At 41.3% G+C, this 144,179-nt stretch overlaps 5 protein-coding genes and 1 non-coding gene across 7 annotated transcripts; 3 read left to right on the top strand and 3 right to left on the bottom strand.

The window, feature by feature from the left end:
- The first annotated feature begins 30,233 nt into the window (after positions 1 to 30,233).
- Positions 30,234 to 39,252, top strand: tac1 (tachykinin precursor 1). Of its 2 annotated transcripts, none has more exons than XM_069681100.1 (5): positions 30,234 to 30,614; positions 32,924 to 33,026; positions 33,113 to 33,136; positions 38,537 to 38,593; positions 38,696 to 39,252. In XM_069681100.1, exons 1-5 carry the CDS (start codon positions 30,504 to 30,506, stop codon positions 38,740 to 38,742), a joined length of 342 nt encoding a protein of 113 aa, XP_069537201.1. In that variant the 5' UTR covers positions 30,234 to 30,503; the 3' UTR covers positions 38,743 to 39,252. The 2 variants fall into 2 exon arrangements, with proteins under 2 accessions (XP_069537201.1, XP_069537200.1); XM_069681099.1 differs by having other exon boundaries at positions 30,236 to 30,614; positions 33,110 to 33,136.
- Positions 39,253 to 39,390: 138 nt separating this feature from the next.
- asns (asparagine synthetase) lies at positions 39,391 to 61,275 on the bottom strand. The gene is made up of 12 exons (XM_069681098.1): positions 61,205 to 61,275; positions 58,973 to 59,228; positions 57,195 to 57,432; positions 56,900 to 57,085; positions 56,715 to 56,816; positions 50,656 to 50,783; positions 50,435 to 50,561; positions 49,950 to 50,056; positions 46,662 to 46,762; positions 43,988 to 44,069; positions 43,738 to 43,893; positions 39,391 to 43,039 (listed from the first exon to the last, which is right to left on the bottom strand). The coding sequence occupies exons 2-12, from the start codon at positions 59,219 to 59,221 to the stop codon at positions 42,830 to 42,832; spliced, it is 1,686 nt and encodes a 561-aa protein (XP_069537199.1). The 5' UTR covers positions 59,222 to 59,228; positions 61,205 to 61,275; the 3' UTR covers positions 39,391 to 42,829.
- trnae-uuc (transfer RNA glutamic acid (anticodon UUC)) lies at positions 49,022 to 49,093 on the top strand. Its single transcript has one exon. It is a non-coding gene; the product is annotated as a tRNA-Glu (tRNA).
- A 3,409-nt stretch (positions 61,276 to 64,684) lies between the features above and the next one.
- Positions 64,685 to 80,351, bottom strand: anln (anillin, actin binding protein). The gene is made up of 23 exons (XM_069681339.1): positions 80,229 to 80,351; positions 77,774 to 77,924; positions 77,235 to 77,675; positions 75,680 to 75,999; positions 75,023 to 75,422; positions 74,709 to 74,914; positions 74,496 to 74,603; positions 74,301 to 74,412; positions 72,869 to 73,161; positions 72,623 to 72,771; positions 72,306 to 72,447; positions 71,900 to 72,035; positions 71,040 to 71,222; positions 70,577 to 70,703; positions 70,321 to 70,369; positions 69,413 to 69,466; positions 68,676 to 68,708; positions 68,535 to 68,553; positions 68,154 to 68,266; positions 67,561 to 67,647; positions 66,926 to 67,033; positions 65,532 to 65,704; positions 64,685 to 65,445 (listed from the first exon to the last, which is right to left on the bottom strand). Exons 1-23 carry the CDS (start codon positions 80,244 to 80,246, stop codon positions 65,331 to 65,333), a joined length of 3,537 nt encoding a protein of 1,178 aa, XP_069537440.1. The 5' UTR covers positions 80,247 to 80,351; the 3' UTR covers positions 64,685 to 65,330.
- A 1,593-nt stretch (positions 80,352 to 81,944) lies between these two features.
- matcap2 (microtubule associated tyrosine carboxypeptidase 2) lies at positions 81,945 to 97,045 on the top strand. The gene is made up of 7 exons (XM_069682014.1): positions 81,945 to 82,028; positions 83,367 to 84,034; positions 87,033 to 87,176; positions 87,853 to 87,985; positions 89,634 to 89,939; positions 90,089 to 90,186; positions 93,806 to 97,045. The coding sequence occupies exons 1-7, from the start codon at positions 82,004 to 82,006 to the stop codon at positions 93,962 to 93,964; spliced, it is 1,533 nt and encodes a 510-aa protein (XP_069538115.1). The 5' UTR covers positions 81,945 to 82,003; the 3' UTR covers positions 93,965 to 97,045.
- Positions 97,046 to 101,962: 4,917 nt separating this feature from the next.
- Positions 101,963 to 137,694, bottom strand: eepd1 (endonuclease/exonuclease/phosphatase family domain containing 1). The gene is made up of 8 exons (XM_069681613.1): positions 137,476 to 137,694; positions 136,434 to 137,361; positions 117,975 to 118,026; positions 107,537 to 107,647; positions 105,012 to 105,146; positions 103,649 to 103,787; positions 103,362 to 103,556; positions 101,963 to 102,400 (listed from the first exon to the last, which is right to left on the bottom strand). The coding sequence occupies exons 2-8, from the start codon at positions 137,279 to 137,281 to the stop codon at positions 102,216 to 102,218; spliced, it is 1,665 nt and encodes a 554-aa protein (XP_069537714.1). The 5' UTR covers positions 137,282 to 137,361; positions 137,476 to 137,694; the 3' UTR covers positions 101,963 to 102,215.
- Positions 137,695 to 144,179: the final 6,485 nt, after the last annotated feature.

The following is a 144,179-nucleotide window of genomic DNA, read 5'->3' as shown; positions in this document are numbered from 1 at the left end:
ATAAAACCTACCTTGAAATCTGCAGCTCCTGGTCACACACACTTGAAACTGACATCTGCTCTTAGAATTGGTTTATGGAGCAGCGTATAAAAAGAACAAGTTCAGCATATTGGTTGCCCAAATATTGGCTTTTTGGAGCCAGACGTTACTGTAGTTATACAAGAGGATGGAGCTGAGGAGGAGTTATTGCTTCGCAAACGCCAGCTATCTCTAGCCAGACGTAAACAGGCAAAAGTCATGACGCACTAGCCAAAAAGACAACAATTAAAAACAGCAAACTCCTTAGTGTTTAAAGTACATCTAATCACCGATTAATACATTTTTCATCTTGTCATGGTAGCAACCTGTCAATTACAAGGCAGGTAGCCCTAAAGCACACGCTGCTTTATCGTCTATTTCAGAGTTGTTCAACTACAACAGCAAGTGGGCCCAATAGGATGATCACTGGGGGTTCGCAGGCCACACAGAATATTTTGTCAATGCTAATGGGACTTTTTCTGTAAATTGCCTGTGAAGAGTTCATATTGAAAGGTGCAGCATAGGTAAAATGTATGTATTGAAAATATTTTAAAGAATGCATAACGCTGTTTCCTGTAGATTATTTGTTATATCACAGTATTAAACATTCTGAATTTTTAACTATATTTTTTTGTATTCCTGACAAAACTTGAAAACCTTTCTCCAGTTCTCTGATACCCAACCACACACACACACACACACACACACACACACACACACCTCCTGTCTTCACACACACATAGTATGCCCCGCTCTGACGAGTTTCTCCATCAGCTGTACGTTTCATGAAGTTGCCTAAAAACACAACTCTAGTCTTTTTTCCACCCGCAGTCTGTTTCACAACAGAAGGTCACTTGCGCGTGGAGGACGTTTGTTGATACAACCCACTGCACTCAGAAAACAACAGCATTAGTAGGTTTTTAAAATGAGCGGTCCCACAACAATCCTCTCCCGTGTGTGCGTAATAAGAGTGTTCACAGCAGGGCATGTGTGTCTGTCACAATGAACAGGAGCAGGAGGGGCAGCATGAGCGGAGAGTGTTGGCTATAATTCGATCGCGGGTGGTGTCTTCTCGAAAAAAACAAAATTGATCAAATACTAAAATGGGCCGTCACTAATACTTGGCAGCTGTCAATGTAACTGGGTGGACCATCTATGTAAAGACTGCATGAGAAACACTGGATGTTCATCACCTTAGTAATGTTTATCATATTGCAGACACCAGCTGGATGTGTAGGCAGCTTCTTGCGGGCCAGAGAAAAATTAAAAAGGGCCGGATCTGGCCCGCGGGCCACCAGTTGAATAACCCTGGTCTATTTTATTTGAAACTGGACCATAATGTGTCGTCTAGAAGAAGACTTGAAACTAGAGTTTGAGACCACAAACTAATTTTTTGGTATCAAATCAAGAGACGTAGACTCATTTTCTCGTAGACTTGCAAGCAGTCAATTCGCCCCCTGCTGGACATTATGAGAAATGTAGGATTTAGACTTTCCTTCAATTTTCAGACCCAAAGTTTACACCAAAGTCAACCTTCTCATTTGACTCTGAGGAGCAATGCAACAAGCATATTTTCCAAAATGACATGGAGCTCCTTAATCATAATAAACAGCAAATGCTAAAATGAGCATTAGCAGCAAAATGACAAACATGTGACTGTTATTTGTCATGTGTAGGCTTGTTATGGCAAAGACACAAGGTTGATGCTGGTAACACTTTAGTTGAATTTCCTGTTTTAGACCATAGACTGTATAAATAATGGACGTAGTCTCAGTGACGTCACCCATTGGTTTCTGAAGAAGCGTTTTGAAGCCCGAATTGCAACGGGGCTGGGGGTCGCCATATTGGATATGCAAGAGGCAGGCAGTGTGGCGGAGCACGAGCTAAAGCCTATGGCTGAGGACTATAGGCAGGCTGCATGAATCAGCAAGCTATGGCTATGAAGCTAGGCTATATGCTCCTCAGCATAGCTAGCTGTTATAAGCCATAGACTGTATAAATAATGAACGAGCTAGTTTAACTTTCCCAGGAGGAGATTCTGTTTGTGACGGTGACTGACTGCAGGTGTAGTTACCAGAGTAAACAAGTAGCGGACACCCCCTCACCCCTCGTACAGTTATCTTAAACAGTAAAATTAGCTATTTAAAACAAAACCGTTTTTTGTACCAGGCTGTAAACATGTTTATTTCTGCTGTACAAATAGGCATTTTCCCGTCTGCTGTAATGTTATTTCCTGTTTTCTGGAGCCTCAAGTGGAAACTCGAGGAACTGCAGTTTTTTGCACTTCAGCATCGGCTTCATTTCTCAACACTGGAGGTTGCTGCTTGTTTTAGACCCAATAATTTGGATACACACATAGAATATAATCGTCCAGGTAGTTCCATTTAGCATATATTATTTAGCAAGCGTTTCCCTTATTAATATACAATTTCAGCATGTTTAATAAATGCTTATAACTGGACATAACTGATTTTAAAATTAAAACAGGGACTTCCACCAACACTGTAGATGTAATCGCAGAGATAATCTTTAAGCTACAGCACAGCCTGTTCTTATCACATCATCCTGTGGCCTTTAGCAGGAGGTGATTCTCTTTCAAAGTGAACATGAAGCCTTGACAGATAAAGACCTGAAGATGGAAAAATCCTGGAGCCAGAGAAGGGAGGTATCTTAAATCAGGTATTGACTGAACTTTTCACTGCTTAATGGGAAATACTCCAGAGAGGGGGAACCATGTCCTCTGCACGCATAAAGAAAAGGGCACGCGGTAGACATCCTGCCAAGAGTGTCAAAAGAAAAAATAGAAAACTTTAGAGTACTTGTTGTGATGAGTGGGCGGATGTCCTTGAAGAGCAAGGGCAGCAGGCTATAAACAGATTTCTGATGCATGTGATGTGCGTAATTCCCTTTAAGTGCAGGGTAATCATTTGTAATTTGTTCATAATTAATGAAGATGCGATGTATAGATCTTGTTAGTGCCAAGGAAAGAGATCCAATTATTTTTATACATAAATAAAGACACTCATTCTGTTGTTTGGAAATCTGAGAAGGCTTCTCAATGTACAATTTGACAGTTTTATTCTTATGCTTGTCCAGTTTATGCTGTCTTGGACAAGTATTATTCAGGAAGTGATTGAGAACATTTTACAAACTCTTACGTAGCATCAGCACATCACAGGTCTGATAAAGCAGGGTCACTGAGTTTTTTGGACCACCCATCCATTTGCCTAATTATACTTGGAACTGGGTCGGTGGCAGCAGGCTAATCAACTTAGCCCAGATGTCCCTCCACAGAAGCGTCATTCCAGAATTGGAGGAAAATTAAGGCTTCAACACCTTTGAAAAATGGACCCTTTATTTGACCATTTTCTGCTAAAGAGCAACTCACAGGTTCAATTATTTTCCTACATTATTACTCTTATTATTATTATCTTCTCTGAAAATGGCTGTTGAAAAGGTTTATCCTTGATTTCATGTAATTTACAGACATAAGGGCACAAATTTAGAGGGAAAAGTGGCTGTTTTCAGTAAGCGGTTAAAAAATGCTTTTTTCCCCCCAACATGGCGTCATATTATGTCAAAAGCAAGCAGCAGCTGCCGGTGTTGAAAAATGAAGCCAATGTGGAAGTGCAAAAAACTGCAGTTCCTCTAGTGGCCACTTGAGGCTGGCTCCTGTGGGATTTATGGAACTTTATGACTGTGCAGGAAGTCTGAGCTGCAGCTTTTCGGTGAGTTAAATGTTAGTGTTATTGTATTGATATATTTTTAGCACTGTGCTCACTTTAGCTGCTTGTTAGCCTGTTCAGTGTTTATCAAACGTTTATTTAATGTTGGTCAGTAAATAGGAGTCCGCATAGGCTTTAGCTCGCTCGCGCTCCGCCTCTTTGCCTGCCTCTGGATTAGCCGGCTCTGCCATTTCCAATATGGCGACCACCAGGGCCGGCGCAATTCGGGCTTCAAAACGCTTCTTCAGAAACCAATGGCTGACGTCACTGAGACTACGTCCATTATTTATACAGTCTGTGGTCACAAGGGGGACTAGAGGTGTCCGACTCTGCCTTAGCTCAACATGCAGAAGTTGGTGGTAGTGAGTCTGAGTGGTCGTATCGTATTGTGTAGGTATTATTTTGGTAGTCTTACAGTTAATTCCACCAGTTCTTATGGTGGTTAATTTTAGCGTTTGTGCCGGTTGCACAAATTCCAGCTTGACAGGACATGGAGCCCACCGTTCTCCTGACAGGAAGAGGAACGGAGCTAGCTTTCGTGGCTGGGGACACACAGGTATCTATCAAACAAGTATCATGAAACTGTCACTGCTCTCTCCGTCTCTCACACCGCTGTGGCACCATGAAATGTAGTACGGATCTACCGTTATAGAACACAACACGAAATACAGCTGATGCAAGCTGACACTCGCACATTAGTAACTGTAATGGGTAAGTATTAATGCTCCCACTTGCTACTACTCATGATAAGTTATAGCCTTTGGTATGTGATAAACTTTACAATGTTGTGATGTGAGCACAGCGTTAGATATGGCTAGATAACGCCGCTCACTCATCACGACACCTGCCCAGTTCTCCACTGGTTCTCATCCTGTGGTCGTTATTTCTCCTCATCCTGGCCTGTTCCTCGTCTCTTTGGGGCTCATAATTATAAGCCTGTGGTCCGTCATATGTATATGAATTAACAATGCAATGTCTTCATCTTCAATGACAAGACTGTGATTTAGATCCATATTTATTGTTATTAAAATGAACATATCTAAAACAGTCATGAACTGATCAACATTTTAGAAAGCTGATGTTAAAATGTTCAGGTTTTATTTTCATGGCTGTCCTGAGTATCCCATGATCCAGGGGTCGTACACCAGGGCACACCATCTCTCCACAACCTCTGGACTGTGCCGCTGCACTTCCTCTGATGTGCTGGAGGGCCATTCAGAGCTTGGTACAGGGACAATGCCATGGGGATATCAACTCCTTGGCCCTCCTCTTCAGCGTGCCACCCACTCTTTCTGGGGCATGGCTGGCTTCGAAGTAGTTCCAGGTTCCAATTTACAAAAGAGGTCAAATTTACCATTCTGCTGTTTGGAGGGACTGTCGCTAAAAAAATGGATGGTTGTACCATCCAGGCATCTCTCTCAGATTTCCCTCAGGACGGGCTCCAGGTGTTGCCATACAGCAGGTGGTCCCTCAGTCTGGATGTTGATACGGTGCAGAGGGAGGTAGGGGCAGATGCCCCACCACACATAGGAAACCCCAGGGTGCAAAGTGGCCTGTTGGTGTGATGCACCAAAATGGACACTTCAGCGCTGTATCTGCAGCCAGAGTTCTCTGAGAAGTCAATATGAACTGCACACTTATTTGCAGGGAGGTTCAGCTTCAGGGTCCCTGACAAAAACACATTGCTGATGTTATAAAGATGGCGCCTGAACTTCTGGAGCTCTTTGGGGCATTTAAATTATTTTTTCAAAGTGATCTTTGAGGCTGCTCCAGGATCGTTTTTGTGCTCTTTGTCCTCCGTGGCCGACTGAATGTAGGAGAGGCGATCCGCTCTATGTTGGTTTTTGAGGGTAAAGGTATTCTTGCTGCAGTAAATAAAAAATCAAATATAGACACACACATCCCCCAGTGGGCGCTGGATCCAAAACAATCAAGCATATTAAAAAAAATTCTTGCTGCAGTCCTCATATGTACATTGCTTGCTTGTGGTGTCAAAAGTGATGGTGCCAGGCTCTCCAAATTGGATGTGTCAATGATGTGCATCTGGTGAAGCTTTTTGGCTATAAAGCCCAGATTTTCATGATGATTGCACATGCACGTTTCACGATCTGCCAATGCTGGACGCACAACCGTGTAGGGGCGACGTGTGCAGAACAGTGAGTATGACAGACGGAGGTTGGTCTGCTCAGCCAGGAACTTCATTTGGAGGTTCTTCATTGAATCCACCAGTAATCTAGTCTGCAGTTTGTTCTTTTCTTTTGTCACGTTTGCTTTTTTCCAGCTGTGATTAAGCAGCAGCCTCCGGTGTTGAAAATTGAAGTCAAAGAAGTTCCTTGAGTGGCTACTTGAGGCTCCAGAAAACAAGAAGGGGGGGGGGGGGTTGAATATTTTAATTATATTATGTCTTAAATCATAAGGGCCGACTCACTCAATTGACAGGTGTATACTGCTGGCTCGCGCTCTGCCTCTTTCTCAGGATTAGCCGGCTCTGCCAGCTGGTGACCGCCAGCACCGGCGCAATTTGGGCTTCAAAACGCTCCTTCAGAAACCAATGGGTCACTGGTAGACGTCCATTATTTATATAGTCTATGGTTGTGATCCAGACATCGTCACGTGAAAAGAACATTGTAACCGTTGATCTCGTGTTTCTTCCTCTGGTACCTGCAGACATTTTCGTTTGCATGCTGTCCACCTCCTCCCTGGAATTCCCAAAACCTGCTCTGCCAATCTCTGCAGCCAGTACTTCTTTAGGATTTCACTGGTGACTATTCCTGCAATGACTGGTCTGTCGCCTTCTCTCTTTGAATGTGCATACTTGGTACGTACTTCCTCAGCTACTGCTGTATGGAACAATCATTGGAGCCTCTTTTCTGAACTTTTCTGCTCAACTTTTGGCTCTACTGGTGATAGCATTCAGCTCAAAACACAGCCTCACAGAGACTTTCCAACTGTAGCCTCTTTAATCACATCAAATGTAAAAATAATTTGGCCATAGGTAACAGATTGTCAACACGATATCACGTCATAAGCATCAATTTTGTTTGTTTGCTTTTAAATGTTTCAATGTTTCTGTTCTTTTTTAAATCTCTGAACATTTAAAGACAAAACATATCTTATAAAGCTTTACAGAGAGGGTTTAAGTTATTGATCCTGGTTCTATGCCTCTTTACAGCCACGAGGGAGCAGCTGCACGAAGAAAGATGACTTTACTGAATGAATAAATGGATGAATGAATGAAATGGGAGTAAGTGGTGCTTCCATATCTAAAAGCCCATTCAGATCTTTTATGTGTGAGGAAATGCTTTGGCATCGTTAAGTAAAACCATTCATCCTGAGCGGCCCTGCAGCCAGCAGCAGCTCATTATTGAATTCATTACCCAGATTGGAAACTCTTGTTGGTATGCAGCCTGTATTTCATCCTGAGCTGACAGGGTTCAATACTGCAAAAGCGTCAGGAGATAAAACAGCTTTCTTAACCAATAAAGAAGTTTAAGTTCAAAAAGTGGTTGTGGAGTACTTTGAGAGGAACACTCAGACATTCTGACGCAGGAGGTTTCTTGTTAATTAAGTTACAGGCTGCGGCAGCGGGGTGCTGAATGAAGGACCACGCCCTCTCTCTTACTCTGCCTCTTCACTGTCGTAGTGCCAGGGGAGCTGCAGTGTGTTTCCCTGTCTGAGTGTGATTGATAATGTCTGGGCTTTGTCCTCTTCGTCATTGCTCGTACAAACATCAGTGACTTCATTCAGAAACTCAGTCATTCAGAGCGGCCAGGAGAAGGGAAGGAAGACTCTGAGTCATGAATGCATACGTTAACTTCTTCAGTTCTGGAGTAACGAAGGTTTGGGCGACAATAAGTCTGATCAGTGCTTTAAAAGTGTCAGATCAATACGGTAATTTTGGTCAATAAAATATGTCTTTCTCTTTCACATTTGGTACAAATTAACCACATCATGAAACTCATGTTTGAATATATTTTATGTTAAGATGCAGTCAGATGTTAACTTTCAGTCAAGCTACACATTATTTGAACTGCTGAATTAACATATTGTAATTCTGGCCACTTCATTTGGATCAAATGTGCAATGTCATTTGATCCTATCAACAGCTCTGCCATCAATTCTTTCAGTTTTATGGGCAGACCCAGAGCTCACTGGAGGGATTATACATCCCACCTGGCCTGGGGATCCCCTAGGAGGAGCGGGGAAATGTTGCTAGGAGAGGGACGTCTGGGTCACCTTGCTGAGCCTGCTGCCACTGGTGTTCATTTTGTCAACGAAAATTATGACCTTTTTTCCATGACGTTGGCGAGCCTAAAATAGATTGTTGATAATAAGTCGGACAGCACGTTTGTTTTATTTTTTTTAACGAGACAAGACTAAAATGTTAGTGTGCTGTTGGACATTCAGAATCTCTCGGAGGCTCTGTGCGCGCTCCCAGAAAAAGGGGCGTCCTACGCGTCATTCGATGCTTCAACAGAAAAAGGAGCGATCATCAGCTGTCTGCTTCAGTCAGAAGAATATATCACAGTTATTACAGTTAAAACACAACACAGGAAATTAGGACCAAACATAAAAACGTAATCCAGTGTTCTTAGATGTTCTGTCCTCATGAGCTGTCGTCGACAACACTAGACTAAAACTCTAAAGGGTAAAAATGTCTAAAATGTGACTTAAACTAATCAGCAGAAAATTAAGACTGGCCACAGAACCTAACCCCGAACAACGGGAAGAAAATGGATGGATGTTCAGTTTTGATTGAAACTGTCTGAGAGGTACAAATTGAACTGCATCTTTATTTCTAGTGGACGGCAGTTTGGCTGGTATCGATAGCACTAATGGTATTGAAATATTGAACGATATCAAGCCCTGGTCTTGTTAGAATATCTTAAAATATCAATTTACATAACCAACTCACCACCAGCACCATGGTCACATATTTATTTAATTAAAAGAATCTTATTATTTTTATTTATTTCATTCTATTTCATTTATTTTGTTCAACTGCCAGCAAAGTCAGACCAAAACCACCAATCACATCGTTGCCTCTGTCTGGTTTGTTTTGATCGATGGACCAGGATTATGTTGGGAAATAAAAATGTGAAATAAAAAGCAGAATTTGGAAACAAAATAAAAGACTGCTGGAATGAAAGAGAAATTAACAATGCACAGTGGTGCAGTGGTAAGCACTGTAGCCTCACAGCTAGAAGGTCACCGGTTCAAACCCCAGTTTGGTGGGCCTTTCTGTGCGGAGTCTGCATGTTCTCCCCGTGCATGTGTGGGTTCCCTCCGGGGTCTCCGGCTTCCTCCCACAGTCCAAAGACATGCTTGTAACATGACATGCTTGCCTGTGGGTGTGAGTGCGAAAGGTTGTCTCTATGCGTCAGCCCTGCGATTGACTGGCGACCAGTCCAGCGGTATAGATAATGGATGGATGGAAAACTTGGTTGTGGTGAAAACAAGCAGGAAAAAAGCTGGTGACGAAATATCCGTAATATCACGCAGGTTTAAAAATGAATCTATTACAATTTCATGCTTATATCACAGACTCTATGTCTATTCACTCATATAATGAGTCATTTCATTACGTCTTTTTTATATATTAAATGTTGAACACGTCGGGTCTCTGAATAAATGATGAATAGAGTTAAGCATCAGGTTTATTGACACGTACAGGGAGTGTGACTCCTGTTTGTCAGACACTCATAAACAGAAAGATAACAGACATCATCTAACGAGACAATAAAGATGAAGAATAAACAGGCAGAACATATAACTGCTGTTCACAGGCCGGAGGAATAAAAATAGAGATGAGCAGAAGCAGCAGGACAAACAGAGACAGGCTGAGCTGTTAAATATATTACATGCTTCTCTGATATGAAACTACAGTGAGTTATTAAGTATGCAGACGCTCACACGCTGGGATTGGTCTTAAGAGCACAAGGTAATTTGTTTTGTGTACACAGTGAGACGTGAAAACAGCCTTTAGTGTCTTATAGGGCGATGGGGAAGTTTGGGCTTCACTTTTGGGGGAGCTGGCATGTCATGTGACGAGCGCCTACCTTGCGGCGGCAGTGACCGGTGTGAATTTCAGCCGAATGCATGTGCTGCGTCGTGGTTACAGCAGCTGTTGAAAACTGTAAGAGAATATGTAGCTGTCCTCGTGAAATGTCTCTTGGTTGTTTTTCATTACGATCTTAAAATATACCTCCCTGTTTTTAAAGTGTCGTTTGTGCAAACGCGTCATAAAGGCTGCTAACGCTCAGTTGCGTTTTGAACGCTGCTTGTTGTTAAGCTAAAACAGGAAGAGAGCAGGTAACTCGAAACACCGGTCCCCCAAAACAGCTCGTCATCGGTTGTTTGGAGGTATTTCAGGTTTACGGCAAGAAAAAATAACCAGCTAAGAGGTCATGAAACCTGCGTCTGCACCGCAAAGCAACACGACTAAAACACAGCACAAAGTGCAGCATGATGAGTGTGTGAAGGCCGAGAGGAAGAACGAGCTCCTCCCCGTCCTCGTCCAGCGTCAAGTCAGACACCCAGAACAGAGGCAGCCCATCCAGCCAACTCCTGAAATTACCCATGATGCACCACATTCAGGTAAACACAAAATGAATCTGAAAGTGTTTCTCCGTTTATTTAAATGTGAAAGTACATAAAAAAAATGTTTATAAATAATCGTGATTAATAAACGTGATCTCAATATTGATCATAATAATCATGATGATCATTTTGGCCATAGTTGTGCAGCCTTACTTGAGAGTATCATTACTCTGCAGGTGTGTGGTGCAAGTTTCTGTCGAGTCGCCTGCTGCTTCCTGTCAGTCAGAAACTTGGTGAGTCCCAGACGGAGAAGTTGTGCTTGTTAAGATTCAAGTGGAGGAGTTCTGGGATGTCAAATACTGACTCTTTGTGAGATGTAGAATCGCAACTTATAATTTGGCTTCTTGGAGACGATGGGCCCCAATAACACCAGTATTTGCTTGGATGTCACAGTGGTGTTACTCGTACACTAGTTTCCCTGTTTTTAAATATTTAAATGAAACTTTTCATTTTATTGCATTTTAAAAGTTTTACATCCTTTTTTTGGTGATGTAATTTGCTGTGTCTATTTTTATTCAGTATTAATCGTCATGCTTAGAACAGGCTGTACGAACAAGCCGGAGATAAACCATGAGGTACATGATGGTGTGAACAAAGCCAGTGAGGGGTCTTGGTGACTTCGACAGGTTGCCTGCACAGAGGGGGGTGGAACAGACAGAGATATCAGGAACCTCCTACACCTGATGCCCTCCTGGTGATGCTCGTCACTGGCAGGTGAATATAAGTAGCTGCTGAAACCATGTGTCATGGAGGTCTGCAGAGTTAAAAGTAGCTGCAGCACACCGAACATGGCTACCATAAGTTATGCACCGAAATTTCTTTTTAACCCACGTGATTGTGAGCAAATCTGGAGGTCTTGTGTGTGCCTTTAGCAGGTGGAAGAGAAGCACTGCACATCCTGTTCAGGGTTACATGGGGCATGGAGCCTGTTCCAGCTGTCATTGGGCGAGAGGCGGGGTTACACCTGGACCGATCTCCAGTCAATCACAGGGCTGACACATAGAGACAGACAACCTTTCACACTCACACTCACGGGCAATTTAGAGTCACCAATGAATCCATGCTTATATTAGACAATTTGAGAAGCTGCTGCTGCCCTCCAGCATGTTGGAACTCAGGTGAAGTAGTAGTAGCTGATATAGACTCTAGAACTAGACTAGAAGTGATGTTAATGCATTTGTTTCGGCCTTTTGCAGCACGTTTCCTGACTTTTGCACGTTTTTGAATTTACATCATTTCTGAATTTGCAGCCCGTTTCTTCTCATGGAAAACGTTGGGGCTGGTGCAGCGCGATTGCCCTTGTCGACCACCATAATTATCAGACAAAAAAAGCAGTTAAAAGACTCGATGAACCAGCTTTTTGTTGGGGTGAGTTAAATGATTAGCACTAAGAAGCAGGTATGTCTGTCTGTGCTCACCTTACCTGGCTTGTTTGTTTATTCAGTGTTTCTCATACGTTGATATATTTGTAGCAGCCCATGCATGGGACTCCTTGATAGCTAACTATCAACGGCCAACGTGCCAACCTCAAGGCTTCAAAACAGAAACCAGAACCAACCGATGGGTGATGTCTGGTGGCTATTTCAATAGAACTTAGGGATCTATATATTTTTTGGCTTACTATTAACCCACCGTTCTTTTTACAAATCTCATGAACAGTTGGGAATGGACAGACATATAAAGTTTAATCAAGCTGTAATCTCTGAGACGATGCCTGTAGCTGCAGTGCTCAAAAGGCCAAACCCCGGAGCCTCTCTCAGGCCATTTCTCAGCCCACTTGAAGAGAAGAGCAGGAGCAGGGAGGTGAGAAATGGTTGATGTAAGAAATGAGTGGCAATGAGAGAGCATCCCGCCGAGCTGCAAATTAGAGCTGACGTGTCCCATCTGCACCGTCGTGATTAAAGCTTGTCCAAACTGAGCCTTCAAACGGACTGAGAGGTAACACTAAAGCAACGTTCAAAAGGTGATTAATTCCTTTATTCCCATGGGGGGAAAGTGTGTGTGTGTGTGTGCAGTCTGTGGAAGGGCACATTGTGATGTAACCGGCAAAACTGGATTCCAGCCGAAGTCGAATTGTGTGACTCATTCTTGTAGCAACCAAGAAAATGAAAATGTCCGCACAACCTTCAACAAGACATTGTATTCCGTGGTTGGTGTGATGTGTGTGTGTGTGAGTGTGTGTGTGTGTGTGTGTGTGTGTGTGTGTCCACTTGTGAAGAAAGTACAGAAAAGCAGTTCCTTTCACTCCAGAAAGAACAATGTGATTTAATTCCCCCACTGTTGCATTCATTCGCCTGTTCTATAGAAGTACTTGACATTTAGCCACTATGAAAAGCTAACTGAAGTTGACTGTGTGAAGTACAGATGAGAATGGTGCAGTTATTTGTTCAAACGCCTCTCACACTGAGAGCCAACTCCACTCCTGGAGCTCCCGAGTGCACGTTGTTCAAGCACAGCCACTTCACTTTGCATTGCTTCTTTAGCTATAGTCACAGCTTGTGGGCGTTTTTTTCTGTGTATGTGGGACAATATAAGAGTGTTGATAAATCATATGATAAAAAATGTGGAGGCAGGGCCGGCGTATGGCATAGGCAGGATAGGCAGTCACCTGGGGCGCCACCTATTTTTGTGATCTGCCTTGAGGGAAATGAGAAAACAAAAGTTAACTTTGCATCCCTGCTTCCACCTTCTCATCCACTGTGTCCTACAATGCTGTATTAGGGCCACTGTAAAAAAAAATATATATATATATATATATATACATTAAAAAAATTGTGGAGAAGAGCAATATTCTAAAAAAACTACCAGATTTATGAAACAAAAACTTGGAAAATAGTTTCTAACAGGAGGTTTGAAGTACTTCATGTGTGTTGTTTTGTAATGCAGGTTTGTTTCCTTTTAGTATCTGTCATGTACGGTGGCTGACAAGATCAACCGCGCTGCAACAGCCCGAATGATTTCCATCAGAAGAAATGGGCTGCAAATTGAGAAACAATGTAAATTCAAAAACACATGCAAAAGTCCAAAACAAATACAATGACAGAAACGCGCTGCAAATGAAAAAACATGCAGCAAAAACAAGTGCATTAACATCAAACGTGCTGCAAATACAGAAACAATGCAACGTCAAAAACACACAAACCCAGAAAACACATGCAAAAGAAAAATGCTGCAAATACAGCCCTCACAACGGAAGTGCTCCAGGCCTGTAGGGGGCGCTCGATGTGACATGGTTTATTATTAACGTCAGGGAGAGGGAGAGGAAACGGTGGATTTATTAATTAGCAGACTTTGTAATGTTAGACACCGCAGGAGCAGAGTGTCTCTTTTATTCATGTACTACTGACTGCTGTGCAAAAACACAACTTAATAACATGAGCAAAGAAATCACACTTTTGTTGGGAAACGGCTCCAGATCTACTAATCGCTTCGCTAAATGTAGCTTCTGTTAGCCGTGCAGCTAGCGGTGCTCTTTGATTTAACTTGGGAAGAGTTCACAGATCAGTATTTGATGGAATAACCTGGTTTCTACAGCTTTCATGCAGCTCTGCATGCTCTCCACCGGTCTGTCACAGTGCTGTTGGGTGATGTTAGGCTGCTCTTGGAGCAGCTCGGCTTTGTCCGATGTCTTGTGACCATCCGTCTTCCTCTTGATCACATTTAGGAGGTTTTTTTACATCTGTGTTGGGCTGGCCATGACATGTAGAGAGAGATGCTGGTTTAAGGAACATTTGGAGTGAGCTCTTAATTTTTTCTGGATTTTTTCTACATTGTTTTGTTCAATCTTCATTTCGTTTAGTTGGTGGCTTTGTCCTTGTTTCCTTGTTGCTCCCCGCGTTTTCACCTTTAGCTGGACCTCATTGATTCAGATATTTGTCTGCCTGGATTTAACAGTAAGACTTTTATTTATCTTTTTGTCTGCACCGGGTCCTCTCTTTGTGTTTATAACCAATTGGATACAACAGCGTAATGCCAAGTCCAACAACAGCGGGTAGAGATGGCTCAATTTTGACAGTTTTTCTGCATAATGAAAAGGTCAGAGCTTTCAGGTGCGTAAGGGAGAAAACAGAAGAATGGAGGAGGAAAAAAGAGCCTAATATAGAGGTATCACGTCCTATGTCAACAATAAATACTGTTTTTGCGTGTCATGTCAGACGTTTCAGTCCCAGTCATGGCTAGCCAGCTTAATAGCATTAAAGCAAAGCTAGCTAGATATGAGCCTGCGGTCGGTAGCCTCTCTGCTCGCTACTACAGAATGAAGGATATGAATGTAAATTCAAAACCTGTTGCTAGAACCCGAAATACAGTAACCACTCATTGATACAGTACAACGTAAGGTATTGTAGTAATATTTGGCCTATATGGGTGTGTGGTTTTGCGCTATAACGCAAAGTTTGTAAACTCTGTAATAATTGACGTTATAACATAATGAAGCCAAATTTGAATGTGTAAGTATTACACGGCTTTTGCGTACACTCACACTGAGAGCTGCGTCCATAGCAGCGATTAACTCTGGAGCCTTTTTAAAATGAGCTAACCTAGCTGTTATTACTCACGTTAAGTAACCCTAACCGCAGGAATCAGCGCAGCGCCCGATTGAGGTTTTCTGTCTCGTCACCGTCAGTCTGATACACCGCCGTATCCCGTACTGTGTTCTGTTTAATGTTCGCTTCATGTGCTGTCTTCAGTTTTGTAGATCTCTCTGTCTTAGCCTTCAGTGTTTTTAACCTTTATTGCTTTCTCTCCACTGTTTTGTCTCTTTTCTTTTTTCCCTCTGTAAACAGACGGACGTCAAATTTACCAGACTTCTTTTGGCAGATTGATATGATTACAATTAGTCCTCCAGATTGTGTGATTAAAGCCGCATCCCTAGCAACGGTCTGTTCTTCATAGCAACAGTCTGTTAACGAGAAATAGCAGGCCTTGGAATGTCGTGATTAACCAATTAAGAATAAAGTGTTTAACACAGCCGTGTAATAAAAGCTGGTGCAAGAGGCTGCAGTCCTAATCTGTAGCTACACGTTTTTATTTGTGCTAATATCTCATTTTAAAACTGTCCAGAGAAATATTTACAGAATCCCTCAGATGCTGCAGAAGGGAATGTAAGTTCAGCCAATTATTTATGGTCTCTGTTTAATTGACAAAGACTGCTTTATTTATTATTATCACTATTATTATTTTTTAAGGATTTTTTTGAATGCAGTAGTGGTGTAACCATATGGATGTACTTTATTTGAATTGCAGGTCAAGCAACAACAAGCACCAGCACATCCACGACTCCATCTACCTCTGGTGAAACAGCCTGCAACAGGTGAGTTTTGTTATTTATCTGCAGTAATGTTACTAAAGCCAATTCAGCAGAAAACAAACTCACCCTAAACTGTGTCAGATTCTAGATGGTGAAGTAGAGAAAAAGTTTGGGGTGCTTGTCAACTTCACTGACCTGCCCAACGAGGAGCTGACAAAACAGTGTGAAGGTGTGGTAAACAGTCAGAGCTGGATGGGAGGGAGCTGGCGCTGGAGATGCAGACAAAAACCACATAACCACCCTGAAACTTTCTAACAGGAGAAGAAATGCAAAAAAAGATGCATTTCCAAAAATGTGGGTGGCCCTCAGAATGGCTGTCACTCTACCAGTGACAGTCGCTGCTGCAGAGAGGAGCTTCTCTAAACTGTAGCTGATTAAAACTTACCTGAGGTCTACGGTGGCTCAAGAGCATCTCTATTGACTTGCACTGACGAGCATTAATCATGAGGTTTCTCCGCATGATACTACAGATGACTTTGCAGCAAGGACGTCCAGACATTTTAAATTTGAAGTATAAGTAGCAAAGACTCGAGTACTGTAATTGTACATGCAAGCTTTCCATGTATTTTTTTTTTTTTGCACATTTTTTCTTTACTTTCACATTTACATTTTACACAAGTTTTACACCAATCCGTACTGTTTTAACAAAGACTGCTGCATAAATCACCTTTTAAGTAGATGTTGAAGCAAAATATAGTTGCTGTCACTTGGGTTGTTGACTCTGTTCATAATTATGTTAAAACCTGCACTAAAACTTTTTATAAAATCTATTGTATTTGTACTGTAACTCAAACTCCTTGTTAATAATTGCATACGCCTTTGCATTCAAAGGAGCAAGCTTAGGTGGGACTGGCATCCGATTAAGAACATCCTGGGCACGCCCTTTTTAAGTTTTTGCGTAAACGTGGAGAGGATTGTCTGGAATACTTTGCGTAGCCTGCTGCCACAGCTACCTGGCCAGGGTAAGCAGAAGAGATTGGATCATTGTTTAAAGTCGAGCTGAAACGGCCTTTCGAGAGTATCTAGCTTCCGTATCGTGACGTATTTCTGAGTGAAACAGAACGTGCAGGCGGGACATATCATTAGAGGGATTTGAGTTGATCGTTGAGAAGTGGGCGTAGACAGACGTTCTCCACAGCGCAGCTAACTGACCGAACGTTCTTGGTGCTCTGCGGCTAAATGTTGCAGATTGATTGGTTGAAATTGTTTGATGCTAACTTACGTAAGCACACGGGATATTTTTTTTTACAGGAAGAAAAAATGATTGAATTTTGATATAAGAATACGAAGAAATGGATTTTCTGTTGTTTTTTTTGCCTACATTGTCAAATAGATGCACAATATTACCGGGGATGTGTTCTAAAAGGATTAAAATGACATTTTTCATTTCACCTCGACTTTAAGGTCAAACGTGCTACTTTAGACATCAGAGCTGAGTTGGAGTCGAGAGGCAGAGTCTATCACTGTGATTGTTAGCTGCACTTATATGACACAGAAGCTAAGCTGTGTAATGCTGTGTATGGGGGCAAGAGGAAATTATTTTACACTAAAAAAGGCTACACCACCCCCAAAATACCCTTAAGGTTGGGCCTTATTTGAGAGTATATCGCTGCTTCACGTTGCTGGTAGAAGGCCGTTTCTGTTAACACTACATTTTCTCAGCCAGTTTCAGTTTCTTTGGTATTACTAACATGCCACCCACTTTTTTTCACAGAGAAAAGCAGGCAGGTAAGAACAGGTAAGTGGTACCCCCTGAGTAATGCAGTTTATTTAGGTCAATAATAAATCATCCAGTGGCCCTGATATGGAAAAGGCCGGAAGCTTGGGGCAGCTTGTGAGACGTGATCATGCACAAGAGACCACCAAGTACAATGTAGAAGTGGCCGTATCATGTGAGTAACGGCTCTTCAAGCATTGGTGTCATCCTGCCATGTTTACAGCCTGAAGCACTCATGGCTGTTTCACTGACCATTTTTAAAGACAGGTCGAAAGACGTTTAAATATCTGACAAGCACTTTACTTGAAGCATGCCCAAACCCTCAGTCTGGCCCCTCACCTGGGACCAATTCATCTTGAGATGTAGCTCCTTCTGTAGCGCCACCGGGACAGTAAACCCCTCCACAACAATTAAGTGGCAAATAAAGATAAGCCAAGTGATCCACTGTCAGCAGTAACGTGGGTGTTGTACTGGACTGTCATTAGGAAGAGGCAGCTGAGCCCAAAAGAGGCAATATCAATTAACCGTCAAACTACGGTCCACTCCTCACCTACGCTCACAGGCTTTGGGTGCTTAACCTTCCTCTTGTGTTAGGGTCAGCAATGACCCGTTTTTAGGTTTCAAATGCATAAAAAAACCACATAAATTTGTTTATTGCATCAAGGCTTTTTGACTTTGTCAGGAACCTCTATTTCAACAAAATAAAACAAACTTTTTTTTTTTTTGCAAAATTATAAAATGCTCTGGTTAAAATTATGACCTTTGTGTTGTTAGGGTCGGTTTTGACCCAGTTATAATTATAAGATTATAAAGCAATCATTAGAGCCAAATCTGAAATCATAAGTGCACTGTCAGCCAACATACTGAAAGCCAGCTCCTCTCCCAATCATGTGAACTTTAGGGGACTCTCACTTTGCCTTGTTTTCTCCTTACCTGCACAAAAACAAAACAAACAAAGACAGGCATGTCCAGAGATGGGAGGCCAATTCAGTATAGAGTTGGTGACTTGAAGAGAGAAAACTAATTTATTTCAGAGATGAGTTCTAATACCCCTCAGTGATAGAAAGGTAACACAACAACCTTTTAATTATTTATATGATTCTTTTGAGGTTCATTTTACCTTTTTTTTAATCTTTTGAAATCGAGGGGTATACTGAAAAAAAAGGCCGAGGGGCCCACACCAAAAGTATTAAAACCAATATTTTCATGGATAAGGAAGCCTAACAAGGTAACCAAGAGATGAGAAACAAATTGGATGATAAATTATTGTTTTGAGTATATTTTACAGCTGGTTTAAGACACGGGTCAAAACCGACCCGTTAACATAAGCGATGGTAACAGAAAGCTAACACAAGAGGAAGGTTAAGGAAGGACAAAAAGAAAACGTGCAGCATAAAGTAACATGTACAGCCCAATGTTCACGCCGTCTCCACCTCTTCATCCACAGTTTGTTTTTTCTTCCTGAATTTTCAGTAAAAAGTCCAAAAACTATCATCATCAATTCTTCCTGCCCGTTGTCCGGCATGTTTGTTTACTCTAAAGTCTCGTTTGAGCGCCAGAGATTTAGTGAGATTTCCAGCTGTGAGAGTCGGACTCTGGTTGTTGGTGAATGAATGTGTGAGTGTGTGGTGTGCTGTTTGGGTCATATCTTTGCTCTCCACACTACAGGAACAAAACAGTTAAATCTATGATTATATATCGTCATGTGTGGCCTCTTACGGAGAACTACGTTATCGTGCGAGAATTGTGAAATTACGTGATAACATCAATGTTAGCAGAGCAACACACAAACAACAGTTCAGTTTGCACCTTAGAGGTTGATTATCTGCTCATTTGCATATCATTCCATGATTTTTGTGCTTCTACCTTGGCTGAGTATACTACTACTAAAAGTGTTCTTTTTTGAAGATCTCAGTGTGTTGTTGTGAAAACGAAAAAAACAGGGGTCTGTACATGTACATGGTGTTTTAATTTGAAATGACCGGATGCTGTATGCTGTTTTCGTCTGTGACTTCCTGTTTGGAACGATCTGCTCTGTTCAGCTTGACGCGTGCTTGAAGCGGCCTCCGTCAAAAATAGACCCGGCGCGTAACTTTAGCGGAGCAGAGCGGAGACACGCTTCTGGGAATCGCTGTGGAACCACGAGCATTGACTTGAATGGGCGCTCAACTCCGGAGGTCGCAGCGCACACAGAATGTGCCGGAGACGGATCCTGTGGAATTTGAGGGTAAGGCAACGATGACAGTCTGGGAAAGGGTAGTTGGAAACACGGGTATTTATACAGGTCAGACTAATTATGAATGAGGTGTGGAGGGGAAAACTGGTGGGAAACTGAACAATGGCAGGAAGTAAGACTAGACATTATACACAAGCACCGGATTACAAAATAAAACAGGAAGTAAACAAAACAAATGAAAACAGGTTAAACAAAATATCAGTTTCTCTCCTTATGTCTTCGAATGATCGTGGAATAGTTCACAGTGTATATTGAATTGTATTTTTGCTTGACATTTTTGCCCATGCCTAAAACAAATAAAATAACACATATGATCCTACAGTCAAGCTCACGTGAACAACAAAAGCTAAACAAAATGGGAAAATTAGCTTTGTTTTTGGTCTGATCACACCCTAAAACTCTCATGTGAGCATTTCTTATAATGCTGCAAACTATCCAACGATTGCCACGAATCTTCATCTTATACATGTTCCTGGGCCATTGTTTGAGGTCGTGCCTGGAAAGCTCCACTCCAGCAACACAAGTCAAGACAATTGAACATGAATCTGATTCCTTTTTTCCTATTGTCTGTAGTTGCAAATGTTCTTGTCATCTTTCTTGTAACTTTGCATGTTATCGTACTCAGGAAAAAGGTTCTTTGCAATGTAAGATTAATAAAAGGGAAAGCCTTTCAATCGCACTCAAAGAAAAACCTAAGTTACCTGTCCTGAGCAGCAAATCTAACATCTGCGTCATCGATGTCGAAGCTCGTTTCCTCCTTATCTCAGACGGTTATCAATATTCCCCTCACATCAGCCACTCGCCCACAAGTGAGCATCCATTATCTAGATGGAGCCCAGCGGACCGACTCCATCAGAAGGTCACAGCATTGTTCATGCAACCAAACTCTCAGCAAATAAATCATTTCAGTCACGGGGACAACAGCGGGTTTCGGTCAGAATCCAAACTGTAACCCAGAACATTTTTCAAGATAACGACCAGAAACTTCCAGCGACTGCGAACGATAGCTGCTGAAACACAATCATAATGCTAATAATGCTAATGCTTGTTTGTTTTTACCCAAAAAGTGAATAAAGAAGGAACCGGCAGACTTCTAAATCTATTAGACGGTGAAACTGTTCAGCACGGACTCGGTACCTGTAGCACAAACTGAAATGTGTTGGTGTTTTCATACTTTTTGAGCAAACTTTAGAGCCTGTTTTTATGAATTCATGAAATTAGCACTCAAGCTGTGCATGTCATGACACAGATATTCTCTTCTTTGTAACCTCTCAGTGAAACATACCTGTCAGGATGACATTAGGAGTGCTCTTAAGTGCTCTCTTGAATGCTCTTGAAAAAAGCTGTCCATTTATCATGTTTGATAAAAGATGAAAGGAAAAAGAAGACTGAAGGTCTAAAGCCATCTTAATGGATCCTTTGAGGCTTTAATGCTTATTGCACACCAGAAAACCAAACTTCAGTGAGTGGAGCCAAATGAAAAGTTTGATCTAAGAGTGGTGCCATTTGAAAGACAATATTTTTTATGGTGGCTATTTTAGGACATTGTTAATTTCTATAAACACATATCTGCATATGTGGTTGCCTGCATGTTCTCCTGGTGCATGCGTGGGTTCTCTCCGGGTGATCCGGCTTCCTCCCACAGTCCAAAGACATGCTCGTTAGGTTCATTGGTGACACTAAAAGTGTCGGTAGGTGTGAGCGTGAAAGGATCTCTGTCTCTACAGCCCCTCATACACTGCCAAGTGCCAAGGCAGGATTATTATGCATACGTTACATTTCGTCTTCTCTGTAAAATGCACGGAGGCAGAATGGTTGGGCATTCCACCTCTGAGCCGGCATCGGAGGTAGTAACAGAGGCACAACATTGTTTGTTTACACCTTGCGCACGTTTTGCTTCCTCAACGCTGGAACGATGTAAAAACACACACTGGAGCGGCTTCATTCCAGCGTTGCTTGGTCCAATGTAGAATGATGCATGATGCCAGAGCTTCGTTAGGCGCTGAGGCAGAACCGCACTGTAAAAAGAGCTGCTGTGTCAGCCCTGTGATTGACTGGTGACCTTTCCAGGTGTAACCCGGGCTCTCGCCCAATGACAGCTGGGATCGGCTTCGGCCCCCCGTGACCCTGAACTGGATAAGAGGTATAGATAATGAATGGATGGACATCTGCATATGATTGTGGAATCTGCAGGCCAGGGAGAAGATTTCTGGGGTTGGAGGCTTTCTGGTTTCTGCTGAGTGTCAGGTAATGCTGACACAAGAAATCTGAGCAGACTTTGGGTTTTTCGGGCGCTAGAGACCTTTTTATCAGTCTCTAGAAGCAGATATCTGCCTATGACCACGTCCATTCTCGCTTCTCAAGTTGTGAAGAAAGACCAGAAGAAGGAAGATGAAGTTTTCCCCGGTTATCTGCCGGCAACACTGGAAGCTTCAAAATATTTCAGTCAATAGCCGATGGGCTCCTGGATTGAGACGTCATCGAGTGTGAGTGCTGTACTCTGATAATGATGCCCTCCATCAGGCTCAGCTTGACGAGCAGTACTCGATGCTCGTATCTGGACACAATTCTGGGCCCAACTTGGTTGCTTTCAAACCCTAGCTGTTAATGTGTTTGTGTTTAGCAGCATGTGCTTCTTCTCCCAGTTTATGTTGGAAGGGAAGAGAATCACTGTCAATAATCTTTGCACTAAAACTTAAAATGTTGTGATACTAATGTGTATCGATATTTTCTTTCACCCTCCTGAGGAGGAGGGTCTCTGCCCACTTCATCGCCAAGTCTGCCGTGGTTTGTTTGTGATTCGAAAGCAAAGCCGACCGTATGCAGGATTAACTTGTGATGGTTTCCTTTGGTCCGGACCAAAAAAACCAACATGTGTAACCCAAGTCGACGTGCAGTCTTCAGGCTCCAACAGTCCGAGGCCCCAAATTTGATCAGTTCAGCACAGTGAACCAAACACTGTCTCACTCTGTGGTCCGAAACCAGATTTATCCGATGTTTTTGTTCCTTGTTGCGTAATTCAATCAAACATCTGGGGGTGAAATCATCGAGAGATTTGAATCTTTTGTTTGGAGGCTTTTTATGGCTCCTCTTCACCCCTGTGTGAACAACAGGAGAAAATCACTTCACTGTTGTTATAATTAAAGTTCTGAGTGGCCAACAGCAGGAGACTGCATGTAACAGGCAACAGTAAAATTACAACACACATACTTAAAGGCGATGAGGTTGGATTAGAGAATGTATGCTCCGCTAACTTATGAATGCATTTTGTGTTTCACTGAGCGATAGATCAACTAAACCTCAGCCTCACACCATGAGGGGATCTGATCAGATCCCCTCCTGGTGTGTACAAAGTGTCAGCACACTGACCTGCATGAATACACACGAGATTCTACTTAAAAGTGACGCTAGTTTATTCTCATTCTTTCAGGACCTTTAGTTTTAGGATTCAGTCTCGTCCTATTGACTGCAAAAATAGGAGAAATTATGAGTTTTCGGTGTCTTTGGAGTTTTTTACAGAAGGCTTCATGCAAAAAGTGAAGTTCAATGACCTGAACATTGTCCACAGCCAATAGAGCTCTTTCATGCACCAAACAGGAAGCAGCAAACTGGGTAGATAGTAAACATGGAGGAGACTCCGGGGAGGGCTGCTGTTACCGTGTGCTAACTAAAAGTGACGCCATAGTTGGACGCGCTTCTATTGTTAGGACACAGAGTTAGTGTTAGCACCAGTGAACCGAAGAAAGTTTGAAGTATGGAGGAAGGAAATGACTCTGTTGTGTCCTGCACGCTCATAATTCCACCTGACGTTATGGCCGCCATCAACACAGATAAGATAAACCGCTGCACACACAAGGACGGCTGTGGCCAAAAGCTGCTTCTGTTTCTGCTCCATTGTTCTTTTTTCTTCTTGTACGTTTCCACCAGGAGCATGATGGGAAATTATCTCAAGCGGAATCTATTTGTGGTCTTGTAAATAGTGACCCTACAAGATACCCCGTATCTAGTGGAGGGATTTTCGATTCCACATATTTACGTTTTCCTATGAAAACAGAATGAAAGGGAGGGACCTGCCCCTCATATTTTTTTGGCTTTAGCAGCAGCCAGTAGCGCCGATGAGGCGTGGGTGCCATCCACCGTCAACTTTCCAACAAACACAGGTGCAAACACTGCAACACACCAGGCTTACGCTGCCACTAGGTTGTTGAATCCCGGGGAATTGTGCCCCTCAGTAGAGCAGGTAAATTAAACGAGTTAGCAAACATGAGATGCTAACCCGCTAGCTAGTTTTTTTGTCCCTGAGCTGTCGATATTTAACGTAAACATTTCATCTTATTTAATGTCGTTTTCATTCAGTCGTTTCGGTCTAACTGAGCCCGCATCTGTCCCCTGGTGATGACGAAGTCGCTGGCGTCAGGCAATAACGTTGCATTGTTGTGGTCTCCTGCAGGAGAAAGTCTAGTAGGTCTATATGGTGGACAGAGCAAAGCGTTAACTCGTTAACTGGTGTATCTTCGTGCAATTTATGTAAAAGGTAGCTGCATCTAAAGGAGGTGACACCAGCAACCTCACGAACAAGTTTAATGTTCTGTAAATCTGAAGCAGTGCAGTGTATTTGACTGCTTTAGCAAAGCAGCTAATGCTAACGCCGTTGTTGTAATGCTAAGTCCTCAGTGCAGCCTCTGAGTCCAGGCAGTTAAAACGCATGGTTCTTCTAAATGAGCCTGTAGTTATTCAGTCACTGTTGTTAGCTAGCTTCTAAGTTATGTTCCAGTTTAATCCATAGACAGCCTCACTTAAGCAGCATCCCCAGCTTCATCTGCAGTGGGTAACGTTAGCAGACACCTTAATAAAGACATGTCTTTGTTTTTCAGCACCAAATAATGGAGAGTAGTGTCGATGAGAGTATCCTCACGATACTCGTCCCCACATCTCGCGCCCTCAGATCCTCAGATGGGGCACATCTGTTCGTTCGGCTTAAATCTAAAATTGATTGTGCTTTTGCCGTCAGGGCCTCTCGGCTTTTGAACGACCTGCCTGAAATCACTTCTTAAAACTCACTTTTATGGACTTGTTGTTTGTGATGTTTCCTTTTAAATCCATCCATCTGTTCCTGAGTCCTCCTCTGATGTCCGATTCTTACCGTCCTTTATTGCTTTTTTTAATTTAACTTATTTATCTTTTAGTCGTCTCACTGTTCAAAATGTTTTTGTCTGTTTTTATTTCCTCCGATGTGATGTTGTCTGTTTGTTGTCTTTTATTGCTTTTATTATTTTATGTAACTGTTTATTTGTACTGCTTTATTGCTTTAACTGCCTTTCACCGTCTGCCTCTTTTATCACTTTTATTTTATTTTTATTTATAAAATTCTTGTTGAGCTTTTGCGTTTCATTACTCTTGCCCAATTGTTGGTTGGATGATGGGGATCTAAATCAAAGGGGAGTTGTGAGCGGTGTGTATGGTACATTGTGTATATTGATCATATTAGGGCGGCCTGGGGGAAGGATTTTGGCTATGAGGTTCCGGATGGGTCATGGTGATTGAAGATTAGGAGAATACATTGAACATCCATTTTTATCAGACAAGACTTGCTTCAGCTTAAAGTGTTTCATTGACTCCATCTGTCCCGGAGCAAGCTTGCTAGGATATATCCTGAAGTAGATTGGACCTGCTCTCGATGCCTTCAGGCTCCAGCAACCCTCCGTCGTATGTTCTGGTCATGCCCAAAGTTGGTACAATTTTGGTTTTCCACTTTTTTAGACATTTTGTTACATACAAGGAAATCAGCCCTAACGCTGTAACTGCAATCTTTAGTGGGGTCAGATGCCATAGCCTTAGCGTCACCATTGGCTCGACCAGCCACTCTTCCTACACACAGGCGCTGGGTCCGGGATGTGATGGGGCATTTAAAGCTTTCCCTGCTAGAGACACCAAAACTGGGTGATAATGTCTGTATTGTGGGTGTTTTTTTTATTTGTGTTGTGTGTATTTTTGTTATTCAGAGAACTACGGCTTTTGGAGGTGTTGACGAGCAGGTTTTGCTGTTAAACTTGCAGGACGTGTTCGAGCCTTTTTGGAGTGTCTTATTTTGAAACAGCAGATCTTGTTTCAGCTCGTATCTCTTCCTAACATCAGGATCTCCTGCTGGAAAATTAACAGCCTGAGCTCCTGTTGTGAAATATCAGTTTTACCCCCACAGAGAGAACAAGCATTTTGTCTCCCCGTTTAAATTATCACCACATCTTCAATTTCACAGAGTGAAATCTCGAGGCCGTACCTCAGACCGACGATTGTTTCAAATAAATCTTGGGAACCATATGAATCATTTTAACATCAATAAATAATTCCCACATTAATTACCTGACAGTGTAATTACAGTTAAATGAATTGCTTCCTTCCCTCATTCGTCTGACATCACGTTACATTCAAGGCGAGCGCTGCAGTTTCACTAAATCCACAGATTTCTTCTGTTTCAGAGGCGGATCAAATCTGTGCTCCGTGAGTATTTTCTGTTCCTTGTTAATATTTGAACATCTCTGTTTTAATCAGCATCTTCTGGGCTTTTTTGAATTGAAATGTAAATTGAATGTTTGGTGGGATTCCTGCTTTACATCAGGGGTTTTTCTAAGTTGCTCGTGTCGCTTTGACTCTACCAGCAAATGATCTGGTTTGGATTCATTCCATGCACAGAATCGACTCATGCTCTAATATATTCATGCATCTCGGCGTCCTGTTAGCTGCTGGATGCCTTATCGGAGTCAGAGGAGGGTCCACAGCTGATCGTTTTACCTCCACGCAGCGGTGACGCCTCTCTGGACTGATCTCCTATTGGTCCACCTCGTCTGCATCTCTGTTCATCTCTGCGCTCAAACCTGAACGGCACCCTGCTCCCTTTACCTCCTACGTCTTCCTCCCCCTCCGCAGTAACTCCCTCCCATGGCTCCACCACCTCCCTCTCTCGCTCTCTCTCTCTCTTCACCTCCCCCCTTCCGTCTGTTAATTGGATGAGCTGTCACAGAATTGAGGATGATTGAATTCCAGTCCGGAGTGGCTGTGTGACCACGGAGCCCCCCCTTCTTCACAACATACGAGGCATGAAGGGAATTCAGAAAACAGATATATTTATGTTCATCTTGTCAACCCAAAGATCTTTGTAATTTTTAGTAAAAATAAAGCAAAGTAATAAAAGTTAAACTAAAGTTTATAACTATAGCACAATAGACATATAAAACACAGCACAAAATAATGGACGAGTGAAACTGTGAGGAAGGAATAAAAGAAAAAGGCTTGAAACAATGGAACCATAAAGAAATTGTTAATATTACCTAATTAAAATAAAACTACATTATCAAAAGAGAGGTAAAAGGTATTTATAAGATATTGATGAAGCCGGAGTTTTCCAGGCAGGTCGTTCTAAAGCCGAGGAGCCCGAACAGAGAAAGCTCAGGTACAGGTGAGGGGGGGCATGTGGAGGAGTGTGCAGGAGGAGGAGGACAAAAATATCAGTACAGCATGTATCATGTACATTGTTTCAGGCTTTTCTGTCTCACATGCAGCCGCTCAGGGTAATGTCCGGACATGACACAGTAAAGTGCTACACACGCACAGGCCCGACATACACATGCACAAACAGGACACTATGGACATGCATTACTGGAGAGATGTCACAGTGAGGGGGCTGCACATGGACATGCGCCCCGAGCAGTTGGGAGATTCGGTGCCTTGCTAAAGGACACCTCGATGGTGCTCGGGAAAGGAACTGGCACCTCTCCAGCTACCCGCGCCAACTCCATGCTTGGTCTGTACCGGGACTTGGACCAGCCACCCTCCAGTTCCCGAGCAAAGTCCCTACAGACTCAGCTGCCGTCGTCCCCAAATTAAAGACAGTGGCAGCCAATGAGGAATGTGTGAAGTATAACTTCACAATAACACAATCAGGACTCTTTGCACAGGAGGCTTAAGACATCTTTAGCCGGAGCTACAGTATATGTGTTGAACATGTAGCAAATGGTAGCATGGAAGCGTAGCATACGTGTACCTCTCAAGAACTTGTCTCCTTGGTTTCGCTGCAGACTGTTACCGTATAACACGTAGTAATGCACAAGCACATTACACAGCTTCATATTTAGTTTCACAACTACAAAGTACTGAATCTTTTGGCACATCAGCACTGCTTTGTCACAAGTATCAGGACTCTGAATGACTTTTGATTTTAGTTATTTTAGCACCGGCGGCAGGCTGCTCTCCTGATATTCCCCTTCAATATACTATCTATATAACTATAGACTAAAATTACGACTTTTTTCTCATTAAATTACGACTTTAGTTGTGAAATTTCTGATTTTTTTTCTTAAATGTGGCCCTTTTACTCTGTTGTACATACAAAGACAATTCAGAGGTGACAGGAATCATGCAAATACGCGTCAATCGTGTCCCTTGGGGGGTTGATTTATTTAAACAGAGGAGAGGAACTCATGTGCTTCTCAGCATTGACATTCTCCTGACATCCTGGCATTAAAAAAATAATCATTGTATAAGTTGTTTGTGTCTCATGTTGTGGGCAGACCTGATAAAAAATAAATCACAAATCAGCATCATGATGTCGTTATTTCAGCATCCTTTTGAAATGTTTGTCATTAAATCTCAGTAATATCTGTTTATGTTGGCTTCATAGCGCTGTAGTGAGACAGATTTCAGCCCATGTCTGATTTGCTAGATACAGTGAAATTGCCAGTCAGTGGAGACAGACGGACAGGCGCTCCACAGCTGAAACAGAACGCCGGTAGTTGGTGTCCATCAGTGAAATCTGAGCTAACAGCTCATCAAACTGGGCACTGGTCAGCCTCCAGCAGCAGGAGAGTTCATCCAGACACAGTTCCTGAGGAGGAACATTATGACCGCCTGCCTGATATTGTGTAGCTCCCCTTTTGCTGCAAAACCGCCCTGACCCATCGAGGCATGGACTCCACTAGACCTCTGAAGGTGTGCTGAGGTAACTGGCACCAAGACGTTAGCAGCAGATCCTTTAAGCAAGGTGGGGCCTCCATGGTTCGGACTTCCCACAGATGCTCGATTGGATTGACATCTGGAGAATTTGGAGACCAAGTCAACACCTTGAACTCGTTGCTGTGTTCCTCAAACCATTCCTGAACCATGTTTGCAGTGTGGCAGGGCGCATCAATGAGCCTTAACCGCTCTTGTTTTCCTTCCTTGGACCACTTTTGGTATAAGTACTGCCGACTGCAGACCGGGAACACCCCACAAGAGCTGCAGTTTTGGAGCTGCTCTGACCCAGTCGTGCAGCCATCACAGTTTGGCTTCCAACACGTCAACTTCAAGGACAAAATGTTTACTTGGTGCCTAACATATCCCACCCACTGACAGGGGCCATTGTGACGAGATATTCAGTGTTATTCACGTTACCGTGACGTCAGTGGTCAGAATGTTATGGCTGATCGGTGTATATTGTACCAATGTTTCTCAGGAGGTAGCAGCATGACCAACTGACCTTGTTAAGGTGTTACATAAACATATAGAATGTAAATATACAACATGTAGAATATTAAGTGGAAGAATAATTTAAAAAGTGCCAGTCAGGTTGACGCATGTGCCATAAATACATAAATTAATCTAACAAACAGCTGAACAACACTTGTCCTCCTCAGAGGACAGACTGAGGGTCACTGCAGGGAGGCATTTGCATTCGCAGAGAACACATGTGTAAATAACATGAACGTATTGTGTTTGGAATAAAGACACTCAAGCAAATCAAGCACTCGTTGAGGTGCGTGGACGCTGAACTTTGTGCAGCAGCGTTGTCTTCTATTCATCCTGAGCATCCTGCTGTTTCAAACACGGCTTTTCTCATGGAAATGAGTGACACGCTCAGGTCACGCGCCCTGCTGCTCTTCATCCCGCCTTTGATAAGAGACAAGACAGGATTGTATGAAAAAATATACAATGCAAAGGTTGTAAATCCAAATAAAAACGATACAATTATGATGTACTTTAAAAAAATATATAGATTTTTGCACACCTTAATGCAGTTAAGTCGACGTAAGACGGAGTGAGTCATCAAGATTTACGTGACTGTGACGTTCTCTGCGGATACGAGCTTTCAGGACAATCCTGCTCTTTAGAACTAGAAAATATAGTTTGCTTCAAACTTTTAGAAGAAATATAACTAAAATCATTTTCTGGATCACAAAAAATATGTCTTAAATGTACATTTGTCTTATTTGAAACTGGCTGTGCTGCTTTATTCTAAGAGTTGAGAGAGAAAAGAGACGTGAACGCAGCACTGAGCTCCTTCCACTCTGTGTTTAAGGCATGAAAAAATAATAAACTTACATAAGGCCCGCTCACATGAGGCAGCTCCGTGCAGTTTTATTATTATTATAAAAATCACGCTAATAACAGTCGGAACATTTCGCTTCACAGTCGCCACAGTTAAGTGATATTTCTTATAAATTCCGCTCACATTCAGAGACCTGTTTCAGGTGGAAAAGTCCAGTGACGCACATCATTTCCAGCTCGTGACATCTGACCGGTAACTTTAGTAAAAGTAACCACACTTCTCCAATGACGTTACCACCCATTGCAGCTATATAGGAGCGCGTGCAGGGCTCACTGGACAAGGAGGGACGCCCGAGACCAGAGAAGTCACTGCTGCAGAGGCTGAGCGCGCGGAGAGCTTTTGGACACAGTCGGGTTTTTACGCACGCGCCCACTCACTATGGACTACTGCTGAGCTGTGACGGAAGGCAGTGCGCGCAGAATACAGCTGCTGCTCGAGCATCAAGGCTTTAATCCGTTTGTTTTTTAGGTTTTGAAGTTGTCATCGGCGGTTGTTAAAGACTCACTGAAGCTTAGCGCGTCGAGAAACAGGTTTTTGGCACCATGAAGTTGCTGCTTTTCCCGGTTTTAATGGCTTTTGTCGCCGTTGCTCAAGTTTTTTGCGAGGAGCCAAAAGAAGAGGCTGAATACTGGACGAGCAGTAATCAGATGCAGGTTAGTCTGAGGCAGCGGTTCTTTATACTGTCTCTTAAATATATTCCACTTCTAAGGTAGAAATAAAGACGATGAAAGTAAATCTGCGCCTGTAGCTGCTGTAAGTTTGTTTGAACCTAAGTGAGACGGAGCAAAGGTAAGTTTTATATGTTTAAAACTTATAAATATCAATTAATCCCAGCAAGTTATTTGCTTCTTAAACCTACTTACCTAATAACTGCTGTGCATTTCTGAGGAGAATAATAATGAGATAATAAAGTTATAGGTTATTAAATCAGCACCGTAACATTTGTCTGCAGGCAATTTCATTTCATTTTTATTAATTATATGCTCCCTCCATTAGCCACCATTTTTCACAGAACATTTTTAATTTAAAATATCTAGTTATTGCTTCGAATAGTAACAGATGATAAGGGACTGACTATTTACTGAAATGACTTTTATTTCGGCTGGATTACAATAAAAGAGTTATGAGTTATGCGTCAGCTTTCTTGTACCAGATTTGATCTTGTGACAGACAGCAGAACAATTTGCTTTTGTCGGCGCATTTTGTGTCCCGTAAACCTGAAAGTTTTGGCCACTTTATGCACCAAATTAAAAAACAATCAATCACTGACTCACTTATGTGCATCGTCACTCTCTGCGTCCTCAATGAGTTAAACATCCAAGGGCTTCAATTTCAGATTCAACCTTCAAAAAGTAAACAAACCTGAAAGTTCATCATTTCATCTCAGTGAAGTTTCTTTCATTTTCTTTAACGAGTGTTCATGCTATGGAAGACGATTAGTGCCAGGCATAAAGAAATTAAAGGAAGAACTGTTTTTTATTCTGCATTGAGAGTATGACGTTGAAAGTGCCATGTAGAAAATAAATCAGACGAGGAAAGTTTTAGGTTGAAATTTAAGGAATGCATTTGAGGGGCTCTGGTGTAGCTCAGCTGGTCGAGCAGGTGCTGCATGTGCAGAAGCTACAGTCCTCGTCGCACTGATCGCAGGTTCGATGACATCCCCCACTCTCCTCCACACATTTCATGTCTCTCTTAAGCTGTCCTTAAGGGGGGGGGGGAGCCAAGAAAAAAAGAAAACTACAAAATGAAATGTTGAGACGTAAATCTCCAAACGTGGAGAGTTAAGTGAAAATGTTGAGAGTAAAATCTTGAAATATCGAGAGTCAAAATGTTGGTATAAGTTCGCAAAAAGTCACGAATAAAGTCTTGAGAATAAAGTTGCAATTTGGAGAATCAAGTAAAAGTGACAAGAATGAAAATCAAAAAGTCCAGAATAAAGTTAAAATGTCAAAAAAAAGTCTCAAAATCTGCAGAAAAAACAATTTAAATGTTTAAGATAGTGCAAATTTCAAGAGTTCTTTATTCTCATGATGCACATTCAGATTCATCTCATCTTTTTGCCCTTCGTTCTCTTCTGCACATTCATGAAGGCAACATTTTTTTTAATTTAAGCCTTAAAAAAATACGGTCGTAATTGTCAAACGTCATCTCCCCCTGATGTCGCTTAAACAGCCAAATTTACAGACCTTCTAAAAACCTCCTGAACGACCAGAGAGTCATACATTCCTCCTCAAAAAGCCTGGCAGCTATTCTCCTCCGCACAGTCGGCACAATACAGCCAAGCAGATTTATTAGGAGTCTAACAATGAAATATTTTACACTTGATTCGAAGACGTCTGATGTGCATCAGAAACATGTGAAACCGTCCAGATGTCAGGACTCCTGCAGACGTCTCAGTGCTCGGAGAAGCCGGCCAATAGGAAATTAAATAAACCCTTAAGTGCTCAGTGAAGGCGGAGCTGCAGCCGGAACCTTCTCCATTGACATGAAGCGCACGTCCTGCGTTTGACATTGCGAGCTGGAAACGAGCCATCAGCCTAAAACTGTGTGCTGGAGGCTGCAGGCCGTTCTGCAGATGAACGAGCCTGCGATAAATCATCACAGCTCAGTGTGGAGACGTTAGTGGCCCCCCAGGAGCACGTCTCAGTCAGGCTAATGCACAATGTGGAAATTTATCCTGAGATGGAAATAGAAAGGCTTTAATGATAGTTCAGGATTCAGGCCTTGAAAGGGTTATTACTCTGAGGAGGGCTGGGGGAAGATGCATTCAGGATTGGTGCAGCCTTTTTTCAATTAAACAGATAAAAATGCGTGTCGTGAAGCAGCTGTTGCTTCATTTAGTCCCAAAGTTTAGCTTTTATAATGAGATATTTAAACATTTTGGTGCCCTTAAACACCGGGACTGCACAGTTAAACGTCTTTATCTCCTGCGGGAGCACTCATTGAGATTTCTGGCCCTCAGGACGGCTGGCTTTCCAACGACCCATTCAGAGAAATCCTCCTGAGGATGACGAGAAAGCCGCGGCCGCATCAGTTCATCGGTCTGATGGGGAAACGCTCCATGGGTAAGACCTCCTCCTCCTCGGTACCACGATCTGTTTTTAATCCTCCTCTCTGGTTTTTAACCGTCGTCTTCTTTTTCCTCCAGCAGGAAACACACAGATCACCCACAAAAGTAAGTGTCACATCACGTTTCATCATTATTGCATTGATTTCCCTCAGTAGTACGAGAAAAAGAGATTCTCTCTAACCACTTAGCTTTCATGCAGATGCTTTTAAATCTGGCAAAATCTGAAATACTTATTTTTATTTACTTTACTGGAAAAAATTGGAGGAATTCCAACTAACGATGTAATCTGAAGATGTATCAGGAGCCTCTGCAGCCTACAGGAAACACTCAGCTCATATTTCTGCTCATCAAAACCACCCGTCTCTCTGCATGTCTGGTGATTTTTAGGCTCTTCAATGAGTTCAGACATTTCTGTCCTGCAGGACCTTTTCCAAAAAGGTTTTATGGAGTCGGTTACAATTTTATATTTATGCCTTAAATCTCTTCAATTCTCGATGGTTTTCTGAAGTTTTCCACACAAGAGCTGCAACAATTACTTGATTGGAAGCAAATTAATCACCAACAATTGTGATCAAATATTTGCGAGTTCCAGCTCCTCAGGGTTTGCTACTTTCTTTGTCATTTCTGACAGTAGATAAAAGTCTTTGGGGTTTGGGTCGTTAGTAAAGACGTCATTTTGGACTCGTCCTGATGAGCTTGTTTACTTTTATTACAATTTTCAGACATTTTAAAGACGTTTTATCAATAAGGAAGTAATCCATCCATTATCTATACTGCTTATCCTGTTCAGCATCGTAGGGGGCTGGAGAATATCCCAGCTGTCATTGGGCGAGAGGCGGTGTCAGTCACAGGGCTGACACATAGAGAGAGACAACCTTTCATGCTCACATTAACACCTACGGGCATTTTAGAGTCACCAATGAACCGAAACATAGTAGATAGTCTACATAGAATTTGTAGGCAGGGACGTGGATTTCCGGGAAGGCAATTGTTCTGTTTGAACTACGCTTGTAGTCTGAATAATATTGACCAATCATGTATCAGCAGGCTGCGGCGCATGCAGGAAAAACAGTCCGTGTGGAGAGCAAAAGCAGACGGACATAATCCGCCGAATAACATCCCGGCTCCCATCAACGGCTATCTGACGACGATTTAGCTTCTTATTAATCTCTATAACAGACATCTGCATGCTAACAGCTAACGGCTAACAATCTGTTCTAGATCTAAAATTCAACTTGAGATGAATTCCCTTGACGCTGTGTCACGAAAGCCATTCAGTGTTCAGATTTCCGGACTTCCTCGAATGCATCAGATTGATCCAACCTCCGTTCAACAAACTCCTCATTTTAAAAGTTTCCTTCTCCTCCTGAGGACAGACCTGACAAAGCTTGACTTTTTACTTCTTACAAACCTGCATCATGATGTTCATGACATTTGGGCAAATGTAAGACCCGTTGATATCGAGTACATCACAAGAGAACGGTTTCTCTTTCTGTAACAATGCAGCACGCGGAAAAGGAAGTCTTGATGGGAAGTTGATTATCACTTACCACTCAGCACGTTCACCGTTGTCCCCAGAGGCTGTATCGTCTCAGACTAAAGCTGATGGGATCCCAGATTGCCAATGAACCTAGCAAGCAGGTCTTTGGACTGTGGGAGGAAGTCGGAGTACCCGGAGGGAACCCACGCATGCACGGGGAGAAGATGCAAACTCCACACAGAAAGGTCCCCTACGTCTGAACCGGGATTCAAACCAGGAACCTGGTTCTAGCTGGAATCTAGCTGATGAAAGCTTAAAATACCCTGAAAATATCCTCCATGTCAACATGTTCTGATATTAAGTTTGGCGAACACGAAGGCTCCTTCAGCGGCCATACGCTTCGAAATATGACGATCTAGCTATCCTCCTTTAGCTTCAGTTTAACTTGCCAGTCTCACGGTCAAGTAAGAAATAACACATAAGTAACGTACAGTAAGACTTCAGAATAAAACCTGCTGATCCTTACGTCACATTTTTATGATCTGTGGATGTGCATCGCACGTGGTTTACGTTGTGCAACACAGTTTAGTGTGGTTTAAATACCAAGCAGGAAAAAGGTCATGGTCTTAACTGAGGTTACATAGCTAACATGAGTTACGTAAGACTAACAAACGTTTATAACTAACTTAACTAGCATACCTTTAAAGTTAGTGACTTTAGTTATGTTCCTATATTTGGTACGTACATTAGATGGGCTGCAACGCGGTGCAGTGGTTGTCGCCTCACAGCTAGAAGGTTCCTTGTTTGAATCCCCGTTCAGACGTAGTGGGTCTTTCTCTGTGGAGTCTGCATGTTCTCCCCGTGCATGCGTGGGTTCCCTCCGGGTACTCTGGCTTCCTCCCACAGTCCAAAGACATGCCCATTAGGTTCACTGGTGACTCTAAATTACCTGTAGGTGTGAATGTGAGCGTGAAAGGTTGTCTGTCTCTATGTGTCAGCCCTGTGATTGGCTGGTGACCTGTCCAGGTGTAACTCCGCCTCTCATGCAAGGAACAGGATAGGCGGTATAGATAATAGATGGATGGACATTAGAGAAGTATTTTGACCATATGTTGGGCATGCTACATGAAAAATGTTACGTAACTTAAAAAGAAGCTAACATCGATTTAAGTTCCGCTCAGGAATCAAACCCAGGTGTCCCCAGGTTTTTTAACCCTGACTGCCCCCAAACAGACTTCTACGCTCTGGCGTCACCGGACCTCAACAGCACGTCATAACAAGATAACAGACATTATGCAAGAGAGGAACCTACATATTTTGAAGCGTAGGATCACTGACCTTTTTAATTGTTGAGTGTAATCTCGCCGCAGGTTTGTAAAGCACAACGTCAGTGTCCTCAATACGCCTCTGCATGTGTCTCAGGCTGAAAATAAACCGTCTAAAAAACCACTAAATTACCTGACAGGCTTCATCACCTTAAACAACACTGACACCTTGATGCTAAAACGATGAAACATACGCTAAGAGCCAAAACTGTCCAAATCAGCTGCTTGTTTTCTGTTGGACATTATTTGACATTAACAGCAGGATATACTGAATTAGCACGAGCCTGCAGGTGTTTGAGGGGGTATTTAGTGTGTTTATATGTGAGCATTGCATCATAAAGACTGAATGGGGAGCACAATAGCAGCAAATCCTCTCTTATGTATATTTATGTCAGCCGTTAAAAAGACCATTCCATCGGTTTTAATTAAGTGACAGCGTCCACAGATTATTTCCAACGTCACAGTTTTTGCTTTTCTTTTGAACACGTTAATTTGTGTGTGTGAGGAAGGAAGGAGCAGACGTCTGTGTGAGACAAAGAGAGGGGAGATAAAGACACACAGGAGAGAAAAGGAATGAGGAGGAGGGGATTTTCCCTTTTTTCTCTGTTAGTCTAAATTAGTCACCCACTCAGTGATGCAACAGGGCGCAGAATAAGTGAGCATACATCTCATTTATTCCTCGTATGCAGGCACCAACATAAGTCAGTCATCATTAGGGGAGAGGGGGATCAATGCCCCGAGGACATGCGAGAGTTAAATTGGATTGTTTCTGCTCGTGATGGATAGACGGAGCGATGATTTTACACAGTTTACTCACAAAGAAACAGAAAGAGTGAGATGATATTCAGTCACTCCTCCTGTGTGTTACGCTTAAGTCTCATCAGTCTAATGCAAATATTGATGCTGTTAACGTCACAGATTCCCTCAGGGCGCAGTAAGTGTTATAACAGCCCCCTCCTCCTCCTCCTGATCATATTTACAGTCCATTACTGTGATTGACAGGAGCTCCAGTCAGTCTGTGATGCAGCCGCCTGTCATATTAACACGACAGCACACCTGACAGGCCCGGGGCTGCGGTCCAACAAACAAACATGCATCCTAATTATGTGCCAGAAAAGCAAGCAAAGTAATGAAAACCCAACCTCGTGTCCATATATGGTCACTTCTGCCTCCCAGAATAAAGATGGCGACATGAAAAAAGCACTCGTCAACAAACCAATGTGTGACTTTACCGTAGTTTTTTTCGACCCAATAAATGTATGCCAAATGCATCTTACCAAAAATACCAGGATGTTCCAATACATTGCCATCATCACGACTAAGCTGCCGAGAGAGACACTGACAGAGGCCAACTGTATGCATACTGTGTGCAAAGTACGTACTTCTTAAGCCGGAGATATACTCGCGCTTCACTACACATTTGCGCTGCGTTCCCTGCATCTGTTTGGAGCGTCGGCTGTGAACGTCCTCAAAAATTAACACTACGAGCATGCAGTCTGCACATGAACAGTAGGGGCAGTGTAGAGGCAGAGGGGACGTTTCAGCGCCAACACAGCAGCAGGGACAACAACGGCAGAAGACAAGCTGATAGACCAAGTCCACAATGATCCACATCTGTACGATGTGTCGTTGCCACTGCACAGAAACATGCCTGTCAAACAGCTGCAGACAGATAAGTTCTGTTTTAGAAGTCGACGTGGAAACCTGCAAAACTAAAAGGAAACTACAAGTTTATTCTAAAGAGTCTAAAATTACTAACAGGTACAAAAAGTTTTGGAACTGCTCTATGAGATCTGCTTCAGCCAGCAGTTGTGAAACTGTAATCCTTGGAGGCAGATCAAAGTCTGATAAAAGTTTGTTCCACTGACAGGCTCAGATTGTTATTCTAAATGTCTAACAACATTACAGAAAGCATCCTGGCTGAGGTGGACCTTTGTCAAGAGGAAGATGATTTTTTTAATCAGAAAACAGCTGTTACGTCTTCTCTTCAAAGCCACCAAACTCCATTGACAGAAACAGTAATTTTACCTCTCAGAACACGGGAGTTACTTTTCCACCGCTGCCTTGATCAGAGGGTTTTTTGTGTGTTACAGGGACATTGTGTTGTACCCGAACTAACCTCTTAACACAGTAACATAAACAAACTAACAGATCAAGGAAGCGGTTGACCAACAACTCCTGTGTTCTGTGATGTAAAATTACTGTTTTTCTTTAATGGAGTTTGGTAGCTTTGAAGAGAACGATGTTACGGGTGTTTCTGGTATGAAAAAGGCATTTCTCCTTCACAAATAATGTATGGATCCCTTCTGTAATGTTTTCCGACATTTAGAATAACAATCTGAGCGTCTCAGTGGTGAAAACAAGAACTTTAAGTGGACTTAACGTACTTTAATGAGGAGCAATTTCCCACCAAGGATTATGTTGCAGCCATTACAGCTGTGACACTGCTGCCGACTGAAGCATTAGCCATTTAGACTACAAAATAAGTATCCCTTAACGGGGTAGGAGAAGGGAAAAGATTTGTGCTGCACAAACTTAGTTTATTTAATGAGACTTTAATTGAGTCTACTCATGTCCTTGTGAAAAATTTCCTCTTCAGGCCTCAAATTAAGCCCGATGAGAAATGATTGTTCGTTGTTTAACACAGTATTCATCTTTTAATGAGGGGTTGCAACAAATCAAATTGTCTTCTCTTTAAAGGGCATAAAGTCAACTCTTTTGTCGGACTGATGGGGAAAAGGAGCCAAGAGGAGCCAGGTAAGTTCAACTCATGTACCTCATAGTTCTTAATTCATCTGATAAAAAAGACCTCAAGGGACACAATGTGCGCTTAGATTAAAAGGTTTCCTCCCTCTGCAGAGTCCTACGAGTGGAGCACATTACAGACGTACAACAGGCGCCGCTAAACCGTCACCTCTTCGCCTGCTTCTCTTCTTGCCGCCCCTCGTCCACGGGAGGAGTGCCAACGCTGGTTTTGTTTTCTCCGAACTGTGTGTAGCTGTTAGTCGAATAAAATGATTCTGTTTCCACATTGTAGTGATGTAGCAGTGCTGTACCTGTGCCAGTTTCATTCGTCCCAGGAGGAAGTAGATGGGCGTGGAACGAGGGGAAATGGTTTCATTTTTAATGTCAGTGTTTTTCAACCATCTGCTTCAGAGACTAAATGTTGTTGTGGACCATCAAAGCAAGGCGATACCCCGGGGTATGCTGAAGATTGCACTGCCAAAGTCACTGTATAGTGCCTCATTTCTGTTTAATTGCTACTGATTGTTCTATAAATGCGACACACTGGGACGGGTTCTCATTTTGGGTTTCAGTTCGAGGCGTTCTCCACCTGGACACCTGGTGTGATACGACAGGATACCTGTGTGTTCGTGGTTTGACAAATATTAAAATTATTTTCTTTACTGGTTCAACTTCAACTTGTAAGTCGTCAATTCCTTATATATTCCTTATATACCACCTGCTGTTCAGAGCAGCATAAAATGTATGGTAAGGGTGCCCTCTGGTGGACAACATTGGTACTACATGATGCACACACTGAAAACAGCACATTTAAGGGGCAAAAGGGGGATTTATTCTAGCAGCAGTTACAACAAAACCAGAACAATAAGAAGAAAACAAATAATGCAGGATGAAAATATTAGGAGGTAAACACAATTACAGAACTTATAATGGTTTCTGGTATTTCTTAAACCAGATTTTTTTGGACATATTTTGGGAATAAATTGGAACGAAAAGATTGGGAATTGCTCCTTGAGATCGCTTCAACCAGCAGCAATGAAACCTCGGAGGTCAATGCCCCCGATCAAAGTCCATCCACTAAAAGTTCTTGTTTTTTCCACTGACTCAGACTGTTATGCAAGTGTCTAACAATATTACAGAAAGTCAAAGTTTCGTCAAAGAAAAGGCCTTTTTAAAACCAGAAACAGCCGTAACATCGTTATCTTCAAAGCCACCAGACTCCATTGACAAAAACTGTAATTTTACCTCACAGAACACAGGAGTTGTTGGTCCGCCACTGCCTTGATCAGGTAGTTTGTTTATGTTGTTGTGTGACTTAGGTGTTTTCAATGGTTCCGATCCAACACGTGTCACACAAAAAACCCACTGATCGAGGCAGCGGTAGACAGGTAACTCCTGTGTTCTGTGAGGTAAAATTACAGTTTTTGTTAATGGAGTCTGGTGGATCCCTACAGAGATAAACCTTTTTGTTGTTGCTTTTAAAAGTTCGTACATCTCCCTCTTCAAAGCCACCAGACTCCATTGATAAAAACAGCAATTTTACCTCACAGGAGAAGAGAGTTTCTGGTCTTCGCTAGTTTGTCTGTTTTGTTTTGCTATTTCTTGGACCAGTTTCTCTCTCTGATCCTTTCAGACATTTCAAATAAGAATCTGAGCCACCTGCAACAACAAGCACATTAAGCAAGCGCTGTTGCTCAAAGGTGTTGCAGTAATTACAGCCTGTTTCACAGCTGCGGGCTGAAGCGTAATTCCCAAAGTTTTAGTATCTTTTAGTCATTTAAACCCCAAAAGTTGAAGGTCTAAATACTGGAATGCCCCTCTAATGGTTACTGAATTGTATTATATCATCAGGTATTTTTTGTCAGCAGATGACTTTAATATCACAACACCTGAATAAGAGGCGGTCATACAGAATGGATACAATATTCTGATGTGTTAGAATTAAATTTAATCATGATGATAGTTTGAATTATTATTTACTGACCTTCTTCACGTTGATGTAACAGCCTAAATGTTGACAGATTTAATCATATCATGTCCCCGTCCCTTCCTTTCTTCCTTATGTAACACAAACTCATCACAAAAATCTGTTTGCATAGCCTGTCCGAACCAAAGACCAAACTCTGACTGAAAACCAGCAGAGATTAATCAGCGTGAAAAGTTTCACTGATAACATTCACACGGATGAGTCACCTCTGTCCACGAGGAACTGTAAACATGTCCTTCACACTACTTGCATAATAAACACGTCAACAGGCTGGAGCAGCCTTTTTGGTGTTAGCAGCTCTGAATCATCTGTCGGAGGTGAAACCAACACGAAACATACGAGAAGAACCTTTTTAAAATATCTAATGCAGACAGGTTGAATGACCAGTATGAAGCTGTTAAACAATAATGAATCCAACCAGCAGTGATGAACCTATGCTTGGTCACATGATCTGGATAAGACTGATTTATGGATGTAGACCTGACACAGTCCAACTCTAACATTCACTAAGTATGAAATCTGCTGTCAGACTTTGATGGAGTTTGTCAGACTTTGTTCAAACAGAATGATGCATCCCAAAAGCTTTTATGCTGAGCTAATTCTTTTGGGTTGCACGCAGGTTACTGTGGCTACTGCTGCACGATAACAGCACATGGCACATGCATGACAATGTTTGGTATGTGCTTAATGCATACTGTATAATTTACTGTAGGGGCCCAAGCGGATTCTTGTACGGGACGTGTTCTGATTTCCATTTGTTGTACGCTTGTAGTCCAAGTAGTATTGACCAATCACGTATCAGCAGGCTGCGGTGTCTGCAGGATAAACAGTCTGAGCAAAAGCAGGCGGAACGTAATCCACCGCAACAACATCCCGGCTCCCATCGGCGCGATCGGAGAACGATTTAGCTTCTTAATAATCTCTATAAACAGACTCTGCATGCTAACAGCTAACAATCTGCTCTAGATCTAAAATTCAAATTGAGACAAATTCCCTTGATGCTGTGCCCCGAAAGCCGTTTAGCGTTTAGATTTCCCGACTTCATTGAATGCATCAGAATTGATGGCTCCGCCCTCTGTTCAACATTGTTAGGAATAGTCAGGGAGTTGGCTAACTCTGTGTTTACAGTTTGTTGCACATGGATGTAGAAGAGGCAGACTAAAGGAAAAGCTTAGTTTCATTCCTTAGTTTCGAAGCACAAAGCAAACAGGACATCTTGACGATACTTGGTTTGAACGTGGGCTTTGAACGCTTAACGTACAAGTACTGTAACAGAATCTGGAGAAGATAAAAGCATTAATATTATTATTATTTAAATTGCGCCAAATAAGACTAAGAATAGTACATGGTAAATATCAGATAATGGAATAAACACACATGTAACATGTCAGAGAGGCTCATAGACTGTCTTTAAGAAGTGGACGTAGCTGCTGGGTCTGGAAAGTGACGCCTTTCTAATGCCAAGCAAGAAGAAACAGTAATGGTAATGAATATATAGAAGTCTATGAGAAAATGCTCCTACTTCTCTCACGATTTATTCCCTCAGTAAACATTTTCCTAACGAGTTTATGGTCTTTTTCAACACAGCATGATGTTCATTTAGTCAATGATGCTCCCATTTAGAGTCACACAGAAAGCAGGGGAGGGTTTAAGGCGGGGCTACCTGTGATTGACAGGTCGCTACAATGGCAACCTGAGGGATAGAAACATACCACTGCATGTCCAACTTCACCATCCAAATATGGTAACTTCTGAGGCTTACAGAGGAATACTTGAGGCTTCAAACGGTACCCTCCAAACAAACTAGTGACATCATGGTGGCTACGTCCACTTCTTATATACAGTCTATAGTCAAACTCTAATATTTGCTTATCAGGGCTGGTTGTACTTCTGTTTCCATAATCTAAACCTTATTAGCCTTATGTGTATAAGAGGGATTTGATGCCCAATAAAAGTCTGAAAAAAGTTGATGCTTTTGGCTCCCACAGACGACTTTGTGTCTAATCAGGCATCTCCTCTCGCTCTATACGGAAAGAGTAAGGAAGTAAAGCTTCAGTGTTTTATGTGTTTTTGTAACGGTGCATTAAAGGAAACAGTAAGGCTGAAAATCTAAGTCTGACAAGCTCCATCACAGTGTGACAAACTCCCTGTAAGGTAAGACAACCGATTCCCAATAAGTTTTCATCTGAGGTCAAGTTAAAGCCAAGTATGACACATGTAGAAGGCGTTCATTGGGCCTGACTGACTGACAGAGCTGCTGTTCATTCATCCTTATCAGGTTTGTAGATGGACAGGGTCCGGGCTGAGGGGTCGGTGGCGTTGATCCAGCGGGGCATCCAGTAATGTGGTATCCACTCGGCCCGGCCGGGGAAGTGCTTCTCAAACACCTGTCTGTAATAGTACGCCTCTTTGGTGCGAGGAGGGTTGTGAGGGAACGTCTTATGAGCCTTCTCCATCTGGTCATCGTTCACCTGAGAGAAGACAGGAAGCAGGTCAGACACTGTGAGAGCAGAGACTGTAGAAAAAAGATGGACGACATCACAGCTCCCTAAAAGGGGAGCCAAACCCGCTCTATCGCCCCCTGCTGACTGGCTGCAGTATAGGTCATAAAGCCCGCCTCCTCCATGTTAACAGATGGGACATGAGTCAAACTATAAAATCAAAATACACATCAAATACATTTTTCTCTAACATGGTTTCTGTCATTATAGTTAGTTCTTATCCTGCTGATTTATGTCCAAGTGTTCATTTTTCTGACAAGTTTACTTGAAATTAGTTATTTGATGCTGTAAAAAGGGGGCGTGGCCTCATGATTGACAGCTCTGTTGACAAATCCGGCTCCTGCAGTGTTCTGTTCCCAAGTACTAGAGTAGAGGAGGAACGGCGAGAGGAGACGTAACTAACACTAACACTACAGTCATTGAACTTTCCATCAGCGTGAATATCTGCTTCAGACCGACACAAGAAGCTGTTCTGCTGCAGACTGAGCCCACCTGAGGCTCCAACACGCCAAGGACACCTGAGGGCTCCAACACAACAAGGCCACAAGGTCAATGTGTGCTTTGGGTGGAGGAAGGACGGGACGTCTACTGTGCGGCTCCACCAGCCGATAACACAGTTTCATGTTTAAAAATCAGTATTCCTCTGATGCTTTGTGATGGACACATACCATAGACTCGAGGTGGTCCTGCAGGCAGGTGTACCACGACTTCTTCAAAGACATGATACCGTCACTGAAGGCCTCTTTACGCCTCCACAGGATCTCATCAGGGATCAGGTTGAGACCTTTGAAGGCGTCTCTCAGTAGATGCTTCTCCACTTCATTCTGCGTTCACAGGAACACACATCACTACTATTACAAAGCAAAGATCACGGACAGGTGTACACATGCAGGTTTGTGTGCTCAGACATCAGCTGACCTTAGGAGTTCTCATGTCCTCCGGCAAAGAGAGGTAGTACGCTGTCAATCTGTGGTCCAGGAAAGGCACTCTCAGCTCCAGACTGAAAGATAAACAGGGACATCTTCTTTAGGAATGTTGATAATTAACCATTTAACCGATAACGGACATAACTTATTTTGGCCGATTATTACTGTAAGTATGAAAAATAATAATGAGTTATGAAGGACTACAAACTTTGCCTTCCATGTTACACCTCGGTGTTTGTGTGCCATTTACAGTCAGCATTAACCTTATCCTGGCAATATTTCTGAGGTGGTAGAAGCATAAGTCATCTCCCCTCACATACCTGTCCTGAGCAGAATCTCTGCATATGCTCAAACACAATGCATTGATTTGTGCGACGTCTCATGTTTAACACGGACCTTTTTATGGCGCTATTTTAAAAGATTTTATATGCATCTGGTTGCTGTTGATGCCGTTTAGAAGCATGTTGGTTTTGGATCGTTTTTATACACCGTCATTTACGACAAGCCTCGTCCACACGCGACTCACCTGCTGCTGTGAAAATGGGACCGCAGGTTAAAAATTTAAAACCGAATCCTGGTATTTGGGCGATACCGAATCGCGGCATTTAAATCGTCATCAGATGACGCTGATGGGAGCCGGGATGTCATTACGGCAGAGAGGGACAACTGAAGGGAATCAAGGTGAGCACATTAAAGTCCTTTTGAACTAAAATAAGGTGGAGAATAAAGCACAATTAAAAAGGTGATATGATACATAACCTTTCATACATTTGGACTTGTTTTGTTTGTACTATAATACTAAAATACACCCTGTCGCTTAACAGTTGATGATTGGTTAACGAGGGTCAGCTAGCGGTTAGAAATAAGTCTTAATTAGCATCTCTAGTTGTGACAAATAATCCGAGGTTATTATGGGGTACTTTAGTTTTTAATTCGTATACTTTACTAAATGAAAAAACAGTTTTTATGTTCTTCATTACTGAAGATATTGCGGCTCGTTCTCGTTCCATGTATAATTTATTATGAATATTAGTGCTGATGCCTTTCCCTCTCATGAAGTATTAACTTTTAGTGGTTAATTAAAAACCTCTCAGGCCTTTCATCACGCTTAAAATTAACATCCCCAAATGCTTCTGCAAACTATTAACTAGCCCTCATTTCAGTCCATTAGCATTTTAATTTAATTACCTCAATTACCTCCAAAAAACAGAAAGAGCAATTGGTTTTCTGGCATACTCTACTTTAAAGACGAGGTATGAAGGCAGGACACAATATGCTCATGAATGAAGCAGGAGGTGGAGAGGGATTTGTTCTGTGGAGGGTGATTGTGGTTTCAGGGTATCCAGGGGGAATGTGTGAGCGCTCACAGATGACCGTCTGCTCTGAATACTGAAACGCTGATCAAAGCCATTTTAGACCGTGTTGGCAGTGACAGTGAAATGTAGCTCAGCTGGATCAGTCCGGACGTCTGATGTTCTTTCTCATGCTGCATTACTCATTTCTTTCATCTCTGCAAGTTTTAAAAGTAAAGGAAATATATTGATGTAAAATACACCCGTTACCTAAGAGAAAATAGGGGTGAAAAATAAACTTAATAATAACAAATAAATAATTAAAAAGACCTCAAGCTACCGTAAAACTTCTAATAAACAGCAAGTCCCTTTTACACGCTGGGTGTGGCTGCAATGTTTGGAACAAAAAAATGCTTAACTTCAACTTCTGCCTGAGAAAGACGGTAAAGCAGATATGCAAATTGATGGGAGGAAGAAGGTTGTATATGCGTGTGAATTCACAGCATGCAAGCACGAGATATCAAAGTCCAGCATGATGATCAGATTAAAGGCTAAAGAAACATCCACCACAGTGAGCGACAGGAGGGACAGGGAGGACTTCACTGCTTGTGCTGCTTTTTAGACGAAAATAACAATGACAAAGTTTTTCTCCGTCTCTAAATCATTTTTTTTAAGATTATTTTTTGGACATTTGTGGCCTAAGAACAGCTGAAAAGAGAGGGCAAAAATTGGGAGAAGAGAGTGGGGGTGGCACGCAGCAAAGGGTCGAGGGAGGCGAACCTGCGGCTGCTGCGTCGAGGACTGTGGCCGCTGTATATGGGACGCTTGCTCTACAGACTGAGCTAAACCAGCGCCCCAGTAAGATTTTTACACTATACCATATGTAAACAACACACAAATCATACACTGATGTGTTTCACAGAGCCACATGTCTGAGCAGCACTCGTAAGTGATTATTTTAACCAGGGTCTGTCTCTCTCTTTCCTTCAGTGCAGCAGTTTGTCCGAGTTAAGTTATTCGTACACTTTAACATTCTTACTGGTTTAAATCAACAAGTTTATAATTGTTCTAACTTTGCTGTGAACGAGTTTTGTAGGAAAATAATTAAAGGCCTGTCTCGTAAAGACGCCCGTCCCTAACACAAGAGTTCAGAGCCTGATGCACATTAAAGCCCGGGCTATTAATTAAAGTTTGACTGAAGCTCCTTTTCATTTATTAAGGCAAGAAAAAGGGGAAACAAGCTTCTTTTATAGAGAAGTGCCGTTTAATTTCCTCTGATATTCTGCTGGACAACGCACAGAGATCTTAACGTGCTGTTTTGTTTTCTTTGACACATCGCAGTGTTATTCTGCCTATGGAGCGTAAAGGTGTTACCCGTGTGCAGCAGTGGTGCGATCAGCTCGGAGGACATCGAACAGGTAGAGCTCCTTCATCAGGCGAACGCTGTCCTCTGCAGCCGCTTTGGGGTTTGGAGCCTGAAGGAGGAACACAGCTCCGTCAGCACCTACATTTAATTTAACATGCACCCCTTTTGCATTCACCTGCTGAATTTAACATGTTGATAGCATGTTTGTATCAGCACGCTCTGCACTTTCACCTTTAAAGGTCACACTGTACCTGTATCTGTAACATCTGCAACATTTCAGTTTTACCTTGAACAGGACACAAGTCTGATCTGGATGTTACAGTTTTTCTTGATTGCTTTGACCTGCTTAAAGAAACTGGGATCCACTCGGTTTTCATCATCACTGTCTCAGCAGAGCACAGGACACCTCTTGCAAATGTGTTAACCCTTTCTCATTGGATTGACACATTTTCCCTTTTGCAGAACAGTTAACACGGATGTCATTCAAGCAGTCCAAACTCCATTGTTTTAGCGATGGTAACCAAACAGAAACCATCTGTTCCTAACTATTAGAAACTACCTACATCAGTATGAAATCAGTGAAGCACCTGTTTGACACTCCTTCACACAAATCTTCAATTAGCAATCAGTCTGCAGGCCTTCAAAGGTGCAGCGTCTGTGTTGTTCTTTGCCAACATGGATGGAAGAGGTCTAAGGCAGATGAGACGAGTATCAATAGTGGCTATTTCTTATGCTCTACAGTAATAGATTTTTATACTTTACTGTAATAGATTTTAATTTTATTTTCTTAATTTCTTATCTTCTAATAGATTTTATTTTGGTTTACATGTATTTTGTGTAATATTTACAGTATTTCAGTTTTCAGCCACAGTTTGAAAAAAAGAATCAATAAAATGTGCATCAAAGCATTTCTGATTCTGGATCCAATTCTTTGCAAGAAGGCAAATTTGACAACAAATGTCACTGGCATGACAGCTACGTACAGTAATAGGCTACAATGACAAGCAGCGAGTGCTGTGTTTTGTGTTTTGTTGTCCACTGTGTAATGGTTGATTGGAAGAGCTCATACACTTGTTTGCAAGTTGCGTTGTTTGAAGGCAAAATTAGCTTTTGTTGCATATTTGAAATGTTTTGGCACGGTTAGAGCCTTTTGCAAACAAAATGTGTCATTTCGACATGAGTGCCACTGTTTCGGCCTGTGTGTTAACTGTTTTGAAAATGTGGAGTTTGAGTTGACTGCTGCATCAAAGCAATCAAGAAAAACTGTAATGTAAAGCGGCACAAAAAACATGTCACAGCAATAAAATAATAATAAAAAATATAACATACAATATAATTTAAAAAAACTTAAAATACTTTCAAAGATCCAGTTCTAAGTTGTTTATTTGAGATATTTCTCAGATATGTCTACATAAAGTATTTCTTTCCCTGCAGTGAGGCCGGAGCACATCAGAGCGGCCTGCGAGCTGAGCCTTCTTTTAGGTTGCTTTGAAGGTGAGGATTCCTTCAGTGTCAGTCATTCAAAAGTTTCTTTTAAACTGAAGAGGTCTCATCCGATCCAAAACAAACAAACTCCTTATTTTAATGTTTTACTGGTTTTAATCACAGAGGCTAATAATCGGTGCTTTTCTCTTCGGCGGTGCTTTCGGGAGATGCAAGCCAAGCTGTCGCTTACCAAGCTCACCAGCTGTGTGTGATCCAGTTAAATGATATCATTAAAAACGATTGCACAGGGCTTGAAAGACTAACAAAGTAGTCCCTCCCTGAAAATGATGTTTGAGTCATACTGACCTCGTATCAGCAGTATTAATGTCTATATCTGTACATACAAGTATGTTAACGCTTTTCAAAGTAAAAGCCCAATCTGGCATTTCTGTGGAGAGACTCTCCTCGTTTAAACACAAAGCTTTTATTCTGAAGTGTCTACTCTCTCTGCTTACAATATATGGTTCTGATAAGCCCAACCCTGAAACTTTATAACAGACACCTGAAACCATCCTTTGATATGACAAACAGTCAGGTAATTTGGTTATCTGCAGTTGAGCTTCACTTTTTTTCACTATAAAGTAAATCTAAATAACACTTACAAAAGGCATGAAAAAATCAATCTATTTTCATGGCCTTTTTGTATAAGGGTTAAAGTCGTGTAGAAAGACGCAGGCTGCAGCAGTTCAGCATTGCAGACATCATTCTCTGTGATGTGTTAAAGGTCACTAAGTCAGCGTCTGTTCAGTGACTCTGCTTTCCTGCATGCCTGAAGCCTCCTCACTTTGAGTGTATGGTCACATGGCTCCACATATCGTTACTTACTCTGTGTTTTTATCTTACTAGTTTGTTTACTCGCTGCTGCTGTACTGGTGAACTATTGTCCCATATGGTCTAGCGGTTAGGATTCCTGGTTTTCACCCAGGCGGCCTGGGTTCGACTCCCGGTATGGGAACTGCTGTTTTCCCCGAATTTCCCCCCTGGGGATCAATAAAGGATCATCCTATCTTACAGGCGCGGTCTCTAAACTTTTACTGTAGTTTCCTTGTGGAACCCCAAAAAGAAATCAAATTTACAACATAATTTGCCTCAGACAGCCCTGTGTCTGAATTCAGCTGGATCAGGGGTCGCCAGTCTTTTTTTATCTGAGAGCTACTTTGTAAAAATGAAAGTGACCAAGAGCTACTTGCATGACATCACTGTAACTGCTGGTGGCGCCCCGTGTGGATCCTTCTGTCCACTGAAACGTTGTTACCACAGATGAGGCACACTGTAGTATGTATTCTGCTTTTTCTTGGCGTGGCCACCTTCACTGTCCATCATAAATGTGGCTAAACAGGCTAACAGCACCGAACTGCTCACTTAAGCTCAACTAGCGTACAGCATGACTGACCTGAGCTGTCGATGGAGGTCGCTGCAGCATTGCTGTGATTGGTTCGGTTCAGATATTGACAAACTTGCCAGGAGCATCACCGTTTATTTATTGACAGCTGATTGGCCTATCCTATTATTTTGTATTGGAGGGGGCGGGACATCGGTGTGTTTGATCGAACTGAAGTGGGAAGAGGCTTTCAAGGTGCATTTATTGCCGTCAGATTTTCGTCTCTGAACCTCTTGGCGAGCTACTAAAATCCAGGCCGCGAGCTACCTGTCGGAGACCCCTGAGCTAGACCATAGTGTTTCTTCTTCTGCTGCTGGACTCATAAAATGTTTGCCTTTCACACACCAACAAAAAAACCCCCCATTACTCAAACCTGTATGTGTAGTAGTATAAGTAGTAGTAGTATGTCTTTGATTTCTGGAGGACTTGCCTTGTGGAAGTAAATGTATCCCTGAGTCAGCTCATCGGCTCCCTCTCCAGAGAAGATCACCACACTGTCCGACTTCTCCCTGATGTACTTTGACACCAGGTACATCCCTGCAGTGAAACACACAGAGAGAAGAACTAAATAAAGGTGTCCAAAGAATTATTATATTAAAATTACTTTGAAAGACATAAAAAAGCATATCCTTATACATCACTGTCAATCGTTTTTATGAGGATGCAGTGATGGGTTATGGCGCAGTAAATGTCCAACGTTGCCTTCACTGACCTCTGAGCATTAAACTAACTCCACTGGATTCCAGTGATTCAAAGCAGCCAGTCAGGAGGAAAGGAATGCAACGATGCAGCAGACACATTTTCAACACGTCAGTGAGCAGAAAATTTAGGCGTTCAAACTTTCACTGATGGACAGAAAATCCATCAGTTCATTTCTTAGATTTTGTCTTCCAGGCATGCCACACGCTAACTCACCGACAGAGGCACGTATGGTGGTTGTGTCATATGTTTCAAGGTGGAAGATGACTTCCTCCACGGCTTCGATGCCTTTCTCAGCAGTGAAAGACACCTCGTGGTGTTCACTGCTGATGTGAGCTGCAACCTGACAAACACAAACAAACTCACCATAAGAACAAATCACAAAAATCACGATCTTTAATGTCGCTGCCAGGTGAAACGTACTCCAAAGAACTGACCTTGCGAGCAGCAATGATGTCTGGACTGCCTTCCGACCCGATTGAAAACGTCTGAATAGGATACTGCAGCTTCTCCTCTTTGGCCAGCTTCACCAGAGTAGCAGCAACCAGGCTGGAGTCCAGACCACCTGAGGGAGGATCATCAACACAAACTACATCAATCCAAACCTGTTTCTTTAACAATGTTTTCAAATAAATAACTAAATTCTGGCTAATCGGACGACAACATGACAAAATAACTGGGCTCCACGAGGGAACATGTGCAGTTAGCTCTTTAATTATCAGTCAGTTGTCCGTAGGGCGCTAACACCAGCGTTTGTAACTGTGAGAAGTCTCTCAAGGCGACAGAGTAAAATCTGGACGACCTTTCAAATGGAGTTAAATGTATGAAAGTTTCACATCACAATTTTCACCATTGGCCACTAGCGAAAGAAAGGGACAAAAGGGAGATTGTTAACCCAAAGCTGCCGCAAGCTTCAGAGAGAGAAGAGAGGTGTCGGTTGCACGACAAAGCAAAGAAGGTAATTGACACGGCCACACCTCTCTAAGAATTGCATGAAGGTGCTGAATCAAACCACTGCCTAACGGTCTACTGCCAGAACTAACCCTAACGCTGAACAAACAAAGAAAAGATGGATGACTACAGATACAACTTCAAAAATAAGTGAAAATCCAAAGAAAAAGAAACAAATTCGACACTCAGATGAAGCAAACAGTCCAAACAGGAAAGCGACCGTCAGACAGGAAAATCAGGAGTTATAACCAGGACAAAGAGAGCCAACCGTGGATGTCTGGTTAAATTGGGAAGTGTCCTCCCTTAATCCCCTTATAACGCCATTATGGGGCGCCCAAGAGAGCGAAACTGAAATCTTTGAGATTGTCAGTTTTAAATAAAGTGATTTGCTATGTTTGTACATCCATTTGTTACTGATTAAATTATTTATTTACGGATATTGCGAGCTAGAAAGAAACAGGCCAATCAGATTAAAGTGACATGCATCGCGTCATAACAGTGATGCCGGTCCAAAGTGAAGAAGGAGAGCTGGGCTGCAACTACCCGGGCCCGACGCATAATGTGTCACTGAGGATGGAGATCCTTCCAGCACTTATTAAAAACAAGAAGACTGCCCCATTTTGGGGGTCGAGGACATTGATTGAAAGAGGCAGTGAGAATTGTTTTAATTAGTATCGTATGGAAGTTGGAAAAATCTGGTATAATGATAACCCTACTTAAGTGATGACCTTTGAGTGAATAGAGGGACTTTGAGAAGCCAAAATGGACTTACCTCTTTATTCTAAGAGGGCTGTATCAACAAGAATCTGGCTATATGATGCATGTTACTGTACAAGGGTTACAATTCAATACATTTAAAAAAAACCTCGGATTTTAGAAAAACTGTGATAGTGTAGAGAACACTTTATGCAATTAATCTGAGTAACTGTTAATATTTACACGCAATCAGAATGGTGAAATCTGTATTTGTGGACTTTAAATTTGCCCTTATCAGTAAAAAAAAACATTTTTGCATGTGAACTATTAATCCAAAGTAGATCGTCTTTCTCAGAACAAATACAGTATCACAGAAAAAAGCTTAAATGTATCTATATTTTTCATACATCCCTAACTTTTATACTTACACTATACTAAAAACAAAAAAAAACAGTCAGAGTTGACGGTTAAAATAAATCTAAATTTTACTGCATCAACTTACTGTCTGGATAGCAGCAAAGCTTGCAAGATTGCTAACTGCCATTCAGAGAGCCTGCAAGCTACTGGGCTTTGGTGACTGACTAGCACCAGCATGTTGCAGGTTAATTGGTATGTTGTACATTAGCTCACCTGGCGCACTAGTTGCTTCGACATGCAACTGTGGTTAGAAAGGCAGCAACGGGTGGGCTGTTGTGGTTGGGGAGCGCTCACATGTTTACTGGATCTAAATATTGGAGTTTGTGGTTTAGAACTACTAAGTTAATCACCTGGAGGTCCCTGCCCACCTGTATCCATATTACTAATCGGCCCTTCAGACACTCAACCAGCCCTTTCACCTACTCTTCGCGGTCGGTTGCCAAGTACCTCATGTGCCTGCATTCATTTAAGAACCTGTTCCTGAGCATGCTTGTCTACCTGCACAAAAACCTGCCTGCCTGCCTATTTGGCTGTCAGGCTTAAAGCAGTTTGTGAATTAAAACTTAATGAGGTGAAGAAGAGAGAACTAGTGTGGAGTGTGGAAGTAAGAAATAACCATCTAGAAAGAGGGTCAGTCTACATGTGATGTGCTTCTCACAGAAATCATTGATATATGAGATTAATTGAAATCAATTAACTACAAAGCCTGTAATTAATGAGATTCATTTTTTTAATCACCTGACAGCAATAGTTTTGATGTGAGGTGCACATGCGCGCATAGCTGGGTAGCACAACAAACCCTCTACCCTGCTGCTGAAACAAATCCTAGAGGAAACGCTGCTTTCCCATGCGCCATTGTTGTGTTGACAGTTGCCATGAGAACGCAGACATGCGGACCCCGGCAGGTGTCAATCAGCACGGGATCTGCCACGCCTACACAGTCCTGAGAAATAGTCTGAACAGCCAAATGAGCCGTTTTCAAGAAGATTTTCTCGTGGTTCTGAACGTTTATTTTCACTCAGATTTTTGTGGATGCTTCATGACACACTCAGCTCTGATATCATTTATGCATCTTTGTTTTTCAGGCCGAGTTTCCAGGGCCTTTAAGATAGGCTTAGGTAAGGACTGTGTTTAGGTAGTCAGGGATCGGTGTGTTCAGTTTTTTCTCTTTTCTTCCTCTTTGAATTTGTGCAGCAAGACGAGGCTTGGAGTTTGGCGTGGTTAAACCATTTAATTATTGGCGAGGATGCAGAGTTAAATATTGATTTTTGATTTGAGCTGCTGTGTTGGAGTATGGCTGACGTGGCTGATTTTGTTAAAGCTCCATCAGAGGAGTTCTTGGACAGGTGCACTAAAGAGCAGTTGTTGAAAATCAATGAGCATTATGAAATTGAAGTGGAGGTGGAGGAACGGATGACAAGCATCAGATGAGATGACACATTTTTAAATAAAAATAGAAAATACCAAGTCTTTGACCCGGGTCATGACAGCACACTTCCCAATTTAACCAGACGTCCACAGTTGGCTCCCTTTATCACGGTTATAACTCTTGATTTTCCTCGCTGGCGGTCGCTTTCCTTTTCAGACTGTTTGCTTCATCTGAGCATCGAGTTTGTTTCTTTTTCTTTGGATTTTCACTTATTTTTCAAGTTGTATCTGTAGTCATCCATCTTTTCTTTGTTTGTTCGGCCATAGTGGATTACTGTTTACTCTCAACATTTACAGAAAAGGGAAAAGCAGCTGCTTAGCTCTGCTAACCCTCAGACATTGATTGAAATGAAAATCTTCGAGATTATTACTTTAAAAAGGATAGCTAGTCAAAAATATCTACCTATATGCCAATAATCCAAACAGTCCAATCCTGCTTCTCGCGACAGGTACAGGATGGAGTGAAATCAGGGATGCACGATATTGGATTTTTTGCCGATATCCGATATGCCGATATTTTCCAACCCTTTTTGCCGATTGCAATACCGATGTATTAGGCACATGTTTTTTTCCACCTAATTGCAGAGAACATCAAGTCTCCCCTGTAGTGGAATTGTCGTGTCAACCAATAGGAAGCCAGACCCTACTGTATCATCCATTTTACTCTCAAACAGGACTTCAATTTTCAAAATAAGCCTTAAAAAATAAGACTTAAAAATAGCAATGGAGAACAAAAGCACACGAGGAAAATGTTTACTGAGGTAATAAATTAATGGAGATGTAGTGTCTGTTTCTGGTAGGCTTCCATGTAATAAAGCTTCGGGGATGATGTTAAAGATGGCAGATTTAAGGCACTTAGGCATTTGGTTTAATAAATTAAGCCAATGAATAATCCACTGCTTACATAAAGTCTTTGTCTGAAGACAGAGATTTTCTGAGGCCAAGTGGCAGGCGGGGTTTATTACCACAATCCAAAACCCAAGTCTCCGTTCCTTCCCCAGCCATCCCACTCCGCAAAACCCATTAATTTCCATTCTGTCTCCTGTTCCAGTCACTAATTCTCTAATCCAGCCACTCTTCCTACCTGAAATAACCCCTTTACCTGCATAATCATCCTCACTTTCATTGTTTTAATTTCCATCAACTCTGTACTAATTGCTCAAAGCTTTCAAATACCTCATGCCAGAACTTGTACCTGGCCATTCCTGTCTCCTGCTTGGAACTGTAACCAAACCTGCCTGCCTAGAAGACTCCAGTGTACCCTTATTTCTCACAGCTCAAGACCATAACACAGCTTCAGACATGAAACAACTTGTTTTATACCAGTTACTGAATGTGAGGCTTAGATAAGACATAAGAGATCTTGTCTTATGTTATCTGAAGAGATGCAGACAGAATTAACACAGCATTAAAAAGTGGTGATGGCTGGGAAGTGTATTGTATTGAGTGGCTAAGAGTTTGTATTGAGTTGTAGCTTGCAAAGACCATTTGTTGGTGTAGGGGCAGAGCAGTATATCACTGTATCATCGGCATAAAAGTGGAGATTTGTGTTGAGAGACTTTTGATATCAAATGAATAGTAATGGTCCCGGGATGGATCCCTGTGGCACGCTATTGGAGCTAGAAGTGATACTTTCTGCCTGCGTGCAATAAGACCTGCAGGGTTACATATGTTTTGCATCAATAGACTGTTTTCTTGATAGTCCACACTGATCAGTCTTTGCCTCAGAATTTCCTTTTAAAGCCTTTTAAAGATCAATGAAAAGGGCTTCAAAATGTTGCTTGATGTCAGTAAGATAATCTACTTCTTTTAAGATGTTTCTGTGCTTAGTTGTTTTCTTAAAACCTGATTTAATTTAATAAAAATATTCTGATAGATAAAAGCTTTGTAAGTTTGAATCTAAGGTAAATACACTAGAAGTGCATGTTTTGATTGACTTACTGTATGTGAGAAACTTTTCACCTGAGACAATAATATTTTCATGGGGAGGGTTTTCATTACATGTTTTATGAATACCTATGAGGCTTGTCACAATACCAGAATTTCAAACTTCAATACAATACTAAAAAAAAACAATACTCGATACCTGTTTGGAAACCACGGCAACAAAAATAGTGCACACAGTGCTGGTACAGAAAAGGTCAGTAAACACAGACCAGCTCATTTGACAGACTGTTAATAGTAATGAAAGGCTTAATGAGCAGGATTTCTCATATTCAAATATTCCCTCTTAATCATTACTGATCATCCAGGAGAAGTGTGAGCTGGTGTCTGTGTCTGCAGAGGATCTGCCCTTCAGCTGTGTTTCTATTCTTCTTATTATTCTGCTGTGTTTGAGACATCTCTGGACGTCCATTGCTCAGCCAACAGTCTGCAGGTGGGGCCTACATGATAACATGACTGTCTCTCTGCTCTGCTATCTGTCTGTCTGCACGTTTGCATCTTTATGAGACGTGAAAGGGACTTCACAAAACATCTTCATGTGTCGTTCTGTGAATGAGAACAGTTCGCTGTGTCGTTGCTGTATCAGAGCTCCAGGTGTGACGGAGGGCGGAGCAGACAGACACACAGTCGACTTCGGCCTATAAAAACTAAACCCTGAATCTTCCTGCGAGGTTGTGCGGAGTTGTCGGCGTGTTAGTTTGTTGTTTAACCGCTGTGAAACAATGAAAAAAATAATGTCCCATTTCTCCGTTTCACTGCTTTATTTACATAAACAGCGCTCTCTTCACTTCCTGTCTATGTCGCTCGACCACAGCTGCTCTCTCTCTCTCTCTCGCTCACTGCAGCTTTGGAGCTTTGGTTTAAAATCTGACTGTAGATCTGTTGTTTTTTTAAAGCGTCGGTACCTTTTGGTGCTATCGAACATAAATAATTAGATTGTATCGTTTTAAAACACCTGGTATCTAAAATTTTGACAACCCTTATTACTACATCTTTCTATGAAATGTTTAACATAGCAGACACGGTTACGGATCATAGAAAATAGAAAACTGCAGATTACCTGACAGAAGACAACCTATTCTCCTGTGAGACATGAGTCTTTTCCGCACGGCGTTCTCAAACAGCATTCTGATGTTGCTTTTCACCTTTTCCTCATCAAAACCTGCGGGGACATCAGATGTGATATAAGAAATACAAAATGCTAATTACTAAATAAAGGCTTGTAAACAATGAACAGTTTCTTACTTGTAGCCAGTCTCTCCACAGTGTCATACACTGCATGAGCCGGCTCCTTTGTGCAGCAATGAAACTGCTCCATCTGGACAGACTGAACTTTGCCATTCTGCTTCAAATCAAAGGCCTCAAAGTGCCCGGGGAGGAAGGGGTCGATGTTGGCAGGGGTGGCCATCGCATGAGTAATGTCTGTAAGGCCTATAAACAGAATTACAACAAGTTAAGTAGGGATTAGAAACAATAAAACATTTATCACACGAGCATAAAAGATCCAGATTGAGTGAGGGGTAATAACACATGCAGTTACCCTTAGCTTCTGAGCAGACTGCGAGGAATCCGTCGTCTGTGAGGAGTTTGAACAAAGGCCGGACTCCGTACGTATCTCTTCCCAGAAAGACTTTTCTGTTGGCTGTGTCCAGCAGAATAAAAGCAAAGACACCGTCCAGGAGAGAGGCCATCTTCTGGATGCCAAAGCGGTCGTACAGATGGAGCAGAACCTCACCGTCCACTTTGGTCTGGTAATCAAACTCAAACTGCTTCTTCAGCTGGGAGAAAATTGAAGACATAGAATATCATATTTAGCTTCCCTGAAGTCTTCTAATGAAAGTTTGTACATCTCTATCACTGAAAAAAATCACAGAATTAAAAAAAAATACCATTACCACTATTTTGGAGAGGGGTGTTAAAAAGATTGATACATGTCAGAATCGTAATTCTTAATTTCTGCAATTCTGAAGCAGCCAGTTTGTGCACAGAAAACCTGCTGCATGCACTGTCTGCCGTGCACCTTTTCCGGCTTCACAAAGTTCCAGCAAGGAGTGTGGCGGTCCTGGCTAGTCAGTCATGCTGCTAACGTTAGCTAGCTCTCGGCGTCGGCAGTGTACGAGGGAAGCTTTGACTAACGGCCACAGAATAGCTCTCACCTGCGATGCGTGGACCTCTCGAGCCACCCAGTCGCTCACTACATCACGGACGGCTGGCAGCTCAAGTTTCGTTTACAAGCTGAAAATCGATGTCTCAAAGAGCTGTCGAGCAGTACTGTGTGATTGTTTTGAAAAACATACAAAATAGGAGTATTGAAGAGTTATTTGTACCAGTAGTACTAAGCAATGTTTTATTTTTGCTAGTTAAGCAAACATAAATCTTCTTTTGTCTTAGTTTGCCTCTGTGTATTTACATTATTGTCTCAAATATAAAAGCTGCATAATCTTTAACACATTTTACTTTGCTTTAATGTCATATAATAATGAACCACCGCGGCTTTCTTTCACACAGCAGACTGGAGTAAATCGGGAATCGGTTTAAACAAGAATCCATTTTGAATTTGGATTTGAATTGTGACCTTAAGAATCGAAAGCGAATTGATTCATGAGATACTGAAAGATTCACACCCCTATTATTTTGGAATGAGTTTCGCTCTGAAGCAATTCCTTAAATCCGGTGGTAATTCACGTCTATTTGCACATTTGCATTGACTTTGTGTGTAATTGCATTGCATCATACAATATCGTTTCTCTTTTGGTCTGAAGAATCCACTGCCGTTTGACCCAGGTTTGCCCAAACTCCGTGAGATTTGAAGCAGATGTTTGCAGCTCAGGTTTTATCTGCAAGGCTATTCAAGGAGAGGTCACATAACATTCAGTCTAAATACAGGCTGGAAAGCCCTATAAGACTGAAAACTAAGGCTGCAACTAAAGCCTATTCTCATTACTAATCAATCTATCAATTATTTTCACGATTAATCGACTAAAAATTCAGTTTCCCAGTGCCAAACTGATGTCTTTAAATGGCCTCTTTTGTACAGCCAACAGTCAAAGACAGAAAGACTCTTTGATTACAGAAGTAAAGAAAAACAAAAGAAGCAAATTCCTCACTTTTAAAAAGCTGGAACCAGCAAACGTTTGCTTGTTTACTTTTTACGCTTTTCGCAAAAACAGAGCAAACTGGACAAGCTGGAAGGAACAAGTAATTGAATGATGTTGGTCTTAAATCATGAAAAATCTACTGACGCCAGCACGTAGGCACAAAAAAACTTGCTGAGATATAAGTGGTTAATTTAAACCCCAAGAAGCTCTCTCTTCTTACCGTTTGATGGTTGTAAATCTCTCCGTTGTAGCAGAGCCACAAGTAGGGAAACTTCTTGATGCGTAGGGGCTGCATGCCATACAGCTGGTCCACAATGGCCAGCCGGTGGAAGCCGAAGCAGCAGTTGGTGAAGCCGTTGACGTTTTCAAAGCGGAAGGCATCGGGGCCCCTGTGAGCGATCTTCATGGCACTTGTGCACTGAACTGACAGGCACTCATCGCTGCCAAACAAAGCCCAGATCCCGCACATTTTACCACTGAGGGAGATGTAAGGAAAAAGAGTACACATGTTGATTAGAATGCAGTTTATAAGTATACAAAGAAAACTATTGGTTTGCGTTAAAACTGATTAAATATCAAAGGGTTATTCCAGCATTTTCAAACCTTGGCCCTGGTTCATGTGTCTTTGCGTCTAAATAACTAACAGGTGCAAATAAATTTGGCTTTACTCCAGAGCTGCTTCAGCTGGCAGCCACTAAAAGGTCCATAATGACCGCAATAAAAGCCCAGCAGACAAATGCCCAAGATCAACTTGTTTGTGTTTTGTTTTGCCCTTGAAAAGTTTCAAATTGTACTTCAAAGTTTCTGACACCATTACAGAGCAGACACCTTAACATAAAGACCTTTTGGTTGGGGCAAGATCCTTTTTAAAAAACAGAAACAGCTGTTTCTGACTAGATTTTGTTCCCTCCAGATTCCATTGACAAAATAAGTAATTTTACCTTTCAGCAAACGAGTGAAGCTGTTCTGCTACATTGATGGGTTTGTTTGAGTTATTGCTTGACTTAATAGATTAGATCCAACAGAATGTTTGTGTTATACCTACCAACACAAAATAAACAGATAAAGGTAGCTGATGAAAAGCAACTCCCATGTTGTGCAAGGGACAACATTCCTTTTTTGACAATGGAGTTTGGTGGCTTTGAACAGAGCTATGTATCGCATTGCAGCCTTTTTTTGGTCTGCCAGATGAATCAATCTACTTAAGTTACTCAAAACGTTTTGTACTAGTAACTTAGACCTTAGGTTCACCTGTTCAACAGTTGGTAAGTTAATGAGGCTCCATTACACATGATGTATACAAAGAACAACTCTACTCTCCAGAGGCACCCTGTCCCTTCTGACAGTTTAATGGAGGATTTGTTTCCCAGCACCACAATGACTCTTTACAAGCCCTGAAGCTATGCTCAGCCCCTTTGGCGTCTGAGGAAGAAAAGGGGCCCCAAGTAATGCAGTAACACGGGGTTACTTCACCGTCACATAAGCCAACCTGGGAAAACTCTCATGTTCAACTGGCGCCAAACTCATAAGAAATTCCCACTATCAGTGAACGCAGCATCGAACTTGGCGTGACACGCAAAATTGCACAGATAATGCGTCTTTGAATTGTGCATAAACACGGAAGTAACATGGTGGATAAACTGTAAATAATAACTGATTCTTGAGCTTCTGAACACTTCTTTCTTCTTTCGTTCATAGAAAAAAATCAAACATGTCTATCCTTTTCCTTTAAATAATCATTTACCAAGTTCAACTTCGCTATTGATATTCATTTAATAAATAAACACTTGAGTATTCGTTTTACTATGACAGAGAAATGCTAAAGGTGAGACAACACCTAAAAATGTAGACCGCTCACATGCGTGGTTACACCGGCTTTCCATGTGCAGTCCTTTTATTAAGCTAGCGTAGCTGCTCTAAGTGTCAAATAGACTCCGAACCCCATTTAAAATTTTACCAATGAAGTAGTTTTCCATCTGTTGGCAAAATTTAAAAAGCAAACAAGTTTATTACACAGGTCACATTACTTGTTGCCTGATGTTGTTCTATTTGGCACAGGTCAAGCTGTACATATTTTTTTATAAAATATGAAACTGGATCATCCCACCATCTTCTTCCAGCTCATCGTGTTCCACGCCGGGATGGGTGACGGTTAACGTTAACGTTGGCCATGTGAGTTCAATATATTGCTAAGATTTCTCTGAAAGAGATGCTGCATAGTGGCTCCTGCACACGCCGAATTGGCAAAAACACCACACTCATTTAAATAGCAAGCTATCCATGTGTATATATACTTTAAAATGATAAACAATTTTAGGTAAATCCAAAATCGAGGAGTTTCTGAAGCAGCATTCGCTTTAAAACTCACTATGAAAGTCAGTACTTCTTTCCAGGCAACGACAAAGTAAACAGAAGAACAGCACAGAGATTTAGTCAAAGCTTCGTAACTTACCCGGTTCTGCAATAGGTTCCTGTAATAATTATGTATGAGACAGTTATAGCCTTACTCAGCGTCCGCACTGATGCAACTGCTCTGATAGCCGGCCGTTAGCTTTCACAATTACTATGTGACCGGAAATCTGTGTTAGCGTCTTCAAAATAAGAGCTAGGAGCTTTGTGCTCTTGAGCGAAAAGCAACATTTACGAAGCTAAAAGTAACATTAATTATTATATTAATGGTATATAATAGCAAAAGTAATAGTGAAAAGAATAAGGAATAAAAAGAAATGCCATTATACAATGGCAAATAACATTAAGCGTGTAAAATATCTACAAAATTACATAGGGAAAATATGATTATACTATTAGAGCACAAGCTTAATAAATGTATATTTTGAAATATATGCATTAGCAAAAAATAAATGTGATCATAAATGAAAAGGCATATAATTATTCGTTTTTCTGTCTTAATATTTTCACCTTTATTATGTTTGGTTGTTTTTTTTCTCTTTATATTTCCACTTTTTCCCCCTTATTTTTTACAATGTATTGGCACTCCCATAAGTGTAAATAAACAGTTGTAAGGAGTTTGTCTTATGGACATCGTTTTCTTGTATTTCGTCTAGCTAGCCACACTTTTAATTTGTATTCCAAAAAGCTTGAAAACGTCTTATTTTGAAGGGCACATCCACAGATTATGAGTTAAACTTTGCAAACTTGATGGTGGCAGTGCAACCTTACTTCCGCCTGTCACGATGGGTGCTGTTGCATCACCTGCAAAAAGATCATCGCTTCATGTACAGACAAAATATATTTGATGTAGACGAAGCTGCTATATTAACCTTAAACTTGTGCCTTTTGACCCATGTGACCGGAAATTATTATTTTATTCAATTAAGTTTAATTGTCTTATGTCATCCAATTATTTAATAATAACAGAGGAAGAAAATATGCTTGAGAGAAAAACGATTTAGATCAGACACACATCTACATTCAGATACATGTATAAATTCAACTAATAAATGCAAGTTCACACATTATTCCCACTTTGTCCTACATGTTGAGACTTTATTTCAAGTCTATGGCTGACCTCATTAGTTGCTACTTTGAGTTTAACAGATGGGACAAACTCTAAAATCCAAATACATGTCAAATACCATTTTTCTCAAACATGGTTTCTGTCATTATAGTTCTTATCATGCTGATTTATGTCCAAGTGTTCATTTTTCTGACGTTTACTTTTAATTAGGCTAGTTATTTAATGCTATAAAAAGGGGCTGAACCTCATGATTGACAGCTGTGGACAAACACGGCTCCTGCAGCGCTCTGTTCCCAAGTCATGACTGTATATAAAGATGGATGGCCGTCTCCATCTCCTCTCACTGTACAGTAAAGCTAAAAACCCCTGTAGCAGGTGCTGCCATATTGCTCATTTGTATCCAGAGTGTGTGCAGTAGAGCTCGGCTGGTGGAGCCACTATTGACGTCCCGCCCCTTCCTCTCCCCAAAACACACCTTTACCTTGTGGACTTGCCGTGTTGGAGCCCTCAGGTGGGCGCAGTCTGCAGCAGAACAGCTTCTTGTGTCGGTCTGAAGCAGATATTCAGGCTTATGGAAAGTTCAATGACTGTAGTGTTAGTGTTAGTTACGTCTCCTCTCGCCGCTCCTCCGGAACAACAGAGCTGTCAATCATGAGGTCACACCCCCTTTTCATAGCATCAAATAACTAATTAAAAGTAAACTTGTCAGAAAAATGAACACTTGGACATAAATCAGCATAAGAACTAACTGTATTTTGACCCATGTCCCATCTGTTAACATGGCGGAGGCAGGCTTTATGACCTATACTGCAGCCAGTCAGCAGGGGGCGATAGAGAGGGTTTAGCTTTGCTTTCAGGGAGCTGCCATGTCGTCCATCTTATTATACAATCTATGGTGGCATTAATATTTACTCAGCTGGTTTTAACTGCCTTCAATTACTTATGCAGGGCACTGTTAGCGGAGTGATACAGACACATACCTGCCACTTCATCTGCTGCACTACATTTAAGCAGGTTTTTTCCTGTATGATCTCAGGTGGCCAATCTTTGACCCAACACCAGCACTAAAGTGGAACACCAGAAGGAGTATAGTTCATTTAACTAAGAGAATAGGCAGGTATGGTTCAGAGTATAAGATTTGGTTTAGATTATAAATATTGGTCTAAATAACTAACAAAAAGATTAAGCCTGTTTTCTTACATTTTTTGTGCATTAAAGACACCAAAACATTAAAATATCTCATACTTTCAAAACCATTTAAGATTAAATTTAATGTTGCATTTCCATAAAAAGACAAAAGAACTTTAACATTAGTAACCTGATGCTTTTTGGTCAAAGCAGGCATTTATTGAAGTCTCCACAAACACCTGACAAACTGAGGAACTCAAGTCTGATTGCAGCCATTAACTTATTTCCTGCTGTTATCTTCCGCATGATTGTAGAGGGCATGCACAAACAATACTTCCTGTGTGAGTTTTTAAGTGTGTATTCATTATAAACATTGGACACATGTGAAAGTCTGACATCACAATTACAAACACCTGCAGAGTCACTGTAAAGTCTGTTACATACTCTCTATTAGCAACACAAGCTAAATATATATATGATATGAATAAAAAGAGCCTTATCTTTTTCCACATTAGACATATGAGTAACAGCAGGCTAATAAATGAAGCGCGCCTTTAACTTACAAAAAAAAAAGTCTGTGTCTGTCGTTGTTACGAAGTTTGTCCACCAGAGAGTGTTGAAACTTTATATTTACATGCTGTAATTTGTACCATAGACTGTATATAAGCAGTGGACATAGCCTTTGTTTCAAAAGTAAAGCCGATGCACTAGTGCCTTTAACCTGCATTCTTTATAATGACCAGCAGAGGGCGACTGATTGAAAGTCTATGAGAAAATGAACCTATTTCTCTCTTGATTTATTCCCTCAGTAAACATTTCCCTAATGTGTTTATGGTCTCAATCTCTAGTTTAAAGTCTTATTCAACACAGAGTGATGTTCATTTAGTCGATTATGCTCCCATTTAGAGTCACAGAGACCATAAAGCAGGGGAGGATTTAGTTTTGTTTAGCGTCAGTTGTACACAAAAGACACAGAAGAGTAATTTTTTAGGATGTTGACTTTGTTCAAAGCCTTTATGCCAGAAATGTGCTGATTGATATCAGTTACCGTGATCCACGGATGCAGCTGGCTAACCACGATAGTGCCAGTCTCCGTCTCCACCCCCCCGATCCCCGTGTCCAAATATGGTCACTTCCCGTTTCAAAAAAACCAAGATGGCAAAGGCCAAAATGCCAAACTTGAAGCTACAAAACTGAGTCAAAGTCACAGTGTCTACTTCAACTTCTTATACACAGTCTATGGTCAAAGGTCTCTAATATAAACTAGGATCCTAATCAATAATGTCTCTTGTGCATTAACATACAAAACACAAATATTGACCAATGTGTGGTTGTAAATACTTTCTTGTATTGTGCCGAATATGTAGCAGACCTTAAGTAGCTTCCAAACCTTCAACTTCCACACACAAACATCAACATAAACATTGAAGCAGCATTACAAACAGAATAAAAGTTTGGGTGTCAAAAATCTGTGCATGGCAAAGAAGACGACAGACCTGACAGTCCTGCCACGAGTTATAAAAGCCTTTATGTAAAGTAAACACCGAAGTACCAGTATTTTTGTGCTTTCAAGCAGGATAAAATGTGATAAAACTGCTTCAAATTAATATTCATGTGTAATTTCAACATCTATATGATGATTTCAGCTTTGAAACCAAATAATTTAAAGCCATGCATTACGCGCGACAATGCTAAATATTCTCAACAGCACCCAAAAATATTAGAGCATCAAAACAGCCTGAAAATTTATAAAATATAAAGCAGACTCCTCCTCAGAATACTGTACTGAAATGCATCAAATGTATGGCTTTATTCGCGCTCCTCTACTCTATATTTCTGATTACTCCTGGATTCACCCACAAGAAGAAATATTTAACAATTCTTAGAGTGTATTGCACTTGATATTTGCATGTGTCACTGATAAAGACAGTCCAAAAGAGAGAGAAGGGCTGGTTGTGACAGAGTGCAGAGATTAAAGCGGCCTGTAACAGGCGTCTGGCTGCCACATACGCAGATCCACCACAATCTGGTTCAGTTTCTTCATCCACAGATTCCTCTCGTCTTTCGTGTCTGCACTCAGCCAGTTTCTGCACAGAAAGACAAAACGGTGTTCCTGGTATTTGTAGAAAAACGTATTTGTGTGTATTAATATGTGTGAACAGTAGGGACTTACTTGGTGACACACATGGTGTTCTGGCACTGACTGACCAGCGTCTCTCTGTCGTCCTCTCTCTGCGGTCTGACTGTGATGAGCTCAAATGTGTTGGGTCGGGCGCAGAACTCTCTGTTGACTGGTTCCACCTTCTTGCTGGTGCAGTTAGCCAGGTTGATGCGACCGATGGGATTCTAACAAGAGGAGAAATGAAAGAAAAGGTCAGCACAGTCTGCACCACATCAGGGTCCTGTTTTAGAAAGCTGGTCACTGAAACTCAAAGATACTTTAACCTGTATCTTCTTATAAATACCTGGGATTCCTAACTGATGATTCGCTATCTTTTTACTCCTACTTGTATGACAGCTGTATATACCTCGTATTCTTATTCTTATTTTCATACTGTATTTACTGACTAACTATTTTGTCTTTGTACTGCTGCAACACGTGCATTTCCCCCGTGGGGATCAATAAAGGATTATCTTATCTCTTATCTTTAAGCTTCATATGCAGCAGCCGGGCTTATATTTCTTAGATTTTTCTTTTGCTGGGAAAAGAAGACTTTTGCGGTTTCTTTTATGTCCCTGATTGACTACAGTGATGTTTTTTATATGCATTAACTCTCTGACTACACTCTGACTCTGTATACCATGGAGCACTGAGGCTCATTACAATCTTGGGACCTAACTCATTATTGCTCCCCGTATGCTCGAGCCAGCGTTGACCACCCGTAGACCAAATCGCTGGCATGTCATTATTTATAAAAGGTGATTCTTAACTTGCTTCCCTCTTACTTATGTCATTTTATTAATTTGAAAATGGTTGAAGCTACAGTCTTCACTTTGGGACCCATTCACAAGACGTAATTTTGCCATCTGTCCCCAAAGTGTGTCTTGGAATTGGTAAAAGGGGTTTGAGGTACGCTGCTCCCGCGGCTTGGAATCTGCTGCAGGAGGATTTAGGTCTGGGGGAGCTGATCTCTTTAAATCTTCTTAACTGAAGGCGTTGGAAGATGTTTCGGGTTGTAGATGCTTTAACTAATGACTCTCCGCTATGTAAGCCAGAATATGTTAGACCTGTGTTTGTGACTGCTGTGTTGTATGTCTGAAACAACGTATGTCCCGATCCCGATCTCACCTATCGGGTTGGAGCCGATGTCTGCATTTTTTTAAACTGATCTGTGGTCGACAATTTGAGCCGTCATCTCATCCTGATCATTTACGTCAGCTGTCGTAAACTGAGCATAGTTTACGGTCGAATGCAAATGTGCAAGTAACTTAGCATTAGCAGGTGTTGCGGTATATGGTTATGTTTGTCTGTATTTTCAGCAGGTCTTCTAAATGCTGTGATGTCATATTGAAGAAGATATTTTCTTTAATTCTTTTGTGTTTGCTCGATGTGTTTGCTTAAATCACCTTGCGCTTCTCATCGTCTGGGTACGTCCAGTAGGAGATGCAGTATCCTGATAAGACGCACCACCTCCTGTGCCAGGCTCCGAATCCGCTCACATCTTCAAACATCGTCTGGAAGAAGAAAACATGTTTGAAAGGAGAAAGAGCATCAAAGGCATTTGGCCTGTCTCAGCACTACACCCAGACCTATATATTGGTCTGCCAATATTATTGGATGACACAGGCCTGATCAGTTTTACGATATGTGCCAGTGGGAAAATGCAGGATACAATGCTTAGGGCACAATATCATTAGAGTTTGTCCAGCAGATGGCGCTCTGACACCAAAGTTTACAATCCTCTCAGCACTGTCTGCAGCAGTTGTCCCAGCTACAATTGGTTTATAATTTATACTAATATTGAATATCCTTTTATAAAGTTATGTTTAAGAAAACAGAGTGCCTTCTCAGATTCATACTACTGCAAAATGCAAATACCAAAGAGTCTTTTTTTATTCCAGCTCAAAGACATTCCCTTTATCTGCTGCTACATTTGTTATTGGTGATTCTTTCCCCGACTAAATTCAAAATCTCATGACATCAGTCTGGCTCTGTTCAGCGTTATTAACCCGTGGTGATGATCTGATCGGCTCGCACTCACCAGGAAACCTTTCTCCTCCACCTTCGAGCCCACCTCACACTGCATCTTGAGGAAGACGTGGCCCTCCAGAGGGCACAAGAACGGCACCTTGAATTCAGAGAACAGACTCAGGATGAAAATCTCCAACATCAAATGTTACAGGACAGTCAGACAAGTAAAGGCTTTTCTGTGTTAAATACTGGGACTCACACATAAATTAAAAGCTTCCCCTTTGTGATCAGGTTTGACTGACTGTTAGTGTACCGATGGAGTTAGGAATATTCTTTGTCACATGGTGTTCACCCTCCTTCCCACACAAACATGACAATGCAAACAAACAAGGGGGCAAGTAGTAACCTTGGTATGAAACATGTCCCTGAGCAGTTCTCTTTCACCTCCTTCATATTTGATCTAAAAGAAAGATAGCAGGGCAGGTGAATGAAAGCACAGGGAGAGCATGCAGTCCCAGGAGAACACACAGGGTTACTGTGAGTCTCTGTAGAGCCTGGACACAAACATATGATCCAAGACGTCACATAAACAGCGTGGATACAGTATGCCCAGGCGCACATACAACACACACACACAGCAGAATATTGAGAAACATTTTGTACCTTCTCAAGAGTAAATTTGCTTTTCCCGATTGAGGACAGGTTGAGCTTGTGCGATCCGACCAGGACGAAGTTACTGGTGCGAACAGCATTGGGGCCGCCCGGACTGGCGACAACTAAACACAGAAAGAAAGAGTTCATTAAGGCCTCCAAATTCCCCGGCTTCTTTGGCTTGATCATGTAAATAAACAGTTTTAAAGTCCAACTGTTGACATGTTACATTCTGACTATGTATGCTGTTAAAACATAGAATGGAAGAAGCTTCCTGGACTCAAAACAGTGTTAGTTTAAGGTGCTCTTTGGACCAAGATACATGAAGTCATAAATCACATGATACATATGATTATTGATGATTTCTTTACACTGATATATAATTGGACATACCTGGTGTCTGGACACTTTTCTGTAAGACAAAAGGTGAAAAACAAAATTAAAACACTAAATTTCAGGCACAAGTTTCATTATCAAAATTTCTCAAGTGTAAAATATCTAAAGGGGCAGCAGAAAAGCCGTCTAAATACTTACAGTGATGGCGAGGAATCTCTTTGGAGTGATAGCCTGGAACAATTAAAGTAAAGCAAATAATGTATTTTTATTGAAGAGGGAAATAAAGCAGTGACAGCACAAAGCGTCTGAGGTATGTTTGATTATAGCCTGCTGGTTAACATTCTAACTATATAAAATAACCACCCAGACATGTGCAGAGACAGTTTTGCGGTGATGACATTAAGAGCTGCAAAAACTGATCGAAGCATCTATTGGCCCTTTGACAGACAAATAATCTGCAAATATTTTGATGCAAAAATGGCAAACAATGCTTTTTTTCAGAGCCTCAAATACGTAGATTCTCTGTCTTACTCTGATTTCTATCATATTAGAGTTAAAATATTTGTGTGTTGGAGTAAAAAAGCAAGACATTTAAAGACTTTAAAATGTCTGTTACATTTCCTTACAGTTTTCTGACAATTCACGGACAAAAAATTAACTGCAAGACTAAAAAATAATCGTCTGACTAATCAATTAAGATATTTGTCGCAGCTCCAGTGACAGTCTTTACACTCCACAGTGCCAACCCACCAACACGTGAGGGATTTGAGTTTAATCTGTTCATACCGACATACACAAATCATGGGCTTCATGAACCTGTTTCCATATCATCTGGACACACACACACACACAGCTCGTTAATTATTCAAGCATGTTACATTAACGATTGACAATTACGTTTTTGCATTTATTAAAAAACATAAAGCAGAATTTACCTTTGACTTGTTGGGTTTTTTCTTCTTGTCAACGCAGACTTCACGCTTCTGCACCTGGAGAGGACATCAGATAAGACTTGTGAGAAGCAGCTCAAATCATTTATGTGCCAGTTATCAAGAAAATGAAAAAAAAAGCTGAGCAACTATGGAGGAAGATAAGTATTATGGCCTCAGCACACAGGAAAGATGATTCTGAATATATGTTGGGTAATTTAACGTGCTTGATGACCAAACTGACCAAAAAAGCTGCAGAACTGAGTTAGGGCTGCACCATGTATCGTATAACAATTGCGATGTGTGCACGTGAAATAGTCACATTGCAGGATGTGCAGTAGTGAGGAAAATTTACTGAAACATGTCGAGCTGCTACTTTATTGTTGCTCGGTGCAAAACGGAAACTCGCCAGTTTCTCGTTTTTAATCACTCATCTACAGAAAAGTCTGATTTCACATTAGTGCAGCTCTTCATCAGAGCACAGAGTGAACTGACGCTGAGCTGCAGAGTCTGTGTGTCACCGGCCTGTAAACTGTAAACAAGCACAAGACGCTGCTGCTGTCACAGATCATGTTGGCAAGATGATTGAGGCAGACGCTTTTTAAAAAAATGGCAGTTAATATTGCAACCCCAAAAGGTTATCGCAATGTCAGTATTTCTCAATATCTTGCAGCCCTAATATCAACCGAAATTCATAATATCAACAGATCTGGAATGATAGATTAAAGTTTCTTTCATACCCTATGATCAGATCTAGAAAACATAGATGAATGCCTGAGAGAATTTCATAGCTGTAGTGTGTTAAAAGTTTTGAGAGTATTTGTTTTGTCCAAAGAAAGGACTGAAAAAGCGTTCCATGTATGGTCAGATCATCATTATTTCGGTGTCTGTAAACCAGGATGCCCGATACTCACCAGGCCATAGACCTCAATATCAATCTCAAAGTTACTGGAGACATCAGGTCTGAAAGAGAAGAGAAAGGGGTGTTTAAAGTCAATATTCAACGATCACTAAATACACAATCATTTTTAAGATCAAAACGTCTTCTTATTGAACAGGGAATAGGTCAAGCTCTGATTCTAATAGACTGATAAAAACACGAGGCCTTAGAGGAGGACCACAAAAGGGTATAATAATAACTATGATATATAATGTGAGTTTGTGATTTACATGTTGAACTTGGTGGGGAAGGCCAGTGTGTCCCCGCTGAGGCCGCGGTGTGTGCTGGCTAACGGTGTGGCCACAGTGTTCTCTGCTCCAGCACGAATCATGATGAAGAACGAGTGTTTGGTCGACTCTGAAATAAAAAAATGAGACACCATTATATTATTAATCATCAGTAGACAACTCAGATAGGAACTTAATACAGATAAGAATCCCATCTCGGCCCTAAATCTATTAATAAGGTCCAAAACTAACACTGCTACTGAGCTATGAGAGGGAATTAAGTAAGAAGAAGGCTGCAGTTTTCATTGCTGCAAACAATAACACTATCAACATGAGTCAAAAAGGGCACATTTTAGATGCCACAATAAAACTGAAAAATAAGAATTAGAGACTACTGATTGCTAGAGAAAATGTTTGACAACAATGGGGTGTTTCTTTAAATTGTGGTGTTATAATTTCAGCTCACCTGGCTTGTTGGCAGTGGAGCAAACAAAGTCTGCCTTGAGAGGCAGGCGGAGGTCCTGCAGGGTGATGGAGCCCTTGGAGGCAGACGTGCTCGCAGGTTCTGGGGCTGCAGGGGCCTTTTTCTGGCCTGTTGGGTCTCCTTTCAGACGGTCCAGCTCTGCTTTTAGTGCTTCCCTCCTCTCCGCTGAAAATGTCAGAAAGGAAAGAAAGTTACGTTGCGATGTGACCACTAGAGGCTGCCAGATCTCACAGTAAAACAGCTTTATTTAATTGGCAAATTCACAGTGGGAATACTTAAAAAAAGACTAATTATGTCCAAAAAAACAAGCTTAATAACATCCCTAGATTCAAGCGTGAATGCTTTGTATTTTACCTCCTTTGAAGATGCTAAAAAACTTGTTTATGCCTCTATTTCAGGTAGATTTAGCTTTTTATTAGTCCTCCAGATCAATCGATTGATAAACTACAATTGATTCATATTTCTGCTGCCAGGCTTTTAACTAGTAACCAGCAACCAGTCTTTGGACTATGAGAGGAAGCGGGAGAGCCCGGAGACAACCCACGCATGCACAGGGAAAACATGCAGACTGCACACAGAAAGGCCCACTACAGCCCTAACCCTGTTTGACTTGTTTAAAGGCTTTTCATGGTTCGAGAACAGACTACATCACTAATTATTTTCGTTTCATTATCTTATCTTAAAATGAAGTTAAAACTTTATGGGTAAGTTTTAAAACTATCATAAAGAAAATGATAATCACACATTCACAAGGGCAGCTACAGGATGTTATAAATAAAGCTAAATAACTTCCTTAAACAAGTGTGTGTGGCATTATTCAAGTTTTGTCTGGATGAACTCACTTGCCACCAGCAGCAGCCTCTCGGCCTCGGCCTCCACTTGGGATCCTTTGCCGTGCTCTTCGTCTGTGCAGCAGTTGAGCGCCTGACTGGCCTGATGAATGACTGTCTGCTGCAGGTTCATCTCATTGGTCAGAATCTACGGAGATAAACAGACACAATGACCGTAAGGCTTCTCCCAGCGAAAAAACTAAGCCGTTACAAATTCTGCCCCGAGCGCTGTGTGTATTTTATTATTGTAAACATGCCCTCCATTAAGTCTAAATGCACCCACACCCACACCCACACCCACACTAACACCCACACACACACCCACACACACACCCACACACACACCCACACACACACACCCACACCCCCACCCACACACACACACACACACCCACACAGTGATCTGTCATGGCCATACCTTCATCTTCTGTTTGATACTGAAAAGACTGGATCCTCTGGGTTCCTCTGCTCTGTTGGAAACGTCCTCTTTCCTCACAATCACCTGTTTCACGTTGGGTCTCTCGGTCTCTTTCACCCTGGTGGATCTGTACGCATCGATGCTAACAAACACAGAACCCAAGACACATATCAGATACACATTTAGGGACAGGACAGTTAACTTTAATATGTTGATTTGGGACCTTTTATCTGATTTTAGTGGTTTGTCTTAATCGTCCTAACCCTGGACATACCTGGCCCAGTTTAACACTGGTCCCTGGCAGGTGCTCCACTTACCTGTAGGGCAGTTTGTGGTCCTCGTCTAAGGCGTCAATACTTTCTGAGGAGGTGGTTCGGATCATGTTCGTTCTCTGGAACTTGCTCGGTTTGGAAACGCGGTCTGGAGTGTTGTTCTTTACGATGAACGAGCTGGCCGGAGTCGACGTCTGCAGAGAGACATGAGGTGAGTGTTTTAAAGAAGAGTCTGACAGTAACATGTCGGATATGTGAGGGAGCAGAAAGAGTCATAATGCTGGTTCCTACCATCATTCTTCTGTCTGGACTCTTCACCACAGCAGCCACAGTCTCTGCCAGTGGAGTGAGGAGGGACATGGAGGAGATATTCAGAGCATCTTCCTCCTCCTCCTCCTCATCCTGATCTTCACTCTGCTCCAGGATCCCATCAAACAGCTCGTTGATAATCTCAGAGTTGATTGATTCGTCCACATTCATCTCTATCTCTCTCACAACCTCCTCTTCTTCTGGGGCTGTTTTCTCCACCACCCTCAGAGGACTGGATGTGGAGGCAGGAGGCGAGACCATCAACCCAAAACCTGCTGTTACAAAAAGTTAGAAAATATATGAATTCACCTAAATAACTTTCAAGAACATGTAGCCTTTACTGCTGAAGCTCAGAGTCTAACATTGCTTGTCAGCTCTCAGACTAAATGTAGAATTGCTAACAATCTTTTTCATATATTTTAACATGAACTGCTCTCAGTTTAGCAGCATTCCTTTTTCATAGATTAAACCTGGGTGGGACTTCTTTTATCGGGGGATATCTGGTAGTTTGAAATAATCGTGGAGGTTGGAAGTTCAAATCCACCAAAGATAACATATGGAGGGTTTTCGATCTTGCACACGCTGTTACGGGGCGCTTCTTAATAGAAACATTAAGAATCGGTTGTTACATGGAGCCTTAGGTAATGTCCAGAAATTAAAGTAAAAAACAGACTCTGCTTATCCTGTAAGAACATGAAGCACCATATACAGACAATCCTTGATTTCACAAGAAGAATCACAGAAGGGGCTATGTAATACTAGTCCTGTGCAAACAGGGCTTAAGGCTAGATAGAGAGTTTTAGATTAACCTTTAAAAAGACATGTTTTAGCTATGCAATTGATTTTCTATTATTCTAATGTGTTTTAGAATGACGTTGGTGAAGTTGGTTTCATTTTAAAAATTGTATACATATTGTAATTTAATTATTTTTCGGAGCCTCTCTTTCCTCCTGAAACGAACAAACTGTTTCATTCAAAGGTCAGACCTTAGCCACGTGTGCGATCCCACTTGCCGCACTGCACTGTCACTCCAAAGTTATAGAAAGCGTGGCTGCTCTACGATCGGGTTATTAGGCCTTATATGTACGAGCCAGAATCTCCAGGAGGTATCGGAATGGTAAGTTGAAATCTTGACAACGACTTGACTACAAGCGAGTGCAAGAAGGCAGCCTGAGGTGAATGACAATTGGTCGATTTCAGCGAAAGCAAGGTCCTCTGTAGAAACCTGCAGCTGTTCTGAACGGCCCATTTCAGAGGCGACCTTTTTAAACATGAAATTCTGGAAATACACGGAATTAAACAGTTTTCACTTTTCACTGTGAACAGTAAACACCCAAATATAAAATATCCATTTAAAAGATAAGGCCCCTTTAAAACTTTGTATTACCCCACAGCTCTCAACATCATAGAATACCTGGAGGAGGGCACTTTGTGGGTGTATCTGTTCCCTCAGTAGAAGGTCCAGCAGGCTCATCCTTCTGCTCACATGGGGCAACTTCAGCCTCTAAGGGTTTGGAAAGCTGCTCCTGAAAAACACATTTATTTAAATATAATCTTGCATGTGCTGTCAGAATTATGGTGTGCGTCATTTGTTTGTTTGTTGGCCAACCTTGACATCTGTGTGTTTGTTGGTTTCAGCTGCTTCATCTTTGTTTTTCCACATGTTGTTGCCCTTCTGGAAGCGACTTCGAATCTGAGCCAGCTCAGACTCTCGCTCCTGAAATGAGGGGGTTGTATTTTAAATCTCTATTTTGTGGCATTAAACTATATTATAGTCATAATAAGAGGATGCACTGCAGCTGTGTCCCTGACATTAACCTACCAGCTTCTGTCTTTGGGTGAGATCAGCTGTGGTTGTGTTTGCAGCCTGAGCAGCTCTGAGCCTCTCCTGGACCAGTCTGGTGTTTGGTGTGACTGATGATGGAGTTACAGTGGGAGTCTTGGTATGACTGGTGCCCCCTGCTGGAGAGCTCTGGTTGGTGCGTTCCTGACACCTCTCTCCAAAGCGCTCCAGGAAAGATTTAACACCTGCATAATAACAATAATAAACCACATTACTAGATACAAGTAGAGGAAGATAACAAGAAAACTACAAACAGTCATTTCTCTTTCTATATTAAGTCCAACATGACTCACAAGGTGCTCCAGCTGTGACTTTTTCCTGGGGGACTGAGGGGCCAACAATGGTGGGTTTTGCCCTGAGTTCTGGCTTCTGGGGGCTGGAAGTGGGATTGAGACCCCTGGAGAGGGCGGGGTTCTTCAGGGGACTTTGAGGAACTGATGTTGAGGAGGAGGGGCCGGCCTTCTGGGGACTGGATGGGAAGGCTTTTCCCTGGATGGAGCTCTTCTGGGGACTGGATGGGAAGGCTTTTCCCTGGATGGAGCTCTTCTGGGGACTGGATGGGAAGGTCGTCCCATGATTAGAGCTCTTGTGGGGACTGGAGACTGACTGAAGTGCTGGCCTGGCTGCAGGAGTATCGGCCTTCTGAGGGCTTGGGAAAACCACTGGGCTCGGTTTTACTGGAGAATTCACAACCTGCAAAAACACAGAAAAATCTCTTCACACATAAGGCATTGTAAAAAATGCTAAAAAAAACTAAAGAAGCAGCAGAGTCTTAATGGTCTCGAGGTTTAACTGGGCATTAAGTACAAAAAAGGACCTAAAAAGGGTCAAATGGCTGGTCGGGGGGGGGCATGTTTATTCAGATACAGGGGCAACCGAAGGCAGTGAGTTGCAGCAAAGTAGCCACATTGTAATTTAGCCACAGTAAATTAAGGCAATCCCCAGCTAACCTGATTGGAGCTGGATGTAGACTTGCTGGCTGTAGATGAGCTCTTGCTTTCAGCACTTGGTTTAGTGCTGAAAGTCACAGTATCCCCTCTGACTGCTAACTTGGGAACAGCTGTGGCAGTTTTCTCCTTTGCATGCTCATTGGGAATGTTAGCATGGCTTAGGTCATCTTCCCAGGATCCGATGGTGGCGGCGAGGTTGGCCAGTCGTCCTCTCCTCCCCACTGGAGTTCCTGAGGACGCAGGAGGGACGGCCACTGGGACCTCGGCTTGTCTGGTTAACACAGGCAGGGGAGTGCAGTCTGGAACTTCATCAGAGGGGGCTGAATAGGAAGAGATGTGTTTGATTATGGCACGGACAAACGATCAGCATTAGCAAAGTCCTCTCTGCTGCAACAACATACAGTACATTTAGAGAAAGCAAGTTGGAGCAATTTTCTTTCGACACATCCTGGCCATTTTGATAGGAGATGTCAAGATAAAAGGTTTTCTGAGTTCCTGACAACATTGTGGTAAGGTTACCTACAGAGAAAGACCTTTTTATTTGTTCACTCCATATTAAAAAAAAAGAAAAAGTTATCTTGAAGAAGAGTTTTTTTGTATCGTTTTTTTACTATGGTTTACTTTTACTGTGGGTTAACTTGGACACCACACAACACAATAACGCTCACTAACCAAACGATCAAGCCCGCTGTACTACAGCAACTCTTATGTTCTGCGAGGTAAAATTATTGTTTTTGTGAATGGGGTCTGGTGCTTTTGAAGAGGGCGATTTAAAGGCCATTTCCTGTTAGAGAAAAAGCATCTTACTCTTTATCAAAGAGGTCCATCTCTCTAGGGATAGGGCTTGGGCGGTATCCATTTTCTCATACCGTCATACCTTCTTGCCAAAATACCGGGGTATAAGATATGAAGGCATTTGTAAAAAGTGCTGGAAAACTGCGGAGCGGCTGTGCGTACCCGTTTCAAGTTACCAGGGTGTGCTCCTGCTGTAACTCTCTGAAGCCATCCTCCAATTGCAAAGAATCCTAAAATTTAATGAGGTCATCATCTGTCTGCATAATATACGGCTGCTGGTCATAATAAGTGTTGCGTAAACCTGTATTATTTGTTACAGTTGCGCCATCTTTCTCAGCACTGCTGGTCACCCGTTCCTCCAGCAGTGGCCCGATGTCTGCTGGCGCATGCTGTGCATTTCAACACATCACCTCTACATAATATCTGCGTCAGATTAATTGAAAAATGAGCGTCTGGATTTTTGACAGCATTGAAATTCATACCGTCGAGATTTCTAAATACCCTGGCATACCTAATACCATGATACCGCCCAAGCCTAGAAGGGATCCCTTCTGTAATGTTGTCAGTCAAAAACATGCACTTTTACTGGACATACTTTGATTGGGCACATTTGCCCTGAAAGATTACATTGCAGCCTTTACAGCCCACCTCGCTCAGGCTTGAAAATACTGAAATTCCCTTATCAAGACAAGGTTAAGTTATTTTATCTAAAAAGCTTAATAAATAAAATTATCTCAAAAAGCTCAAAAAATATTTTTACCATTGCCATCCCAACCCTTCCTCTGCTCTGCCAGCCTCTGAAGACGAGACTTCATGCCAGCAGCAGACACAGCTGGCTCTTCCATCAGGTGCTCCTTGTTCTTCTGCAGGGCTGAACTCACAGGCATCGTCTCTGCCTCTCTGCTGCACAGAGGATCGGGAGAAGGGTTGACAGCCATCTTCTCTGGCTCTGGCTGTACAGTTTTCAGCTGCCCTGGCTGAGACTGAACAGCAGGCCGGGTAGCAGTTTTCTCCAGGGAGGAAGCAGGTCGAATGCTGGCTGGGCCTGCTGGGGGCTTCTTGTCTGTGGGAGGATCTGAGAGCATGGGAGTCACTGCTCGTGTCATTGTTGGCTCTTGGTTCTCCTCTCCAGCTGCAGGCTGGAAATTTTCCCCTGAGCACATGCGCTTGGAGGGAGAAGGCTTGGACGACACCTGTGGAGCTGGGAGGAAGTGATGGGGAAATATAAGTAAAGAGTAAAGCTGCAACATAGTGGTCAAACTATCTCAGCAGACAGCAATCCAACAACGTTGTTCATACCTTTATCAATCACTGGCTCACTGATCACACTGTTTGTGTCGGCCAGCGGCTCTCTGGGCCTTTTGGCCATCTGTCTGTTTGCTGCATTTGGTCTCTCGGCCATTTTCTTCTGCAGGTTCTCTCTGCGAGCCCGAGTCCGCTCCAACAGTTTCTGTTTTGACAAAAAAGTACAATGAAATTACCCCAATGGCTGCATTATACACGCAATGGATAGAAAAAAATCATCACCCGTTTAATATATTATTGGCTTTAAAGCCATAAATAAAGCTATAAATCCAACTTAGGCATAAATAAAAACTTGTGATTTAAATCTTTACAAAGTCTACACCATTGTTAGCGTTGTTCTGGTGTTAGTGGAGTTTCTAGTAAAGTTGAGACTTTGTAGCATCTCTGTTCAAACTAGCGTTAAGCACAGTGTCCTCTGTAGTTTTGGTGCCTTGCTACAAACCAAATAAGTTACTGATGTTACGGTTAGCAGTGTTCTGACATGTAGTTGCATTTCTTTGCAGGTGGACATCAGGCAAAAGCGTAGGGTCAACGGATAACCATATCCACTGTAAAGTTTCAATGCAGAAGAATAAATAAGACTTTGGGTAAGATGCTTGGAGTCAGTTAGCGAAGCTCAGTGTAAAGACCGGAAGCTAGCCCAGACAAACAAAGTTAAACATAAAGCTTTAAAGCTCATTTACTAACACCATGCTTGTTGTTGTTTTTAATCTGTACACAAACTGAGACACATCTCCGGCTTCTTGGGGGAGGTATATTACACACTGAAACAATTTCTTTACCAACAACAGCATGGTGCACTGGCGTCTAAGTGGTCTTCAAAGTGAAGCGGCCAGTATGGTTTCTTTAGAAGTGCTTGCAGATGGTAGGATAGTTTCGGAAACTCCCTCCCTGACCCCCCATGAGGAGCATTTGATCATTTCTGTAACTTTGCGAACAATTTAAACGATCCGACATTCACACCTACTTGACACTTACGTAGAAGGACAAAAGGTTTTGTGAACAAGTTCTTAACAAGAAACCCAACAGACATGAAAGTGGTATCGATCATTTAATCTCACTCACGAAAAGAATACGTAAAAGCAAATTAACCAAACTGGAATTGTCTTTCTTTAATGACACATAAGTTAAGTTGACAGCAAACTGCACATCAAATGTTTACCTGACCAACCATAAATGTTGCAGGTTACACTTTTAAATGGACATGCAGTCAGTTGGGAAGCTGTAACAGTGATTGCTGTTGGTGGGAAAGTGTGATTTCGTTCAATGAGTTAGCAACTTTTGACTTTACGTACCTTTTGGCCCTGCAGCAAAGCATGTGACTTTCTCCTGCGAATTTGTCTATTTCACAGAATCTGAGACTAAGACCTCATAATAATTACACTCTTTTAGATGTGAGAATCTCAACTGGTGTTTTTCAAAATAGGCCAAAATATGCTGATTCTCCATCCTCCAGGATAACTGCTGGATAAACGCAAATATGCTGAACAAGATACAGTACATTGTCTGTGTCTCTACTTTTACACCATGACTCACAAAACAGTCCTTCTCCACCAGAGATAAAAAGGCTTCTGTTTGCTTGCCCTCCTTCCTTCCTCTTTTCTTTACATGACATTCCCTTCCCTTGGCCTCACACCCAGCCTGTCACACAATCTGATTTACTGTTGCTGCACTGTTAACTGTGCAAGTCCCAACACATTCCTGCATCTGCACAACACCGCCTGCACAGTTTCTCGAGGCAGTGTGGAAAACCTCGAGTCACTTTTAGCAGCATTCCTCAGGAATGAGCCACTCCTCCTGCTTTTAGTTCCTGGATTTGAAATTTCAAACTGTACTGGCGCGGATACTGAAGTAACAAGAATAGTTATTACAGTATAAGTCCTTAAAAAGAAAAGGGAAGAAATCTCAAAGAAGGCCAAGTGTTAGACACTTTCCAGGGCTGACACATACCATTACCTTAAATAGAGGCAAAACTATTTGAATTGAATAACATTGCGTTTAACGGACTGAGGCGTGTTTCTGAGTTTATTGTTACATGAATATGGATGTTATTATACTGTATAAGGGACTGGCTTACCACCAGCCACATTGTAAAACGTATAGTAAACTACATAAACAGCAGTTAGAGGATGTATTTATTAGCTAGTTGTTATTTATACTTTATATTTATGGTTCCTCAAGACTGACAAAGAAACAACACGTGACATGTTTTCATTGACCTTGCATTTGTGACTATACACTTCTGTATTGTAACGTAGGCTTACGTTGAAGTACTATGAACGTTATCAAGGTGGTTTCCCTGCGTATTTAACACGTGTGAAAGATTAATACATTGAAAATGTTACGTTAGGTACGTTAGCATTAGCAGGAAACAACTATTGTGACTCCACCTTACGCCAGCTACACATGCGACGTTAGCTATCGTTAGTCAATAAGCTAATCGACTCACCTCAGTAAACGGATCCATTCTTGACAGCTGATCCCTATTCGAGCAATATTTCAACAAATATGTGCGTTAAAATTCTTGTACACCACTCTGTGTACACAAACAGGACACAGGAGCTGAGCGTCTCTCAGCCTCTCTTCTCTCTTCTATCTGCACAAAACAACTACCGTTCAAATTTGAATTTCAGCGCTGCGCCTACTGCGCAGACTCCAGCCGTTAAAGGAAGCGCTTGGGAGCCAATCAGAACAAACAAGCCTTGCTTTACAACACTTTCTGAGCAAATCACAGCCCGGGTGTATGGAGGGGGGAAAAACTGTCATTTTCCAACAAGGCATCACCCAGTCTGAAGACCACAATACACGTGACTTCATTAGGCACAGCACATTTTTTATGAACCAGTCATCTGTGTATTCAACCCTATTTATACCGTCTATGATTCAAACGCTAAAAACGGGCGGTTAAAACAAACGCTGATCTAATAGGTTATGTTAAGGTTGATATTATTAACAAACGTGTCCTTAATAACAGCAAAAAATGAATTTTTTCATTTTGAATTCTGGCTGGAAGCTTTTTTTAATAAAGTATTCTTATATTTCCACCTTTATATCAAATTTCCGTTTCACCTGCATTCCAGAAATAATACAACAATAAAAAAAAAAGGTTTTTCCATAAGATAGCACATTGGCCTACTTAACGGGCAGCATCTTATGAAAATGGGTGTATTATTGCATGATTAATATACGATAGGTACCTCGAAAAAGATGCACATTAAGATTGTGAAATGAGGATATACAATCTACTACTAGAAACTCAAATAAATTACAATATAAGCCTGATATTGACCCTCAGTAATACATCCTCCTTATATTTAGAGATAAGAGATAAAAAGCTCCAGTGTGTTATTGTAGATTTTGTAACTAACTTGGTACCAAAAAGTCAAACAGATAAAATTATAGGGACAGATAAATAAATAAAAGTTGACTATAAACCAGACTTAAAAAAGCTTACAACAAAAATGAGACCTTACATTAATAAAAAAATCAATTATGTAAATAAGTAGGCCTAAATGAAGCAAAATCAAAATGAATATGATTATTTAATACATTTTACATAGACTATGAGCATACCAAAGCTCTATCATAAGTTCTATTTTAAATGCCAGCAGGACAATAATATACATTTAGATTCATTTGAAACATGGCTTCTTCTTTTTTTGTTTATGGGCGGGCTTTAAATTAAAGTTAGCAGGTAGACAGCACTACAACCAGTCCATAGAACTACAATCATGGCGTCTATCAAAAGAAACAAATGTCTGAGTTGTGTGAATTATATGAAAAATGAATCAATCCACTGGACTTTTTAATCACAAATAATGTTTGAATCTCCGGCTGATTAGGATTACAACCCGACAGTGTCTAAGCCTGTTCTCAGAGGAACTCCATTACCCATGAGCGTCCAAGTCTGTTACGTAATTACCAACGAAACCATGGAAACAGCTCCGTGAATTCAGAGACAGTACCACACAGCCCACTCGGCTCTTTCTTGTCACTTTGGCTCGGGCTCCGTGTAGGCGGGACGGTTAGTGTCAGCCCATCGGTTAGCCATGAAATAGCATGATATATATTTTGTGTGTCATTTAACGTAGTCAACACAGGTTTTTAGCTTTGTCGTTTATTTTCAGACGACATTAGCCGGCTAATTTAGCTAGGTTGACGTTAAGTTACCAAGAACACCACTGTGGTAACGTTATTTTAGGTTTACAGAGACCTTAACAGAGGATGCTGGAGTCAATAAAAGTCACAGGTAAGGTTGCTTTTCTCTTGTGTTTCTCCTTCTGACATGAGCAATAATTAATTGTTAATGCCTTTATGTAGTAATGATGTTACTTCAAACCTAAATGTGTAGCAGTGGTTATTCTAAGAGGGAGCTCAGTTAAAGAAAGTAACTGTGAATGTGTAATATGGGCTCCAGTTAGTCATCAATTAACTTATTATTATTACAAGGGAAAAACAAACGAGAAAATCTTTTATATTAAAGAAGCATGAATTTATTCATTACTGTATCATATGGAAAGTTTTTTTTTTCTTTTTGCAATGCTTAACATACTGCGTCCTACGCATTTGTGTGGCATGGCAGTCTCTATGGTGTGAATACTTTGTGCTGCTGAATCATGCTTTTTACTGCTAGTCATATGCTTTTAATTCACATTAGTGCTTTGATATTTGGATTAATTGTGATAAGTGAGAGTGAGATTCTTTAGGGTTAATTAAGACCTAACATGAAGGTTCACATATTCACCATTAGTTTGCTTCTCATTAACATGCATGTATTAGTCATTATACAGATGTATTTTTCATGACCATTTCATAGAGCTTCTAGGCCATAACTAAGACCTTTAATTGCTGCTTATTTATAGTAGGAAAGTTGTTGTACATGAATTACAATATTAATATGCCAAGCTGTTCTTTTGCTACAGTACTATTGGATTGTAGCCTATTACGTCAGATAAAACTGAATTATGAGATACCCAGCTGATGTTAGATAATAGAATTTGATCCAGTGGCTGAGCACATAACAAGCCAACAAAGCTACAACTCACACTTTTCCCTCTTTCAATCGTTGCTGTGCTGCTGAGCTCATTAGTTTGTGCTGTGTGTGTTTGCACGGTTTCCACCTCAGTGCTCCTGTCCAATCGCACTGTGATGATGCTTCAGGTCACCTTACGGGAAATTGCAGAGCCCTGCTCTCTGACTTCATGCTGTAATGTACTGCCGGTCTCTGGGGACATGATGAGAATTGTTTCTAATGTGAAGGCAGGAGGATACTAATGCATTCAACTGAATGACGCAAGGCCATGAACTGCTGATGTAACAGCAATGGAAGATGAGTCAAATGAGGTTTATTTGAGTCAGATCACAGCATAATGATTGTGCTAAAAAGAGAGTTGTGAGTGTGCTTTCAAAGACGTGAAAACACATACACCCTAAACGAAAACATCTAATTTTATCCTGCCTTGCAAAGAGGATTAGTCTATCAAGCTGTCTATAAAAGGTCTGCACGAGAGGAGGATTCTAAAGTTAGCAGCAAACAGATTCACTGTCCTCTTTTCTTACTGGTTTCTCCTCTCACTTCTTCTTTTAGAAAGACTCCATTGGCCAGAAGTAGAAATGTCCAAGAAGTACATTCTAAACACTTCCGACAAGGCACTGAGTCCAAGCCAAGTATACCTGGAGAAGATTTCTTCAGGTGCCTTCAAAGACCTTTTTAGCAGTGGCTCCAGGAGCTACAACGTCCTGCTGCAGGCTGAGGAGGAGGAGAAGAAGAGCCCAAAGCAGTCACCATACAGGCGGCCCAAAACATCAGTGAGATATGGTGCCACATTTAGTAAAAGAAACCGTCCAGGCATGGCTCCTAAAAAGATGCGTGTTCCAGAAGGTGGGGGTAAACCTGCACAGACAAATCGTGTCCTCACAGGCAGCAACTCCAATCTCCCTAAACCAGCAAGGAACATCGCAGTCGTAGGCAGCACCATGGGCCTCACCCCTCGTGCAGCTCCACAGCTCAGGAAGATCTCCAACTCCCCTCGCACCAAACTTCCCGTGTTGCACAAAGCAGCGGTCACACGGGAAGTGGAAAATGCCAAGAAGCTCTGCATCCTTACAGCCATAAAGCCGACTAATGTTGAGAAAGAGAAGGCCAAGTTTTTTAAGTCTGACTACAACTACAATCCACAGTTTGACTACAGCAACCCCGTCCCTCCGCTCATCCTCGCACGGCATAACAACGCCTCAGATCGCTTCTTGACGCAGGTTTGTGTTTGGAACAATGTCATCCTTTAGTGTGGCTCATTATGTGATGGTGAGAGTATTAGTAGCCTTTATTAAAACTCTAAATAATGTGTTTCTCTGTAGTCTTCCTAACAAGCAGTCCGGGATTCTTTTAGTTCTTTTGACCACTATGGCAGTGTTTCCCAAACTTTTCTCAATAATTTACTTTTTCAGCCATGTACCCCCTGACCAGACATTATTTAAATTTTTATATAGTACATATTCAATCCCAAGTGATCAAACACAATCTTAAACCTGATCGCCTTTGTAGCAACAGTTTGCTCGATTAAACATTAAGTTAATGCCCTTTTTCAAACTTATAAATAAATAAATAAATATTCACATTTTTAAGCTTTTTAAGCCTATTCAAATTTGTTTTAAGGAATTATGTATTAGCCCTGTGATTGACTGGCGACCAGTCCAGGGTGTACCCCGCCCTTCGCCCAATGGCAGCTGGGATAGGCTCCAGCCCCCCGCAACCCTGAACAGGATAAGCGGTATAGATAATGGATGGATGGATGGAATTATGTATTACTGAAAACACCTGGCAACTAACCCCCTGTGGAGAACTTAGATTGTTTATAAGAAATGGACCCAGCAGTTGGTATTTGGACTGCAGTTATGAAGCCTAGAGTTCAGTGTTTTGCCTGTTGCCATCTATTTCGAGCCAGAAGTGACCATATTGGGACAATAGACTGGATATGCACTGTTAGGCCTCTTTCCTGATTGAAAGAGTCACCTCCTGCTGGCCATTAGAAAGAATGCAGGTTTAAAGTGATTCTGCATTGGCTTACCTTTAGAAACCAAGAGGCTATTTTCACTTCTTATTCACAGTCTGTGGTTTATCCTCGGTCTCTGTGTTGCCCTGAAAGTTGTAAAAGTGCTTAAATAAGTTAAAACATTATAAAACTTACTTGCATGTTGAAAAGAAAAAAGGTACATTCAGTAAGTGCAGTCCACCAGTCTTTGTCCCAGAGGCAGTGACAGGTCATTCATCACATCTCTTACAACATCCCTAGTGCACAAGGTCGGTGCTGAGCTGGCTGCTTTTTAGATCAGCAAACCTCTACACGGCAGCAGTCAGGTTGGACACAGTGATCACAGAGACTTACTGCCAAAGGTGTTTACTGTTAGGGCCAGCAGGATGATGCAACATCAGTCTATGTCTGAGTGAAAAGCGGCTCGGATAGATTAGTTCTGGGGACAAATGTAGAAGACTTTTTTAGACTGCTTCAGCGGGTGTCGTACATCAACATTAACAGTTTGATAACATGTCCACTGAGGAGCATCGATGCTGAAGAAGAATCAGAGTACATAGTATTTGTTCTGTAGGAAGACAAAATTCAAACTCATGTTCTTCTGAATCTTTCCACAGCTAAATAAATAAAGGTAAAAGATCAGATGTGTTTCTAGTGAACATGGAAACAGGCCTTTGGTGTTCTGTTTCACTGTTCACCGACAGTAAAACAAGTTACTGTGCTGAACAGGAAATGCAGTAAAATGATCCTGCAAAGGATACTCATGTTGTTTCCCTTGAGTTTGCCCTACACTGTCATGTTTTCATTCTCTGTGTTGAACTTTGAGAGTGGACTGAATCACAATTGTCTTTTGGGATCAAATTAATGGCACCAAACCCGTAAATATAGTTGCATTTTTGGTGCATCCCAACTTACTTAAAACCAATACAAAAAAGGCAACTTCATGCAACGTAACACAGCCTGCCTTCCTTAACCCTTATGCTTCAGTAACAAAAAGTTCCTCTGAGTCAAAATGTTGTCTGTGTCAAAAAACTGCCATCAATTTTATATCAATATTTTTTTCCACTTTCACTGAATGAAATCTTTTCACTAGCTTCAGTCCTGTTCATGAATAGTAAATAATTATTCATTGTCAGAACTTTAACCCTTTAGATTCCAGGTTTTTGATGATACCTCAAATAAAAAAAATATAGTCAATCTACTAAAGCCATACAACAAAGTTGTTTCTTTATTAGGACAGTATTTATTGTGTGAATTATTAGCAACAACATTTAAATACTTTTAATGCATTTTCAATATTACACTCCAATATGTAATAGTGTTGAGTACACTGAACATCAAAACATTATTTACAGAAATACTAGTTACAGTGTGTGTGTGTGTGTGTGTGTGTGTGTGTGTGTGTGTGTGTGCGTGTACGTTTAAGTAAGGTTGTTGATCACAAAATAGCACAGTGTGCATTTTTTAGCAAATTACTCCATTTATCCTGATTTATTGATATATCTATATAAAGTGTATAGCTTAATGGAACCATCTCCTTCACCAGATGTTGCGTAAAAGCAGCTTTAAGACATTTATGCCCGTTACTTTCACAGACGTATTTGCCAACTTCGTCCTGGCATCAGCCTGAGCTGTCAGTGTTGAGGCTGCTTAACCACTTGGTGCTGCGGGGGGCAGTTGCGATTGGACAGCTGGTTGATAGGTAGCCAGATGAGCCCCTAGCCTTGGCCGGCTTGTGCTTTTCATTAGGATGAAAGTGGAAATGTTCCCAAACTGTCAAAGCTACGTTTGAGCAGCTGCATTTGTTTCCTCTTAAAGAAAGACTGAAACTCTGCAGAATCTAAAGCAAAAAGACAGTTTATGGGAAAATGACACCCTTTACTCTTGTTTCCATTACAGATTTATTATTATTTTATTTTTGTAAAAGAAGAAGGGCCTAGTATTTGAAAATGTTTGGCTTGTCAATAGCAGGATCAAGCCCCACACCAAAACCAAGTACAGAACCTTTGGGAACCAGTCAGATGATTTGGTCTGTTTACTATCTGTCTGACTGTCTGTCTCTTTGTGTTTCTTTTCTGTTTCACTCCATTTAAGCGATGCAGTAGCAGTTATTTCTTGCTCCCGCTTCAGAGCACCAAAGTGAAAGGTTGCTAAGTACTTCCTGTCAAGGACAGTTGTATTCACAGGCAGCTTTTACGTAACGGATTTCACATTTCTTGCAGGCAGTGCACATCATGGAGCTAGCCCTGCAGCGATATGGCAGCTATGAGAAGTTTGAACAGATCACCGGGGGCAACCTCCTCACCAAGAGTCGCATCTGGCACAACGTCAAGAAATACATGGAGAAGGAAGGTTGCCTGGGGGAGGTAAGAGGACAGGAAACGTGGCCATAGCTTTTTATTTGAACACTCACATGCATTGAGTCAAACACAAGTCAACAAACAGTCCTGATCACCCACTGAAGACTATTTATAAAGTGACGAAGTCTAAGAAGGCTGTACTACCGAGCCAGTATTTTCTGCACTCTAGAGTCTTTGTCATTGTGGATTTGTACATCATCATTACAGCACCGCAGACAGCAGGGCATCAAAGTGAATGAGCTCCAGGGAAAAGAAGACCTTGCAAAATCCAGCCACTTCACTGAAGTCATCCTGCAGTTGGCTTGTGCTGAGCTGCGCTTATGTAACCATCAACAACTACATATTACATCACCGAGTTAATAATGTTTCACTGAACACATTACAGCACATACACACACACCTTGTGTACGCTTGGAAAACTCCTAATGGGTTTAGACAAAGAAGACAGTTTTGTTGAGCCCAGCTACAAATTATTATTTATAACAAAGTAAAGCATCAGTGGTTTTAGAGTAACTTAAATGATACTTTCAGTGTCCGAGCAGCCAAAAGGGTTTGCACAATGTGAATGTTTTATTTTCTGTTCCTGTATTTTAAACTCTATGGTTCAGACAGATTAAAGGAAATGCCCCAAAAAGGTAAACAGCAAAAAAAAGTTAACATTGAGTTATTTCTGTGTTGGTAGATCGTAGTCCAGGTGACGGATGACCTCCTGTCCAGAGCCTCCATGACGGTGGTGAACAGCAGACCCACACTGACCATCAACGTCTCCACTGCCCGAGAGCAGTGGCTGGAGGGAATGCTGAAGCACGAGATTGGTGAGTGTAATATGTCTCAAGCTTCACACATGTCCCTCACAGCAAGAGATTTTTCCCTGTCGGACGCGGGGGGCGGGTTAGATCGTCATCCATGATCGATTAACTGACTGGACACTCGCCCCTCGCGTTCTGTTTCTCCTACACCTGCAGCAGCGTCTCCCGCATGCTCATTAGAAAAAAACTGGTCCCTCCTGTAAATGCTTTGATTGAGGTGCGACGTTTTGTGTTAATTACTGACCTTCTCATTCTGATTTAAAAGATTGTAGGTGCAGCTGTGTGTTGATCATTTCGGCAGAAGCACAGTTATAAAGTAATAACGATATAGCTTCTTTAAATAGGGTGACTTATTGTTCGCTGCAGTACCCCCCCACCCCGCACACAGTACACAGATTAGATCTATTCTATTTCAGAATATTCAATTCTATTTTTAGACTAGCGTAAAACTTCAATTGGTGGCCCGGGCTTTTATTTACTTGAATCGATAAACTCACCCTGCCTTAGGGATGGGCGTCTGTACGAGACGGGCCTTTAATTATTTTTGTACAAAACTCTGAGACAGCAAAGATAGGGAAAAGTAAACCAGTAAGAATGTTTACCTTTATAAAAAATGAGACCATCGACTGACTTATCATTTGCTCATCACTAAATTGATCCAGCTGTGCGTGACAGCACGTCTGACCCTACCTACTGCTGAAAAACAGAGAGCGGGAGAAAGAGAGAGACTCCTGTTTAAATAATAATTTAAGAGTGTTGCGCAGACATGTAGGTCTGTGAAGCTGTCTAAGCATATCAGCATATGCTTTGTTTGTTGTAAATGCAGTACAGTGTACATACAGTATAACGTAAAAATGTCGCTTGAGGGACGGAGAAAACATCTATAAAGCAGCACGAGCAGCAAAGTCCTTCCCGTCCCTTCTGTCACTCACTGTGATGTATATTTCTTTGTCCTTCATCCTGATGAACTGACGGTCAGAGACTTTGAGCTGCCATGCTCGCTGGCTGTGGTTCCTCCCACCACTATGCACACCGTCGTTTTTACCATCTTTCTGGGCCATAGGTTCAGGTTTACTTCTTCTTTCACTCTCTTGAGATCATCAGAGAAGAGTCTCACTGCTGCTTCTCCTGCTTTTTGTTCTTCAATCTTGACACCTGACAGCATTCAGGTCCTAATGTTTTCTCCACGCACCACAGCGACCAGTGAATGTGTCGTGTGACTTAGAAAAGTGGTGCTTCACTACACTGACAACCGGATAAACAATTGATGTACATGGGCTTTAATAGAGACCGGCTTTTATTTGTGTGTGGGGTGACTTTGTGTTAATTTGGGATTGCTGTTCATTTGAAGTTTTGCGGTATTTCACTCTAAATGGGAGCTTAATTTACTAAATGAACATCATGCTGTATTGAATAAGACTTGAAGGGAGAGATTGAGATTATAAAGTCATTAGGAAAATGCTTACTGAAGGAATAATTATGAATAGCTCTTTTTCTAATAGACTTGTATACAATCATATTTTGCTGGTAATCAGAAAGAAGCATATTTTAAAGTCATCTCCACTATTCACCATCCACTTCTTTTATACAATCTATGTTCGGTTCTTCTAATATTGTCTCAACTAAACGAATAGGTCTTGTCTCTGTCCACCAGGCACGCATTATTTCCGTGGGGTCAATAACTGCCACCAGCCGTGGAGCAGCAGCGTGGGCAGGAAGAAGCACAACCTGAAGCCTCTGAACCCCACAGAGGAGGGCCTGGCCAGCATCCACAGTGTCCTGTTCAGGAAGGACCCCACACTGTGGCGCGCCGCCCTGCTCTACTACACCGTCTACCAGGCCAGCCACATGTCCTTCTCTCAGCTCTTCCACAACCTGGGACGCTTCGTCCAGGACCCAAACACCCGCTGGGACTACTGCGTCCGAGCCAAGAGGGGCCAGACAGACACAGCACAGCCAGGTCAGGATATAAGGTTTAAGAGACGAGAGAAACAGCATGAAACCAATGGACTTCATAACACATTTAATGTAGATCTCACAGCAGTTGCTATATTGATTCAGATTTAATACAGTCAAAATAACTTTCTTTTCTGACCTCTAAAACTGCAGGGTGCTTCAGTAAAGACCAGGTCTACCTGGATGGTATCCTGAAGATCTTGAGATACAGAGACAAGATCAACTTTCCACTGCTGATGGCTCTAGGAAAGGTAAGAAGGCTCCATCTCAGCCTGGTAGGATAACTCAATAAATGTATTCACTATAGAGCAGCTACATTAAATAACTGCTTACAGGATTATGTAGCATCTTTTTATGAGATGTTTCAACCAGAATCGAGCAGGCTGAACAGACCTGGACCAGGTGGCTGCCTCTCTCTGCCATGCAGCCTCCTCTTTGACCAGAGTCATTAGCTGAAATATCCACCCTCAGCACTTGGAGACCCTTGCAGACATCTGCGATACCTAACGTTAACTTTTCTGGAAGTCTCAAACTTTTCTGTAAACCATTATTTGGAGCCAAGTAGAGAAGCCAAGACACTATTCCCATGACCTCTCCAGGCCTAATCCTGGTTCTCTCTCTTTCGATGCCTCCTAGACAAACCCAACCGGATAAATAGCCCAGAGTATCTCAACTAGCTCCTTTCAAAGTGAAGCAGCAGTGGTTCAGCTCTGAGAAAGTTATAGTTAAAGCTGCAAATAGACGTGCATTTGTGCTGGGCAACACAAGTAACGTAACGCAAATCCCGTAAATCCTGCAAATACTCTTACTTGAGTGGTCATTTTGTCGTAAAAGCGTATACGTGTTGAGATTCTCCTGACATCCTGAGGTTACATCAAAAGTATCCCAACTACATTCAGAAACCACAGGTTTAACACAAACATACTTTGGCAATTAAATCTCAACAGAACAAATTGCCTGTTTATTTTGGCTTCATAGTACTGTATTAAGCCTGACTGCAGCCTACATGTGACTTGTGACTGAGGATAAGTGAAACCACCATTCACCAGATATAGATCGACAACCAAAAACTGAGCTGACCGAGCTAACCGCTCATCATACAGGCACTCGTCAGCCTTAAGTAGCTGGAAGTGGAAGTTAAATGAATTCCGGCACAGTTCCTGGAGAAGGCCACTGGATGATGGTCATGTATTTTTCTGACATATCAGGAAAGGCAGATATTTTAATGGTTCTTTTTAACCAACATGACTTATAGAGGGAACTTGTGCCTTGCCCTACTCTCCACTGCCTGGCACTGTTGTCACATCTTGTTGATGCACTTGTTAACCAGAGGCTTCGTTAATGAGGACGGGTTCTCAGAGTGGCAGATTAGCCCTCAGTATTTTGCTGACAGTGTCCTAAATACATGAATTCTTCGTCTGACGTCCCTTTAAAAGTTACTTTCCTTGGTGTTTGGGCCTCTCGCTGCTGTGGACAAACCGCCTGCTCTGTTTCCCATCTCTCCTGTCAGTGCAGCATTTTTTTAATGGTATCTCCTCTCTACCAGTGCTTCGACTACAATAACATAATAGAAAGTACCAGGATAACGATATCATCTGTGACATTCAGTGGCATGAAATAAAAGTTTAACTACACAGATGATGGTAACAGTTCAGACAGAGTAAAATGAAAGGAGAGCAAGGCTGAATGAGTGTTATATAACAGCCTCTCTACTGAGGGAGCAGACAGTGTTCTGCTTCAGAGGAGCCCAGGGCACTCATGATTTAAAGTGCCTGAACGTGATGTAAGAAGTGATGTGTTTAACATAGATTTAGATGTACCCTTTGGGGCTGTTTTGACGCCTTGAAATTAGCATTTTGGGGCAAGGCGTCAATATATTTACACAAGAAGGAGGAGCTGGAGAAGAGTGAGGGGTTAGCAGTCCCTAAATTATCCATTAGTGCTAGTTTGTCAGGCAAGGTGCATCCCATATTAAGGATAACTGGGATAATAAATTGAATTATTTTTATTGCTAGAAGAAAAACAGGCTTAAAAAAATGTACTTACCCATGAAATGAACAGCAGACTTTTAGTACAAAGCAAATGTTGAACAAGACATTTTTGGATCCCCGTTAAAGCAACTTGTAAATCACAGGAAGCCCCACACTAAAGCATACCCTGCTTCAGCGTCTTTTTTACTCTGGGACAAACATTTACAAAATAAACATAAAGCTGTATTAAAGAAGACTTGAAAACACCAAGTGTCCTCATAAACACATTAGGAAAGTGTTTACTGATGTAATTAATCAAGTTTGAAGTAGGTTCATTTTATTATAGACCTCTACGCAGTCCATCACTTTGGTCCACTGGATGCTTTACATGAACTTTGGTACAGTCACTATAGTTTAAGTGAGATGTGCCGAATTTTGGCCGATATGTTTACTATTCGTAAAGGGCTAGACATCCCCTTTATTGTGTTGTCATGTTTCAGTCAGGAACACTGTCGTCATAGATTTAACCATTTATTGCTAAATGGAAATAGAGTTATGCTTGGCGCTGATGGCTCCGCTTTTAAGTTGCTCCCTGCGACGTACATCTGAGAGATAATACAACACCAATGACTGTATAAATAGATGGACGACATGTCTCCATCTGCTCCCATTGCGATGGTGACGTCATTTGGAGCCAGAGTCTGCGCAGTAGAGATCGGTGGGTGGAGCCACCGGAGCCACTTCCGTAAACCAAAACACACACACTTAACTTACTAAAAAAACAGCAAGGATACTGCACCCCGGCGTATTTAACAGCAGAACAGCTTCTTTGTGTTGGTCTGAGGTTAACGTTCACAGGTATGGAAACATCAATGACTGTAGTGATTGTTTTAGTTACGTCTCCGCAGATCTCGCAGATCGTCCTCCATTATGCTGATCCGGAACTGATCAGCTGCAGGAGCCGTATTAGTCAACAGAGCTGTCAATCATGAGGTCACACCCCCTTTTTACAGCATCAGAAATTAATTAAAAATAAAATTGTCAGAAAAATGAACACTTGGACATAAATCAGCAGGATTAGAACTAACAATATTGACAGAAACCATGTAAAATGTATTTAGCGTGTAATTTGATTTTATTGTTTGACTCAAGGCCCACCTATCAGCATGGAGGAGGCGGGCTTTAAGACCTATACTGCAGCCAGCAAGCAGGGGGTGCTCGAAATGTTCTGTCTTCACTTTTAGGGAGCTGTCATGTCGTCCATCTTTTTATACAGTCTATGTACAACACGAGCAAGGATGATATGAGTGAAAAGGGATTTGCATTTGAAGAAGCTGTCTGGTTGTGAGAAGCGGCTGTGATTGGTGTGTTACTGATTAGAAACAATGATCCAATCAGCAGGCTGACAGCTGATTACAGCTGGGGCGTATGACTTCTGTGTACTGCATGAACCAACGGGAAGCTTCATTTAGTTCAGGAGATTTGATGAAGAAGACATCATATTTTATGGTTATGAGCAGTTTGTTTTTGCAATGGCTCCCTTTCTGAGAATGCTCAGGGCTCCAAACTGTACAAGCGTACCAAGCTTCATGCTTTTATATTAAGTAGAAATTATTTTCACACATCACCAAATCGAATACATGCTGAGTAATGACATTCCCATAAGTCTTTGCTGTACTTCATGTTAGTGCTAAATGATAGCATGCTAACACAGTAAACTAAAATGGAAACAGTTTTAATCATCACCTGCTGAGCATCAGTACGTTAGCATTTTATAGGTGTATTAGTTACCATGGTTGCATTTCCACACTGGCGCTGGTGATTCATTATAATCTCACTTTTGTCTTGCAGTACGTCAGGCTGCTAATTCTGTCTCTTTGTTTTTTCTCTGTGTGCTCAGGTGTCATTCGAAGACGTGGACCGCCTGAAACCGCTGGCTCAGATGGAGAACGTCCGCATCCCACACTTCATGCAGGATCAGGCGCGCTATGTCGAGCAGCTGACAAAAATCATGGCTGTCAACGAGCTCACTGACGAGGAGCTCAAGACCATCATCTAAGCCCCCTACAAACCTCATCACAGCACTGCCAGCCGTGGCCCGCATGCCTCAACACCTTCATCCCGCATGGTAGCCGAGTGTGTGAATCGTGCAGCGTGCTGTGTTGCATGTAGTGTAGAGTTGTGTTAGACAGGACACATACGTTTAATCTGATTTTAGCTTTTGACATAACACTTGTTATTACCAGGTAATTTATCCACTCATACGTCATCACCCAGTGAATCATTTCAGTGTGTTGTGTTCAGGGCCGGTTCGAGTTTAAAACATTTTCTTTTTAAGTGCCAACAAAATACAGCGAATACAGAAGTTATACCTGTTCCATACCTTACTTTATGTTTCTGCAACAATTAGTGCCAACTTGTTTTTACTTGACGATTTCTCACAGTCAATTCAGTTTGTGGTTCGATACCCAGACCCAGTTTTGAGGACTTTCACTATTGTGTGTTACAGGACTGTTTACACAGCAGCCATTTTCCTCAGATGTCATATTCAGGGTCGAAAACTCAAACCCTGTTACCTAAAGGATGTTGTCATCCCCCTCTGTTCCAGGGTGCAAGTCCTAAATGTAGGTAATCTGGCAAATCCGTATCATTTCATTCATGGAAATCCTAAAGGCAGATCAGGCCCGATTCAAGTTAAAACAACATATATGCTAACCCATCCGCTATCGTCGGACAACAGCTAACATTAGCATTCAACTTGTGACATCATGCTCATGCTTTCTTTTTTATTAATTTATGCTTTTCCAGTGATGTCATTAAACTCAATAAAATGCTAATGTTATGGTTGGAAATGGTTGGATGCTAACAGTACACGTCTGATTGTAGCTAAGGGGTTTAAAAACAGGTGTTTTCATTAGAAATATGACCTCCTACGAATCTCCCGATTTTTCACTATCCGCTGTCTTTTCAGTTGCTGATTAATCAGGAAGCTCTGAATGAAAACTATTTGTTAGAGTCCCCAGGTTTATATGTTTTGCAAACCAGGATCCCAGCAGAACAACAATGAACAGCATATGAAGCAACAGAGCAGACATTCAGTGAAAATCCTGAGGAACATCAAGCCATGTTGTTGCTTGGCTAACGTTAGCATCCAACCACTTTCTGGCTAACATCACGGTTAGAAAGTCTTAAATTTATCAACAGAAATATATGTTGCAGTGAGCTTAATGTCGCTGGATGAATGCTAACATTAGCTGTTAATAGCTTATTAAAGATGTTGTTTTAGCTTAAAATATGGCCAAATGTACCCACAGATTTTCATAATACTTGTCATCTCTGTTGCTTATCACACATAAAGCAGTGAAATGACAATTACACAGCGTGTAACATGAAACTGCAGTGTGACGTTATCCTTCTGTAAGAAGCATTTGTGGAAAATGGCCGCCACGTGAATATGGTGATAGGTTTAAACTGGATTTTTTTTAAGTTAGTTTGTTAATTGAGACTTAAAACTGGATAACTGTACATCAGCCATTGTTTGTTTTTTAACATAGCAGCGGGTCACATTAATTCAGAATTCAAAGAATGCTATTGTTATCCTTGCTAACGGAAAGTCGATTAACAAAGCAATCCATGCTGAAACATCACAATCATCATACAAAACCGTAATGAAACATTTTGAATTAACTCAGAAGATGGAACATCCGGATAAAAATAAAGTTGTTGTCTTACTTTTAAAATGCCTGACGTTAGCTTCTCACTCAGTGAGGCCACTGAGGCACCGTGGAGAAAGAGAACAGCGTTAAATGTAAAGAGTGTTTTATGCTGTGTTCACATGGATGCAGGCAAACGGAGACGGCAAACCAGATATAATTTTAGTGGACGTGAGCAGGACAGTAAAATGTGGTGAGGCCGGCAGAGATTGCTGGCAACGGTAACGGAGTTATTAGTGTTTAATTGGCAGCCCTTTGAAGTGTACAGATCTGGTACATGCCACTGATATATCGGATGTGAAGAGGTCGTTTCAACTTCAAAACACTTACAATTCTTTAAATAATACCTGAAGGGGAATTGGGGTAATTTTAAACCTAGTTCCTATTTTTACATATAAGTTGTGTCCAAATGACACATTAAAAACACAACATGAAATAAGTAACTAACCCAGGCAGCGGTAGACCATCAACTCCTGAGTTCTGTGAGGTAAAATTACAGTTTCTTTCAATGGAGTCTGGAGACTTTAAGGATAACAATGTAATGACTGAAAAGGATTCTATCTTCACAAAAAAGGTTGTTGAGTTCAAGTTTACTTTAAAACAATACCACAATTTCCTTTTAATGTGTTGTGGACTCTCGTGCATGAGTATGGTTAAATGTAGTGGACACATAGATCATAGAATAAGCCATGAAAACGTCACTGCTCTAGTTTTATAGAAGGATTCTTTGTCTTTCTCTCTTGCACCTGTGATCTAAGTGTACTTACCCAGTGATTTATATCTGTCTCTTTATTGAAGATGAACTTGCACTTTGTTTCCGTAGATAAATACTAAAAGTTACTATTTTTGTAGGAGAGAAGTTCAGCATTAGCACAGAGTTGTTGCGAGATGGTCCACAGCAGTTCTATTTTAGCAGACAGACAAATGAAAGTGCTTCAGCAGGCCTGCTGATGACAGCTGAGCCTGTCAGCATCGTTTTACATTGAAGGGAAAATGTGAAAGTCACCTGTAATACTGCTGAAGACATTCTGAAAGTGTGTTCCTCCTTCTGCTCTATGAAGTCCAAGTGCACTGACTTGAAGCCCTGTTTGACTATTTGCACTTTGCTACCTTTGATCTACCTTTAAACTGCTCTGATATGAGCAGTTAGTGCGTCTGTGACGATGATGTTCATGTTTTACAAACAAACCAAATGCCTCGTGGTTTTACTGTGATACTTGATGAGTTTATGTGTTGTTATGAATACCAACAATGACCTAACACCGGGAGCATGTGTGGTCCTCTGCTTCCTCAGTAAACCCTTATATTGGTACACTTTAATTACATGGTATTTCTATGTGATGTTTTCTATTTGAATGACTTTTTTTGTGATATTCAAAAATTAGAATCTTCGAATAAACGGAACTCCCTGAAAATGTGTCTCACAAGTTTTTTGTTTGTGTTTTTTATTCTGTGACACAAAACCCTTCACAGAGCCTGTATTTTATATGGTTTGGTTCATCATGACCATGAAACTTTTTACGTATGACAAATTGTTATGTGTGAATCGGCAGGATGGTTTCCTTTATTCCTTTTCTTTATTTCTTCCATTTCTTTGTGAAACCCTGAACCTGGATCCAGAGGTGTTGGATTGAACCTGTCCACAGTATAAAATACATTTACAATTTTTTAAATCTTCAAATCTATTAAACATAAGTGTGTGTACTTGTGAGACTCCCTTAAAACAGTATATTGCCCCAGTTTTTTGCAAGCTTCAGTGAGCTCCGTGACCAACACCGTGGAGTTCTCTCTCTGACCCAGGAGACAGTTGTGTCCCCTGTGAAACCAAAGGAATTATTACACAGGTATGTTACAAACCCCAATTACAAACAAGTTGGGACGTTGTGTAAAATGTGAATAAAAACAGAATACATTTGCAAATCCTTTTCAACATATATCCAACTGAATACAGCACAAATAGAAGTTATTTAATGTTCAAACTGATCAACTTTATTGTTTATTTAGAAGTATACACACATTCTTAATTTGATGCCTGCAACACGTTCCAAAAAAGTCGGGACAGGGGCCACAAAAGACTGGGAAAGTTGTGGAATGCTCAAAAAACACCTGAAACATTCCACAGGTAAGTAGGTTAATTGGTAACAGGTGATAGTACCACTCCTAAAAGGCTCAGTCGTTCACAATCGACGCTGGCGCGAGGTTCTCCACTTTGTGAAAGACTGCGTGGGCAAATAGTCCAACAGTCTACAAACAACGTTCCTCAACGTGCAATAGCACATTAAAAACCAGCATGATTCAGTGATGGACATTACAACGTGGGCTTAGCAACACGTCGGAAAACCATTGTCAGTTAACGCAGTACGTCGCTGCATCTACAAATGTTAAGTTAAGACTCTACCATGCAAAGTGAAAGCCATATATCAACAACACCCAGAAGCGCCGCCGACTTCTCTGGGCCCAAGCTCACCTGAGATGTACTGTCCTAAAGTGGAAGAAGAAGAAGCAATACTTCAAAAGGGACATTCAATTGTTTTACTCTGTTTTTACAAAAATGCTACACAAACATAGGCCTCAAATACACACATGCACAAACAGGACTATATGGGCATGCATTAATGGAGAGATGTCAGAGCGAGGGGTCTGCACATGGACATGCACCCCGAGCGCTGGGGGATTCGGTGCCTTGCTCAAGGGCACCGCAACAGAGCCCAGGAAAGGAGCTGGCACCTCTCCAGCTCCAGCGCCAATTCCACGCTCGGTCCATACCGGGACTTGAACCGGCCACCCGCCGGTGCCCAAGCCAGACCTCGGTCAATTTACAGAGGGCAAAAAGAAAAGAGACAAAACAGCGGAGAGAAAGTAATAAACATGACCTGGACAGACAGAGATGCAGCCCAGGAGCTCAAACACTCACTGACACACACATTTTAAAAATGAACTACGTTCCTGTCAGCGATGTTTCCTCTCCTTCTATGTCTGGGTACGAAAATGTTTTCGTTTTCTCCACAGCTGCCCCCTCCCTCTGGAACTCTCCACCCAAATAGTCTGAGACTGGACCAGCCTTTAACTGTGATCAAAAGTGCCTTTGAGTACTATGAAAAGCGCTATAAGTAAGTAAAATGTATGTGTAATTATTATTACTATTGCAATTATTATTATGATTATTATTATTATTATTATCATTAAAGTAATACAAAAGTAGATGTGGAAATATAAAGACAAAAAAAGAATAAATAATAAACTAATTTTGAATTATGAAACAAAATATAAAGAAACATTATTAAATTTCATTCATTTTTACATTCATTTTTTTAAATGTATTTTTGTATACATCTATTTAAAAGTGCAAAACATTTTTTACTATGTATGCTAGTCTATTTTTCCATTTTTAATATATATATATTTTAAATATAATGTCATTTATTTAATTTTCATTTTTATATTCGCTTCTATTTCCCATTGGTTTTGCTATTCCTTCCAGGGTCCAGCTGTCAATCAGCTGGCTTTTAATGACATTAAGTAAAAATAGATAAATAAAAGAATACATAAACAGAGTAATCTACATCTACTGTCTTTATATTTCCACTTTTTAATACAAACATATTAAAACATACTGGATTAAAAAAACTTTATATCCACATTTGTTTTGGTTGAATGAAAGTTTTTTTTAAGGCTGTGATACACGTATTTTTTATTTATTTGACAATATGTAAAAGCAATTCTCTTTTCATTCTAATGATGTATTTTTACCCAAATGAAGAATAGAGTATAAAAGTAAACAGTTTGATGATCTTTAAATAAATATCACTACTAGATGGAGCATGGCTGGATTGAGCCACTAGGGGGCACCATCAGCTAGATGATGGACTGGAAGGGCTAAAAGATCAGCAAGGAAGCAGTGTACTCGATCTGAGCTCGAGAACAGATATCACACAGTTGGCGTAAAGGAGAGAAAAGGGGATGGGTCATTCAGGGACAGGTGTGCAAGGAGGAGCAGCGTTAGGTGACTTGTTGTAGGGCACAAAAACGTGAGGGATTCTGGGGGAAGGATGGGAAAAGTTTTCATGTAGTTTCCCGAATTTCCCCCCGCGGATTGATAACGATTTCTGATTCTAATTCTGAAGCTGAGTCCCAGAAAAAAGGACAGGGACGTCAGGGTATGAAAGGCCTTTAAATATTTGATCAGTGGCGGAAATATGAACAATTCTCTTGGTACTTTAATTTCACAATGCCGGACTCATAATGAATGCTGATGTTGGTTAGTGTTTTGCTGTAAAAATGGTTTGCTAGCATGTTGGAGAATTCAATCTAAAGATACGTTTTCATGTAGTTTCTCAGACCAATAAAAGAATCAATAAATGCACTTTGAATTATTTCAGGTCATATTGTGATAAAGTGTTGCATATTTACAAGCCAATTTGACTAAGTGAAATTACATTACACAAACCACCTGACAGACTGATAGGGAGAGAGCATTTTCCATTTTGGTTGGTTGGAAATACATTTATATGGAGAGGAAACCCCCGGGGCTTTGAAAGGAAGACAAAGCTCGAGTGCCAAAAGCTGCAGTTCCTCTCTTGTCCACTTGAGGCTGTCTCCAGCAGTGAGTCAGTCCCCATAGAGCCCCATGTTAAACTTTACAGCAGAAATAAACAAAAAACAGTTTGGGTCTCTGTAGCTCATTTCTCTCTTCATGACAACTGTACGGGAGAATCTTTATACAACTCACCTGTTCACATTTTATTAAGGCTTAAAGTGATGCATCATTAGGGGCGTGGTCTCTTTGAGTGACAGGTGGGAGCTACTACCTGTCTGCTAGGTGTCACCTCAGCTAACTCAGTCACTGAACGTAACCTCTGGGCCGTGTTTGTGCTGTTGGAGCCTTTTGGAGATTTTTTCATGTAAAAATCAGAGAAATAATCTGTCTTGCTGTGTGCTTTATCGGACTGACAGACCGTCAGAGAAGTCTTATTGGCAGCTAACTCTGTCAGTGCTCATCATGCCTGGCTTATTAGCTCGTTCAGTGAGTGTCATACTTTGATTTTTTGTGGCTGTGCATGGAAGTCAGGATTGTTGCTGGTTATTGGCCAGCGGGTCGTAGTGATGAGAACACTGGTTCTTTTAATTTCCCCGGTTTGAGTCGTTCATCCGCAACTCGGTCTTCCACCGGAGATGTTCAACAAGCTCTCTTAAGTTCATTTGTCTGATTAATAAACAAAGCGGGTCACCTTCGACCACAGATAGGGGCTGCATCCTTTTAAGGTCTGGTCTATGGAGGATTTCCTGTTTGCCTCACCAGCTGTTCCTGCCTTTAGCTTGTGTCACAAAGCAGCGCTCCTGTCGCTTAGTAACAGGTAGCTAGCTGGCTAGCTAGCTAACTTCACTAACTTCACTTAACTATTATTTTAAAGATAATTTAATGTTTTTATGAACATCTGTATCTCTAGCTATTCAACTGGGTAGAAACCAAAAACTTTGGGTGTAAAGTGTATTCCCCGGTCGATTGAGAGTCCAACATCACTTCAAATTGGCGTGCACCGAATCTCGGGATACGTTGAACCACAAAGGATGCGCTCAATTGATCCTTCGCAGCCCGGGAAAAGGAGGACGCATTTGTCAGCTCATTTGAAGGAGCCTTCAAAACTGGACATCCTTTGATGTGCCTCTGTGACGCAATCGGCCTTCAGATACGTCCTTCAAAGGATGCAGCCCCTGAATTAAGACACAGCTATTGTGTAGGAAATACAGTGGTTACCTGTCGTATTAGCCAAATATGGTCACTTCTGGCTCCAAAAATCCAACATGGTGACAGCCGAAATGCCAGGCTTGAGGCTTCAAAACAGCAATATGTCACCATCACTCGGCCCCCTTTTTAAAGAGCCTACAGTCATTTGAAAAGTGCAGGTTTGCATAGTTATCTGTGAGCAGAAAACTATGCAAAATGGCCAACAAATTCTTCCCCAGCAGGTCTTTATGGAATCTTTCCCACAGGATGTTTGGGATCTTTTCATGTCTGCCATCACTGATTGATACAAAAAGAAATGACTGACTGATGGGTTCTGTTTTTGCCACTTTCAAAACATCCTTTTGGAGCAGGTTAATGAGCAGTTGAGGCAGCAGCTCTGTCCTCTGATGGTTCCCTTTCCTGGCACCTCATTTCCATCACAGAGGAAGACGGGCGCTCACACAGAGGCCTGGCTTACATAATTTAAGAGTCCTCATTAGATGTTGCTGACAGAACAAATGAGCTTTACAGCACGGCTGGGTCAATCGGACACCTCTGATGAGATACTGCACTTATTTGCATTAATGACAGCAGAGACACAGCTGGAACATCTCTTAATGTCTCTTTATTATATACACATATAGAAAATGTTTGGCACATTTCTTCTCAAAGTACATTATATATATTTTGTATTAACGTTTTTATGGCTCTATGACTTACTATCATACATTTATAAATTTAAACCCAAAAGGCAATCTTGGCACGTCTTCACATTCATCAGGAAACTCTTCGCTTCACTGTGAACCAGGAAAAAGCAGAATCCAGGCGGGACAAAGTCTGATGTCATCCACGACTGTCTGCTGGCGATTTTGTCACCGTTCGTGTTTGGGCATTATGTCTCCTCTGTCCACCATGCCAGGCCTGCCCAGCTCCTTTGGGGAAACATCTGCGTAAAACTCAGCCACAACAGGGCAGTGATCCGATGCCACGCCTCCCCACGACCAGTTGTCCGGGATCCAGGGGTTGGTCAGGGCCTCCCGCACCACCATGCAGTGGCCTGTCGGGGGGGAAACACAATAAGGACAGTTAGTAGTGTGATCTAACTAAAGCTGCTATAGCTCGTCTTTGTTTTTACTGTTTAAACCTAATATGCTTGAGACTTAAGAACAAGACAATAAAAGAGTCTGAAAAGTGAATGACAGCCACAAGAAGGGATGGATTTTTATTCATTAGGATATGTGCTGAAACCACAGACTGTATAAAAAGATGGCCGAGACAACAGCTCCCTAAAAGTGACGCCTAATCCTCTCTGTCGCCCCCCTGCTGACTGGCTGCAGTATAGGTCATAAAGCCCGCCTAATCCATGTTAACAGATGGGACATGAGTCAAAGTATAGTTGGTTCTTATCATGCTGATTTATGTCCAAGTGTTCATTTTTCTGACAACTTGACTTTTAATTAGTTATTTGATGCTATAAAAAGGGGGTGTGGCCTCATGATTGACAACTCTGTTGACAAATGGGGCTCCTGCAGCGCTCTGTTCCCGAGTACTAGAGTAGAGGAGGAGTGGCGAGAGGAGACGTAACTAACACTAACACTACAATCAATGAACTTTCCAGAAGAGTGAATATCTGCTTCAGACCGACACAAGAAGCTGTTCTGCTGCAGACTGAGCCCACCTGAGGGCTCCAACACGTCAGGGCCACAAGGTAAAGGTGTGTTTTGGGTAGAGGGAGGAAGGGGCGGGATGTCTATTGTGCGGCTCCACCAGCCGATCTCTATTGCACACACTGGATACAAATGAGCAAGATGGCAGCGCCCGCTACAGGTGGGTGTAGGCTTCGTTTTTTTAAAACGTGAGGAGGTGGAGACGTGTCGTCCATCTTTGTTTACAGTATTTTGTTTGAAACCTCTCGGTCTCTATCTTGGAAAGTCACTTGGAAGACTAAAATGTGACTTGTCTTAAGACTTGGACTTGATTTGTTCTGAATTATTGAATATAAATTAACCAGCACCTACCAGAATAGATCTTCTTGAGTGAGCGGCTGACCCAGATGTTGTCCAGGCAGCGGGTGCCCTGTGGTGAGCGTGTGCTGATGTTGGTGAACTGGGTGGAGGGCACCAGGGCACAGAGCTTCTCCTTCCTCAGTATGTCCAGCTCTGAGCTCTGAGGAGCGGTGCCAAAATCTCCCAGCACCACCAGCTCCTTCTCAGCTGCAGGGAAAGAGATGAAGGAAACAGATGAGCACTGATGCTCGGTGTCGGACAGCTGGTTGACTTTCACAGGCGTGACCTCACTGACTCACCTTTGAGTGTTTCCTGGATGCTGGGGGAGAGCCGCTGACACTTGGCTTCTTCTGTGTTGTGGTTCTTGCCGTTGGATTCACCTGATGGAGCGGCGGTGTGCATGTGGACGTTCACCACTGTCAGCTCGTATGAACCAACCTGAGGAAAGAAGTCAAGTGAGTGAACCTAAAGGTGATGGATTTAACTGTGATTTCATTGCAAATGTCAGGTTGAGCAGTATGCTCTTTAGTAGTCACATTATTAGTTCCCTCTTTCTTTTGGCTGGCTGGTAGTGGGCGGGGCTTAACAACTAACCCGGTTCTGCAGGCGTCTTCTACTGACGCTGCCTGGGCTGGCTGCTCGTGGGTAGTTCTCGGTTTGAGCTAGCCACTGTTGCTGACCGGAGGTAAGCCCCACACCACCCACTGCCAGCCCGCCTATTCTCTTATATGCACTTTGCGTTACAGAATGAACTTGCTCTAGACACGCCAGGAGCCAAACTCCCAGTCATTCTCCCAACACAATAAACAGGTCAAAAGGATGCTGAAAAAACTCATCATGATAATGTTTCATAATACCATAAAAATCACTGCTTTATTAGTTCTGTCTGCAAGACGACAATATAAACAACTTTAAAAATGTTTGCCTTTGGAATGGAGGGCAGGTCGACCAACTAATAAAATCTCACGATGTCAGGAACATCTCAACACTGACAGGATTTTGTGCGAATTTCTTGAGCTCACAAATTCGCATCTTTGCATCAACTTTTTAAGTTAAGATGTCACCCAGAAATTTTGCTTTGATCTTTTAACTTTAGGATACTACAGGTTAGTAGTTTTATGACCTTCTCAGAAAAGCTGGAAGGAGTTAAAGGATAATTCCGGATTATATTAACTTGTATTGTAAATTAACTTAGATTCATATAGACCATCATTCCTATCTGTACTTAAATCATTGTTTATAAACTATCTGATGGTCTGAATACCGTGTTTCTTGTGTAAAAATTAGATCCAAGATGTGATAAACTGGATCAATCTTCAACAAACCTTGAAGTAACTTGAAGTTACAATAGGACTATTTCTTCAGTAGCAAATAGTCCCATAAAAACTGTACAGTAAATTTTACCTCTTGGGCTCTGATTCTGGAAGAGACATTGAATTAAAACTGTTAATTTAAAAGCTTCGAGTGCCATAACTGATTCTGTTAATGGAGTTAATGTTGTCAGTGGAGTCTGGTGGCTTTGAAGAGAGAGATGAACTTACTTATAAAAAGATGCATTTCCGTGAGGATCTTTGTTCTCCTTTATTATTAAGTCTGTTAAGTTTTGGTCAGTAGTAAATATTCCTCATCTGAACCTTACGGTGTGATTTGGTCTTTACTTACAGAAAAGTGAGCCAGGTAGAGGCGAGGGCAGGTATGATTCCCGTTTCCATTGATGACAGGAGACTCCAGGACTGCAGCGTCCTTCAGGTCGATACCTGACGAGCTGTCCCACAGAAAGCCGGAGTAACTCACTCCCTGGGGGAAGAGGATCATGGGAAATGGAGTCAGATATTTTTCAAAGGTTATCATATTACCTCAAATAAATAAAAGCCTCAACATCATTACTAGTGAATAGATTCACTTGAACTAGAACAATTAAGCTGTTATTACAGAGTAAAGGAGACACTGTTTAGAGCAACCGTGAATGTTTATAACAGTATTTGACCAACTGTAGTTAAGGAAATGTTATTTATTATTAAGGCTGAATCATGCCTTCTTATTGATCTGTTACAGACACGAACAAGACAAACGTTCACTGTAATGCAATGGTACATGGATTTCATGATCCAGGCTTAATTGGATTATTTCCTACAGCACTGTACTAGCCTTGAGGTAATTGTCTGCTGGGTAACAGCAGTCCACTGTGTCAGAAGGCCTAATTTAAGACAGAGATGTATTATAGACAGAGGATCAGCTAACAAGGCTGCAGCAGTTATCACACCGCTGTGTTTTCTGCTTGTTCAAAGACAGTTTCATGACAATGACCCTTTAGTGATCTCTGTGGGGAAACTGCTGTGAACACGTTAATCCAGAGTCAAAGCAAAACACTGTTAATCTAAATATTATCAGGAATAAAAAGAAGCTTGCAAGGATTTCATGTAGGAATAGATGAACGAAAACGCACTATTTATTATTTACATGCTTAAAAAGTTTATTTAATTGATCTTAAAACTGCAGATTTAAGTTAAAAAGCACAAATAACTTCCTTCCTAACTGTATTCAGAAGTTATTTCACATTAGAGAGAGACAGTAAACACTTAGAGAGAGCAGAGATGTTTAAGGACTTAAAAAATGTGTAGTTCACTTTCTACAATTACAATATTGTTTCAAAATAAATAGAAATCGAGGTACGACTTAAAGTGTTTATGAATAATATGAAACTCTTGTTGGTCACATGTTTGTCTTCGGTATGAAATGTTTGAAACTCTTTTTTCTTCTGTGACTTAGTAGTGAGAGGCTCTGCTTTTTATATTGTATGTTTTGTAAAAAGAGGAGGTTAAATAAGCTTTAGCTTCAGCCTGCATCTTTTCAGTCACTAATTTGGTTTTCCTTTTTATATAATCCCAAAATGTATTTTGTTTATAATTTATATATAACTTCTTTGTGTTTTTTGGTGGGGAGAAATTATTAAACACTGACTGAAATGAACTACAACTAATTATAATGATGTTGACTAAACAATGGAGAAGTAAACAGCAAAGACCTGAATGCATAAATTTAAAGCTGCACAGACTCATATTTATTTATATTCAGGTCCCAATAAAAACCTGGTGAACAATGATTCCCACAATTTGATAAATCAAACAAGCTAGCATTAGCAGCAGCTGAGCTCGCAGCCCCTCCTAACATCCTGTGTCTGCCGTGGAAGATCAGATAAACATAGATTGTTAGTGTGAAACTGGTTTGTTTAGCGTTAAATAACTGTTATCTGTTTGTTCGGAAGAGGAAAAGACTTTGGATAATTCGGCTTTCTGAACCCTAAAGAGTCATTACAGCCTAACATGCTGTTGTTTCTACATTGTTCTGTGTAAAATGATGCAGCTAAAAGAACAAAGTGCAGAGATTAGACTGAAAAGAGGGGACAACACTCTGGGTCTTCTTGACTTATGATTCAAATCATCGACTTTTATGAAACATCCCTTTAAAAAATGCACACTAACAGCATGAAATTGAGAAAAAAGTGAATCTTTGTGCTGTTTCTCTTTTGTAGAAAATCCCTCCGGTGACCTGATCCTCTCCCGCAGCAGTGTTTTTTGTGTTCTTTGGGAAGCTGTTTATCAAATAAAACCTCAAGCACAGAGGACAACTCAGGTTTAATACAGGGAACATTTTGTTTCAAGGGCACTTCGAAGCAGTAAACAGGATTTCAGAAATACTGTGGTTATGTGAAATAGTCTGTAGAACACTTTCACATGTTATCTATTTAGTAAACTGCTCAGTTAAATTGTCTTGAGGTGCCCGTGTGCTCTCAGAAAAGCTTCATCGAAAACCAACCACAAGGGTCTGGATGTGAGTTCAGTACACAATGTGAAGACTACAAAACCTTTCTCATGTTATATCACACTATCGTACTGTCTGAATTTACAAGCAGCTGGAGGTGACAGGACATTTAAAAACCCTTTTTGGTATTTCAGCCATCTGTTTTATGAGATCCAGGACACTGACAGGCAGCTGACCACGCTCAAGTTCAAGAGACAACCTCTTTGAAATAAATAAATCCACTTGAGACGACTTTAAACCACTGCCTTATTTTATTAATAAAAGAAAAAAAACTTGACTTGAGGACCAACTATTCCAATATTATCTGTACGAATTTACTCTTTATTTAAGAAAAATAAAGGGAGATATAAAGATGGCTGCCGTACCTTGCTGGAGTGTCCAGTCGGTTTTTCAGACACAACACTTTTCCACAGTCCTCGTGGCCATTTCCACCTCCGTACGCTGGCCAGTGTTCCTTGGTTTAACTCCGTACAGAACTACAATACAAACAAGACACGGGAAAATTTGTCAGCAATATGCACAGATACAAGATTAGTTTGTAACTCATCTGAAAAGGAAGTACCTACTAGCCTACTAGCTGAAAATCAAGGCTAAGGTTAAATTAGCAGCATCAGCATTTCATAGCTTGACCTTCCATTTTAAGCTAACCATGCAAACGGAAGTTCATAGAGTATCACACATGAGCCTTTTAGGTCTTTCCTTTAAAAATGCTAACAAAAAATACTTGTCAAATTACTTGCTTAATAGAATTGCTAGCCCTCTGACACATACAAATCTGAGACCTTGTCAACAAAAATATAGCAATTATTTTGTTAGCATAAGCTTAAGCTAGGGACTTTTTTAAGTTGCCAAAATATGGGTAACCATTTCCAAAGCTAACTTGCAGCCCAAACTACTTTGGCAGAGTATGTACCTGTGTGATGAGACTAAACAGAGCTGAATGTTTTTAAATGTTTGATGAAGAAATACCCAAACGGTGCAAAGGTACACTGAGGCTAATGACTAGTGGAGGTTACAGAAGCTAGGGGATTTATTTTATAGGCGTATTGCCTCCTATTGGTGTATTTAATGGTTACAATTAAGTCAGACTGGTATATTGTGGTCAAAATATTAGCTAATATTAGCTAAATGGAACAACTAGTGTTACATCTTTGTTATTTTAACCAAAAATGTTATTTTTAGCTAAACATGTTAATGTTAGCTAAAGGCAGTTAGCTAACAAAATATATTTGTTAGCTAACTGCTTGCAGCAGCACTGAAAATTATCTACCACCTTATAAACTTAACAAACTCTAGCCTCCCTACAGTTGAGTATCCATTTATATTTACAATTACAATCTGAAAAACACACTTTCAGACAGTGGACACAATGACAAGTTGAGTAAAGTAGCTTCAGCGTGACCTAGCTACACCTTCCAAATTAAGCTAACGATGCTAATGGAAGATTAAAGAGCAATAATACTGGCCTTTTGGGTCATTTATTGCAAAGCTTAAATATAATATTGGGACATAACCTTAGACTTATTAGCTAAATGGGATGACTAGGGTACATTTTGTTAGCTTAAACAGGCGGTCTAGCGTTGCTGAAAAGAAGCTAATCTTGCAGTGGGTTCTTCCTATGAGTAGTTTATATTCAAGGCTTATAGCTTAATTAGACTTAGACCTTTGCTAAATTTGAACCCTTTCAATGTGAGTGCACCATGCACATTCAAAATCATCCATATATTATTGGAATCCATATACATTAATATTAGGTATTTATGATGTGTATTTAAATGGATGTTTTTATGTTGTTTTATCTATTTGAGGCACCCTTTACTTAGTAGCTCCATATAAAGACACAACAATTGTGTGTTCTCTGTCAAAAAATAATAGATTAATAATTCATACTTGAAAAATGCAGTAATATTGGGCCAAATATATTTATAATAGTCAAACAGTGATGTAAAACTTTAACTGCTTCTGTTCTATAAACATAAAGAAATATAAAAGGCGTGTTAGCAAATGTGCTACATGGCTAAAATTCAGAACAATTATTACGCTAAACCTTAAATGCCTTCAGTTCCAAGGACAGTGTGAGAATAATGATGAGAATCAGAGCATGATGTACTAAACACACACGCACGCATGCACGCACACACACACACACACACACACACACACACACACACACACACACACACACACACACACACACACACACACACACACACACACACACACACACACACACAGGAGCTTGAATTGATAGCCTACAGGGACACAGTTCTCAAAAATTATCTCCTGATGTTTATCTGACGATTAAATGTAAACACAACAATCTCTGCGTCTGATGAGCGTCTTATCTGTCTGAAACTCGTGACAAAGTTCACTCGGAGTGCTGTGCTGTATTTTAACACTTGAGGGCAGATTAACCGGTCATTAGCAAAGACATGCTACGTTAACAGAAACAATACAGAGTTCAGTGAACTCAGATAGCCTCAGCTGATCTCACAGAGGAAATACGGGGAGAAAGAGGAAGCCTCCATGTTTACATTACCAAGAAAGTACTGTAATGTTCTGTTGTTGAGGAAATAAAATAAGTAGGAGGAAGGAAAGAAATTGAGGTGCACAGAGGGACACACTCTGAAGGCTCAGGTTGCTGCTCTGGCTGACCTGCCATTGACTCTAAATTTAACCTGAGAGGCTCGCTGTGGGACACCGGGAGAGTCAGAGGAACCCCACCTAGAGCAGGAACACACATACATGACCCCTCCATTAGAGGCCCTCGTTATTTAAAGTGACAAACTGCTAAATTTGAATAATAAATATGATGTGAAGTGTTGACTACAATGGGAAAAAGTTCTCGGAAAATGCTGCTAGCAACGTTAGTACAGCTCTGATGTCCAGAAACTTCCCTTTATCTTGAAATAAATTAAAACAGTTTCTTCTAACACTTTATACAACACAAACATAGAAGTATTATCTTGATATGTTATGCTGTGCATGGCCAGTTACCCTGTTAGGGTGCCCTTGGTATATAAATACCCCATCACGTTCAAGGTCCCGTCATGTTGTTCAAACTAAACATAGAAATGTTATTATTTTTCCAGACACAGGGATACAAACCTGCAAAGCCTGGCAGCTTATTAATTCTTAAACCACCAAATTTTTTTCTTTTACCTTCGATTGGTTGAATTTATTATTATTGTGTAGAGGTGCAATGATTAGTCGACATGTCCACAAAAGTTGCCAACGAATTTAATTGTTGCCAGTTAGTCAGTTACGTCATCGTGCGTGTTTTTCATGCTGTGCGCGGACATAACGTTTTCTGGAGCTGAGTTGCTGAGGGGTGAGACATCTCGCATCCTTCCCATCTCTGCTGAGAGTTGCACATGCAAAACAGTCCCGGGAAGCGACAGGTAAACAAAACATAGCAAACTGTCGCCGGCCGATGCAACACCATCGCATCCTAATACTTGTAAAGTCTGGGATCATTTCAGTCTCAACGCTGCAAAGGAAAGGATCGCCTGCAGGATCTGTAAAGCGGACCCAGGAGCACATCGATAATGCACGAGCATTTGAAGAGAAGGCATGATGGACTTGTGTTCTTGATTTGATGTATTTTTTCTATCAGCACTTTGTCTGTCGTCGGTTTTAAATGGACAAAAACTCGATGTTGGATTTTTTATTTATTTTATTAAAAGACATATTGTTGAATGAAGAACTCATATTTATTGTCTTTATTGTTAGTTAGCAATGAACCTCCAACTCCATTTAAAGCTGAGAGCTAAATAAGAGACATTGAGTCATTGTGCAATTCATTATCTGATTAGTCGATTAATCATTTCAACAATCGATGACTAGTCGACTATCAAAATAATCGTGAGATGCAGTCCTACTAGATTTTAGTGCAATTTTGTTTTTTGTATTGAACAGAGACGCATCTCAAACAGTGTGTGAGATGTTCATCTGATATCTCTTAAAAATGTTAAAAGATGTTTTTTGAGGGAGGACTTTTTGGGGTCTGAGGGTCTACGGTCAGGGACGTCGTATTCTGTAACGGTCTGAAGAGCCCTGTAAGGCAAATGTATCTTCAATTTGTCATTTAGTTTATTGATATAAAATACACGACACTCAGTGCTGCAGTGAGATGTACAGTCACAGAGGACTGCAGTCTGTCCTCTGCTGAGTAAGTAATAATATTAATAATAAAGCGATTTCAGACTGCTGGGAGGTTAAAACCCCTAACAGGATTTATTTTCAGTCACAGTCCCCTGAGACCATTGACCCTGTAGAGTGTACAAGGATGGATTACTCACATATATTACTTTGCCAAAACACAAAACACCCTCATAATTCAGCCTGTGAGGACCAAAGTGCGGGCGCAGCATGCGGTAATAAGGCCTTGGCAGGGAGCCCAGGCCTGGAGGAAGCGCCTGGCAAAGCCTGGAAGCCCGACTGACACCTGTACAGGAAACAACGCTGAAGCACAGGTTCATCTTACACTGCCAGAGATTTAATTATCTGATTACTACATTAACTGCTAATCCACTGTACAGACAGAGGATGTAACTCTAGCTTTAAAATCCAGTAAGAACCACATCACAGGACAAGTTAGCTAAAAGGTTTGTTGCTGTTTGTAAATGTATGGTGCCTTTGATGGGACAAACTATGCAAATGTGTATGCAGAAAGTTAAATGTCTAGCAGAGCATCATTGGCATTAATTTCCTGTCATATTTCTGTATGCACAATGAATGTATTTCCAAAATGTACTCTTCTTTCAGCTCTGTGTTTGGTCTCAACCGACTTCTGAGAAAAATATTTTTTAAGCTCCTAAATGCTGATCAATGCTTGAGACCTTTTCCTCCCTGCGAGCTCTAAACAGTGGGTTCAAAAGAGCTTTTTCATCTGAAAATGAGGTTTGTGATGACACAAAGTGTTATTATTTTACTTGTTTGGTCATTTTAGTACATAAGATGTAAACATTTTAGTTGAACACCTTTTCTTACCAATTTGAGTGCATTTTTTTTTGGTTAACATTCAGAGGTCAGAGGGTTATCTGTGTGGTTTGAAATCTGTGATTTTACTTTGTTAATTGAACCAAGTCTTTTATACTGAAACAGGAAGTGGAAGAAAAAAGGCCAACTTTCCTTTCTGGATGGGGAACTCTGAATCACAAAATATTTTCTTTAAAAGACTTGTGGATGTTTCTTTTGGAGTTTGTTGGTATCAGTGTTTTGGTATTTACTGTTTGTTTTATTCGTACTTTGTTATGATCGGCTGTTGGATTTATTTGGGGTATTTTTAAGTGCTTTTGTGTCATTAGTTGTATCTATCTATGTATGTCGCATCCACTGTGAACGGCATTTTGTCATTTCCATAATATTGTATTTTCTTTTGTTTCACGTCTCTTGAACTAATTGTGGACCTGAACAGCTGTGGTGATACCGTGCACTGCATGCGTAGGTATACAGGGCCGTTGTGCGGAGTAAGACATAGTGCCGAGGGCGTAAAACTGAAACTGAAATGTTTGTATGTAGGCATTTTTTAAGTGGCTGAAGTACGTGGTACTGCAGCAGTGCTTAACTTAGCTTCCATGTAGAAACACCGGCAGGCTTCTCCTAACAGGGGCCGTGCTGACTATTATCTACTGTACGTAAGACACTTAAGTCAAACACCCACTAACACCCGGCTTTTTTGCTCAGTGGTAAAGGTTACAATCTGCATTCAGACCCGGGTCAAATCACTCTGCAGTAGACCCGGGTAATTATCGCCTCAGCTCCGATCGGCATTGATGGGAACACAAAACCTGTGTCGACACGCTAATCTCCACCCCCTTTCTGGCACGATGCTATGCTCCGTCTCTAGCTTCTGAGACTCCTCGTCATCTCAGCTACAAATTCTGCCCGTCTCCGTCCGAGCAGCGCTCGAACATCGTTCCAAATTTGTCCGCGCCGAGTTTGATAAACAGACTGAATGAGTAACAGATACAACAAAGACCTAACCACCGTAACATCTTCATTGGTTACTAACCCTGGTTCGGGCGCGTTTGTGTCGTCAGGCGGTGACGCAGCAGAAAAGAGACCAACAGGAGGACACTTCACTGGCAGTGGGAAAAGAGACAATCGGCATTTATAAGTGGGTCTTCCCAGGTCTGAAAAACCTGCGTCAACACGCTAAATTTAGGTGGGTATTACTATTGATAAGTACCTCATACAACCCCACTTGATGATGAAAAACCATGAACTATCCCTTTAACCCAGGCCAGACTTCCATTGCATTGGTGTTTTGTTGACCTTGATTTAGAACCATAATATCACTGGTTTAGATTTGCTTATTGAAATATTTATATTCAATCCACTGATTTAATGTTGGATTTAACTAAATAAATAACTCAAAACGATGAGTCCCCTCCTCTGCTGTTGGTCCTTAAACTGATTACAGCAGAGACACTGAAGCTGAAAGAAGCTATAACACTCTGTAAGGAACAAGAAAGACTACAGAGTCAGGAGTTCACGTCAAAAACACTCATTTGAGTCACATAGTTTTAATGCATCTTTCTAATTAATTCAATGGCTGTAAACATGTTCAATCCACCAATACTGTAAGAAAGCAAATCATCTGTTAATTCTATTCAGTTTTCTGTCACAAGCACTGCTTCCTCTTTCAGCTCTGAGCACGACTTATTAAAAAGAGAATGTCTCTGTATGTTACATCCTGTTTTATACACTTTTATGAGATCACTTTGTAGTCAGAAAGGAACTGAATCTAATTATGCTGATTCAATAATCTCTAACAAAAACCTGGTCATGTGATTGAAGCTTCTTTACTTCCGCAGATGAAAACAGCTCATGATACCCCTGACTGAACTATTAACTGCCTCTTTAAAGCAGGATGAACAAACGAAGAAATATGGGAGCAAACAAGAGTGAACCCACTGAACCTTCAGGGGAGGGCAGGGTACTGTGTCCGGGGTTACCAACACAAAACAACAAGGAGAGTGCGTGTGTGTTTGTGTGTGTGTTTGTGTGCCATTTGTCCAGTTATTGCATTTTAATTATTGTATTTGCACAAAGCCTGTTTGATAGTAACCAGAAAGGCCTTTCACAGCATGATTAATCATCAGTTTGAAGTCTAACCACAGACAGAGTCTCTAAGCGACAAAACAGATGGAGGACAACAGTCTAAAACCGGCTCACGCTCTCCGTGTGACGAATCCCCACACATTTCCTGCAAACACGTCCACCAACGTAACAGTGAAACGCACTGGGGTTTTTTGTACCTGACATTTAAGAAAGGAGAGTCCGTTGAGAGACATTTCTATGATTACATTAGATTACATCATGATTAGCATTTACCAATAAGTTTTGTTAAAGTTATGTATGTTATAATAGGGTCTATTTGGTCATGCTAACTGTAGTCCTTATTGAACTCTCTCCAAATTTTGGATTTTGCAGCTTCAGTGACAAGATAGTAGTTAACAGTAAACTCAACATCATTCAAAACACTATGTGTAACAGACTGGAATAGAAACAAGCAATACTACAATTCTTAAAATTCAATTCCATAAATGTTTTTGCATCTAAAAATACAATAATAAAGGTTTTGTTTAAAATGGTTTTCTGTCTGTTGTGCACCAAAATCAGCAACTACAGGATGATCAGAGCGGTAATGTTGTTAGCATCTTTGGTCATATTGTTTGTTAGCTTGTTAGCTTGTACCCATCAGTGGCTGTGACAGCGTTATTGGTTGTGAAAGATAAAATAATACATGCTACGATGTTACAGTGTTTGGTTATGCGGTATTCATTGCCATATAAAAAAATACAGGAAATTATACCAGATGAATGCAGTGTGTTTTCATGTCCATATATACAATTAATAATCATACTTTATTTGGGACTTTTAAGTGTATTTTCCACAAACAGAAGAAAACTTCTACTTTTATCACTCTTGCTTCAGCGACACCCTTATGAATAAGTAAAGAGAGTTCAGGTGGAGTGACACGTTCTTAATAAAATAAATACAAACAGACTTGTGGGCTGCAGTTGTGTTATTTATACGGTATGTTATCTACCATTTCCAACGTGTTCAAATATATGTTTCATCAGCATGATCAGCTCCGTAACAATAACTTTTGGAAACGAAAGCTCAGCGTCTCCTACTTTCTGTCTAAAGACACAACCTCACGCTGTGTGTGCGCTGCAGGTACAGCCACTGAAGTAAATACTCTACGGTACGTCTGCTCCGTTACCAACCTCGATATGTAGCCACCACGTTAACGAGCACCAGGATTGAAAAGCCGCCATGCCACAACTAAAAGCCAGTCTCGATCATCCCGCCAACATTATCTGTGACAGCAGCAGCAACGTGTGCTTGTTTACAAGCAGGTGACACACAGGCTGCAGCTCAGTGGTCAGTTCACTCTGTGCACTCATAACTCTTGTTGTAGATTAGTGATGGAAAACGAGAAAATGGTGAGTACTCCTTTTGCACAAAGCAACAGTACAGTAGCAGCTTGATGTGTTGCAGCTAATTTGCTTCACTATCCCATGTTCTGCGATGTGAGATCTGAGGGAATGGAAAAGTTTTCTGATACACTCTGCAGGAACAGACTCTGCAAGGATAGAAGATGAAAAGAGAGGGTGCTAATGACTGAGACAGAAGAGATGGGAAAACAGGCAGAGAATCAGTGTAGGAGGCTGGCAGGAGCGAAAACACTGTGATGTGGGCTAAAGCTTGTCCAGAGTTAACTCGTCCTCCCACCACCTCCCGCTCTCCGTCCAAAATACTCTGCTGCTGACCTACTTCCCTTTCCACCGAGCTCTGATTTCTCTGCCAAGGATCCATCTGGTATCCCGTACAGAAGGTGACACTGCACGTATGCAAACAAGTGTGTAGGCTGAACAGGAATACATCATGCTGCTCAGCGCACTGCTGAACTCTGACATTTCACGGATACACTGACATTTGTGTAGTAATGCAGTCGCCCTACTTTTCTGCTCAGTAAGAGAGTGGGAGATCTGACTGTACTTCTTATGTCAGTGCTAATATTTGTGAGTTTATTAGTACTGGCAGGTTCAGGTCCTAAAATGCGATGTCTTCAGGCTTGGTATAACCAGAATTGAATAATTTCATGGAAGTATTTGCTCTTGAATACAAAGCAAATCTTTAATAATATTTTGCCAAAAAAAAAGCTGTACAGTCCAACATTTGGAACATTAGCTGTTGCATCATCCACTTTTATTCTGTTATTCTGTAAAATGCCAGAGGGAGTAAATACGACGAGTAAATAGAGAATAGATAGATGTGATAGATTAGTGCTAGCATGTTCCTGGCTTGCTAGCATTTTTAGCAGCTAGCTTACCAGCTACCGTTCTTCCCCAAGTCCCCCTGCAAGTGGCTAGTCACTGGGTCAACTAGCTTTTAGCAAAGCGTATATTGTGATAATAAATTCTACATGTATTCTTTGTTTGTGTTAAAACTGTTTCACAAAGAAAAATGAATTTTTACACAGCTTTTGTTCTACCCCTGCAAGTAGCTGCATCACCTAGCTTTTAGCACCACATATTTTGTGAAGTGCAAATTATGTACTTATAATGAATCTTTTTTGTTGGAGTAGAAACCAAAGCACAAAATAAAACGTGATTATTTAACAGTTAAGAGACGAAAGTCAATGCCATAAACACATACTGTGAATAACTTGTGAGGATTATGCCCATTATCAACGTAGCTACAGGAAGTTGCTAAGTGACCGGGTATGACTAGCTAGCAAGACAGCTGGGAGAGTGTTTTAAGACCAGTCATGCAAACACAAAGAAAATATCAAGAAACTTGTGGACCTATTGTGAAATGTATATTAGTGCTAGCATGTTCCTGGCTTGCTAGAATTTTTAGCAGCTGGCTTGCCAGCTACAGTAGTACACCAAGTACCCCAATAAGTAGCGAGTTTTGTGATGTTTTGAATGTTCTTTTTTGGATTTTTGCTCCTTAAAAAAACTCGATTTGCAAAAAGTTAAAAGACAAAATCAATGGTAAGGAGCTAGCCTGGCTCCATCTTAAACTTAAAAAATATAGCATACCCACGTCTGAAAATATAACTTTTTAGCATTTTATTTGTTTTCTGGGTTTACTGTTAGCATAAATGTCAAAATAAAGGTTAAAAGTTCTTGTGTGGAGGATAATCAGAGTATAAATTAATGAATTCACTGAGTATTCCAAGACAAATCATGCTATAAATATGCAGTATATATGCAGAAAAAGATTCTGATCTGTGATCCAGAAAGCCGTAAAATGCAAACGTCCTCAAATCCTGATAAACTTTGTAAGCTACAGCATCCAATATGTTTCTGTGTCATTTGTCTTTATTAGAAATCTCTCTGTGACAGCTCCAAACTGTCAGACAAAATATGCTAGCTGATTTATGCTAACTTATTTTTTGTTATCTCCATCAACGTATCTGAATAAAAAACTGAATCCAATGTATCCTGATTACTGACACTGCTGAAGAGGACACCCTCCAACCCCTAACAACCGCTGTCGTATTTATAGTAATGAAAGCTCAGGAGAGCGCTAACACAGTTCAACCTTAATGTGAGGCTGGAAATAGAGGACATTCACACTCAGGAGACACACAGAGAGAGGAGAGAGTGGAAGCAAAGGGGGAACGTTTGCATAACAGCAACACATTAAACAAATGGGAAACACTGAGTGAGAGTTTAGGAGTGCATTTTTCAGCGCGGTGAGTCATCTCATTTACAATGCTGCAAATCAAAGCCCATCAGAAACAGCAGCGTGACCCGGCAGAGAGATCCACTTTACCTTATCGAGAGCCTCGCGCTCCAGCAGGTCCTGCACTGCCAGTAACTTGATGCTGGAACAGAGAGGGAGGAAGAGTTTTAGATTTACACACACAGACATATCATCAACAAGCACCTGACATCTACAAACCACAAACTACTCAATTGTATTTGGCTTTTGTGACCATCAAGTTAAAGTCTTTGAAGCCGATTTGAGTAAATGTTTATGTAGCATCTAATGACGCGAGGTTTTCTTCACGTCAAAGGCAGAAATTTCAAAATCTTGGTTGCTTTAAAATGAGACTTTAAAAGGAGTAATGAATTATTAAAGCAGTGAGTAAGGATAGTTACTGGATCATTTTCTTCATTTACCAAGTGTTTGAGTCAGTTACTTTAAAGACATCATTATTTTGCAACCGGCCTGAAGGTGGGTTCAGAAAAACACAAGATTAACAGACTAAATGCAAAGAAGCAAATAGACGCAAATTCAGGTCAAGCAAAGTAAGACTTTGAGGATTAGCTCATATCCAACCCAACACAATAACACAAACAAACTAACCGATCAAGACAGCAGGGGACCAGAGAGACTGGTGGCTTTGAAGAGAGCGATGTAACCTCTGTTTCTGGTTTCAATAAAGCAGCTTCCTCTTTAACAACAAGGTGATGATTAAAAGGTGAAAAAGTATTAGAGAATGATCCAGTAGGTTGCTCCAGTCAGACGCAATGGCTACAACGTTAGCTACTGGTGAACACCTACACCTGTTGTACATATTTTGTATTCTACTTATTGTGTTTTATATTTTTATTCTTATTGCCTATTTTTATCCTGTTCTGTTTATAAGTCTACTTATTTTATTCTAGTTCTGTTTTAATTGTTCTGCACCAAAACACCAAAATAAACCTCGATTCCGAACGCGCCCGATGAAAGTACATCCATTAAAAGTTCTTGTTTTTTCTTGTGTCTGACAACACTGTAAAAAGAATCCCTACAGAGACAGACCTTTTTGTTTAACACTAAGATACTTTATTTTAACTACAAACAGCTGTTACTCTTCAAAGACACCAGACTCGCACGGGAGTTGCTGGTCAACCGCTGCCACAATCTGTGAGTTTATTAGTGATGCTCCCTGACTTTGGTGTTTAAAATGGTTTGTTCGATTCCTACACAATAACACAAAACTAACTGATCGAGGCAGCGGAAGGAAATCATCTTCCTCTGTAACAAAAAGGTCTATGTCTGCAGGGATCATGTCTGTAATGTTGTCAGACACTTAGAATAACAATCTGAGCCTGTCAGTGGCAACAAGTGGGCGTTCTTTGATCGGGGGTATTTGCCCCCCTGGATTATGTTGCAGTCATTACAGCCTGTTTCAAGGCTGCAGGCTCAATCGATCTACTGGATCAATAACAAAACTGTTTGTACCTAATTAATTAGCCAATTAAACCCCCAAATAATGCACAGGTTTTAAAAATAGTGGAACTCCCCTTTAAGGAAACAATTAAGGCTGTTGGATGTTGGATTTCTAAACATATGAAATAATGCATTATAAAGTCTTTCTTCTATTATAATGCACATAGAAATGACATATTGTGTAACGGAGAGGGTTAGTTACTGTACTTTCGATACAGCAGATTCTAGTGTTTCTCCCTGAACTGGATTCACAAGATAAAAAACTGCACGTTTCCTCAGGGCAAATTCATTTTTCCTTTTACTGGCAGAGAGCAGAGAAAATGTGAGTTATAGTGTTCTTGAGGGTGTTTGGAGCTGGTGTCCTAAATCCTATCTGCCAACACGTTATTGCGCTGTGAAGGAGGGGCTGTTACAGCCCAATAAACATTTATCTGTTTACCTTTAAATGATTTTCCAGACCAACAGTCAGCACAATAAAAAGCAATACATTTCCTGCCTGCACTTGGCTCTGAAGAGCGACTGCTTGGCAATGCAATTTGCGGCAGAAGTGAGGGAAGCATTTCTCAGTACTTCATTTGCATTATGGTCTTTTTTAAGAGGTGAATCAACTTAGTTCCCTGAAGCTATTTGATACACACAATATCAGTCTGAGCTGGTGATTATATCAGACAACAAGGTGAAAAAATGCTGCTGCACAGAGTTACATAAGGCTTTATTCTCATACACACTGGCCTCAGTCTTCATTACCATATGCTAAACTGATTCGCTGTGTTGCGACACGATGAAAAGAAGTTGGTGGCACAGCCTTGACCTCATTCACCTCTAACCTACTAATCCAAAATCAGCCACACAGAAAATCTCATTGCATAACAGTCTTTTCTTTAGCTGCAGGCCCTGACAGGAGCTCTGTTACTCAGCCCGGGGTTAATGACCTGCACCGGCTGCAGGTGTAATGTAATCAGGCAGCACTTGTGAAGGAGAACAAGAAGGAGTTACAACACAAATCCTACACATGGTCGTACACGTCATGCTGCAAAGGCTGCAAAGCGCTCTCAAGGGCAAATTCAGCCATGAGGAGAGCACTTCCTGCACTCGTGGTCTGACTGGCATGTGGATTCTGTTACGCAGCATTCAGGTCAGACAGGAAAGATGGCAGAGACACGTCCTCCTGAGAATATCACCACTTAATGTGCCAGCTCTTACAGAAGGTGGAGACAGTTTGTTAAGTACAATGCGACCGAGATGTTGGTGACAGTGGCTTTAACTTGCGGTTCTGGTGCAAATCTCTGTTTATGGTAGGCAAACGTAGGGGAAGGTCGGCTTAAATCATACATAAAACAGTTCTAACACAAATTTTCTGTTGCTACACTAAATGACCTGATCAAATCTGCACGCATCTACAAAAATCCCTGTGATATATATCAACCAGATTCGAACCTATGCAGTGTATGGTGGCTGGCAACAAGTTTAGTGAATATAAAGTTGTTTGTTGTTGTTTTTGTGTGTTGTGGAGCTTAAATCAAGAAGGTTCTTTTGTATCTGTTATTAATCAGTTAGCGTAGCTTTCACATATCATGCTGACTTCAGAGCATGGACGCTCAAAGCTGCAAATCTGAATCGCATGTTACATCATTAAGAGTCAAAATCTTTTAAGCATTGCTTGATTCATTTCCTCTTTCTTTCCAAGTTCTTTCTCTCCTCCTTCTTGGCAGGTAGCTGCGTACACAGCTGTGTCAGTACGCATGTGTAGCTAGCTAATTCAGCTAGCGAGATTGGAAGAGAGGACAGCATTTACTTTGGCATTTACGTGGAAATATTCACATTATTCTGAATGTTTGGGTGAAAGGGACGAGAACAACATGACGGTGAAATGTAAGCTGTGTCTGGAGGAGAAGTGCTCGTCAGCTGTGAAGAGTTCGACTTCAAACGTGAAGAAGCATCTGCAGCTAAACACAGCTCCACAACACTGGTGGGACTGAGAGCCTGTGTTGTATTGTTGTCCTGGAAACAGCTGTGCCTAATGCTGTATGCCTCTGCCCAGTTCACTGTCAGACTGTTAGCATAATAAAGAGCTGTAAAGGTTATACTGCGTCTGTCATTCCTGTTATCAGACTGCAGAGTTACAGATTATGGGCCGTAAAACGAGGCTCTGCAATGACGGTAGAGTCGATACATTCAAAGGTAGACGTACAGCAGGCTACACACCATCCTGATGAGATAACACACATGTGGAACGAGTCGAGTTTGGTAATGCAAAAGTAATCTAACGTGTTACATTTCTCTGGTGGAAACGCAGTAACATAACAAGTTACTTTTAAAAGTAACATTACAAACACTGCTCTTTAATGGCCATCAGATAAGGGTTGTTTAGTTTCTATAAAACTCCCATAGAGTCACTTACTACGAAGGTATAAGATTAGTCAATCTATGTACGGATGCGCCAACTGGTACATTCTGCATGTATAAATATTGTCCTTATGTTTAATACATTATCTGATTACATCTTTGGTATGAAATCAATGTACAGTTGCTAAAGCAGAATATTGTTGTTTTGCGATCAAACCTATGTTTTTAAAGCTGTTTGTTGGCTGTGTTATGACTGCAGTTCAAAACTGAGACTCACCTGCACTTCAATTCTAACATCTGACAGAGTCCAGTTTGGCTTTAATTCCTCACCACTTGTTCTCTCTTCTGAAAAACTCTACATAGTTTATTAAAGTAGACGTATTTAAATAGCTTGCCTGAAAAGATTACATATGTGGGTAAAAAAGTGAAACTGTTACTCTCCCCAATGCAAGATTTTGACTGTTAAGGAAGTATAAGTAAGTACTTCTTCCACATCTTTAGTTCTAGGCATATAAATCTTTATGCTAAACGAACCCACTCCTTTCATTTCCTGTGACTGGAATAAGAATCAATTAAAGCAGCTGCTGATGCATATTCAACAGGCCACAGCGAGTACAGTAGGTGAAGGATGAGGAGGCTCAGAGGTGAGAATGGATCGAGACGTGTGGAACACTTTGAGCCTTTAGACACTTCGTTCTGGACACTGCGTTCTGGATCATCTGCAGAGGTTTGACTGTGCATGCAGGAAGGCCTGTCTGTAGGGAGTTGCAGGAATCAATGTGTGATATCACGAGAGCGTGTACCAGCAGGCGTGTTGTATGCTCTGAAAGGTAGGGTCTGAGCTTCCTGATGCTGTACAGGGCAAATGGACATGACCGAGCAATGGAGGCCACATGAACCTTTAAGGTTAGCTGGTTCCGGGCAGACTTGGTGGGTATGAGTTCAGTTTGTACAAGCTTTATTTTGGGGTGTAAATGACTTGTAGCAACAAAAACTTTTCAATTGCTCCTGTAGATTCTTTCAGCCACAAATCTGCTATAATGGTTGCAATGTAATTCTTGAGGCACTTGATGAAAGTACGTCCACTTAAAGTTCTTGTTCTTGCCACTGACAGGCTCAGATTGTTGTCTGAAAACATCAGAGTAAGGACCCCTACAGAGATAGACCTTTTTATAAAGGTAAAGCCCTCACCAAAGTCACACAATTACACAAACAAACTAACCTACCGGGCAGAGGTAGTCAAACAAATCCAAAGTACTTCAAGCTAAACTTTTGTCTATGTAGTTCGGTGGCAATATTACATTCATAAATGTAAATAAATTAAATTCCTAGAATCAAATAAATCCATGATTTTCAAAATAGGAAAGAGGTGGTCCTGTTGGAGCCATGCAGATTCTAAGGCAACACACAATTTAAGATTTGATTACAGGTGATTCCACTGGTTGTAAAAACATTATTTGGGAGCAGAGGAGAAAATGGTCCCACTTCTCTCTTGATTTATTCCCTCAGTAAACCTTTTCCCGAGGAGTTGATGGTCTCAATCTCTAGTTTCTGTCTTCTTCATAGCACTATGTACATTTTTTAATTATGGTCCCATTTAGAGTAAAAAAAACAAAATGCATAAGGACGTTGCTACCTGTGATAAACAAGTCACTATCATGTTAATAGCAAGATAGAGGTGTCGCAATGAATATCCACCCCCTCATCCAAAGACGACCACTTCTGGCTACAAAACAAGACACTGATGGTCAAAATACCAAACTGAAGGCTTTAAAACAGTAGTCCATAAAACCAGTGGGTGACAGAGGCTACGTCCAAACTGCTCTTAAGATAACCTTTACACTACCTGCAGATTTGTGTTTAAATGCATTGGGAAAAACAATGATTCCTGTGTGAAATTCAATGCCTTCAGATTTTACACGGATGGAAACCACGACTATATTTTCTTTTTGCTGCGTGTTTGCAGCGTTGATGTTAGCGCACCCTCCAAACAAACAGGGTGACATTTATGTGAGGTGCATGTCAGCCTCACAGCTCTTTACTGTTTGTTTATTTAGAAAATTCTGTTTACAGCAAAGTTGCATGACGCCACTATTTTTGCAACTTAGCAGTAAAACCAAGACGTCTGTTTCTGCCGCACCACCTGTCTGAACCGCCTCAGGTTACACAACACTGAGAGCTGCTGAGATCACAGGAGAAAGTCTGTCGCCTGTGAGATCAGCGAGTCCACAGATCCTGTTTTCAGAGCAAACAGGCCTGCAGTCACAGAGACAATACCTCCCTCCTCCCCTCCTCTCCTGAAGGTGCGATCACTCTGCAGCATGAAAGAACCCCTCTCACAGCTCCTCTCCTGCTGGCCCCGATCCTGATCCTCCTGTTTCTGCTGGAAGGGATTCAACCCCAGCGCTCCCTGAGCTGACCCGAGGTCCAGCCGTGTCATCAGGAAACAAAGGAGAACGCTGAGTCAGAGAGGCAGCAGCGAGTGTTTTACCGTTCGTCCTCGGCCTACAGGAGATCATCCTGAAGCGCATCACACAGAGGAGGTGAGAATAAGCAGAGACACACAGAGGTGCAGAAACACAAACACTCTGTGACACCAGCCTGTCGTCGAGGCAGTGAACTTCCTAAATCTACACTTCAGAACACGATGGAGCTAAAACAGAGTCGGCTCCAGCATATGTCAGATTAAAGCAAATCTGAGGGCAGACGCGAGGTTGCATAACCAGAGGTGACGAGCGGCAGCAGCAGCCGAGACGACCTTGAACATAAATAAAGCCTCTGAGGATTTTCTGGCCCTGAAAGAGGAAAAGGCTTCAGGCTGCAGTTCGGCACAGCAGACTCATTTAAAGGCTGATTTAAATTATCGCTTCCGCTCTTGTACATGGTTGAGCTTTTACATCCAACATGTCAGATTTAATGAAGAAAGAGATACAGATATGAACATCAATAAATCAAGCTAGTCGATGTTTACAGAACAAGACACATTATGGCGAATGTGAAACTATCTTAAATGAATCTATGTGATGCAAAATGTTTTTTTGAACAGTTAGAAAATCTACATTATGAAATATGAGTGTCCAGATTCTCAGAATCCACAACGAGATTGGATTTTCTGTAAAAAAAAAAAATATATATTTTAAGGCACTCCTGAGTATGCCAGTTAATACATTTACACGCACACTCATTTCCTTTATCATTCTAAATTTGACGATATACTGATTTCGATAAGATAAGTCTGTTTTTCAGGTTATTTCTCGGTTTCAGTGCATTTTATTAGCATCACTAAATATGCCCAAATGAGCCAGAAGGCTGGTTTACATCTGAAGTAGTCAGTCAGGTTTGAAGAGTACATCCTAAAGTCAATCTAAAAATAATACAATTATCAGCAGTCAAAAATATGTCATTTACAGTAACCAGGACACAGAAATGTGCAACAATAACGCATAATTAATAGCATATTGCATCGGTGTCCTTTATTAGGCCTTATCAACATTTCCGTGTGGAATATGTCATTATTATTTTGGTTTTAAGAGGCACTATGGGGGCTACATGTTGGTGCAGTGGTCAGCGCTGTCACCTCACAGCTAAAAGGTTCTTGGTTTGAGTCTCGGTTCGGAGGTAGTGGGCCTTTCTGTGTGGAGTTTGCATGTTCTCCCCGTGCATGTGTGGGTTCCCTCTGGGTACTCTGGCTTTCTCCCACAGTCCAAAGACATGCTCCTCATTTTGACATGTGCCATTTAAGCAGACGAAGGAGTTTAGTATGCAAGTTAAGTTAGCGGCAGCTCAGTTTGTAGCCGCCGTAGCCTCGCAATGAAAGTAATTTAGCATTGGAGAAAAACAGATGATTAATGTGAAATTTCTTAATTCATTGTATTTACCAGTTTTAATCACCAGGTCTGTTCGTTTTGGAGAGGAGGAGACGACTTCGGGTAATTCAACTTTCGCTAAAAGCATTATGAACAATGAACACTGAAAGAATCCTAACATAAAAACAAGCTGAGCTAATGTTAGCTGCAGCTCGGCTCACAACCCCTCCTGATGTGTGTGTGTTGACCCAAGATTTTTAACCTCAAACTGCTCTTTTAAGTTTTCTTTATTACTCAATCTATTGGTTTTGGAGAGGAGGAGACCTCTACAGATACCTCGGCTGCTGGTAAAAACCTCGGTGAATGCTGAAGGGTCCTTTTGAGGCTTGGTTGAAAAGTTTAAGGCCAGCCATGCACAATAAATACAACTGCAGGGATTTAACAGAGGAATGCGTAGTGGTGCAGTGGTTAGCGCTGTCGCCTCACAGCTGGAAGGTTCCTAGTTTAAATCCCGGTTCACACAAAGGGGGCCTTTCTGTGTGGGGTTCTCCCCGTGCATCCGTGGGTTCCTTCTGGGTACTCAGTCTTCCTCCCACAGTCCAAAGACGTGCTCGTTAGGCTCATTGGTGACTCTAAAATTGACTGTAGGTGTGAATGTGAGCGTGAAAGGTTGTCCGTCTGTTTTGCGGGTAAATTGAGCTAAATTTGATTTTAAAAATGTGCATTTTCGTACTTTTAAGTTTTACTTTCTATGGCACAATTTCAATAATTTCATAGTTTAGTTTGGTGTATTGATGTACATGTCCTTTTAGCATAGGTGGTATAGATTTAACTGAAAATACTCAAAGTCACACATGACATCACAATAAGAAAAATATCTCGGGACTAAAGGACCGTTTCTATTGTAGAGTTAAGGTTAAGCACTCTCTGTATTTGACACTGACACATTCATCTCTTCTCTCTCTCCTGTATTTTCCAGGTTTTCAGGTCTTTTCTTTCGCTGATTAAAGCTCGATCGCATTTCGCTCAGCAGTGACTGAGACAGTTTGATTTGGCTGGCAGGGCATGCTGGGTAATGCCCCTAACTCACTGTCCACCCACAATAAAATGCTGCGCCGGTGGAAATTTCCACATGAGCACCCAACACCCTGCGTCAGCTCAGCACCGAGCTCTCTGCAGCACCCCGTCCTCCTGACCTCAGCAGCCACGCTGGTCTCGACCTGGCTGGAGTAAAACTGAGCACTGTGCACTATTATCACTGAGAATGTGAGCGTGTGTGTGTGTGTGTTTCTGGTGGTTCTGTCAGTGTGTGAGGGGATTAAAGACTGTGTGATGCTGTCTCTTAATCCAGGCCCGCTGCACAGACCACAGATGTTGTGTGAATCATCCCAACAGCTGCACTCAGCTTGTTGTTCAACAGGCAGATTAAAAACCTCATGCATGCAGACGGAGGAGCGTTCGGTGTCCGTCTCTCACAGAGTCCAGGAGTATGACAGAGTATTAGTGCCACATTAAAGAAAAAAAAAATATTACAAGAGTAAAGTTGTTATTTTATGAGAATAGCATTGTCATTTGTGGATAATGTTAGCCTAAAATTAGGACGGGTTATTTAAGGGGAATATCAGAGCAGCAGCCAGCTGCCTGCGCTAAAATGACTTAAAATTACGAATAATTTTCTTATAAAAATCCAGATACTTATGACGAAGTGGTGCCCATGTGCCACAAGATTAAGTATTCAGTTATTTGTGAAACCGATACTAAAGATTCAAATGATCGGTCGGGAAGACCTCAAAACTGACTTGCATTTTGTCAGTTTCAAACCAAGTCTCAAAATTACCCTTAGAGGCACATTCATTTACACATTAATATATATGAAAGCAATTATCCTATATAAATATACTAAATATATATATATGTATACCTTCTTAAAAAGAGAGTGATGTCAAACTGTCAGAAGTGTGTTGTTCTCAGCTCTTTGTTTACATGGACGGGACGGCTCTGCGTTCCTGCTTCATGCAAGTTCATGTACGCGTACTAGAGTAACGTTAGGGACGATTGCTAACTCACTTAATTTTATGATTGCCTGCTTAGTGTTCTGTAGCGTTATCATATCACGGTGATTCTGGGAAATTAACTATGCTATCGCAGGAGGCTGTAGCAACATGCATAGTAAACTAAAGTGTGCTATCGTTAGCCTGCAGCAGTACAGCGCTGGCTGCGGTCTACTGCAGCTCGAATATGCATTCTGCCTAGATGAGCCTGTACAGGCCTACCAACCAATTTCCATAGTTTGCTCTGTTATAATTATGTTCAATTGCTGCTACTTAGTAGAAGATAACACTTGGAAATATCTCCGAAATGGTACGGCTGCTGTATCGCTTGCTTGTTTTGGTTTTATGCTGGTGTTCAAGTGCGACATCTACTGGACATAAAAGTCGCATATTAAGCGTTGAAGTGTGCATTGTTTGTGTGGCTTTTACCAGCAGCCGAATTATCCAGAGAGGTATAAATAGATTAGGTCATTAAAAATGGTAAAAATCCCTTTGAAAAAAAAAAAGGCGTTTTGGGGGTTAAAAATCAGAGTTTATTTTCAGAAGAGGCTGTGCGCTGAGCTGCAGCTAACATTAGCTCAGCTTGTTTTTAGGTTAGGAATCCTTCAGTGTTCATCGTTCACAATGCTTTTTGTGAAAGCCGAATTACCCTCAGAGGTCTCCTCATCTCCAAACCAAACAGACCTGGTGATTTAAACTGGTAAATACAGTGAGTGGAGAGGTTTCACGTTATAAATCTGTTTTCTCCATGCCTAATGGCGGGGCTTCAGGAGCTGCAAGCTGAGCTGCCGCTGGTTAAAAAGTTAAAAACAATGTGGGCTTGACTTAAAACACAAGTAGTCAGCTGACATGTTTAAATGTCTGTCCCAAAGCCGGCATGTGAAGGCTCTGATAAATGTAAGTCTTACAACCGAAACATGAGACATGTGGAGGTGGATATAAGAGTTTGGAGTGACGCTGACCTGAAGAAAAGGAACAAATATACAAAGCTTCATATTGAACAGCCAAGTGTGCATCGACTTAATTACTTCTGTGTCAGGTACAGCCCTAAACAATATGGTTCAGAGATGAAATTAAACTTTCTACTTCCCTAACAGACGGAAATCATAGCTGTAAATGACACAGAGAGGAATCGCCCTTCATCCCAAACACACTGTCATGTCCCTCTAACAACGTTTTACATTCTGCACAGACGTGAACACATGTCCTGCATGTTTACAACGAACATCATCTGAAATAAAACCATAAAAATGCCATAATGACACATGATAACTTTATAACTGTAATAAAATCTTTATCTAGACTACCATCACAGACTACCGACAGCATGATTCATTAATTATTTATTAGGGAATATTACATCAGATCAAAACAACAACTTGCAATTTGTCCAAATTATGTTTGTATTGATCTTGTGTTTAGTTTTCTTTTTGTTTCTACACTGGGTCTCAATATTTTCTGGCTTTATGGTGCGTACACGAGCCAAAAGGAAGCAGACGGGACCTGCACTGATGGACATCATCATTAGTTTACTGCTGATCTTCTTTAATGAATAAACAGTTATTATATACAGTATTATAATAATTCATAATGTCCATGAAATACAGCTCAGGCCACTTACATCACATTCATTCTTTTAAAATAACATCAATTTAATTTTCCTTGTAATTATTTCATAACGAATAAAAAGCTCTTTGGGATTTATTGGATCTACTCGTTTCTCTTCTCATGCACTGATTTGTTTAGCTGAACAGTGATTTTTCTCACTGACGGCACCTCTGCCAATTCAACATGCTCAATCTGCAGAAAAGCTGCAGACAAGGGCCGACTGGTGCCAACAGTGCAGGACACATAAAATCAGGGTCACAGATGCTCACCAATCGTGTGTCAGGGGACTAAAAACACAGAGAGGAGACGTAACTAACACGAACACTTCAGTCACTGAACTTTCCTTAAGCGTGAATATCTGCTTCAGACGACACAAGAAGCTGTTCTGCTGCAGACTGAGCCCACCTGAGGGCTCCAACACGGCAAGGCCACAAGGGTAATGTGTGTTTTGGGTAGAGGAAGGGGCGGGACGTCAATACTGCGGCTCCACCAGCCGACTTCTACTGCGCACACTCTGGATACAGATGAGCAACAAGAGGAGGTGGAGACGTGTCGTTCGTCATACAGTCATTGTCATCGGCACATGTTTGTCTTAACTCCTCTTGGATTAGCTTGCAAAAGCTCGCAGAAGCATGCACTGCTACATCCTGCAAAACCACGCCTATCCAGGTGAAATATCGAGTTTTTAGGAAGTCCCTGTGTGCCAGGGCCCTTAATCGCCAGAAACAGACTGCACTCTGGCTGACAGGAGGTCTTTTAGGAAAGTTTCTTAGCCATTCAGTGTGCTACATCTGATTAGCTAATTAGCCATGCAGCTTGTGAACTCTCACAACCCAGTGGAGGCCAATGTGCAGCACAAGGCGTGTCTTTGTACTGTAGATAAGACGGAGCGACTAAGTAGCGGGTTTGTGTTGGCTCTTGTGTTATGTCTCAGGCTGCTGTCTGGATGTTACTCAGTGTGACTGTCTGACTGTGATAGCACACTTGTGTAATGTATTTAAAATAAAACTGTTTGGGTGAGACGTTCGGCATCTGCCCAGACGGAGGACCACAGGCATCCACACGATATGATAATTTGGTTTTAATAATAGAATAAAATGTTAATGCAGCCGTTCACAGACTTGTCAGCAGAGCAATAAAAAGCTAAACAAGCAGCAGAAGCAGATCTGATTAGGCGGTGATATAATTAACAAGAGAGTGGCGACAGCAGCTGCCATCTGTCCGCCTGTCACTCAAACACCACGAACACATCACCAGGAAATCATTAACAAGTAATTGGCTGTGCTGGCTGCAGTGTGAACACAGCAGGCCGGCTATCTTCTGTTAGCCACCTCCGCTAACAACACTGAGGAACTGTCGATTTCTTATAAAATGCATCTTAAAAGTTTTTCTTCACCTCATTGTGGCTCGGTTTCAGTCCACATAACAGATACATGTTGTGTTTTGTGCTCGAGTACGCTCTGTGACTCATCTGTCAGATGAGTTATCCGTGAGCAAATAAAACCTCAAACCACCCCAGATAAACCACAATCAGTCATGAGACTGCTTTGGAGATTTAGACCTTCTGTTTTCACTCTGTGCCGTTCTGAGAAATTTCTGCAGTCTTTAGAAGAAGCTCTCCACTGTGTGTGTGTGTGAAGTCAGCTGACCTTCCCCTATCATCATCAGCGCCATCAGCAAGGTCAGGGGTCAACTACAGACACTGCACCACTGAAAACAAACCCTCATCGCGACCTGACAGAGTGATGGAAAAGTAAAGCAACCTTTAGAAACCTTTAAGGTTCTGCTTGCTCTGACTGCTTCACCTGCATGGTCTGTACGCAGAGCTTACTAATCCTTGAGTCTCCCTTCAATGAGGAGAATCAAAGCACATTACAAAGTCATGAGAGGCTAGAAATTTGAAGTTTAAAAATTCATGCACATTTGAACGCTAGATTGTTAATGCAGTCCCTGTTGATTCCCCCAAAGCAGCCAGTGCACCAACTGCTCGATGTCAGTTGCCCGATGTGGCAACTTGGCCGTCTCTTTTCTTTATGGATAAACAATCAATACAGTAACCTTAAAAGGATTTTCTTTAAACCTAATCTTTGCCTTAACATCAAGATTAAACCTACAGGAGACCTCGGGCCTGATTGTAACTTCAGGAGCCGAGTTATCAACAGACGTGTCCTCACTTCTGTTTCTCTTTTTGTGCCTTGCTTTGCTGAGGATTTCCCTAACTGACGGGCTCTGTGGTCTTAACAACATGCTCATTCTGCCAAAGAAACTGCAGACAAGGGTCAAAAGTGCAGGACACAACTAGGGCCACAGATGTTCATGGACGTCCAACATTGGCTGAACACAGAATACCTTGGTAAAATGCCATGTTTATAAGCCAGTGACAAACTGCATTGTGTTAGCAGTGGAATCAAACGATTTCAACTTGAGCAAAAACACTGAATAAAGCCGTTTCATGTAAAGAAAATAGTTGTCTGGGAGTGTTTACAGCTAAACATTACACTCGTGAAGGCTGCTAAAGGAGTTTTGTCTGTGGTTGAACTGTACAAACTACACAAATAATCAAAGCTTTCTATTGAGCAGCCAAGTATGATTCGACTAACACATTTCTGACTTCTGTACAGCCTTGGTATTCTCTCTTGCACAGTTAGGAGGAGAGAGGAGAGGATGATTGCTGTTTTTTGCATAAAATTGTTTCTTCATGCAGGATGGAAGGTGCACATCCAAACACATTAGGAAACAGTAATCACAATGAGAATGTTTCAACAATAAGTCACAAGAACCAGAGAAAAGTCCTCCTCAAATCAGTCATGTAAAGAGAGGATCACCAGAGCAGCTTTGACCGCTCCGAATCGTTTCAACTCACATCACCTTGATCCACATTAACCCCACTGATAGGAGGAATTGGCCTCTCTTTCACTTCCAGCCCAGTGTGTGAAGCTGACTAACGGCTGTGTGATTACTAACATCAGCAGGCGCAGTTCGCAGTGTAACATTTGTTAAACAGGAGTTCATTGAACTCTAGTAGCTCTCTGCTGGTGCCTGGAGGGAAGCCAGGAAGTGTGTAAACTCTGGATCTTGTGATAGCTCACACAGTGGAGCCTGATCACTGTGCAAACACTCTCTATCTCCTCCTCCATAACAATGATCCTTACAGTATCACTATTACAGATGTCACCCTGCACAGGAACACAGGAAGTGATGGAGGTTTATAAAAGAGTGGGTGGGTTTGGTAGGCGATGGAAAGAGGAGGCAGATCTAAGATGGCGCCAAAGCTAATCAGACAGCGCTAATCAAAACAAAGGACAGACGCACTTTGTACAATTGATCCGTCATGTAAAGCTCCAGCTTTGCCAGACAGTTTGGCAAAGACAGTTTGCTGTGGGTGTGGTGGATTCCTCAGTAAACAGTGATGACTCAAAAACCTCTTACATAAACTGTCACACACCTCTGCCCAGGTATGATTTTAATTTAGTGCTTCTATCAAGGAACTGTGCCAAACATGGACTGCATACTTCCGCACACCGAGCCTGTGTGGATGATAAAACTTCAAACAACTGTACAAACTATGGCTAACGTGCTGCAGCCTGCCACCCGACTGATTCCTACATAAAGTGGGCATGATTGTTGAGAGCTTCAGAAACAATTAGGGATCACACAACTACTGTGTTCAAAGACCTTTAGGCCGCCCTGTATCACCTGTTGTTACTTTGCATCTTCTGTTGCATGTAAAAACAATGCAAAGAACAACCAACGGCTATGTCAACATAATCTATGTACTGTGCCTGCAGCAAAGAAAACAACTGTTTTTCTCCAAAGAACACAGAGGAGAGACATCCGGTTTCACTCCCCTCAGAATGTCATTGGACAGAAATGTAATTTTAAGACAAAATGTCAGATTTTTGGCTTGTAGAAGAAGAAAAAGGAAGATAAAAATAATAAGAAAATGTCCTGAATGTGTGAAAACACTGATTCACAAGCTGACGGCCAAATGTGCTCTGATAAGGTCCAATGAGGGCTGAATTTAAGTAGCTGCTCATGGCTCTGATCCCCCCGAATATGCATGAAAGACTGAAAAACAGACACTATATATTTTTTGTATCTGATCTATTTCTAAAGCCTAACTCAAGTTATATCTAATATCTCCTCAGAATGACAGCTAACAGATAACAGCTTCATAGTAGTTAACTATAAGAAGCAGAAAGGAAGTCACGTTCACAAAACAGACCTGCTTCTTGTAGCTGCCAGTTGATGATTTAATGAAGTGCTACAGGATGTGGCCTGAAGCAGAGTCTTATTCTGCTTAATCTTTACTTTTTCTGGCATCATTTTTTCCAACAATATTGCAGATATTAATCATTGTTTGTCACTGTTTTGTAGAACCTATGACAGTTCAGCTTGTCACGGTTATATAAAAACCAGGTACTGAATTTTAAGAACATAATTAGGCCTGCTTGCTGTCTTAGAGAAATGAATTAAAGGATAATTCTGGTATTTTTTTTTACAAGTTTTGGGGTCTAATTGCTCCAGTAGATTGTTTTAGCTACGAGACAGGAAAAGGCTGTAAAGGCTGCAACAAAATATTTCAGAGCAAAAGCGTCTGATCAAACAACGTCCACTAAAAGTTTTTCCACTGACAGGCTCAGATTGACAACATTACAGAAAGGATCCCTACAGAGAAAGACCTTGTTGTTTAAGAGGAAGATGTTTTTTCTTAACCAGAAACATATGTTACATCACTCTTTTCAAAGCCACCAGACTCCATTGACAAAAACAGTAATTTCCACTTAATTGCTTGTCCTCCGCTGCCTCGATCTGTTTTATTTTTTTGTGTTATTGTATGTTCCAAATACACTGTGTTGAATCTGAACTAACAATTTTAAACACCAAAATCACACAACAACACTTATTAACTCACAGACTGCGCCAGCAGCTAACCAGACGCTCCTGTGTTCTGTGAGGTAAAGTTACTGTGTTTTTATAATGGAGTCTGGTGGGTTTGAAGAGAGTGATTTAACTGCTGTTTCTGGTTAAAATAAAGCATCTTAGTGTTTAGCAAAAAGTTTTATCGCTGTAGGGCTCTTTTCTGTAAAGTTGTCAGACACATTTAGAATAACAATCAGAGCCTGTCAGTGCCAAAAACAAGAACTTTTAATGTATGTACTATCATTGGGTGCATTCACTAGCAGCTATAACGTTGTAGCCATTACTTGCAGCTTACGGCTGGAGCAATCTACTCAAGCATTTTCCAAAACCTTTTGCACCTATTAGTCAGTAAGTCCCAAAAATAGGGGAAACAGGGCCACATGAATTCCACGTTACAATAACAAGATTTTCAAATGGAGTTTGGTTGGACGGCCTCTCCGTAGGACAGAGCAGATTGTTTAGCAGGGTGAGGATGCCTCTCATAATAGCTGCTGGGTAGCTGATGCTTTTATAACTGGCAGGTACAGTTTCAGATGCAACAACATGTATTGCAGGTCATGTAGAAGCAGGCCAGGGCTCCACACCAGAGCAAGGTACAGCTAAGCTCCAGGCATTTCTGTAACCTGGTGCCAACAGACGGCGAGAAAACCGAGTCACACCCCTCTCGTGACGTGTGAAATTTGAACAAAGAATAACTGAAGAACATGTGACCACAACACAGACAGTATCGTGTATGTCACTTAATGCTGAGCCATCTGAGGCCTGAGCTAACCGAGCTTGTTGTCACGTAGAATCCCATTGAAATAATCCCGTTACTCATTGACTGTGCAGACTGACAGTGAAACACTGTCCTCAGTTTATCTCAGGCAGATTAACCTGGATTCACATACTGCTATCTGCTCACTCAGGGCTGAAGAACGCACTCTCCCTACTCTTTATTCATTTTCTTTACAAGTGAGACCTTGCCGAAGAATCACAGTTGTTGCATCACACTCACAGCTTGTTCCCGTTAAATGGAAACAGGTCTGGCTCAGAAACCTGCTGCTGTTATTGTTGGACTTGCTGCCTTGTTGAGAGCATATATTGAAATTTTACTATGACATACAAATCCCACGTTTTTAAGCCTTTTCTGTGTGTTAGCCAAAATCATACAGGCTTTTTACACCACTGCAGGTTTTATTGTTATTATGACGATAATGTCATGACAGGTTATCACTAAACGTGGACAGCCTGACCAGGGTCAAAACAGTTTGAGTTAAATAAATATGCGGAAACAATTGAGGTGCTCAGTTTAAAGAGGATTACATTAAACCCACAGCCAGGAGCCTGATTACAACCAGTGGGTCCGGTCTTATTAAAATGGGATTCCTGTATTTTTTAACCTGGGCCCTATTTTTTTGAACATATTTTAGAGAGTAACTGACAAAAAAATGTTTGCTTTGCATCTGTAGATTTCTGCATGTGCTGCAATATATACAGTGTTGAATATGGGCACATTCAAAGTACGTCTACTAAACGTTCTTCTGACAGGCTCAGGTTGTTATTTAAGTGTCTGACAACATTACAGAAATGATCCCTACAGAGAGAGACCGTTTTCTTAAAGAGGAAGATGTTTAAAAAAAGAAAAGAAAAAGACACTACATCGCTCTCTTCAAAGCCACCAGACTCCATTGATAAAAACAGTCATTTTACCTCGCAGAACACAAAGTTCCTGTTTTGTTTTTCTGTGACTTTGTTGATTTTAAAAGCTTAACACAGATCTAACAATATATTAGCATAACACACAAAAGAGACATCATCAAGTTAAACTTGTTTCCTCTTTGTTCTTTCTTTCTGTTTGGTTTGTTTTTCTGCTGAGTTAATGTCTGATTATTTTGTTACTTTTCATCCAACATCATGTTCTGTATGTTTGGATGTTTTGTTGTTTTGTGTTGTCTTACACTAAATATTATCCCATTATTGCAACATAATAATAAAATAAACTTTAAAAAAGGAAGTGAAACAGCATTCTTTAAAAAAAGCACTGTTGGTCTACAGTCAGCACATTTGGGATTAATACATTTTAGACTGACGATAGTTAGTCACTTGTTTTCATACAGTAATGCAAGAATGTATTGAGTTGTTTTGTTTAAAATGTTATTCCTGTAATTATTCCATTCATCAAAATTTATATCAAATGTTGTTAATGTTAATTAATGTCTTTCAAAGACCTCTGAGCATCCCATATTCTCTGTTACTGTCACATAAAAAGATAAAGTGTGTCCTCGCTTTCATTTCATCACATATCCCACATCAGGTATGAATGAGTGTAAGTAATGCCTGGAAGTTGTACTCACTCATTCTCCAGCAGGGTCATGCACACCACCTCTTTGACCCCCGGGTTGTTGGCCTTGTCGCAGGAGCAGCCCTGCAGGCTCCAGGTGGCGAGCCGCACCACAGGCTTCCCGTCCCGCAGGCCGGACGGAGGCTCCACGTTGGGCCGCACGGAGATGATCTGGGTCGGTCCTCCGGGCGGGAGGTCCAGGTCGTCGCTCATGAGGCTGAATGAAGTCGGGCTGGGGTGGGACTTAGTGGTGCAGGTGAGCCCTCCGTTGGTGTTGGTGGACGGCGCCCTGGAGCGCTCCACGAACACCTGGAAGCGGATTTTGTCCAGCAGAGAGCTGTTGATGTGGTTCACCCGCACCAGGTCCTCGATGCTTTTAAACGGGCCGTGTTCCACCCGGTACGCCACGATGTTCTTGGCTATCTTCTCCGTGATGCCCCGGATGCTCATGAGCTGCGCCGGGGTGGCAGTGTTAATGTTCATACCGGTGCTGGACTGGTGTTCCAGGTCTTTGCGCAGAGAGGATGGGGAGTGCTGGGACGAGCTGGTCCTGCTGGAGACGCATATTTCCAGTTTGATCACCTCCAGTTTGGTGGCCCCGATCCCGCTCACCAGAGCGAGGTCCTCCACCTTTTTAAACCCGCCGATACAGTCCCTGTACTCCACGATGTTCTGCGCAACAGTGCGATTGACTCCCGGCAGAGTCATGAGCTCCTCCTCGGTGGCGGTGTTGATGTTGAGCCGCTCCTGGTTCACCAGGATGTGGCCGAAGTTGCACGCAGCGCTGTACTTGCGCTTGCCGCAGCTGAAGTCAGTGGGGTCCTTGGGGATGGAGCGGTGACAGCCCAGACTCCCGCCCATGGCTCCAGCGGGTCACCTGGAGAGGATCGGATCAACGCAGCGGGCAGGAGCAGACAGCGGGCCACGGCAGAGAGAAGAAACTGAAACACGAGCAGCGTAGAGAGCAGAGAGGTGACACACAGGTTTACAGACACAAATATCACCTGTATTCCATCACTGACCGGCTCGTTTTAAATGATAGCAGACATACGCACCACAGAGCGGTCGTCCTCGGTCCTGGCTACATGCTGCACGCACCGGCTCCTCGCGCAGCCTCAGCCTGTGTGTGTGAGTCCTCTGCGGGAGATTAGATCAGCATATACAGGCTGCTCTGTAAACTTTGCCCTCCAGCTGTGTGATGTGTTACTGGCCACAGGTCGGCCTCCACACGCGCTCATCTCACAGCGACACACATCAATTCAAACCATTAATCCTAACGTGCATCAAGACGCACAGGTTCAGACCGGGCAAGCACCGGAACACGAGCTGTAAGCCTTCAAAATAAAAGTAGGGCGAGTAAGAAGTCTTGACCAGGACACGCCAGCCAAATGCACATTAATGCCAAGTAGGCTATCATTCGTTACATTACATCTAAACCAGATTTATATTAATAATCCACACTCAACCCAAGACTGAATATAATGAGTACATCCTCGAAAGAAAGAAATGTAATAACTCTATCCATTTATCTTATACTTCTGATTAACTATGGTACACCAAGAGGGACACCAGAGGTTACCTCGATAAATAGCCATCCCTCAAAATTATTTAAATAAATCAATTTAATGACTACCAATAAACAATACATACTTGGGAAACAAATAAAGAATATTTATATTTTTATTTTGTATTTATAGACTGTTTTTCCTTATTAACTTTTTTTTTTTAGATATTTATTTGTATTTTGCGCAATCAATTTTTACCATGACGGAAAAATAGGCAAATGTTTTTTTTTCTTAGTGGATGCATTTTTAAAATGACTGTACATTTTAGAAAAAGATATTAATCGCCCCTTGTACCATTTTGTCATCGTAAAGAACAATCTGTCTAGAGCTTTTCAGTTCTTTTAAATAAAAGATAATTTCCCAACTGTTTTTTCATGTACGTCTCTCAAGAACATTCATCTTTTATTTATTTATTTTACAAAATCGTGTTAATCCAGCTTTTATTTTGAAACCACACTCTGTGAAGTTTTAATACTTCCGCCAACATCATCAGCAGGAGGCGTAGCTCACGAGCAAGACAACCAAATATTACCTGTCTCCAGGGAACAGGAGCTCATCACACGCATGTAAATATTTATTAAGGATGTATTCAAATGAGGAATTATGGTTTTAATTTAAGTTAATAATGTTTTAATATCGATGCCTGGAGTTCTGGTATGACGACAAAACACTCCTACAGTTCACTGGAATAACAAGACTGTAAATTACTCCTCTGCAGCATAAAAAAAAAGAGTTAATATAATTAAATGCTTTTTATGTCTAGTTGGCCTATCTATATTTGTGAGGACCTTTAACATACGATCTTCTTAATTACAGCATCATCTAAAAGAGGGAAGATTAACAAAAGTTTAACATGTTCTTGAAGGTCTTGGCTTTTAGAAACAAAGATGTTTTATAAAAACAGATGTTTTTTAAGTAAGAATCTAACTTGACCTCATTAAACTGAACTGAAGGACCAGTGTTCACAGCAGTCTAACTGCAGACTCTATAAATGGGAGGATGTTTATTATCTCACTGGCTCCTTCTGCTTTGATCGTGCCTGATTGAAATAACATCGAATTATAAGACGTACACTTTTCTTTCAATCTTTATCAACAAAGCCTGTGATTATCCATTGATCTTAAACATGCTCTTTTCTGTAATGGTGTTAAAAACTCCCCAATCATAGACCAAATGATTCTTTCTTTATTGGTCACAAATCAAATGGCTTTGAATATATTCTTTCTGAAAGAACATAGATACAAATCTCTGCATTATTTCACGCTAATGTATCAAATTGTATAGTAATTTACCCACCCCAGCAATTTCCACAGAGAGATTCAGTCAGACCACCGAACCTTTTAAGGGGGCTCCAATGGTTCATTTGCGGGACTATTTCATGTCGATGAAGAGTTCACTGGTTTCTTGAAAGGGTTCCTGTAGTTATCAAAAGGGTTCTAGGGGAACCTCTAGGATCAGAGGTGTTATCTCAATAAACACTTATCTACATATAAATGGTAAATCTGCAGAGGACAGACGGTATATTTGTTGTCAGAAGCATTCTTGTTTCCGTTTGCAGCCTGAGTAATATTGATCAATTCAGCTTTTGAGTCGGCAATTTTTGTATGCAGCAGATGGAGAGCCAAATAGGCAGAACGCACAGCCAGAAATGCAATCCCAGAACCCAAGTAAGGTCTGATTAATTTAGTTTAGCTTTTATTCTCTATAAACAAATATCTACATAAGAGTGCAGATAACGATCCGGTCATAGATATGATCTCTGTTCTCAAACTCTCAAGTTGTTAGCCGGACTGTAAACATTGACAAGCTCACAGACAAGGAAGTCTTTGCGCAGATATCTTTCATCACTTATCTGGACATTCATTGGCCAATGTCATACCAGGAAAAGGGGATTTTGGGCAGACTTTTGTCTTTAATAACCTCTGAAGGTTCCAGAGTGGTTCTGTGGGCTCTGGAGGGGCTCCAAACATGGGAGGGGTTTTGGCAGGTCATTTAAAAGGAGGTTTTGGAATTCTTTCTGGTTACAGGAGTCTTATAATCATTTAAAAGTAATGGCATTACCTGAAGGATCTCGTTGAGTTCTTGAAGGAGGACTGGAGGCTTTTGAGAAGTTCTATGGGCTCTTGTCTGGTTTAAGTGATCGAGAGAGGTTTTAGGATCCTTGAGGAGGTCCTGGAAGTATTGAAATAAGTTTTAGTGAGTCAAGTGAAGATATTAGCGGTCTTTATGAAGATTGCACAGGTTCAAAAAGAAACATAGGGATTCTCGGGAGGATACAAGTGGTCCAAAAATAGGTTCTTGGGAATTTAAGATAAGTTTCCAGGGTTTTAGGGGGGGTTCTTGAAATTCTTGCGAGAGATTCTTGAGAGATCTCTAGGCTTTCCTTTGCAATATGAGGACTATTTATCATCTAGTTAGAAATTCAAAACCAAAATGAGGGCCAATTTTAATTCTTCTAGTTCTCAACCGGGTTCCAAAGTTCCTTGAGATGGTTTGAGGCATTATTGAGAGTAAACGTAGGTCAAAGAGAGGACTCCAGAGGTTCTGAAACAGCTCCAGGTGTTCGAAAAGAAGAGGGTTCTAGGGTTCTGTGTAAAAAAAAAAAGGGGTCTAAATGAAGTATTAGGGGATCTTAAACAGGGCTCAACTCAAGATTTTAAAGATGTTCCAGCACTGTATTTTGGGAGGCCTTTGAAGGTTGTGTTTAGAGTAATGATCAGGGTTGTAGGGAGTCTGGTGTGAGTCTCATGAGTCCTTTTGAGTGTTCCATGAGGTTTTAAAGAGATCCCAAGAGGATTGTAGGGGTTCTACAGGGACGGATTATGTGTCTCTGGGGTTCTTAAGATATTCTTGGGAGTCTTTAGAGTTCTTGGGACCTTGGTTAGATTTCAGTTATTATTGATACACTAAGATGGTTTAATTTGACAACTGTTTTATTTTGTAGTTCTTCCACAAAGAGAATGCAGGATTATCATTTTGTTCATATGTTTCATGTTTGGTCCCGTCTCTTCCTACACACAGTTATGTAGAAAAAGGTTATCTTGCTTATGTAAATTCCATGACATGGCTTTCTGTTTGCTTTATCAAATTGGTGTAATGTTAATTTAGTACCCGGAGACGTGGATCTCTGGCCCTGTCAGAGAGTCAGCTGTATGTCAGGATCCTCTGGTAGTTAAAGGATAAGCCACTGTTCACATCACAGCTCTATTTACAGACAGGATGACCCATGGCATAAATACTGGGCATGGCCACCTTTGTTTGACCTCAACTCTTATGCAACGTGGATAAGCAGAACTTTGCAAGCACAGGTACGATCCAATGAGATAATCTAAGAAAGGACTTGAAACTGAAGGCATCCACATCCCCTAAAAGGACAAATGGAAGACAGGAATGAACCTGAAGTTTGTTCGGCATCCAAATAATTTATGAGGATTTAGATTTTACAATGATATGAATTTGAAAAACATGATGGTGGCTTAGGAATCATCTTCTCCGATGGTATCTCCCCATGTATGTTGTTTAATATTACTTATCCTGAGGTTCTTGGCAGAGGTTCTTGAGACCTGACAGTTGTGGTGAATGCCCCATCAAATAAACGTTCCCCCTCATATGTCCTTGTTTTGTCCTGTATGTTGGTGTTTTGTCAGCATAGTTTGAGCTTTATAAATGGACCCATGAACAATTTCTGACAACTGACTTTTAGCAAAATGGATGCATATGGTTTGAAATCATTAAAAAGAAATCAGTTGGATCCATATGCTTGCTTTTATCAATGTTTTCCCAGAATTTTTATTCCAAAAATAGGAGCAGGTCTGTTTGTCCTGCAATTTGAACAAGATAAAGTCTTTTCATTGTCTTCAGAGTAGTTATGATTTCAGTGATACCAAGGCCGAATCCTGTGGGGACCATGACCTTTCCAGTGCCAAACTGTCAAAACTTAAGTATATATATATTAAAAAAAAAACATTGGTCCATTCCCAATAAAAGTTGCTGTGGATATTCATGGTCCCAAAGGGATGGGGCACTCAAAAACTCACAGATGTATTCAGAAAAAATGTAAATCAAATGTACAGATTGTTATTGATGCGTTTACTGGCAAAATCATGTTTATCTTCTCAGTCTAATGTACTCCTCTGGTGGCAGCATTTAAAGGGAGCTAATATGACTTTACTTTGGGGATGGTCAACTGGTTATCACTTTGCCCGGACGTATCTCAAATTTTTACGAATTAGGCAATCCTGTGACATTTTCTTTGGCACCACCATGAGGTTGACATTTGAGTCTTTGGGTGAAAAACCTTGACTTAAAATTGTGTGACACCAGGGAATAAATTGTAATATCTTTCGTGATGCACTGACCAACAAGGTCAAACTCTTAATTTGTCAGATTTTCCGTTAAAGAAACGTTAATTCATAATATGTTGCCAAATGAGGAAACACAGATGTGATTGAGCCAACAGCCCAATGAGAATTTGCAGTATTCTTTGGTCATTTGAACTGGGTGTTGAATTGACGTAAAAAAATCACACGTGATGTCCATGACCCATAAATGAATGTTTGGAGAGTGTCGTTTTCTCTGGTCTCTATCAAGTAACAAGAAATGTGTTACGATGCCAAACAAATGGATTTTAAGTAGAAATCTTTTGTCTGATCATTGTCCACATGGTAAGATTTTATACCTTTAAAAATGTTTATTTTAGGGAAATACAGCTCAAAGCTATTGCTCTCATACAGATGAAATGGGTCTAAACATGTTGCAATTATTGGTATTGGCACCGACTTGCAATGACCTGATTATAGAGCTGTATATTTCCCTGTTCTGCTCGCTGTTACCTTACTAGCTGAATAACCGGCTTTGTCTGGAGTGAATGAAAAACATATTCAGACAGAAAATGTTGGCGGCCTCAGAGACACATTTTCTACAGTCTTATCATTTCGCCCAGGGCTGGAGCTAACCTAGAAACACAGGAGCTCTCAGTGAAGCAGGTCAATGTCAGAACAGCAAGTAACCAAACATAAACCGACTCTGATCATCCTGATAAGGGAAGAATTTGCAATCGATGGAGGAGGAAAAGGCACAGCGAATTAACAAGGAGGTATGGTGGGTTAAAGAATGGGTTATGAAAAGATTGCAGGGATTCTTGGGGGTCACACAGAGGTCAATATGAGGTGCTTAACTGGGGCTTTTAAAATGAATTTCTAGGAGCTCTTTGGGATTAATAATAAAGTCACAGGTGTTTATGAAAGAAAGCAGATTCCCAACAGATTCCCAACAAGAAGGAGGGCTGATTTTAATTCTTTGATCCCTCTTAAGTGTTGTATAATGGTCCTTGAAGGGATTCTAGGCCTTCTTGAAGGTACTCTAGTGCCTAAGGGAGGATTCAGGAGGTTCTGATGAAGGGGCTCCAGGGATTGTTCGGCTTCCTTGCACGCCCCTACAACCCCCAATAGTTCAAGGAGCTGAATCAAGATCCCCTTAACAACTGCCCAAAGAACCTCTGTTAAATCACTGTTATCCGTCTAAGTGCACCTTGAATCCTCCTATATATATATTTAAGCTAAAACCAAAAAACTCCTATAACTTGTTCAATTAATTTGGAGTCTTACAAGAGCCCCTTTAAGAATTCCTGAAACCCTTTGTAACGTTATATCTGTCAAGAACCTTTAGGAGACCCCAAAAGTCCCCAAAATTCCTTGAGACCCCTAAAAGGACCCCGAAATATCAAATTTCATATTTCATGACATATTCTATTACCCATTAACAGCATGCTATTTCTAAATCAATTGAGGCATAGATTGTAAGAAATGTAGAACAAGGAGAACATTAATGTCTTTCTTAATGAATCCATCAGAGGTCTACTCTTTTGTAACCTGAAAGAAGTCAGTGCTTGCTAGATCACTTTAATGCAGTTAGGGATGGTCTAAGTCTTTTTTGGGGCTTGTTACAATTTCCTATCTTGTCATGTGGGCTGACACATGAGGTTTTAGTTTAAACTACTGTGATTGGCTGAGTAGTCTTCACCTGGATGAACCAAGGACACAGCTGGCCAATCAAAAAGAAGAGAGGCTGAACTAGACCATTTGTCAGACTGGGATGGCTGTGGCGTGAGGCTGCAACACAGCAGTGTGTGTGTGTGTGTGTGTGTGTGTGTGTGTGTGTGTGTGTGTGTGTGTGTGTGTGTGTTTTATAGTCCA

This window comes from Semicossyphus pulcher, unplaced genomic scaffold (assembly GCF_022749685.1).
Source record: "Semicossyphus pulcher isolate SPU_LCO1_2020_fin unplaced genomic scaffold, fSemPul1.0.p SCAF_5, whole genome shotgun sequence".
In the NCBI taxonomy this organism is placed as follows: domain Eukaryota; kingdom Metazoa; phylum Chordata; class Actinopteri; order Labriformes; family Labridae; genus Semicossyphus; species Semicossyphus pulcher.
Note: the sequence above shows the minus strand (reverse complement) of the source record. Positions and strands in the feature narration are given on the sequence as shown.

Excerpts from the sequence above, each read along its gene's own strand:
- eepd1 (XM_069681613.1), bottom strand. The coding sequence starts at position 137,281 with ATGGGCGGGAGTCTGGGCTGTCACCGCTCCATCCCCAAGGACCCCACT. Across the intron at positions 105,147-107,536 it reads CGACTGGACACTCCAGCAAG|GGAGTGAGTTACTCCGGCTT; the intron begins GTACGGCAGCCA and ends CTCTTCCCCCAG. Across the intron at positions 103,788-105,011 it reads TCTACCTGGCTCACTTTTCT|GTTGGTTCATACGAGCTGAC; the intron begins GTAAGTAAAGAC and ends TTCTTTCCTCAG.
- anln (XM_069681339.1), bottom strand. Across the intron at positions 76,000-77,234 it reads GAAGGGTTGGGATGGCAATG|CCCCCTCTGATGAAGTTCCA; the intron begins GTAAAAATATTT and ends CTTCCTATTCAG. Across the intron at positions 71,223-71,899 it reads GAGGCTGCTGCTGGTGGCAA|CGGAGAGGAGGGAAGCACTA; the intron begins GTGAGTTCATCC and ends TGACATTTTCAG.
- matcap2 (XM_069682014.1), top strand. The coding sequence starts at position 82,004 with ATGCTGGAGTCAATAAAAGTCACAG. Across the intron at positions 87,177-87,852 it reads AGGAAGGTTGCCTGGGGGAG|ATCGTAGTCCAGGTGACGGA; the intron begins GTAAGAGGACAG and ends CTGTGTTGGTAG. Across the intron at positions 87,986-89,633 it reads AATGCTGAAGCACGAGATTG|GCACGCATTATTTCCGTGGG; the intron begins GTGAGTGTAATA and ends TCTGTCCACCAG.
- asns (XM_069681098.1), bottom strand. The coding sequence starts at position 59,221 with ATGTGCGGGATCTGGGCTTTGTTTGGCAGCGATGAGTGCCTGTCAGTT. Across the intron at positions 44,070-46,661 it reads CGCACCACTGCTGCACACGG|TCTGGAGCTGAGAGTGCCTT; the intron begins GTAACACCTTTA and ends TTTATCTTTCAG. Across the intron at positions 43,040-43,737 it reads AGGACCACCTCGAGTCTATG|GTGAACGATGACCAGATGGA; the intron begins GTATGTGTCCAT and ends GTCTTCTCTCAG.
- tac1 (XM_069681099.1), top strand. The coding sequence starts at position 30,504 with ATGAAGTTGCTGCTTTTCCCGGTTTTAATGGCTTTTGTCGCCGTTGCT. Across the intron at positions 30,615-32,923 it reads CGAGCAGTAATCAGATGCAG|GACGGCTGGCTTTCCAACGA; the intron begins GTTAGTCTGAGG and ends TCTGGCCCTCAG. Across the intron at positions 33,027-33,109 it reads GATGGGGAAACGCTCCATGG|CAGGAAACACACAGATCACC; the intron begins GTAAGACCTCCT and ends TTTTTCCTCCAG.